The sequence below is a fragment of the Suncus etruscus genome, chromosome 16 (genome assembly GCF_024139225.1).
Source record: "Suncus etruscus isolate mSunEtr1 chromosome 16, mSunEtr1.pri.cur, whole genome shotgun sequence".
In the NCBI taxonomy this organism is placed as follows: Eukaryota; Metazoa; Chordata; class Mammalia; order Eulipotyphla; family Soricidae; genus Suncus; species Suncus etruscus.
The window spans coordinates 66,366,082-66,510,260 of NC_064863.1; the positions used below are offsets into that span (position 1 = coordinate 66,366,082).

At 38.0% G+C, this 144,179-nt stretch overlaps 1 protein-coding gene and 2 non-coding genes across 3 annotated transcripts; 1 reads left to right on the plus strand and 2 right to left on the minus strand.

The window, feature by feature from the left end:
* Positions 1-485: 485 nt before the first annotated feature.
* Positions 486-99,065, minus strand: CNOT6L (CCR4-NOT transcription complex subunit 6 like). Its single transcript, XM_049790256.1, has 12 exons — positions 99,018-99,065; positions 61,663-61,784; positions 57,749-57,935; positions 55,860-55,945; positions 42,650-42,739; positions 34,376-34,444; positions 30,620-30,777; positions 28,554-28,708; positions 21,099-21,250; positions 12,395-12,622; positions 6,462-6,664; positions 486-1,113 (listed from the first exon to the last, which is right to left on the minus strand). Exons 1-12 carry the CDS (start codon positions 99,020-99,022, stop codon positions 901-903), a joined length of 1,668 nt encoding a protein of 555 aa, XP_049646213.1. The 5' UTR covers positions 99,023-99,065; the 3' UTR covers positions 486-900.
* Positions 52,158-52,264, plus strand: LOC126032975 (U6 spliceosomal RNA). Its single transcript, XR_007504132.1, has one exon. It is a non-coding gene; the product is annotated as a U6 spliceosomal RNA (small nuclear RNA).
* A 4,640-nt stretch (positions 99,066-103,705) lies between the features above and the next one.
* On the minus strand, positions 103,706-103,812 carry LOC126033025 (U6 spliceosomal RNA). The gene has a single exon (XR_007504182.1). It is a non-coding gene; the product is annotated as a U6 spliceosomal RNA (small nuclear RNA).
* Between the last annotated feature and the right edge of the window lie 40,367 nt (positions 103,813-144,179).

The window sequence follows — 144,179 nt, forward strand, 5'->3', positions numbered from 1 at the left end:
GCACAGGCAGGCAGAGGGTAGATAAAAATTATAAAAAAAAAATACTGGGCACTGATTTTGTGAGCATCCTAAATAAACCAAATTTTATTTTTAAAACATGTGGCAGTTTTCCCAAAAACAACAACAAAAAAATAAACCTAAAGCCTGAAGAACCAGACGTAGAAGATTTGTAATAAGATTATAACCATTAAAGGAACAAAGTTCAAAGTGATTCTTAAAAAAAAAAATACAAAAACACCAAACAGCATTTTGCCTAATAAACTGTCATGTGTTATTAAATGTTTGATTTTGAAAGTATATTGTTCAAAAACTTCTAATTTCTAAATTTTTCTTAGGATGGCTAGAGGCCATGTCATAGTTTATGTTAAAATCTGGCAAATTTAAGTGCTCTGTTAACTATGCAAATGACTTGGAAACCCAAAAATAAGACTGCAATAATGGAAAAAGAAAATTGAAGTACGTTTTACCTGTAAGGCATGTCATTTAGTTTAAAATCTTGTACTTACAGCTGTTTTAAATTGCCTTTCACAAAATTGGCTGGACATTTGAAATAATTCAAAATACAGTATTTGTTCTTTTAAAAAACAAAATATACTGCTATTGAGTCTCACATTGGTGACTTTTCAATTATGAATACTAATAACTTTAGATAAAATAGGAAAAAGGTCCAATTAAAAACATGTTAAATTAAAAATTTGGGAAGGGTAATACTTTGGTTCCAGCCCTAGTGCCAAATGATACCAAAATGCACAAAAATGTACAAGATATTACAGCAAACACATAATGAAAGGAACCTGAAGAAGCAGCTTAAGGATGGCCATACTTCACTCCTACATACTTTGATTTACAACTGTACAGGTCCATAGCAACAGATCCCCGTCTTTGCGGGGTAGTACTCCACTACCTCCGATTAGGCAAGTGAACACCATTGACAAGAGGCAGGAGTGGAGGGTGGAGTTCAAGTTGTGTTAACAGTGAGAAGTGGTCTGAAGGGATGTGAGGGTGTGGACACCCAGTGATGTTGTTCTCAACCAGCCATTGAGGATCTAAAGGCCCCAGAACACCAAGCACGTTCATATGAGTCTTGGAATAGAAAATGTAGTCAATCACACCCTGAAAAGAGAATAGAGAAGTAGGGGAAATATATAATTAGAAAAAAATTACAGTATATACAAGAACAAATTATAATTTGCAAAACCAAAAAATTAAATAACCTTTAACTTCAATATCCACAATAATCTTGACAATAATGAAATGAGGCTCGTCTTCAATGGATATTTATGGATAACTTTAAAGGGAAACAGTACTCTTTTAGACTGATAGAACCTTGCATTTTTTTTTTTTTTTTTTGGTTTTTGGGCCACACCCGGTGACGCTCAGGGGTTACTCCTGGCTATGCGCTCAGAACTCGCTCCTGGCTTGGGGGACCATATGGGACGCCGGGGGATCAAACCGCGGTCCGTCCTAGGCTAGCGCAGGCAAGGCAGGCACCTTACCTCCAGCGCCACCGCCCGGCCCCAGAACCTTGCATTTTTACATGAGAAAAGCAAAACTGAAAAGACAAACCATCAAACCATATCTATGCATCTTTAAAATAAACTTGCTCTGGTTAGTGAAATCTTATCAATAAGCATTATGGAAATTACACTATGGAAATTATACATAAGCAGAAAATAAAATATATATAAACAAACATACATAGTTAATAAAACCATATATTTTGATTTTAGTTCAGGATTATATACTTTGAAAACCTCTATGCCACAAAATGAGAATCTAAAAGAAATGAACAAATTCTTGGAATTCTATCATCTCCCAAGATTGAACCAAGGTGAGTTGGAATATCTGAACAGACCTACTACTATTAAAGAAACTGAAATGGTAATCAAATGTATTCCTAAAAACAAAAGCCCAGGCCTGAATGAAGTCACTAGTGAATTTTTTTCAACTTTAAAAAGGATCTACTGATATTTCTTATAAGGCCATTTCTGCAAATCAAAGGAACAGAAATACTCCCAAATAGTTTCTATGAAGCAAACATCACACTAATTTCAAAAGCACAGAGACACGCCACCAAGAAAGAGAAATACAGGCCAATATCCCTGATGAAAGCAGATGCAAAAATCCTTAACAAAATACTAGCAAATACAATCCAAAATGCATAAAAAAATCATACGCCATGACAAACAGGTTTCATCCCAAGAATGCAAGGATCGTTTAACATATACAAGATATCAACATAATATACTATATCAATAAAAAAATAAAAACTATATATAAATGGATGCAGAGAAAGCATTTGATAGGATCCAGAACCCACCCATGATAAAAACTATCAACAAAATTGGAATCAAAGGCATTTGATTGTAGATAATTATATATGTGTATATATAGTTAATATAGTCAAAGACATTGGACCACACGCCCATGCAAGCAATATATTCAATGAGAAAAATTAAAAGCCTTCCCTCTAAACTCAGGCATAAGACAAAGTTGCCCACTCTCACCACTTCTAAACAATAAAATATTGGGAGTACTTTCCATCGCAAATATCAAGGGTATTTAGATGCAACAGGAACAATTCAAGCTCTCATATTTTTAGATGATAGAATACTATACTTATAAAACCCTAAAGATTCCACAAAAAGAGCCTTAGAGGGTGGCTGGAGAGACAGCACAGCAGTAGGGCCTTAGGCTTCAACACGGGCAGATTCAGGATTTGGTTCAAATCCTGGCATCCCATGTGTTCCCCCAAACCTGCCAGAAGTGATTTCTGAGCGTAGGTAACCCCTGAGCATAGGTGGGGGTGACCCCAGAAAACAAAACAAAACAAAAAGAGCCTCTAGAAACAAATAGATCTCCATAAGTAAAGTGGCTGGCTACAACATTAACATGCAAAAGTACACAGCTTTTCGATATACAATAATTGGAAGAAAGAGACATTAAAAAACAATCCCAGGAGTCGGAGAGGTGGCGCAATGGTAGGGCCATTGCATGCAGTTGACCTAGATGGACCGTGGTTTGATCCCCTGGTGTTCCATATGGTCCCCCAAGCCAAGAGCAATTTCTGAGCACATAGCCAGGAGTAACCCCCGAGCGTCACCAGGTGTGGCCCCAAAACAAAACCAACCAACCAAACAAAAAAACACCAAAAAAACCCACTCAATCCCATTTACAATCATGCCTCAGAAAATCAAGTACTCAGAATCAACATAATTAAAGAAGTGAAAGACTTCTATTTAAAAAAATCAACTAGAAAACATAACTGCAAGAAATAAAAAGACTTGAGGAAATGGAAAAAATCCCCTGCTCATGGATTAGGATTAACATCATTAAAATGGCAATACTCCCCAAATACTCAATGCAGTTCCTATATGGATACCTGTGATTTCTCAAATAAATAGATCAAACACTCCTGAAATTCATATGGAACAATAAACCTCCAAGAATAGCTAAGGCAGTTGCAAAAAGAAGACTGGCGGTGGGAGGCATCCCTTGTCCCAACTTCAAACTATACTACAATAGAGACTGGCACACATCAAGAAGAACAAAAACAAGTGGTGCTGGCACAGATGTGGGGAAAAAGGGGCTCTCATTCACTGCTGGTGAGAATGTAGATTGGTTCAACCTTTTTGGGAAAACAATATGGATTTTCCTCAAAAATCTATACACTGAGCTCTCATATGACCCGGTATGCAACTCCTGGGAATATACCCTAAGGACTCAAAAGCACAGTGCAGAAGGCACCTGAATTCCATGTTCATTGTAGTATATTTAATAGCCAGATTCTGGAAACAAAGCAAGTGTCCGAGAACAGTTGAGTATGGATAAATAAACTACAGTACATCTACACCATAGAATACTATGCAGTGTTTAGTAATAACAAACTTATAATATTTGCTTATACACAGATAAATATGGAGAGTAATACACCGAGTGAAATGAGCCATAGAATGACACAGAATGATCATACTCATTGTAGGATATAAAAACAAACAAACAGGGGCCGGGAAGGTGGCGCTAGAGATAAGGTGTCTGCCTTGTAAGCGCTACCAAGGAACGGACCGCGGTTCGATCCCCCGGCGTCCCATATGGTCCCCCCAAGCCAGGGGCGATTTCTGAGCACATAGCCAGGAGTAACCCCTGAGCATCAAACGGGTGTGGCCCAAAAACCAAAAAAAAAAAAAAAACAAACAAACAAACAAACAAACCAGTATGGCAATATCAGGGAGCATGAGAGAGAAACTTGACATTGGTGGTGGGAAATGGGCAAGAAGCTTGCCACAAAGAGTAGGGGTTCAGTTAGAACAGAGAGTGGACCTCAATGTGAATAATAGTAGGATATAATCACTCTGGTAAAAGAACTGGGTGCTGAAAGGACATAAAGTGATATGCAAGATACTCCTCCAGTAACAATATTGTAAAGAACAGTGTCTAAAAGGGGGGAGGAAAGGAAGAAGAGAAGCGGGGAAAGAGAGAAAGAAAGGGTGGGGGGAAGATAAAATGTATGCCCCAGAGGCAGGCCGGAGGAAAGTGATGGGGGAGAGAAACTGGGGACATTTGTGGAGAAAAATGTGCTCTGGTGAAGGGTGGCGTACATGCATGACTACAATTTCATCATGAACAACTTTGTAACTGTATCTCTCAGTGATTAAATTAAAATGTATTAATATTTTTAAAGTTAATAAAAAATTTTACTGGGCCATAGCAATAATAGAGGCAACTCCCCACAAAAACAATTTATTATCCAATTTTATAAATAAGCCCTACCACTTATTTTGATATAACCATACCTTAAAAATAGTTCTTTTAAAGGAAGGGTATTATTCAAAATCATATTTAAGAATTTACTTCAGGGCCGAAATGATAGGACAGCAGGTAGGGAGTTTGCCTTGCATGTGGCCAACCTGGGTTAGATCCCCAGTATTTCATATGGATTCCCAAGCCTGACAGGAGTGATTTCTGAGTGTAGAGCCAGGAGTAACTCCTGAGCACAGCCGAATAATTTACTTAAGCTAGGGATTTACCCTTCAAGTTCAAACAGTCATGAAAATGTATTAGTAAGAGGTATCAGTTTAGGCATCAGTTTCATTTTAGCTAATTCCTAACATGCAATGTTAGGAAGAGTCAATAAAGGTCAAGGTGGTTTTAGCTTGCTTGACTTATATTTAAAAAAATAAAGAGTAAATGAAGTATTCTCAACTGTTTATGCTAAGCAAAACTGTCCATATATCATCTATACACCTATATATCATCATTTTATATATATATCATCATTTTATTTGATTGTCAATATGTACATTAGCTTTCAGTGTCATTAGAAACCTTGAAAATATAGGCTCCATGAGCCAGGACAAAGGGGACAAAGGGTAAGGTATTTGCCTTGTAAGCAGTTAAAATGGGTTCCATCCCCAGCACCCATAAATAGTCTCCTGAGCACTGTGTCAAAAGTGGTCATAAGCATAGCAGAATGTGGCTCAATGCCAGACCCCCAGACCCCAAGGCCCCAGACCCCAAGAGGTTAAATACTACAGAGACAAAGATGTGTTTAATTGGAAGCTTCAATGTCAAAGAGATGACATTAAAAAAGGTATAGGCAAATACAGTCAATAAAAAAAAAAAAAAACTGTTAAAGAGAAAGTGATTAAATAAGAAGCCATTACAATCAACTTTTCTAAAAGAACAACTGGTCTGCATTGGAACCTCCAATATTTTTTTCCTCCCTTTGCAAGTTGGAGTGTTCCACTGCCTAGGAAAAACATTATTACAATGATATAAATATAATAAAACAATCCTAAGAACAGTACTTTTCAGCCTCCTCAATTAAAAAGGAGGTTTTTTTTGCATGGGGGAGGGTGGGCACACCTAGCTATGCTTAGGGATCACTCCAGGTCGTGCTCAGGGAACTATATGGGATACAGGGAATCAAACCCCAGTTGACTGTGCAAGGCAAGTGCCATAGCAGCTGTCCTATCACTCTAGCTCTGGAGATTCTCTAAGATAAGAAGATATCATTACAAAATATTAAGATTTTGAAAATAGATATAAATTCATTCAAGGTGAGTTTAGCTATTATAAAATTATATCCTTTTTTAAATTTATTTATTATAAAAATTTAAGCACCTGATTACAAGCATGTTTGTAGTTGGGTTTCAGTCATAAACAGAATACCTCCCCTTCACCAGTGCAACATTCCCTTGAAAAATTAAACTTAGGGATGATATAGACAAGTGAAGATTAATTATATTAATTTACTAATATAAATTTATTCATTTATATTTAATATATACATTTATATAATAATTTATTATATATTCATATCCATATAATTTATGTTTAATGTATTTAATATTTATATTAAAATATCATTAAAAATTAGCTATATTCATAAATGTTAAGTGCATATATAGCTTGTCACATATTTTAAATAATTTTACAACACCACAGAGATTGTCTCTTACTTTGAAATCAAAGGTGTAATTGGTGTAAGGCATCAAGTTATTTTCATAGGCGCTCTTCAGTTGGAAGCCATGAGTAATTCTTCCTTCTGAGCTTCCATTCTTTCCATTGCAGCTGAAATTCATAAGACACTCATTGTACCTTAGCTCCTTGAAGTCTTTATGGTTGTCAGCTACTCCTCCATTGCTTAAATATTCCACAACACCTAGTAAAAAAACAGAATAAACACTACCTTTTATATTTTAGACTTTATACAAGACTTCTCAACCCAAATTCATTGCCAGGTGGATGGACCAGATTCAAGTGGCTTTCATATCTGAATATTGCTCTTTGTTGTTTAAAATTTTAAGAAATCAAATTAGCAGGGGCTAGAGAGATTGTATATGGAGTGGAGTCCTGCCTTGCACTTGGCTAACCCAGGTTTGATTCCCATATGTCCCATGTGCACCACCAGAAGTGATCCCTGAAAAAACTTTTTTTTCAATCTAACACCATAAAGAACATAATGGATTAGGCAATGGTTTTCACCAGTTTGAGGGGCAGCTATAGTTTTACAGAAATAAGTCCTGAGTACTGATGAGTATGGCTTAAAATCAAGTAAAAGCAGCAGCAAGAAAAAAAAAATTAAAAATCAAGTCTCAAGCTCATGTGAGAATTTTATTTAAGTTTTGGGGCCACACAGAGCAACACTCAGGGTTCCTGAGTGCCATGCTCTGAAATTGCTCCTGGTAGGCTCAGGGACCTTATGAGATGCCAGAAATCAAAGCCAAGTCTGTCCCTGGTTTGCCGTGTGAAAGACAAATACCCTACTGCTGTGCTATTGCTCCGGCCCTCATATGAGAATTTAATCAAACTTAAAGGGAGTTGCTTCTTGGGAACACATATCAGCGTCACCTCCCCCCCAAAACCCCCAGTTTTCTAAAGGGTTCCAAAGGCTGGAAATACAGTTCAGCAGTAGAGCACAGATATTACATGAATATATGCTGTGAATTCAAGTCCAATATTATCAAGAAAAATTATTCACAAGGCTTACAGTGTCAACTACCAGGACTATCTTCACTTCAAAATGTTCTTAGTATCTCGAAGAACCATCCCATTAGTATTCTAATATTCTTTACAAGTAATTTGAGTAATATATAAGTTACAGCACATATCACCAAAAAATTTTAAGAACACTTGCAAAAAATTAACCTTCAATATTTTAGTGTCAGATTAAGTAGCCATCATCATTTTTTATTTTGAGTAAGACTGTTTTTTTTTTTAAATCTAACACCAAAAAGTTCCCCAAACTAATCAACTAAACTTTGATAAAGGGGCAAGAAATCCAAAATGGAGCAAGGAAAGTCTCTTTAACAAGTGGTGTAGACACAACTGGTTAGCCACTTGCAAAAAAGCGAACTAAGACCCCATCTAACTCCATGCACAAAGATCAAATCCAAATGGATTAAAGACCTTGATATCAGGCCCCAAACCATAAGGTACGTAGAACAACACATAGGTAAAACACTCTATGACACTGAGACTAAAGACATCTTCAAGGAGGAAACAACACTCTCCAAACAAGTCGAAGCAGAGACAAACTGATGGGACTATATTAAGCTGAGAAGCTTCTGTACCTCAAAGGAAATAGTGCCTAGGATACAAAAGCCACCCACAGAATGGGAGAAACTATTCACTCAATACCCATCAGACAAAGGGCTAATATCAAAAATATACAAGGTGCTGACAAAACTTAATAAGAAAAACACATACCTTTTCGCCGGCGTATAAGATGACCCTTCAACCCATGAAAAACTTCCTAAAAGTAGGGAGTCATATTATATGCTGGTATACGGTATGCTGAAACTTGTTCCAGCTTCAGGGACCAGTGATCCGCACCCCTCTTACTTTTAAGACTTTTAGGAAGTTTTTCATGGGTTGAAGGGTCGTCTTATAAGCTGGCAAATACGGTATAGCCCCATCAAAAAATGGGGAGAAGAAATGAACAGACACTTTGTCAAAGAAGAAATACAAATGGCCAAAAGACACATAAAAAAAATGCTCCACATCACTAATCATCAGGGAGATACAAATCAAAATTACAATGAGGTACCATCTCATACCACAGACTCTGGCACACATCACAAAGCACAAGAACAATCAGTGCTGGCGGGGATGTGGGGAGAAAGGAACTCTCATTCACTGCTGATGGGAATGCCGTCTAGTTCAGCCTTTAGGAAAAACAATATGGAGATTCCTCAAAAAACTGAAAATTGAGCTCCCAGATGATCCAGCTATACCACTTCTAGGGATATACCCAAAGAACACAAAAATACAATTCATAAATCCCTTTCTAATTAAACATAGAAAAATTACTACAATCCTTTCTTATCATGATAATTAACACTCCTAGTCATCTCTTACTTGTGATAATAAATGACAGCAACATATATAAATGAGGACACAATATCAGTATTTTGTTTTGTTTTGAAGCCGCACCCAGCAATGCTCATGGACTTTCTCCTGGCTGAGTTCAGGGATCACTCCTAGCAGGCTCAGAGGACCATAATGGATGCTGAGGAACATAGGTAGGCTGTGTATAAGAAATGCACCTTACCTGTTGTACTAAGTACTGTGGCCCCCCCCTCCCCAATATCAGTATTCTAAAAAGCTGAAAAGAATGTATAATTTAACTTATATTGTCTACCTGCTTGATAGAGTTCTTAAGTATTTCATACACTTGACACAAATAATTCTGAGATAAAAGATTTTCCCATTTATTACAAAAATGAGAAATAAAAGTCCTATGTTGCAGATCTTCTATGGGGAAAATAACCATGATTCACCATTCTTTTTTAATACTGACTTCAAAATCAACTCACAAAATTCTAATACCAAATGACAGCTCATGGGCTTAAACAAACCAAATAAGATCAGGAAATGTGTATTTGATAACAATTAAACTCAAGAAAAAAGGATCACGAAAAAATTTGCTTACAGCTATATGCAATCTGATTTATATGAATAAATCAGAAGGATAAATAGCAAATAACAATAAGACTACTCACATATGGCATATAAAGAAACCAAGCTGACAACACAGCCCAAACAAAATAAACACTTGGATTTTGACTGCAGAATTGAGTTTACCAGAGTTAGTACAATGAATGGTGGTGGGTAGCTTAATTAGCACTTGAGTGGTGGCTGTGGCATAGAAACATGCATCTGAAAAGATATAAATGTACCTACTCTCTTAAAGATATACACAGTGAGATGGCCAAAGCAATACTAGAACAGGTAGGGTACTTGCCATGCATGAAGTTGACCTGAGTTTGATCACTGGCATTCCCCTGAGCATTGCCAGGAGTAATTTTTGAGTGCAGAGCCAAAAAATATCCCCGAGTACAGCTGGGTGTGGCCCAAAAGCAAACAAAAAAATTATATACACACAGAGTGATCTATATCAAGAGTACTCCAATAAAAATCATGTACATACCTCAAAGGAAATAGTGCCCAGGATACAAGAGCCACCCACTGAGTGGGAGAAACTATTCACCCAATACCCATCAGATAAGGGGCTAATATCCAAAATATACAAGACACTGACAGAACTTTACAAGAAAAAACCATCCAATCCCATCAAAATATGGGGAGAAGAAATGAACAGATACTTTGTCAAAGAAAAATACAAATGGACAAAAGGCACATGAAAAATGATCCACATCACTAATCATCAGGGAGATACAAATCAAAACAACTATGTGGTACCTTCTCATGCCACAGAGATTGGCACACATCACAAAGAATAAAAACAAGCAGTGCTGGCAGGGATGTGGGGAGAAAGGAACTCTCATTTACTGCTGACGGGAATGCCGTCTAGTCCAACCTTTATGGAAAGCGATATGGTGATTCCTCCAAAAACTGGAAATTGAGCTTCCATATGATCCAGCTATACCACTCCTAGGGATATACCTTAGGAACACAAAAATACAATACAAAAATCCCTTCCTCAGACTGTTATTCATTGCAGCACTATTTACAATAGCCAGACTGTGGAAACAACCAAGATGCCCTTCAACAGATGAATGGCTAAAGGAACTGTGGTACATATACACAATGGAATATTATGCAGCCATTAGGAGAGATGAAGTCATAAAATTTTCCTCTACATGAATGTACATGGAATCTATTATGCTGAGTGAAATAAGTCAGAGGGAGAGAGATAGATGCAGAATAGTCTCATTCATCTTTGGGTTTTAAGAAAAATAAAATACATTTTTACAATAATTCTCAGAGACAAAAGAGGAGGGCTGGAAGGTCCAGCTCACAATATGAAGCTCACCAAAAAAAAGAGTGATGAGTGCAGTTAAGAGAAATAACTACATTGAGAACTATAATAACAATGTGAATGAATGAGGAAAGTAGAAAGCCTGTCTCGTGTACAGGTGGGGTGGGTGGGGAGGAGGGAGACTTGGGACATTGTGATGGGAATGTTGTACTGGTGAAGAGGGTGTTCTTTACATGACTGGAACCCAACTACAATCATATTTGTAATCACAGTGTTTAAATAAAGATATTAATTTTAAAAAACTGTGTGCATAATACTAAGTAAGGAATTATGAAATAAGAATATAGTTACGGTAGTCCTGAGGCTACAGGATGAAATAAGCATTTTGTAAAGGGATGACAGCATTTATGCAAAGGGAAAACAATGTTTACTAGTTTTGTAACTTTTACAAATATTATATCTATTAGCATTTGATCTATTTTGTATTTATTATAGAAATTGCTTTAAATACTTAATACGTAACTAAAAATATAAAAATGCATTGGTGATAGCAAATGAGTAATACCTTAATGTTTAACATTTGAAATTTAGTGTCTAAAATACAGAATCGTTTATTAAGAATGATCTAAAATTAGGAACTAGAGAGATAGAACATTGGCATTTGTTACACTAGAACTATCTGTCTGGGTTTGATTCCTTGCGTTCCATATGGTTCCCAAGCAATAAGGAGTAGTAGTTCCTGAGTGCAGAGCTTGGAGTAACCCCTGAGTATTGCTGGATGTAATCCCCTAGCCCCCAAAAAACAAAACAGAAAAAAAAAATAATAAAAACCAATTTTATAAAATTAGTAAAAGTGAAGAAGGAACTTGAGATTCTAGCAGCATTCAATTAAAATTTCATGAATATAAAAGTTGTCAACATTATTAGAACTGAATACTATTGTCTCTTCAGACCACCCTTCTCTATTATTATTGTTGTTGTTATTATCATCTTTCTATAATTCCTCAGAAGACAACCCTTATTTGAATCACCTGCAAATCCCTCACCCTCAAGTTTCCTGTTGGTATTTGGTCATAAGAATAAATGGCCAGGTGATAAATGAGGTAAGAATAAACATTCCCTGTCTTTTTTATTGGTTAGTCAAGGATTGACTATATCACAAAATTTAAAGTTATTGTTGCTCTGTGAATAGCCTTCTCCTTATATCACTTTCCCTAAGTTCTGATATCAGTTCCTCTTTCCACTTTAATTGAGGGGTAACCATGAGTCCCTAATTTCTCTACCGGAAAAGCAATGAATCATTGATGGTTCTATGTACCTTAACCCTAAATACACCCTTAAAAATAACTTCTTTAACATAACTCTGGTCAAATTAAACTACTACTTCTCTAGGCTTCTAATTGATACATTCCAATTTTAGAAAACAAATTCTCTACTCAAAGGTTGGGATCTAGCTAGCTTTTCAGAAAGTTAAATGAAAAGTAACAAAAGGTTTTGGAGATGTAAGACTAGATGTAGGACTAAATGTAGGTCCCTTTGCATGAAGGGACCCTGGAGTTTAGTCCTTTGTATAACACCCCACTGAAAGTGGCCCCTGTCATGTGTTCACTACCCTTCTTCTCCCTGACCCCAAGAAGTAAAAACAATGAGAAATGCTGTTGTAAATACCTGAATCTGGCAATGAGTTAAGATCTGCACATAGCACCAGCGGGATGGAATTAGGATCTGCAGTTGGGCTGCCTGGCCTACTAGAGGCTTTCTCCAGAATGTTTTTAACCTCTGAGACAAACATCATGGTCTGAATAAGTTTCACATCAGAATACTCTGGGTCCCAATGCATGTGGGCATTAGCCACTATAAGGAGTTGTTTGTCTGCAGCATGAATAGGCTTCATACCTATAGTTAAAAATTAGAAAAAAAGGATAAGGTTATTCGCACATATTAAGACAGTATTCTAAAGTTTTCACCCCAAATCTTATAGCCACTTCTTAATTTATATCTTCTTAACTAATAGCCCATTGATTTATATCTTCTTTTTGATCAAATAAAATAGATATTAAAAGCTAAAGTGCACAGGTTCTAGGGATGAAGCAATAGTACAGCAGGCAGGGTAACTACTCTGCTTAAGACCAACCTGGGTTCAAGCCCTAGCATTCCGTATCATAAAACATTCCTGTGATCATAAAACAACAACAACAATAAACCCTCACCCAATACATGGACTTAGGTTCTGATGACCCAAAAAGAAACTATTCCCACAGATTAAGGTCAACAACAGAAGCCCATCTCTGGTAATGAGCGTGGAGCTGGAATAAAAAATATAACTAACAGTATTGTAAATTCCAGTCAATATAAATGTTTTAAGACAAATAAATAAAAGAACAAAACAAAAAGAGCAGACCACATATAGGCTAAATTTGGCCCACCAGCTTTTTCTGTATCTAGAATCTTTAAGCTGGTTTTACATTACTTAAAAGCCTACAAAAATTTTTTATGTTTGATATAGACCTTTTACCACAGTCTAAAATTTTAATAGCCTGATCCTTTCAAGAAAGCTTATGACTTTTTCTCTATAAGCCCAAGTTTAAAATTATAGCATGATAAAATCAAAAAATTATCTTAATTTGCTGGATTCCTGGTGTGAAAAAGTACTTTAAATATCTCTAGTCTTCAGATTGTGGGTTGATCCTTCCAGTCAATATGAGGCTTACCACAAAGACTGGTGAGTACACTTAGAAAAATAACTACACTAACAACTGCCATGACAATGGTAGTGAGAAAAATAGAATACCTGTCTCAAAGACAGGCAGGAGGTGAATGAGATGGGTGGCATTGGTGAAGGGAAGGTTGCACCAGTCAAGGGGGGTGTACTTTTTATGACTGAACCCAACTATAAAGATATTGTAAAAAAAGATATTTAGAAGAGAAAAAAAATCCATCCTTTAAATTTCACAATAACCTGAGACAGGTTTCCAGTTGAGTATTTAAATCTTAATATGAATTCTTCCAATATCTTGTACTTTTTGAAAATATCAGAGGCAGAGCATCAGTAGAATAAGGAAGTGAATAAAGAAGTGAATTTTTAACCAACTTCATATACAGCTTCAAAATAAAGTAATCCTTTTAATGATAAGCAGTAGTACGCTCTAAGAGTATGGACTCTTAGATTTTAGACCCGGCTTCATTATTAATTAGTGTGGTCTTGGGCCTAGCATGTAACTTTTGGATGCTTAGATTCATTTGGACAAGAATATACTCAAATAGAAAACTTTATAACTATTTGTACCCTCCCTAGCCTCTCTCAATTCTATCAAAATAAATAATAACATGTACTTTTAGAAATGAGGGACAAAAAATACATTAAAAGCAGCTAAAACTAAACTTAGTTAACCTGTATTGACAAAAAAATTCCATAAATATTTAAGACAAAAAGTAAAATATGCACATACGATACTTTCATTAAAACTAGACACATCCTGTATGTTGTTAAAAGAAGATAAAAGATGATCTGAGATAATGAAGGAGATGAGACTCATATGTTATATTGCTGGATTAGTAAAGACAAAAATTAATTTTCTATTGAAATTTCCATAGAAATATCTCGTAAATAGCTTACTAAAATTATAAACTATGTGAAACATGAGCAGAAAAAGACCTATTTTTCTATCCCTTTTTTGTAAAACTTCCTTCTGTCACAAACTTTATTTTTAACAGCTGAATAAGCAAGTAATTAAAACTTTTATTTTATGTGATAAAAACTACATTTCTTTACAAAAATTTGAGATTTAAAAAATTATTTAAAGCATTGTGATTTACAAAGTTATTCATAGTTGAGTTCCAGACAAGTTCCAAACATACAATGTTTTAGCACTAGTCTCAATACCAGTATTAATTTCCCTCCACTAATCTTCTGAGAGTCCATTCCATGACATCATCCCTGGCTCACACTATTAAAGTCTGAGTCTGTATTACAAAGCAATAGTTATCAAAACACCATGATACTGGAATAAAGACAGATCCTCATATCACTGCAATAGGCTTGAGTACTCAGAGAAAGTTCCCCAAATATACAATCACTTAATTTTTTTTAAAGGGGCAAGAAATCCTAAATGGAGCAAGGAAAGCCTCTTCAACAAATCATGTTGGCACAATTGGTTAGCCACTTACAAAAAAGTGAACTCAAACCCCCAGCTAACACCATGTACAAAGGTGAAATCCAAATAAATTAAAGACCTTGATATCTGACTTGAAACCATAAGGTATATAGAAAACACATAGGTAAAACACTCCATGACATTGAGACTAAAGGTATCTTTTTTTTTTATTTAACCAACTTTATTACATACATGATTGTGTTTGGGTTTCAGTCATGTAAAGAACACCATCCATCACCAGTGCAACATTCCCATCACCAATGTCCCAAATCTCCCTTTAAGGAGGAAACAGCAGTCTCCAAACAAGTGGAAGCAGAGATAAACAGATGGGACTATATTAAGCTGAGAAGCTTCTGCACCTCAAAGAAAATAATACGTAGGATACAAGAGCCACCCACTGAATGGGAGAAATTATTCATCCAATGCCCATCAGATAAGGGGCTAATACCCAAAATATACAAGAAACTGACAGAACCTTACAAGAAAAAAATCTAATCCCATCAAAAAATGGGGAGAAGAAACAAACACTTTGTCAAAGAAGAAATACAAATGGCCAAAAGACACATGAAAAAATGTTCCACGGGGCCAGAGAGATAGCATGTAGGTAGGGCTTTTGCCTTGCATGCAGAAGGATGGTAGTTCAAATCCCGGCATCCCATATGGTCCCCCGAGCCTGCAGGAGCAATTTCTGAGATTACTCAGAGTTCTGAGTAATATTCTGAGATTACTGGGTATGGCCCAAAAACCAAAACCAAAAGGAAAAAAAAAGCTCTGCATCACTAATCATCAGGGAGATGCAAATCAAAACAACAATAAGGTATCATCTTACACCACGGAGACTGGCACATATCACAAAGAACAAGAATAATCGGTGCTTGGGAGCTCAATTTCCAGTTTTCGGAGGAATCTCCCATTCGATCCAGCTATACCACTCCTAGGAATATACCCTAGGAACACAAAAATACAATACAAAAATCCCTTCCTTACACCTATATTCATTGCAGTACTTTTTACCATAGCAAGACTTCTGGAAACAACCAAGATGCCCGTCAACAGACGAATGGCTAAAGAAACTGTGGTGCATATACACAATGGAATATTATGCAGCTGTCAGAAGAGATGAAGTCATGAAATTTTCCTCTACATGAATGTACATGGAATCTATTATGCTGAGTGAAATAAGTGAGAGAGAAAGAGAGAGAGAGAGAGATGCAGAATAGTCTCACTCATCTATGGGTTTTAAGAAAAATGAAAGACATTCTTGCAATAATAATTTTCAGAGACAAAAGAAAGGAGGGCTGGAAGTTACAAGCTCACCTCATGAAGCTCACCACAAAGAGTGATGAATTCAGTTAGAGAAATAACTACATTGTGAACTATTCTAACAATGAGAATGTATGAGGGAAATAGAAAGCCTGTTTAGAGTATAGGCAGGGGTGGGGTGGGGAAGACAGAGATTCGGGACACTGGTGTTGGGAATGTTGCATTGGTGATGGGGGATGTTCTTTACATGACTAAAACCCAACCACAATCATGTTTGTAATCAAGGTGTTTTAATAAAATACAAAAAAAAAAAGAAAGAAAAATAGAAATATATAGATGAACAATTCAAAAAAAAAAAGAAGATGTGAAGATTAGTAAAAAAAAAAAAAAAAGAATAATCGGTGCTTATGGGGATGTGGAGAGAAAGGAACTCTTATTCACTGTTGGTGGGAATGCCATCTAGCTCAGCCTTTATGGAAAACAATGTGGAGATTCCTCAAAAAACTGGAAATTGAGCTCCCATATGATCCAGCTATACCACTTCTAGGGATATACACTAGGAACACAAAAGTACATTTCAAAAATCTCTTCCTCACACCTATATTCATTGCAGTGCTATTTACAATAACTAGACTGGAAACAACCAAGATGCCCTTCAACAGATGAATGGCTAAAGAAGCCATGGTATTTATATACAATGGAGTATTATGCAGCAGTCAGGAGAGATGAAGTCATGAAATTTTCCTCTACATGGATGTACATGGAATCTATTATGCTGAGTGAAATAAGTCAGAGGGAGAGATAGACACAGAATAATATCACTCATAAATGGGTTTTAAGAAAAATAAATGACATTTTTGCAATAATTCTCAAAGACAATAGAGATGAGGGCTGGAAGGTCCAGCCCTCGATATGAAGCTCACCACAAAGAGTGATAAGTGCAGTTAGAAAAATAACTACACTGACAACTAACATAACAATGTGAAAGAATGAGGGAAGTAGAAAGCCTGTCTCAAATACAAGAGGGGGAGGGGAGAAGGAGGTGGGAGATTTGGGGCATTGGTGATGGGATGTTGCACTGGTGAAGGAGGGTGTTCTTTACATGACTGAAACCCAACTACAATCATGTTTGTAATCAAATTGTATAAAGATATTTTAAAAAGAACAAAAAGAGGGGCCGGGCGGTGGCGCTGGAGGTAAGGTGCCTGCCTTACCTGCGCTAGCCTAGGAGACGGACCGCGGTTCGATCCCCCGGCGTCCCATATGGTCCCCCAAGCCAGGAGCGACTTCTGAGCGCATAGCCAGGAGTAACCCCTGAGCGTTACCGGGTGTGGCCCAAAAATCAAAAAAAAAAAAAAAGAACAAAAAGAGTTTGATAAGATTATATAAAAAGCCCTGTGGACAGGAAATATAGGTATATCAAAAAAAATAAAGTTTGACTCTCATGCTTTCATTGTTGTTGACTTTGTAGCTTGGATATCTTTTTCTGTCCTTTTTTAAACTTCACTTATGCACCCAAGTCCCTTTGGTCCCTGTCTCCCTTTAGTTCATATCTATCTTTCTTCTCCACTCAATTTCTTTAATTCTCCTCACTATATCTGAGGTCAAAAGTTTTCTCAATAACCCCCATTTAAATCACTGCTTTATTTATTTATTTATTTATTTATTTATTTATTTATTTATTCTTTTGGTTTTTGGGTCACACCCAGCAATACTCAGAGGTTACTCCTGGCTCTGTGCTCAGAAGTCACTCCTGGCAGGCACAGGAGACCATATGGGATGCTGAGATTTGAACCACTGTCTGTTCGAATTTGCTGCATGCAAAGCAAACGCCCTACCACTGTACTCTCTCGACCCCCAAACCACTACATTCTTATGCAGTTATTCTAAACACTATATATAAGTGATATCATAACTCTTGTGTTGGGTAGAAATATTTTTTTCCCACTCAGCTGCCCCCCCCCCTTTTTTTGGCCATACATACACAAATTGTTTGGTTTGATATAGTCTCATTTATTCAGATTGATTCTGTAGCCTTTGCCACTGGCATCTCATTGAAGACTCCTTTGAGTTCTAGGTCTCAGACAGTTCTGCCTGTTTTCTTCAATGTACTTTATGGATTCAGGTCTAATATCAAGGTCTTTATTCCACTGAGTTCATTTTTGTATAAGATGTGAGATATTGATCCAACTTTAATTTCTTACATTTGGTTATCAACACCATTTGTTGAAGAGGATGTCTTTAGGTTTACCATATACTTGGGGTTTATCACGGAATATTCTGTTCTGATCCACTGGCCCAAAAGTCTTTGCTCCAATACATATTGTTTTGATCGCTATGGCTTGTGTGTCTTGCCAATGTTTCGTCTACTTGTTCCTTTGAAAAACAGCTCTTGGTTTCATTGATTCTTTATATTGTTTTCTTAGTTTTTATATTGTTGATTTCTGTTGTTCTTTTATTTGTGTTTTGTGTTGTTGGTTTTCCAGATATTTAAGGTATACCTTTAGGCTGTTTTTTTTATCTTTTCTCATCTTTTCTTATGTAGACTTGTATAGCTATGAGTTTCCCCCCTAATTACTTCTTTTGCTGTGTCACATAGATTTTGGTAACTTGTTTTTTCATTATTGGTCTCAGAATAATTTTCTTTCTTTCTTGATTTCCTATTTGATCCAGCTGTTATTAAGCAGCATCTTGTTTCTAAGTTAGACTTATATCCTAAAATGTGATTTTAGCCTAGAGAATGTTCCATGTGCACTAGAAAAGAACATGTATTTAGTTTTTTGAGGATGGAAGATCCTGTGTAAATCTATTTTCCCAACTTTATAGTTTCTCATTTAGGGATATTATGTCTTTATTGATGTTCTGCCTAGTGGATCTCTTCCGTGGTGAAAGCGACCTGTTGAAATCTCCCACAACCATCACATTTCCATTAAAGTGAAAAACTATAGTTTTTAAAGCAATTAGATAAAAACTGAAAGTCAACATTCTGTCTTCTTTTCCTAGTAAGTTTTAAAGCATCACTTCAGTTATAGATTAAATGTTCACTATTTTAAGTATTAAAAACTTGTCCCTTCAAAGGGTATAAGTACCTTCTATAAAAGTAAATCATCTTCTTGGAATAACAAATAGCCAAAGATAACATTATCTGAGAAATGGTCTACAGAACTAAGTTTACAATGGTAAAGGACATGATGAAGACTGGAGAGCTAGTATAGCGGATAGGGCACTTGCCTTGCATGCAGCTAAGCCATGTTCAATCTCCGACAAACCATATAGTTTCCTAAGCATTGCTAGGAGTAATTCCTGAATACAGAGCACAAGTAATCCCTAATTATTGCTGAGTGGCCTCCAAACAAAACAAACAAAAAAAAGTACAATGGTAGAGGACAGGAAACGGGGCTTGAGATGGTATTGAGAGATGACACTCTGATAGAGGGTGGGGTATTGGAACATTGTATTTATGAAATCCTGCCATTATTGGTATTGTAAATGATGCTAAAATTAAAATGTTTTTAAAATGTTAAATTATCTTCTATGATTATAAACCATTTCAGAATGATAATGTACATTCTGTAATTTATCATCCTTTTTCTCCAAATTGAAACTAAAATTCATAAAAGGTGGAAGTGTCATTTCTTTTTAAGAATAAAAACAGAAAGGATATACAGGTAAAATGGAAATGGCTACTGCCAGAGTGGTAGCACAGTGGTAGGGCGTTTGGCTTGCACACAGCTGATCCAGGATAAACCTCGGTTGAATCCAGCATCCCATATGGTCCCTCTAGCCAAGAATGATTTCTGAGTGCATAGCTAGGAGTAACCCCGGAGCATCACCAGTTGTGGCCCAAAAAACAAAAAAAGGAATGGTTAATTTGTTTCTAAAAAAGGAAGTTGAAAATCTCATTCTAAAGTGTTTGATGATGGGGGCTGAAGCAATAGCACAGTGGTAGGGTGCTTGTCTTGCATGCAGCCAACCTGAGTTCAATCCCCAGCATCCCATAAGGTCCCGAAGAGTGATTCCTGAGTGCAGAGTTAGGAGAAATTCTGGAAAGTCTCTGGGTAGCCCCAAAACTATCAAAAGAAATGTTTCATGATGGGTAAACTGAAGAATAGGGAGGAAAAGGAGATTTGTAAGATTTGCATGATTTGAATCAGAGGTTCCCAAGCCTATTTGGATTACTGTCTGCAACCTTTTCTGGAAATAAAACAATTAAAAAAAAAAAAAAAAACCCTCACTCAGCAGCCCACTTGGAAATCTACTTTCTTTAAAACAACATACAGGAAGAACTCCCCACTCCCAACTGCACAAGTTCTTATTCACTCCCTAAGGAGTCAGTGGTATTGTTCAATTTGGGAAACATTGGTTTGAATAACACAAATCTACACTGAAAACAAAAACGTTATTCTACAGCTAAGTAAAGGAAAAAGTATAAGTAAACAAAGAAATGCTCAAAGACAACAAGTAAAATGGGGGAAATGACAAAGGTAAGTTTGAATATCCAAAGCATCTAAGTTTCTGACATTGAAGCAGCTATTAATAATCTAAAATATAAAAGTACCAGCTAGATAAAAGATACTGCTCTTTCCCTGACAATGACTGAGATATAACAAAGAAATCAGAGAAAATGTGCCAAGTACTTAACCTTAAAGACAAAAAGATTTCACAATCAAGAAGCTAAAAATATGGCTAAAAAGAGAACCAAGTCATAATTTCCAAATTCAGCTCAACAAAAACATTTCCTATTTAAAATAACCTTTGAAATAGCATACTAAATACTTTCCTTTTTATAGATAACCTGATAATAACCCAAGAAATTTATGCTTTGTACAATTAGCACTATTTTCTGACATCTCCCTTTAACTTTCCTCCAAAGACAGTAACTATGAAATAAATAATAGCAAGCATTTGCACTTAGAAGTGTTTATTTTTAGAAAGAGTATTTAAATTGCACTCACCTGCTCCGAATAGTTCTTTGTGGACCTCTAACACCACAGCGACACCAATATTATCTTTTGTCATTACTCTGTTCAGCATAGCTTCGGATCCATCTGAATTAGCCATTGCCACTTGGTTAAATTCCACTGTATGCTTCTGCACTAATGTAAATCTAAAAAATACAAAGAGTAACTAATTAACAGTCCTAAGGACTTGGGGCTATCATGCTAAAGTACAATGAGAAAAAGGAGAAGAAAATAAAGATGGCCCCATTCACTGTCTCTGGTCATTTTCTAGCTGTAACAGGCCACTTGGTATACAGTTTTGGTCAAAGGATCTGAAGAAAGATTACTGTTAAAAAAATAGCAAGAATGATGTAATAAATCTTTTACCCTTTTACAGCACTGCTCATGTGATAAGAAACCTTGACGATTAAAATCTATGTCTAAGGATGGGGAAGAAGCTGAACCAGTTCTAGACAACCATTTCAGAACTTACTATGTGGAAAAAGATTACCCCTGTCTCACCTACTGTTAGGATTTTCTGGTAGTAAAAGGTGAACACAACCATTACTGAGTCATTTTTTTTTTTTTGTTTTTGGGTCACACCCAGCAGTGCTCAGGAGTTACTCCTGGCTCCATTCCCAGAAACCGCTCCTGGCAAGCACGGGGGACCATATGGGATGCCGGGATTTGAACCAATGACCTTCTGCATGAAGGCAAATGCCTTACCTCCATGCTATCTCTCCGGCCCCCATTACTGAGTCATAAAGTTAGTAAGGAAGACTGAATAAAATCTATCTACTCTGCAATTTTATTCTTACTACATAGAGACTTGTTTTTTTTACAAAAAAGAAAAAAAAACTGGACATACTTATCTTTGATAAGTTTAGCCAATTTTTCTACCTGGTTTATACTAGAATGGGGTATATTTACAAGTGTTCAAAGAAAGATTTTATAAAAATAATCATTCTCCCTGATAATTATGTTATGTATTAACAGTATTTTCTTTCCATACTATCAAATTTATTAAGTTGTAAGAACTCTGTGAGAGACCTGAGTTATGTACTGACCTTTAACAGCAAATGTGACCTTGGTCAAACTATGAAATCCCTTTAATTTAATTTGGTCAGTATGTCAAATATGTATAACTGTCCAAAACCTAATAAATTTACTGCCCACTTTCCACTGGGTGTTAGTGAAGACATCTTTTTTTCTTTGAACAGACTCCCAACTCATATTCCTAACTTTTGAAACAGAGCATGCATACATTCCCCCTAAAGTATTTTTCTCATTTTTTATTATTAAATTTATTTAAAGAAAATGCATCACATAGTTGATATCACTAATCATAATACGTTTGTTTCAAGATGATCAAAAGCAAAGTTATTTAAAAAAAAAAAAGAAAATAGAAAAACTAGAGATGGAAGAGAAAGAAGAAAAAGTTCAGTAGCAGGTAAATTTTTGAAAATTATTGAATGAATCATCAATGCACTCATTAAAGCACTAGCAGAAGGTTTAGTAAGCTCTTCTTTTCTATTGAGGGTAAGAGTTAAAATATCCCCCCTAAAGTATAACCAACACCCTACTATATTTGCCTTAGGTCAGTGAATTCAGGGAAACAATACTCCCCTCTCTGCTCTAATTCTGAATGTCTGAAATGTGTTGAAAGGAATGAGGGGTTGGATTATATGTCTTTCTAACTCAGAATGAAGAAGAAAAGTAGAGTTTCCACTCTCTATTCCAAAGGATTGACCTTTAAACTAAAACATAAAGAATGTGCATATATTAAGGCAAAGAAAGGAATTAAGAACATTTGGAAGAAGAAAAGTGAAAGGAATTGAGAGCTTTGTAGGTTTATGGGATGCGAAAAATACATAATGGTGTGAAATAATGTTTAAGATGAGAAGTTCTAAGCGAGGATGTAACTTATTTAATTTAGGATTTTTTTAAATTTTAAGTAACACCAGTTGTATTTTTGGAGAGCAAATACTCCAAAAAGGACTTTAATTTTGAGAACTGAAGTTAGTTTTCCAATTTGAAGTAAATGAAAATGGAAAATTAGAATACTGATTAAAAATGTTTTTGAGATTTGAGGTGGCTAAAGAGAGAGAAAAAAAAAGCACATTCAAAATATGTTTTATAGGAGCCAGTGAGATAGAACAGCAGGCAAGGCACTTGCCTTCATGCAGCTGACACAGGTTCAATCCCTGACACCCCATATTATTTATTCCCTAATCCCCACCAGGAGTGATCTCTGAGCACAGTCATGAGTCACAAATACCACCTAACATAACCCAAAAGCCCCCCAAAATAAAAATGTTTTACTGACAAAACTACCTCCATATTAAACTCTCATAAACATCTTCAATGACCATAATAATTTCTCCAAACAATTTTAGATGAAAATTCCACATATAAAGTGTAGAAAATTCCATATATAAAATTAAATCTGAAAAAAAAATCACTGAAAAAAAACTACTTTAATGAATATAAAGTTGTGAAATCATATGATAATGCCTTATACTAATTTCAGCACTAAATTTATTTATACTTTTTTTGGTTGTACAGCATTAATAAAACTCCTGATTCATACAGACAAATAACAAATGATTAATAACTGGCCTTGACTCAGAAAAAGCAAACTAACAGGCAAAAAAAAAAAAAAAAAACTGATTCAGCACTCTGCACCCAAGACATCAATACAGCACAACAGGAATACATTTATTGATTTCTAAAGAGTCAAACATCATAAATATGTTTACTCATTTCCAAACAGGCAAAAATGTTTACTTGAAACATTAAAAAGCTATTTAAATTTTTACTTTGTTTTTAAAATATCTTCTAAACATTTACAGAATTCACAAGGTTTATTTATAGGCTGTTAAGAGTTCTATATAAATCTAAAAATCAGCTTAGTTACATTATTTTCAGCTTTGGAATATGTTTTACACCCACCAAAGTCATGTCATTTGGGAAAATGGAAGAGGGACTTAATAAATGGAAAGGTCTCTATGAGTTTTCTTCATTCCCTTTTAAAATTATAGCTGGATCTAAATATTTCCTTTAAAGGAATATAAAAATAAATCTGATTCTCTTTCACTTGACAAAATAGACAAAATATCATTTTCAAGTTATCTAGGGTCAAAGTATGTCCCCTGCAAAAACAAAAAACAAAAAACAAACAAAAAATACCCAAAATGAACCTATACTTTATATATGTGATAATACAGTATCTATTATCTTAGCTAAAATTATAAAAACTTTGCAAAGAGGTGAACACAGAGATATAATGCTTAGATTCACCTTCAGAATCTGCTTTCCTAAAACCATGTATTTCTGGAATATGACCTACATCCAATTACAAATCAAAAGTAGGTTATTATTTTAGTACCTATGGTTTAATGATGACAGGTCATTTCAATTCCAAAGCTACAACTAAGGTTATACAGACCTACAATACAGCCTTACCCTCTACCTTCTCTACCTCTTATGCCCACTTCCTCCCTCTTTTCCATAGACATTAGATCTTAATGAACTCTTGAGTACCAAACTAAATCTTATTTCACAAACTGCAACTAAGATTAGGGAAATCATGAGACCAAAGCAGTGGCGCAAGTGGTAAGGCGTTTGCCTTCCCGTGCTAGCCTAGGACGAATGGCGGTTCAATCCCCCGGCATCTCAACATATGGTCAACCAACCCAGGAGCAATTTCTGAGGAATAGCCAGGAGTAACCCCTGAGTGACACTGGGTGTGCCCCCCCCCCCGCCCAAAATTAGGAAAATCAAAACTTATTAAGTCTTTTTCTGAAAATACAGGTAATTTATTTCCAATATCTCAGAACTTCTAACCTCTAACAAGTTTCCTAATCCTACTTTAGCCAGATCTTTTAGTACTGTTGCATATAATTATCTTGATACAGAAACCAAACTAGCTAAGATAAATTAAGCTATTATCCTGCTAAGTCAATCTTCTTAGTCTGCCAATCTCTTCTTCACCTAGCTTTGTTTGCTGCCCTTTCTATTTTGTGAGAATTTTTCACAACAGAGATCATGAAAGCTAAATAGAAGTTACAAAGATAATTTTTCTCTGTCATCCATCAAACTCCATAAAGGGTCTATTTTTCTTTACACTGCAAAATTATTTAAAGTATTCTCCTTACTTTTCCTCAGCTTTGACCAAGGTCACAGGTTCATGAGGAGAAAGGGAGAGAGGGAGAGAAAGAAAAAGAAAGCAAGAGAGAGATGTGTACTGAGCTCTCATGTGATCCAGCAGTATCCCTCCTAGGAATATACCCTAAAAACCCAAAAACAATGCAGAAAAGCCCTCTGCATTCCTCTGTTCGTTGCAGTACTATTTACACCTCAAGCAAATTTTCAGAATTTTAGCTTTGCTCTTAAAATTATGTAAAGAATGATAAAAATCCTCAGTACTATCTTCCTTCAGAAAGGAACACTAACCAAGCAAATGCGCTAACATTAGATGCTTCAATGTTATCAGTACATTTTCTAAACATATGGTATTTCCAAGAAATTTAGGTAAATTACTATTAAAGGCAAAACATTTTTTCCTAATGAGAAAACATTCTAAAGGTATAAGCAATAGAAAGTTTCAAAGATACTAAAGATTTAGTTTAGCCTAACAGTTAATATGACAACATGAAGCCAGATTATGCACTGTGTATCTTAATTTCCTTCCCTGATAAAATATGAGAAATAGTTTTATTTTCATCTTTGAAGGTTAAACTCTGAAATTTGAAAACAAAATAAAGGGCTTGAGAGATATTCAACACAGTGGGTATATGCTTGTACACAAATCCCCGCTTCAATCCCCAGCACTATCTGTCCCCTGAGCATTACTGGGAGTGACTCCCAATCACTGGGCCAGGAGTACAGACCCTGAGCAGTTTGGCCTAAAGAAAAACAAAAATAAAAATAAGAAGTACCTATGTAAAGAAAAGATCTAACAGTAAACACTAATAGTATATTTAACATTAGTAAAAATTAATTTACTTGAAGAACATAATCTGAGTTCTGTCCTACTAAGAAATTAGAATAACTATTAAAAATTCATGTTAATACAGAAAGGTAGATGCAAATAAACAGAAGTGGATCAAATTAGTTCATTTAAATAATAATACCATACTGGTAATATGACTGTATTTGTAATTGATTTTGTTATAGTCACAAGCATGTATGCTTGTCCTATCTAGCAGTATCCTAATATGAAATCTCAAAAAGTGGATTCAATCCTTATCAGACTTGACAGATTTAACATATTTCAGTCTTCTGTGGATGTTCTCTTCGGCTTTTCACATGTCAGCTTTTGAGGTAAAAACATGCTTCTCTGCTTCTCTCTTTCCTCAAGATGACCAAAATCTGTCAAACTCTAGTCACCGAGTCCCAGGACCACAGCTTGAAAGTATGTTAGTTTTCTTACAGTAGAAATACAATTCAAAATCCAATGTATTAAACAGAAAAATACTAAAATTTCAGAGAACTATAGAAACAGAAATAAATTTAAAATAATAAAATCATTTCAAGACATTTAATTATTACCTATTTCTTAGTTCATTTAACTCGAATTATTTTATAAATATGTTCTGTAATTGAAACACCATGAGATACAATACAAAGTTGTTCATGATTTTCAGTTGTACAATGTACAATACCCCTTCACCAGTACACATTTCTCATCACCAATGTCCCCGGTGACCTCTCGCTCACTCTCTGCCCTCCTCCCAACCTGCCTCATTTTATCTTCTTTCAGCACCCAGTTCTTATTCAGAGTGATCATTTCCAACTATCATGTCATAGTGGACCTTTCTCTGCTTGACTTGTACTCCCCTGCTATTTCCTACTATAGCTGGCCCAACTGATTCTTGTCTCTATTGTCTCCAGATACTAATATCATACTAATTTTATTTCCCACAAATGAATCAGATTATACAATGCTATCCCTATCTCTCTGACTCATTGCACTCAGTATAATACTCCCCATATTCATCCATGTATAAGCAAATTTCGTGACTTTATTTTTCCTAACGGCTGTGTAGTATTCCACTGTGTAGATGTACCAGTTTCTTTATCCACTCATCTGTTCTTGAACACTTGCTTTTTTCCTAGATTCTAAGTATTACGACTAACTGCTGCAATGAACTCAGGAGTACAGAGGGCTTTTCTGCATTATGTTTACATGTTCCTAGGGTATATCCCTAGAAACAATTACTGTGTCACATGGAAGTTTAAGTTCTAGTTTTCTGAGACACTTCCATAATTGTTTTCCAAAAATTTAAGCATGCTCTAATATTCACTTGAAAGTACTTAAATCAACCCTAAAATATAGAGGTTAAAGGTTTCAATTCTCTCTGACTTGTAGGCCATTAGTGCTGAGCCATATTTATTCTCTCAAAAAAAATACAGATCATATTTCTGTATGGTTGATAATGTTTTTCATCATTCTGTCCTTCTTTATCTACACATGTCTTTTTCTCCATCTTTTAAACAAACTTTTAGTAATTCTAAAATAATACTGTGGTATTCTAAATAACACCATTTTAAAATACAAAAGCAGGGGCCGGAGCAGTGGTGCAAGCAGTAAGGTGCTGCCTTACCCACACTAGCCGAGGACAAACTGCGGTTCGATCCCCCAATGCCCCATATAGTCAATCCCCCAAGCCAGGAGCAATTTCTGAGCACATAGCCAGGAATAACCCGAGTGTCACCAGGTGTGGCCCAAAGACCAAAAAATAAAATAAATAAATGCAAAAACAGTGCATTTATACCCATAAATGTTTATTACTATTTTATAACATTTTACTATGGCATACTATGTTTTCAGATTTTCTAGTAACGATGGCTCAACACTACTTTATAAAACAGAATTTATTTTTTCACACCTGTCTTTTTCTCATATTACATTCTTTCTTACATTCCAACTTCTTGACTCATGAGTAGGCAACTATGTCTTGCATATCTTTATACTAGCAAGAGAATAGCACTTGTTACAAAAATAATGCTTGGTAAATATGTGTTGTAAATAAGTAAGTACATGAAAAGAAATAAAAAGATAAAAATATTGGTAAGTCAAAATAAAAACAAAAAGCCACTTATCAAAAAAATATTAGAAACTTGGAGCATGTATTTCTAAAATTAAATGGTACAATTTACTTTTTTATCCATAAAAATACATAGAAATACTATAACATTATATCTGCATTTTATAGTTCAATCAAACCAATTTTTGCCCTCTGGGGTGGTATGAGGGGCATTGTTTTGGGGGCCACACTGGTGGTGCTCAGGACTTTGCACTCTGGAATCACTAATGGTATGCTAAGGGACCATATGGGGTGACAGGGATTAAATCTGAGTAGGCCAGTGCAAGGCCAGCACCCTACCTGCAGTACACCCCTCCTCATTTCTAATGTGTGATAATTTAAAAAGTTCAGACTGTTACAATTTGTTTCCTTAACTCACTTTTCTGTTTTGAAGAATATTGCACAACCATCCACATGCTTTCTCTCCTGCTCAGACATGATTTTGGCACGTGACTTTGGAGAAAAAAATCCATCATATCCACGCTCCTTCAATGCTGGCAGAAAAAGAGTGAAGTATTGCTCTGTTTCCACTTCCTGAGATGAAAGAAAAGTCACCAATAATATATGATGGATGAAAACTCCAATTAAGATATAGAAATGAAAGCATTTTTAAAAAGAAGTATGAAAAATACATAATTTAAAATAATATATGACAAATATTATCTAGCTCTTACCTTACTGCCATTGTCAACTGTCTATCCCTAATTTCTTAAACCTAAAAAAATCCAAAAATGTAACTTGATTTTATACTTACACACCTAGTAGAAAATTCCAGGTCTCTTAACTTCCAATTTAGAGTTTATTCCATTAGACCAAATTTTCTCAACAATAATAATTAAACAAAGTTGTTTAATTTATAGATTAAATGTGTTAATAAGTGTGAATTTTAAAGATAAACAAGTAATTAGAAAGTCATATCATTCTCAACTGGTGATAAGTGATACTAAGTGGGGTTCTTAAAGTCAACAATAAATTATGTTTTTAGAAACTTCTAAGTGCTGAGAACCAATCATTCAACCTGTTAATTTAGTAATTAGAAAATTATTTTATTCTTCTACCCATAGAGTAGTTTAATGAACATCTGAAAATGAAAATAATCATGTCTGAAGATGATTCATTTATAATGAAGTGCTTCATTTGTAATAATGTGCTGAATAATGTATAATAGCAAAACATATGGGCCTAAATGTTCAAAAGTTGGAAAAATGCCAAAACATTATTATATATTCATATAATTTTATTCTGAAGATTATTAATGATATAGAATGAGAATGTTAGTACAAAAAATACTAAATCACGCAATTAAGTAACTACAATAAACCAATGCTTATTTTTTTCTCCTCCTCCCAATTCTGTGTAAACTTAAGTGTTTAGAAGAGAATATAACTTTTAAAAGTTTTTATTTTTCAGGAAATTACAAATTTGGACAATGTAAAAAATATTACCAAGTACTCAACTCAAAAAAAAAAAGTATGACTTTCTTCTCAGGCTATAAGGAGATAGTATGAAATTATAACACTTAAAATTTTACAACAGTTTTAGTTTTTGTTATATTTTGATGAGGTTTTTCCTTGCAAGGGAAGGATGGGAAAATATCAGTGATGCTCAGGGATTACTACTGATAGTAGTAGTGCCTAGATTAGAACTGGGGTAAGTGACATTCAAGGGCAGTGTGCTTTAACTCCTGAACTATCTCTCAGGTCCTACAATAGCTTTAATCATGTAATACGTTTTAAAGTTAAAAGTTATCCAAAAACTTCCTGATTATGCATTAGTTAAGTATTGTAAAGAAAAAATAAACGAAACTATATTTTAGTGGAAAAGTGCTTCCTTAGGTAAGTCCATTTCTCAGAGGTAATTTTTTAAATAAGACAAAAATATTATTATTCATGTTTTAAATGAAAGCTATAAGGAAAGAGTGAGTTTTCACAAAAGTAAATTTCAGGGCTGGAGATATAGTGTAGCACATATGCTGGTGCTTGCCTTGCACATAATCAACCCAGGTTCCATCCTTACACTGCAGTATGGGTTCCCCAAACAATGCCAGGACAGATATTGTGCACAGCCAGGTATGGCCCAAAGACAACAACAACAAATGCAAAAGTAGATCTCATTATCATAAGTCAAATTTATATTTCTCAAAGGTATAATCTTCAATTTTCTCTTTTAACAGTAGCAGATAACTTGTTCATGACATGAATTGTTCATATGAATAATGGGTGAAATTCATTTCTACTTAAAAATGTAAATGAGTAACTAAGTGGATGGCTATACTTAGCAAAATAGCTTCACTGTGAAAATGCTTTATGTGCATATCAAACCTATCCTTTTATAAGAGAATAGGAAACAGTTTTGCTTGAAGATAAAATCTCACCAGAGGTCAAATCATCTGTTATTTTTAGGTTCACTTTTAAGTCAAAAGCAATTTAATTTCTATAGTGTTACCTGAAGACTAATGATATCTGCGTCACAGTTAACAATTTCTTCCATAATTCCCTTTTTCCTGTATTCCCAGTTTAATGCCCAGGATGGGCAATAGCCATATAGCTGCCGGGTGGCGTATTTATCACATAACACATTGTAACACATAACCGTGAATGATGCTAAGAAGTGGGAGGAAAAAAAAAACAACAGACAGAAGGGAAAAAAAATTAGGCAACTTTTTCCAAAGCAAATACATTCCAAATATCATCACTGTGAAATGCCTCGGCAAGAGATTGTTAAAACTGATCTACTAAAATTTCACTGTGGTCCTTTTATATTGAAAGTTATTTGTTTTTAACTAGAATTAGATTAATAGTTTATGTAAGTTTTATAAGGAAATAAAATTTAATAAATGAAACCTCAAATTTTAAATCAGAACATTATTTTTTGAATTTAATTTTCTGAAAAAGGTTTCTCTGTATAAAAGAATCGATTCTCATGTTTTCTTATTAAGATTTTTTTCAATTAAAACCATCTGATTTCATTCATTTTTTTAACTAATCAATCTATACTTTTGGGGGGATCCACACTTGGTGATGCTCAGGGTTTACTCCTGGCTATGCCCTCAGAAATTGCTCCTGACTTGAGGGACCATGTGGGGGGATGTCAGGGTCCACAGGGTCCATCCTAGGTTAGCGCATGAAAGGCAGACGCCTTGCCGCTTGTGCCACAGCTCCGGCACCAGTAATCAGTACTCTTGAGTCACGTACTATATCACTGCTCTAAGCCTAAAGAATATGGACTAAGAGAATTCCATTAGAAAAGAATCCTTTTAACAGATTATGTGTTTACCTTTGAATTAAATGTCTTTGAATCATGAAAATATTTTGAGTCAAAAGAACAGCGTGTGCATGCAGAGGGATCAACAATATGCTGTCACAGTGATACTCTAAGAACCGTAGCATCAGTTAAGAACTAAGAAATGACTGACCCACTAAGACCTATTACAATTAGAATGTGCAACTTAACCAAAATACCCATCATTTCATATGCACACACACATTCGTTTGACAAGCCCTCATTTTTACTAGTTCTCTACCCTGGTTGTCCATTATTATCACTTTGCACATCTATCTATCTACCTTGGTATCTCCTACAGAGTCAGTAGATTTATATCTGAGTATTCACTTTTTTCAGAGCATCTCAGGCGATTATAATGAGTATGAATAATTGAGAATCATCCAAATAAAAGATAAAAAACCCAAATAATGAATATTTGATGGGATTTGGTTCAGACTCAGATAATGGAAAAGTTGTGGAGAAACTTAATAAACGCTGGCTATTTTGTACATTGGATCTTTGCACACTGTACTGGGATGAAATCTAGCTTATCTCTGTAATTTTGTGGTCATATCTGATTCTTAACCAATATTAGTGGTTATAAACATTTTGCTATCCAGTAAAGGAAGTAAAGACACTTTTTAACTCTTCCTTTAGCACTCATATTCTCTAAAGAAAGCCCCATACATTCCAAGAAAAATACATAATAACAGTTTTTAGTAAGAAACAACACTTTATTTTGAAAATTCAACAACAAATGTTTTTATTTTTCCTTTCTTAAGAGAATGCAGAAATGCAATATTAGGAACATTTTCCAGATAAGGTTTACTAATGCTCAAAAGATTACTTTGAAAATCTAGAAAATAGGGCCCGGAGAGATAGCACAGCAGTGTTTGCCTTGCAAGCAGCCGATCCAGGACCAAAGGTGGTTGGTTCGAATCCTGGTGTCCCATATGGTCCCCCGTGCCTGCCAGGAGCTATTTCTGAGCAGACAGCCAGGAGTAACCCCTGAGCACCGCCGGGTGTGACCCAAAAACCAAAAAAAAAAAAAAAAAAAGAAAATCTAGAAAATAGTGTTTGTTTTTTTTTTAATATCAGAACAATTAATCAGGAGTCAGAGAGACAGCACAGTCTTGCATGTGGCTGACCCAAGAGGGAGCAGGTTCAATTCCCGGCATCCCATATGGTCCCCCCCAGCCTGCCAGGGGCGATTTCTGAGTGCAGAGCCAGGAGCAACCCCTGAGTGTCGCTGGATGTGGCCCAAAACCGTTTAATCAATCAATCAATCAATCAAGTTTAAAAAAACAATCAATCACACATTAAGAAAGTTAAGCTTAAAATAAACCTGCCTGATGTATACTATACATATCTAGGGTATTCCCTTTATTAGGTATTCCTTTGTTCAGACCATCTGCACATCTCAATAGAAATACTATCCATGATAACACTGACACTGTGCTTCTGAGAATATGCTATAGATCTAGAATGTGACTTTAAAATTATTACTTCTTGGACCCTGAGCAATAGCAAAGTGGATTGGGAGTTTGCCTTATACACTGCTGACCAAGGTTTAATCCCTGGAAAAACCCCTATGGTCCTCCAAATACTATCAGGAATGATCCCTGAACAGAGCCAGGAATAAGCCCTAAGCACTGTTGGGTGTGGCCCCAAAACAAAAACAAAAATTACATTTGAAAGATATAAAGTTACTGTATATGATATTTCTCATAAGAAGTTACTCTTCCCATACTGTCTAGCAACAAAAAAATAATTTTCCTAAATTTTCTCAGGTCTTAAAAATAAAAGTGTCAAAAATAGCTTAGAAGGCTAGAAGACATATATGCCTTGTATGCATGAAATCCTGAGCTCAATCAATGCCTAGCACAATATGGAGTATAGTGGTATAGAACTGCTGCTGCGTTAGATATCCCTAGTGGGGCTCCCTTAGCGCTACCAGGTATAGCCCTACACGGCACTGGGTAAAAGAACCTATCAGGCCTTTAATGTAAGGAAGTAGCCTTTTGGCCCCTCAATAACCAGTGAGAAGCTTCTCCTACGCCAAATAAAATAGTTTTATACTACTTTTTAAAGCACTAAATTTGGTACTTTACCCTTCAAAAATTAACGTAGAGATACTTAATAATTTTTTTCAACATTCTTGTGCAGTAAGAAAAAATGTTAGACATAAAATTTCCTTTTGTTGATTTTATTTGTTTTTTGTTTTATTTGTTTGGTTTTGTTTTTGGGCCACACCCAGTGATGCTCAGGGATTACTCCTAGCTATGCGCTCAGAAATCACTCCTGCCTCGGGGGACCATATGAGACACCGGGGGGATTGAACTGAGGTCTGTCCTAGGTCAGCGCATGCAAAGCAAATGCCCTACCACTGCACCACCGCTCTGGCTTCACCTTTTGTTGATTTTAAAATAAAAATTGGTAGCATGAAAACTACTGTCCCAAATTAAAAAACATTTGAACATACTAGGTTAAGTAGAAGTCCTAGTCATAAAACATCTAACAATGAGTAAGATGCCTTGGAAATGATGTAAAATTTCTGCCAAATAAGTCTTTATTTTCTACATTATAACTATTTTGGACAAGCTAAATTATATCCTTAAAGTTACTCAAATACTCACCCTGTAACATTGCTACTTCCCTAGCCCAGTATACGATGCTTTCAATATAGCAAACTGTAAGCTAAGACTAAATTACTCTTTATTAAGTATTATTAATTTACCTTAAGAAAGATGTGGTTTAAAATTTCAGGAGAAAATCCATTATTCTTAATATGGGGTTTTTAAAAAGTCTGCATGTTGGTATCTTTTAACTCCACTACCTTGAGGAGGTAAAATTAAAATATGTGTATCACAAAGCCCAAATGGCTCATCAAGTATATTTAAAAAAAAAAGTCAAGGAGAGAATAAGAAAACTACTTACCTGATGGCAGAATTTGGTCTCGTTCTTTTAATGTAATCCATGGCCTCGGAGGAAGCTGCTCTGGATGAACTGGGAAAAAAATTAACCTAAGTTCATGTATTTCTAAAACAACTATCATTTATTCACAAATATAAAGTTTTCTCTTTAGTCCACAAACTTAAAAATATATTTAGCACTGTAACATATAACAAGGATTTAGTAGCTGAAGCAATTTTAAAGATTTATATAGAAATAACAATATCTTGAAAGACATTAGAAAAGTCATTAATGGCATTTCTACTTAGAGTATTTATGAGACAGTACCTATTTATTTTAACCTTACCTAAGATCGTACAACTTAATTACATGTATAAACTATGTTGACAGTTTGAAAGTTAATACATATAAAGTTCAAATACTGATGAATTAAAATATTAAATTATCATTACAGTAGAAAACTGAAATTAAGAAATAATTGTTTTTCTTAATTCTGGAGATCCATACCCAGTATTATAGCAGAGTCTACTCTAAGCAAGAAATGATAGGGACTGAACCCAGATGCTCACATGCAAAGTACCTAAGCCCTTTTAAGCATATCCCTGGCTCAAATGTACTCAAATCTCTAAACAAATAATTTATTTCCTAGTTTAAACATTTTCCTTTACAAATTCAGTATAGTGAAAGCTAGCTAAGGGAGCTTAGCAGATGTACACCAGAGCCTCAGATTCAACTAATATCACAGCCGACAAAGTGGGCAGAGTCAGCCAGCCTCAGTGTCTAAGTCTGTGAAATTTTGCATCAGCAACCCGTGTCAAATAATCTACAACACAATGCAAAAAGCTGGCTCTTGTCTACTAGTGGATGCAAGCCCATAGCTATGGACTCAACTAATATTTCAGTAGATCAGTTAGGCAGAAACTGCCAGCCTGGCATTGATACCCCCCTCCTCCTGCATATCCCACACCAAACACAGTCTCCTGGAACCAGCATAAGAAACCCAAACTAAGTAATAACACTACTTTGGATAGTTTCAACCAAGAAGAGAGGACCAAAGAATTGGCCCACCCAGAGAACTTTCTGGTGGTGAATACTTCTAAGAAGTGAACTGAAGAGACTCATTCTCAGTTTGCAACAGGAACAATCAGGAAGCAATACAAAACCACACCATGTTCAGTAGGTAAAAAGAGTAGTCCTGATGACTCAACCTGTACTAATCAGAAATATAATCTCTCAGATAAGAAACTTAAAGTGAAAATATGTAGGATATTTAATGAGCTCAAGAAACAATGGGAAAAGAAAAACAACCCAATAAAACCACAAGAAGATATTGAAAGCAGAAGTGAGAAAACTACAAGCAGAAATGAAAGAATTAAAGGTTTGCATAAGTAAAATGAAATAAAGACCTCACTTGGAGGGCCTCAGTACCAAGGACAAAATCAGTGAGCTACACAATATGATATGCAGAAACCTCCAGACAACAGAAGATGAAAAAAAAAAAAAAAAGCTTCAAAATAAAATGGAGAAATCAAGAGAACTCTTAGATGAAATCAAGAGGAGCAGCATAAGAACAATAAGCAGATTCAAGAGGCCAGAAGAGCACCAGCTTAAGAGATACTCAAATACAAAGACTTCATTCAAAACACATCCTAATCAGAATGATAAAAGCCACAGATAAAGATAAATACTGAAAGCAGCAAGATCAAAGAAGAAAATGACAAAGTACTGTCCTTAATATTTACAACAACTTTATCAAATGAATCTACAGTCTGAAGACAATGGAAGAGTATAAAATCTCAATAAAATGAATGTCAAGAACATGTTATCCAGGCCATACTCATTCATATTTGAATTATGCCGAACTTCTTCAAAAAAGTTTATTCAAGAAAAACTAAAGGAGCTACTTTATAACAATACAAATCTCAAATATACCAAACTTCTACAGAAAGACTACAGGAAGCTCCATGATAATCATTTCACTTTATGTCAAAGTCTAAATGCACCAATTAAGAGCCAGAGTGGCAAGATGTATTAGAAAATTGAATCCAAACTTCTGCTACCTATAAGAAACAAATCTGTACAATAAAACCAAATACAAAGTCAAAGGTTGGAAAACAATAAATATTTCGAGCACACAACCCTTTTTTTTTTTAAATAAAATCTTTATTTAAGGACCATAATTACAAACATGATTGTAGTTGGGTTTCAGTCATAAACAGAACACCCCCTCCCTTCACCAGTGCAACCTTCCCATCACCAATGCCCTTCATTTCCCTCCTCCCTCACCCCTGCCTATATTCGATACAGGCATTCTTTGATTCTTTAACTTCTTTGATTCATTAACATTGTCATACTAGTTGTAGTGTAGTTTTTTTCTACAAAGACAGTCCACAGACTGGGAAAATTATTTTCCCACAGCTCATCTGAAAATGTGTTAATGTACAGAATATATAAAGCTACAAGAAAACTTTACAAGAAAAAAAATTCAATCCAGTAAAAAAGAGATAAACAGAAATGTCCTCAATAAAAGAAATACAAATGGCTAAAATGCATAAGAAAAAAAATGCTAAGCTTTTGATATTCCCCTACAAAGTTGCAGGGAAATGCAACTCAAAACAATAATGAGATATCATCACACACCAGAGATTGGCATTCATCAAAAAGAACAAACAACCAGTGTAGGGCTGAAAAGATAGTACAGTGTATATGGTGCTTATCTTGCACACAGCCAACCCCAGGTTTGATCCCTAGCACGCTGCATGGTTTTCTGAGCACGCCTAAGAATAAATCTTGATCACTGCGCCAGAAGTCACCCATGAGCATTACCAGGTATGGCCTAACAACAGCAACAATAACAAAACCCAACCAGTGTTAGCAAGGTTGCAGGGGGAAGGGAACCTCATTTACTGCTGGTGGGAATGTTAATTGGTTCAGCAAAAAATGGAAAATATAGTCATTCTTCAAAAAACTAGGAATTGCACTTCTACACAATCCAACAATTCATTTCCTGGGAATATACCCTCAAGTCCCAAAAGTACAAATTGCTACACTACTCACTACTGCACTATTCCCAAAAATAAAAATCTGAAAATAAATCAAGTGTCGAAGACACAATGAAGCCATGCACTTTTCTTCTACTTGGATGGACCTAGAGAGTATCAATCATGCTGAGTGAAGTCAGAGGGAGAGAAACAGACCCAGAATTATCTCTCATATGTTGGATATAAAGAACTTTGTAGGGGAATATCAAAAGCCCAAAAGAAAAAGAGATCTCTTCAAGACCAGTAGAAGATTTACCCCTAGGGTGGAGATTGAGGATAAATTAGGGAGGGTACACTAGAACAATGATTGGGATGATGGGTGAATCCCTGCCAAAGAGGCAGGCTGGGAGTATAGCAGGGAAACTAGGGACATGGGTAGAGTAGGGGACACAGGCAAAAAGATTAGTTTTGGAACACTATGCCTAAAATTCAATGATGAATATCTTTGAAACTTTGTAATTCAAATCAGGAGAATAAACACCTATTTAAAAAATGGGTTGGATAGCTACTAAAGGGGTCAGGTACTTTTTTGCACAGAGCCAGCCCTAGTTTAATCTTACGTATAATCCTTAGAGCACAACTGGGAGTGATCCCTGAACCCAGAGGTCAATAGGAAGTCATAAGAACCAAAAATAAAAACAAACAAACAAAAAAAGTAAATGACAGGTATTAGTTAAAAATGAATTACTTGTATTTATTTTTATCAATACCAAATGTATACTAAATGCTATCCAGCTATCTAAAAGAAAAATCACTATGATTTAACTACCCCCTTTCCACTTTTCAAAAATCAACACAAAGTACAATTTAATTCTAGTGCAAATTTCCTCAAGATTTCAGTTGCTGAGAAATGTACTGAAACTAAAGATTCCATCTTTACCCAGAGAACTTTTTTTTAAAAAAAGGATCAAGATTTAATAGTAGGCATTCTGGTGTTTCAAAAAATCTGTCTAAAACTGGGCCGGAGAGATAGCATGAAGGTAGGGCGTTTGCCTAGCATGCAGAAGGACAGTGGTTTCAATCCTGGCATCCCATATGGTCCCCTGAGCCTGCCAAGAGTGATTTCTGAGGTGAGAACCAGGAATAAACCCTGAGCACTGTTGGGTGTGACCCAAAAACCAAAAAAAAAAAAAAAAAAGAGAAAAAAGAAAATGCTGGTGGGTATTTAAAAAAAACTGTCTAAAGATCTTTCTAAAATAATGTAGCTATTTTAGTAGCTGTATTATTTTTTATAATGTACAATAAACACCATGCTATGTATCTCCTATCTTATCAAGAAAAGAATGAAAGTTATCATATGGTAATAAAAAAACTAGCTATTTCAACAAAGAATCCTGAAATATAATTTTATCTAGTATGATTGCCACATTGGAATCATAACAGAAAGTCCAATATGTAAATACAATAAAAAGTAAACAAAAAACTTTCCATTTGCTCACATCCTTATTAACGTAACAGAAATATGGAAAATTCTCCAAATACAATTAGCAGGGTATCAGAAAGATAGCTCAACAGGCTGAGCAATGCAACTACATTTAGCACTACACTGTTCTCTGAGCACAGCCAGAAGCAACCACAAACACAGTGCCAGGAATAGCTTCCAAACTTCCTGGATGTAACTCTCAAATCAAAATAAAATAAAATAAAATAAAATAAGGGGATATCTAAAAAATAAAGCTAAGGTGATGTCTCAAAGCTTAACAAATACAGGTTGGGGTTTGTTTGTTTGTTTGTTTGGGGGTGGGTGGGGTGGAGAATGCCCAAGAGAACAGATATGTAGTGCCAGATATTGAAATTGGGTCAGTAGTATTCAAAGCAAGAGCCAAGTTCTCCTCTGTACTCTCTTACCCTTAAGGAATAACATTTTAAGAAATCACAATGTGGGCCCGGAGAGATAGCACAGCGGCGTTTGCCTCGCAAGAAGGCGATCCAGGACCAAAGGTGGTTGGTTCGAATCCCGGTGTCCCATAAGGTCCCCCGTGCCTGCCAGGAGCTATTTCTGAGCAGACAGCCAGGAGTAACCCCTGAGCAACACTGGGTGTGGCCCAAAAACCAAAAACCAAAAAAAAAAAAAAAAAAAAAGAAATCACAATGTTATTTGCATAGTATTTACCAACTATTAAAACAACAACAACAAAAAAAAAACAAGGAAAAGATGTTCTAACTCAAGAATACAAAGGAAAAGTTTTAAAGGATGTAGCATGTCTTTATCTAGATTGACTATATACGTATGCATATATAATATAGTATATAACAAGATTCATGATAGAGTCGAGAAATAGATAAAACATGTACAGCTAGCAGGAATATAAACTGGTATAGGTATTTCAAAGGACAAACTGGGTAGTCCTAAAAATGTAAAATATCTGGGGCTAGAGCAATAGATAGCACAGCAGGTAAGGTGATTGCTTTAAAGACAGCTGACCTGAATTTGAACCCCGCAAATCCCAGATGGTTCCGAGTCTGCTGAATGATTTTGAAATGCAGAGCCAAGAGTAACCCCTGAACACAGCCAGGTGTGACCCAAAACAAACAACAAAAAAGTAAAATATCTGCATCCCTGTGACTCACCAATTCTATTTTATGAGACTAGTTTTGCTTGCAGCAGTCTGATACTCAGGGGCCAGAGACACAGTATCAAAACTACCACAATAATAAAGAAACTTGTAAAAGACTTAAAGAACAGTTAGCAGCAACTATTAGAAAACATGCTAATTGAACAAAAAATTACAAATAATCATACCTGTGGAATGAAGATAAAAACCACAAAGCAAGATTTATAAATTAATAGAGGAAAAAAATCTAGACATCAATGATTTGGCTATTACTGATAAGAAATGCAAAACAAAGGAAAATCCAAGGAAAGAGAAATGCAAAGAAAGCAGCAGATGAAATAAAGACATTACTGATATTGAAAAAAAGATGATTATCAATAAAATAAGAAACAGATAAATCCCTGAGCAAGACTATAAATAATGAACACTATAGCATAATAGGACATTGTGAATACATTTTTGACAGTAAATTTGAAGACAAAGATAAAAATTAGATATTTTTCCAGCCCCAACATGTCAGTTACTTTCCAAGTAATCAGCAACTATATTCTTAACCAAGATCCCTATATTTGGAGAAGAAAAGCTAGAAAAATTGTGTCCTTAAAAATGTTTGATCATGGGGCCCGGAGAGATAGCTCAGCGGCGTTTGCCTTGCAAGCAGCCGATCCAGGACCAAAGGTGGTTGGTTCGAATCCCGGTGTCCCATATGGTCCCCCGTGCCTGCCAGGAGCTATTTCTGAGCAGACAGCCAGGAGTAACCCCTGAGCACCGCCGGGTGTGGCCCAAAAACCAAAAAAAAAAATGTTTGATCAGGGGGCCGGGCGGTGGCGCTAAAGGTAAGGTGCCTGCCTTGCCTGCGCTAGCCTTGGACGACCGCGGTTCGATCCCCCGGTGTCCCATATGGTCCCCCAAGCCAGGAGCAACTTCTGAGCACATAGCCAGGAGTAACCCCTGAGCGTTACTGGGTGTGGCCCAAAAACCAAAAAAAAAAAAAAAAAAATGTTTGATCGGGCCCGGAGAGATAGCATAGCAGCGTTTGCCTTGCAAGCAGCCGATCCAGGACCAAAGGTGGTTGGTTCGAATCCTGGTGTCCCATATGGTCCCCTGTGCCTGCGAGGAGCTATTTCTGAGCAGACAGCCAGGAGTAACCCCTAAGCATGCCGGGTATGGCCCAAAAAAAACAAACAACAACAACAAAAAAAATGTTTGATCAACTTTTAGTCGTAACCCAGAAACTTAATTTGGTGTTATCTTATTTTAAACACTACTTTAAATATTTTGCATTTCCCTGTCTCGAATACAGCCAAAGGTGGGGAAGGAGGGAGATGGGAAAGTTACACTGGTAAAGGTGGTTGTTTTTATATAACTGAAACCCAACTACAAACATGTTTGTAATCATGTGCCTAAATAAAGATATTATAAAATGGGGCCGGAGAGATAGCATGGAGGTAAGGCGTTTGCCTTTCATGCAGGAGGTCATCTGTTCAAATCCCGGTGTCCCAGATGGTCCCCCATGCCTGCCAGGAGCAATTTCTGAGCCTGGAGCCAGGAATAACCCCTGAGCACTGCCAGATGTGACCCAAAACCCACACACACACAAAAAGACATTATAAAATAGATATTTAGCATTTTGGTATCCTTTAGGATGGAGAAAAATATTAAAAATATAGCCATAATAAACTACATGATGCATTTTCTTTAAAGTTCTAAATAAAATAATAAAATAAATATAAACAATATATTTGTAATATATTAATTTATATTTATATGGATGTTATATCAAATTTTATAAACATCATAATTTCATATAAATGTTTATATTTATAAATAAAATTAAAATTATATATATAGCTATGGGCTGCATGTATATGCTATGCCTTTGTTCATTCCCCAGCCAAAGCACCTATAGGTGTGACCCTAGCGGTTCTGGAGTACTGCCTAGAAAGGCTCTACCCCGAACCACTACCAAGTGTGGTTCCTACTCTAACAACAGAAAATCAGAATACTATGAGTATGGCATGTATACTGAATCTACATTTCTCTAGTTGTTTCAAGATTCTGTAGTTTAGAAAAACATTATTATAAGAAACACCTAAATTTGGTGGCTTTTCCATATGTGTAAACCAAAATTTGATTGCATAAGAAAAAAATATTTTAAGCAAATACTTAATAGAATTCTTACACAAAATTATTTATATGTTATTCATCTCTCTATTAGACTAAAAAAACTGTAAGACATTTCTAAAGTAGATCAAACTGTTTATTTCACTGATGAAAAACATACAATGTATACATTACAAGTAAGTCACATCAAATTCAAAAGGTAAATACATTTTTTTGTGATTAAGAGTAATAAACAATCTTAGGTTCAGAGTTCTAGAATTAATCAACTGTAACTTAGATATCTTACTTTAGTCTCTATATCTTATATTTTTATCTGCACAATGCTAGAAAATATTTATAGCTCCCAGGTACTTAGAAAGCTTAAACTAAATAGTATTATCTACAGATCCAAGCAAATTTCTTAGTAAATAGCATTCAACATAAAAAACTGTGTCTCACGACCATGAAATATACTACTGGCAAGATCCCCAAGTCTATAGCCATAAATCTACGGTTATAAAATGTATATGGCCTTTTAAGAAATTTATGCTATCTCAGTTAATAATATCTACAAAGTTTACTGCTATGTCATCAATTACCTGCAAGATTGTCAAGCATGAAGTTCAGTAGCTTTCGGGTTCCATCTGGGTCCTGGTATAAGTTGAGAATATCTTGTGATAAAGGATTGCCTACAGCACAAGAAAAAAAAATCTTGAAAACTTGTAATTTCAAAACTAGATAAAGTTTTTACACCATAAAACACTAATTTGTCATGTGAATTTGAAAATATCTATGATAATTTAAATATAAAGTGAAAGATATGAACATAAAAGAAATTACTATTAAGAAACTTAAGGGGGGCCTAATAAAAAATTTCTTTCCAGAACTCAGTTTAAACGTGGGCATTTAAATTGTTGAAATTTGATTTGTCAAAATCCAATCCCATCTATATATACATGCAAAAGCACAGATATTAATCTTAGTCAATTTTAAAGTAATGACAAAACTTGTTACCATTCTGTATCCTTACAAGTTCTACATTTTTTGAAGACCGTGTTTTAACTAAAAGACTGCTTCATATGAGACAGTTTTGTATGAGAATGTTTAAAATAAGGAATAAATATTTCCAGTTAAAATATTTCTTTACATATAAAGAGAAGGAAGATATCTCACATATTTTAAAAAATCTATTACGCCAAGACTAGTGAAATGTGACAGGACCCCAAACATTTTTACATATCAGAAAAATATGAATACAAAAAGTGCAGATCATAAAACAAAACAATAATAATGTCTTATTAAAGTCTATGTTCCCCTAGGAATTAAGGAAATATTCAAAATATGAGACAACAGTCAAACAAAGGTTTTCAACCTTTTTGGAGGTAGGACAATAATGGGAAGTGTTTCCCCAATACTGTTCTAAAAACCTTTAGTGCTACTCAGAATCATGAATGGAGGCTACCAGAGCCACCCTGGTAGTACTAAGCACATCATGGAGAACTATCAATTGAACACAGGACTCCACATGCAGGCATGCACTCCAACTCTTGAACTATCTCACCATCCATCCTCCTCTGCTTTGATTTTCAATCTTTGTACAACCATGACCTGGCACTGATTTTTCTTCTATATACCAGTGGTTGGAAACCATTGGCCAAAATACCAGATTTGAGAAAGCAATAGCCATGAAAATTCAAGATTCCAAATATTAAAACAAAATCTCAAGGTAGTAAGCAGATCATGAGATTCACCCTCAAATAAGTGTTCAGAAAAAGAGTGGCTGGGGAAATGACTGTATGACATGGAATCTGACTAACATATGCAAGTCCCTGGATCCAAGCCCCAGCACAACTGACCACCTACCAGATGTAGTTCTCTTGAGCACTATCAGAATGAGCACTACAAAGCCAGACCAAGAAATGTTTCAAGGCTTATTTGCCTAGCATCGTTAATTTAACCCCCTATGTAAAAAAATATATATGTGTGTGTGTGTGTGTGTGTGTGTGTGTGTGTGTGTGTGTGTGTGTGTGTGTGTGTGTGTACATCAGCTAAGGCTATTGACTTGCATGTAGCCAATGTGGGTTCAATTCCCAGCATTCCAAATGGTCTTCCGAGCCTGCCAAAAGTGATTCCTTAGAGCAGAGCCAGGAATAAGTTCTGAGAACAGTCCAGTGTGGTCTAAAAACCAAAATATGTATGCACATATATACAAAACCTAGGATAAATAATGAAAATGACCTAAAACTTTTAACCAAGCTAGATGTTACACAGGTGTATACCTTTGTCAAAATTTAACAAATGCAACTTAAAATATTTAAGTGCCTTACTTTAAGCAACTTTTAAGTAACTCAATGTACCAGGAGAAAATATAAAAAACTAAATTTAAAACCAATATAAAAGGGAAAAAAATTGGGGGGCCACACCCGTTTGATGCTCAGGGGTTACTCCTGGCTAAGCGCTCAGAAATTGCCCCTGGCTTGGGGGGACCATATGGGACACCAGGGGATCGAACCGCGGTCCGTCCTTGGCTAATGCTTGCAAGGCAGACACCTTACCTCTAGCGCCACCTCACCGGCCCCAAAAGGGAAAATTTTTAAAGAAATTACCCAAACTGCATCATGTGACTCAAAAAATGGTATAAGCAAGAGTTAAGGAAATAAAAATAAGAAATCTTTTTTTTTTGGGGGGGGGGGTTGGGTCACACCCGACAATGCTCAGAGGTTACTCCTGGCTCTCCACTCAGAAATCGCACCCGACAGGCCTCGGGTACCATATGGGATTCGAACCACCGTCCTTCAGCGTCTAAGACCAATGCCCTACCACATCCCTATCTCTCCGCCCCCCCCCCACTTTTTTTAGATTTGGGGGGAGAATAAGAAATCTTGATATACATAGAACATGAGAGAAAACAGGGATTCATTTTATTTTTATTAATTTTAAATATCTAAGTACCATGATCACAAACATGTTTGTAGTTGGGTTTTAGTCATAAAAAGAACATCTTTTAATTTTTAATTGTTTTAATTAGTGAAAGAACCAAAGTTATTGATAGCTAAGTATTAGGTATTCAATACTTCAACACCCATCTCACCACCAATGTTAATTCCCATCAGTAGCTCTGAAACTCAGTCGTATCCCTTCTCCCACTCCAGTGGTTTCCGCTTAGACCTGGTGTTTTCAGTGTTACTGAGTCTGCACTTGGACTGTAATGCTATTCTATTGTCCCACACACAATATAACCAAATATAGCCTTCCCACCTTGATGTCTTTTCTTCTCTGTTCTCGTTAGGCCATGGGGTCAAAGGTGATATAAACATCCCCTCATACTACATTTCCTAATACGATTATTTTTATATACCACAGATAAGTGAGATCATCTTGTGTTTGTCTTCTCTGTCTTACTTTACTCAACATGGTATCTTCCAGTTCAACCAGGTTGCAGCAAATTGCATGATTTCATCATTCTTTGCTACTGCAAGTATTCCAATTCTTCACAATCTGTTCAGCTGTTGTTAGACACCTAGGTTGATTTTATATCTTAACTATTATAACTCACTGCAGCAATAACTAATAGTATGCCTATGTCCCTTTGATAAATGTTTACAAGGTCTGGGGACAGATATCAAAAAATAGAATTGCTGGGTCATATGGCAGCTCAATTTACTGAGAGCTCATCATACCATGATCCCCACGGGTTGAACCAGACAACAATCGCACTAGCAGAAGAGAGTTCCTTTTTCACCACATCCCTGGCAACAGATTGTTTCTACTACTTTTTGTGTGTGTGTGTGTGTGTATGTGTGTGGTTTTTGGGTCACACCTGGCAGTGCTCAGGGGAAACTCCTGGTTCCATGCTCAGAAATTGCTCCTGGCGGCACGGGGGGCCATCTGGGAAGCCGGATTCGAAGTGACGACCTTCTGCATGAAAGGCAAATGTCTTACCTCCATGCTATCTCTCCGGCCCCTGTTTCTACTACTTTTGATATGTACTATTCTCACTGGTATGAGATGAACCTCACCAATGTCTTGATATGGACTTCACTAATGATAATAAGTTAAGCCTGAGCACTTTTTCATGTGCCTAAGTGATGATCTGCTTGTCTTCCTCTGAGAAGTGTCTGTTCATTTCCGCTCCCCATTTTTGATAAGATTTTTAAATTTGTCTTTATTGGATTTTGTTAGTAATTTATATACCCTAGAAATTAAGCCTTTATCTGAAGTGTTAAATGCAAATATTTTTTCCATTCAGTAGCTTTCTTTTAGTTTTAGCCCATGTTCATTTGCCATGCAGAAAGTCTTTAATCTGATGTAGTCCCATTTTTTTTTTTTTATTTTGTTGTCTTTGTCAGGGGTATCAGATCACTAAAAATGACTATGAGGTTCCAAATCTTAAGAGTGTTCTGATTACATTTTCCTCGAAATATTTTTTCTAGTCAGATCTCTAAGTCTTTGTACAGGTTAAGATAATAAATTGAATTTAATGTCTTACATATAGTTATCCAGTTTTACCAGCACATTTATTGAAGAGGTTGTCTTTGCTCCATTTCATATTTTCAGTTCCTTTATCAAAAACTAACTGTCCATATATGTGGGCTTTTGTCATTGGGTATTTTGATTCTAACCCACTGACCAGAGAACCCATCTTTATTCCAGTTTCAGGCAGTTTTAATCATTATAGTTTTATAGTACAATTCCAAATTAGGTAATGAAATACCTCCACAATTATTATTTTAAAAAACGTTTTTATTAAAAAAAACTGTGGTTTACAAAGTTAGCTGAGTTTTAGGCATATAATATTTTAACACCAATCTCACTACCTATGTCAAACCTCATTACCAACACTGTTCTTATTTTTTAATATGGCTTTGGTTATTCATGGTCTCTTCTGATTCCATACAAACTTTATTATTTACTTTTCTAGGTCCCTTAAGGATGTCGTCTGAATTTGGATATGAAAACTATGCTTATCCTAAAATGCTCCAGCCATTATCAAACCCTGAAAGCTTCATTTAGCAAAGTTCACCCATCATTGATAAAGTGCCTAGAAATGGGAAAACCTTCCAAATCCAAGGCATGGGCCCAATTTTTTTTCTCATTTTTTTTCTCTATTTTTCGCTCTTATCTTTTTTCCCCTTTCTTTCTTTCTCTCCTAATCTATATTTTAGCTATTTATCTTTTCTTAATTCAAATTTTTTTTTGGGGGGGACCACATCTGGTGACGCTCAGAGGTTACTCTTGGCTATGCACTCAGAAATCACTCCTGACTTGGGACGCTGCGGGATTTAACCACGGTCCATCCTGGGTCAGCATGCTCAAGATAAACACACTACTGCTTGAACCACAGCTCCGGCCCAAATTCAATTATTTCTCAGACCCATCCTATGAGAGTGAGGCCTCCAACAACAACTTATGAATAGATCTCTAATGTCTGTCTATATGAGGACATGAGTTTGTATATAGTGGACTTCTCTTTGTCTGCCAAACCTATATTTTAACAATCCATGCCTTTTGTGTATATAGCCCTTCTTATATATCATCCTTTCTTCTCCCCTTAGATTCCCTATCCTTCCATTCCCCCTATCCTGATCCATTATCCCTCCCTATTTAACCCTCTTTGCCCTCAGTTCTTAACCCATGGAGCCAGGGTTGATCCCATGATGGTATGCTTCAAGGATGGAGAAACCCTGAATCTCTTAGGCCATGGGCTTACTGTGCCTATGCAAAAAAAAAAAAAAAGTGGGGGAACACCAAACCCTACCACTCCAGCACCCATACTTTTTCTTGTTTTGTTTTGATTTGTTAGTTTTTGACTTTATTTTTCTTCTCTTTTTTTCTTCCACTTTTCTCATTCATTTTCACTCTTGTGGTTATTATTTAGAGATTTATTTTTATTTGCCAGATCCATTTTTTTTTCTTCCATTTTTCTTTTTTTTTCCTTTCTCTCTCTTCTTTCTTTTTTTGGTAGTTGTCACCAAATTTTTTTCTCCCCTTTTTCTTATCCTTTTTATCTCCAATGACGGTGGAATAGATGCTCAATCTACAAGCTGTAAAGTGGAGACCAGTTGCACTAGCATACTGGGGGGTAGAAGAGGGAGATATGGAATGCATACTGGAAACAGGGGCAGAGGGAGGACAGCACTGGTGGTGGGAATGCCCCTCATTCATTGTCACTATGTACCATAAATGATGCAGTGAAAGATTTTTAATGCACTTTGGTCACAATAAAAATTAAAAAAACAAAAAAAGAAGTCAGAGCTTAGTGGGAGAGAAATAAATTTCATAGAAGAGAAGAGGAGAGAGGTGAGAAGAGGCAAGAAGAGAAAAGAAGAGGGGAGTGGAGAGGAGAAATGTATCTGCAATAAATAGCTAGATTATCTGTAGAAACTAACAAGAGAGATTTGAGACTTCAGTTTGCCTCTACTAGTTGACAAAAAGGCAGTATAGATGGAGTAGAACAAAGAACACATACAATCAATTTGACCTATATTTATGTGACACTCTTTAAAAATAAGAAAATATGGGCTGGAGAGACAGCACAGCGGTAGGGCGTTTGCCTTGCCTGTGGCCAACCCAGGATGGAACTGGGTTCGATTGCCAGTATCCCATATGGTCCCCGGAGTTTAACAGGAGTGATTTCTGAGCCCAGAGCCAACAGTAATCCCTGAGTGCCAGTGGGTGTGGTCCCCTCAAAAAAGTAATCTTTTCAAGTTCACATGAACACAAAAGACCATATTTTGACCAGAAAACAAATCAATATATTTAATTTTTTTAAGTGGTGGGGGTTGGGGTCACATCCAAAGATGCTCCTGTCAGAAATTATGCCTGACAGTGCTCAGGTAACCATTTAAAATGCCAGAGAATCAAACTCGGGTTGACTATGTACAAGGCAAACACCATAACTTCTGTATCATTGCTCTGGCCCCAAATTAATATGTTTGAAGAAAATTAAATTGTATAAAGGGTACTATCTGACCATACAAAATAAAGCTAAAAATCATCAACTAACAAATACCTAGAAATTTACCAAGAACTTTGAAGTAAACATCATACTTCTTTTCTTTTTCTTTTTTTTTTGGGGGGGGGGGGGTTGGGTTTTTGGGCCACACCCAGTAACGCTCAGGGCTTACTCCTGGCTATGTGCTCAGAAGTTGCTCCTGGCTTGGGGGACCATATGGGACACCGGGGGATCGAACCGCGGTCCATCCAAGGCTAGCGCAGGCAAGGCAGGCACCTTACCTTTAGCGCCACCGCCCGGCCCCATAAACATCATACTTCTACGTAATCGTTAGAAAAGGAAAAAGTAAAACATTTAAATGTCTTGGTTAAATTAAAATAACACTTTAAAAAATGTGTAGGGTGCAAATAAACCAATATTTCAAGAGAAATTTTAACATTTTTTAACTGAGTAAGAAAAGATAAAAAAAAAAGTCACACCTCACCACAAAGAGTGATGAATTTAGTTCGAGAAATAACTACATTGCGAACTATCCTAACAATGAGAATATATGAGGGAAATAGAAAGCCTGTCTAGAGTACAGGTGGGGGCGGGGAGGGGAGGAGGGATATTTGGGTCATTGGTGATGGGAATGTTATACTGGTGATGGGGGGTGTCATCTTATAGGACTGAAATCCAACCACAATCATGTTTGTAACCAAGGTGTTTAAATAAAAAATATTATAAAAAAAAAGTCATGATTTAGTGTCAATATTACACATCTGAAGAGGGAAAAACATATAACTCAAAGGAAGCGGAAGGAAATAAATTTTAAAATAGATTACGATGAACCCAAAATAGAGAAAATAAAGTTGATAGCACTTTGACCAAGACAAAGATACAATAGTAAATATCAATAAACAATAAAATGAAAACAATTCAAGCTACCAAATAGGAAATATTAAAATAAAAAAAATAACAGAGAGGACCTGAGCAGTGGCGTTGGAGGTAAGGTGTCTGCCTTGCAAGCTAGGCTAGGATGGACTGTGGTTCGATTCCCGGCGTCCCATATGGTCCCCCTAAGCCAAGAGCGATTTCTGAGTGCATAGCCAGAAGTAACCCCTGAGTGTCAATGGGTGTGGCCCAAAAACAAAACAAACAAAATAATGGGAACAGAGAAACAGTACAGGTATTAAAGCAAATGTTTTGCAAAATAAAATAAAACAGCTGACCCCAGTTCAATTCCAGACCACCTGGCTCTCTCTCTACTCCCCCCAATCCCTCAAGCACTACAGGGTGCAGACTTGGAGGCCTTCAAGAACCACAGGAGTGGCCCTTAAGACGACAGGCCTGAGCAGCACTGATTCTTTAAGCCTTCCCTTTGAACAACTGACCCATTTGGCTTAGAATCAAAGCGACAGATGTCCCCAACTACTCCCAGGCAGATTAAACAGTTTAAGAGGCACCTCATACACACACACACACACACACACACACACACACACACACACACACACACAAACTCATATATTCAACAATACAAAAGAACACAACAAATTCTGTAAAAGACACTACCAAATCTAAGTACTGTGTAAGGACCTCCAAATATCTGCCCTCCCATAAAAACAGCAACAAAGCAAACAAAAATCTAACAAAAATAATCAAGGATTGGGGCCAGAGTGGTGGCGCAAGCTGTAAGGTTGGCGTAAGCTGTAAAACTTGCACACACTAGCAGAGGATGGACCGTGGTTCGATCCCCCAGCGTCCCATATGGTCCCCCAAGCCAGGAGCGATTTCTGCACGTCAATGAGTGTGGCCCAAAAACAAACAAAGAAACAAACAAAAAACCAACGATCAACTATTTCAAAATTCTGGGAATTGATCAAGCAATTAGTGGCTTGGGGGGGGGGGGATAAAACATTAAAAATCTGTAGCTTTATATTCTCCTGGTACCTCATTTACAAAGCAGCTTGCAAACCAATGGAACAACAAAAACCAAGCTAGAGCTTAATAACCATATCCTCAATATATGCCCTCTATGCTAGCTTCTTGATATTTCCCTAGTGCTTAAGACAGAGCGTGAAGCAACATTTAGGAATGACAATTATCAAAAAGACAAGAGAGTTGGCAAGGATATAAAAATACTGTATTTTTTTTATGTATCAAATAAAGAAACAAACCACTAAAACTGTTTTAATATGGAAAACACATTGATGCATGCCTGACACTCTAAAACCCAATCTACATGGTCCTATGAAAACTGCCAGTTAAGTGTGACCCTAAGTGGTCTCCGAGCTGAGTCACAGGGAGAAGCCCCTGGGCCACTGTGCAGTGTTTAGGATTAAAGTATATGACTAATCTCAAAGAGTTGACACTGTAAATTGTCCCAGGTGGCCAAGTCTAGGGATAGAAATCTCTGGAGCCTTCTTGGGATGAGGACAGGCAGAATCCCAAGCAGGCTAAGAGGCCCAGCACCTCACCCAAACCCAACATCCTTCTCCAATATATTAAATGGTTTAGCTTCAAAGCTCAACAACTAATCTCAAAGAGACACCAAGTTACTTAATCATCCCAGTTCTACAGTTCCTATTGAATACAACCAAAGACCTCTAAATTTAACAGTACTGCCAGCACAGTAGGAATATAGAAAATTAGATGAGAAAATTGTATATATGCCCACCAAGTTCAATGAATATAAACAGTAAAATTAAAGTCTCACCTTAGTACCAAACAGCTAGGTAAATGTTCAATGACTTTAGTAATACCACTGTGAGATACATTTTGAACAAGCAATACAAGGGCTGGAAAAAAAGGACTGCATGTAGGGTGCTTGCCTTGCACAGGACTGACATAAGTTCAATCCTCAGCATCCTGTGTGGTCCCTTAAGTACTGCCCAGAGTAATTCTTGAGCAGAGCCAGGAATTACCCCTGAACATACCTAAGTGTGGCCCCAAAACAAGCAATATAAACTAGTTTGTTCCTGCTAAGGAAACAAACTTGGGGAGAGGATCGAAAAGAGAGGACATTGGTGGTAGGATGGCACTGGAACACTGGATACCTGAAATAACATATTATGAACAACTAGGTAGAGAACCATGATTAAATAAAATTTCAAAAATGAAAAAAAAAGAATTAAGTATAAAAACTATGTCACATCAAGAATATTTTAATTGTGCTAGCTTTGGCAGCACATATACTAAAACTAGAATGATACAGAGAAGATTAGCATGGCCCCTGCGCAAGGATGACATGCAAATTTGTGAAACGTTCCTTATTTTTTGGAAGATCAAATGCAGAACAACACCATACAGCAGAAGAGATTGGAAAAGAACCTTTAGGCAAATGATCACACAATGGAAAAAGTACTCAAAGAACGTGAACAGATGAAAATAGAAATCTTTGATAAACTCAACAGAAACAACATAAGAATCTTTGGAGTTCCAGAGGCCCAGGAAGGGGATCCACAGGAAGAATCAACAGTCAAAGACATCATCACGGAGAAACTCCCAGAACTAAGAAAAATATGGCCACTCATACTTTCCAGGTAGTTGGATCTGAACTGGTAGCTCTGCGGCAGTCTCAAAAAGGAGGGGGGGGGCATTTCTCCTTTCTGCACAAATTACAATAGCTCAAGAGCCTTGCCTAACACCCCTCCAACAGAAATCATATTAACAATTAAATTTTCTCTGGTGAGATTGGATAATAGGTCTGAAATCTCTGGGCGTTTTCTCCTGAAATGGAGTAGAATTGAGCACTCCTGCACCCACTCCACAATTGTAGAAACAACCTCTCCCACCAAAATGGCCCCACCTACCACCGCCATCTTCACTGCGAAAAACAGCCCAGCTTTGCCACCATGTCCCCCACAAAAAAATTAGTGGCCACCAATAATCCCCAGGAAGCCTGATCCAGGTTGATACCTTTGTGCCATTCTCAGAAAGGCATCATGAATTTCATCATGAATTATAGTAGCTCAACAGCAATGTCCTATTACAGAAAGGACCCAGCTCAGCCCCTTAACCGTATCAAACTTCCAAGCCACCTAATCTGTTTTAGATCTATATATCTTGGACTATAAGGACACTTGCTCCTCAATATCTTGTCATGTACTACTGCAGTAGTACTTTTTAGTACTACCACAGGAAATCTGATGAGGAAGTTACATAAAAATCTGCTAACCTCAGTGATCCTAACCAATAGTAAAGAAGATTCAACTAGCACCAAACCACAGCCCAACAAATCTGTAGACATTGATGTTAGTAATACCACGGAGAGAGATAACAATCATTATAAACTGACCTGTATTGATCTAAAATTTGATAATTCCAGTTGCCTTTGTGTTTTAACAAGCAACATGTAGAAAACTGTACTTGTATGAAAGCAGGATACAGTTGTGAATGGGTGACTGGAAATAGTGAAAAAATGGTGGCACTGGTGGTGGGATTGGTGTTTGAACACCTAATGCCTGAAGTGACTGTGTTATGAAGAAATTGGTATAAATCTTTTAAAATTATTTTTAAAAAGGCTGGGGAGATGGTTTGTTATTTACATATATGAGCCCTTGGTTTAATCCCAAAAATGCAAGGTCTCCAGAATAATTCCAAATGTGTTGCTCCTGAGCATTGAAAGATAAAATAAAACTTAATAGTGACTTGGGGATGTGCTTTTATGGCAGAACATATGCCTCACATATGAACCTGTATTCAACCTGGAACCCTGGGGGGAGGCGGAAGAGGGAAAGAGAGGGAAAGAGAGGAAGAGAAAGGGAGAGGGGGAGGGAGGAGATAGGGAGGGAGGGGAGGGGGGAGGGGGGAGAGAGGGAGAGGGAGAGGGGGGAGAGGGAGAGAGAGAGAGAGAGAGAGAGAGAGAGAGAGAGAGAGAGAGAGAGAGAGAGAGAGAGAGAGAGAGAGAAGAAAAATGGTTGGAAAACAAATCCCTAAGAGCTTCTATGCTTCACATTTTGATAAATGTTGATAGTTTCAAGGCTTAAATGTCTACTGAACAGCTCTATATTTGCAATAAATAGCTCAAGGAAATCTCTATCATGATACCACATGCAATTCTTTGTGCACACCCCCTACACACACTCCCAGGGAAACAGGAGTATTTCCTGGCTATTTAAATAGTGTTGTGTCCTGGGGGCGGGGTGATAGCACAATGAGTAGGGTATTTACCTAGCATGCAGACGACCAGATTCAATCCTGGCATCCCACATGGTTCTCAGAGCCTGACAGAATTAATTTCTGAGGGCAGAGCCAGGATTAACTCCTGAGCACTGCTGGGTGTGGCACACAAAAAACAATGTTGTGTCCTACAAACGAAGCATTGTATCCTACAAATGCAGTCAACATGTCTGAGCCTAGCCAACTCCACAGAATCACTCCGTAGTCAAAAGAGATGTGAACCCATCTTAAAATTATGAGCATACCAGCCATACAACTGAAAGCTGGCAATCTTGGAAGGAGAGGGTAATCCAAATCCCCACACTGCTGAAGCAACTCCTGCTGCATCCATCATCTAATCACTGTTTTGCCAATGGTCATGTTTCTCCATTCCTCTGGCTCTCTGTAAACACAAATCTGACCAAAACTCCAGGTATGCTGGTATTCTGGAGGATACCATCAGAACTTTTTTTGAATTGAGTGCAGGCACCCTTCTCCCTTATTCTCCTCCACATTCTCATAATTCTGGAAAACCTGGCAGGAAAAAATAACTACACCCCACAGAAACAACAGTATCAGCAATAATACTTGGAATTCCTAGACTACTACTACTAGTACTACTACTAGTACTACTACTAGTACTACTAGACTACTCGATGGTCTCAACTCTACTTTTGTTTTTTAACTGTCGCCCCCATGGAAAAACACTAATTTAGATGCTGATGTGTACCTGAAGCCACCAAATGTTCAGAAAAAAAACAAGTAACAAAATGGTCAAGTAGCAACAAGAGCTTACTAAAAAAACCTAATACCGCATCAATTATTTCAACCAGTAATATGAGAATTTTTTTCATCCTTTTCAAGCTTCATTCTTAATGCTCCATCACTGATATAAACAAAGCTAATAGAGGATGTCCAAAACATTCTTTGAAAATAAAATATTTAAACTATACTTTATATATACTTAATGTTCATTCTTCCAATTATAAAATAAAATATCTAACCTTAGTCTCTAACTTTAAAATAAACCCTTCTTTCTATAAGAGAAGTTTAACAAATTTCAGTATTTATATAAATCGAGAATGACTTTTCATCCCAGGCTAGATAAAATAGGAGGAGCACTCATTGTAGATTAATATATTTAGAATAATTACATTTATAGGTTATATATTGTTCTTACTGCTATGTTTCAAAAAATCTGTATAAATACCTTTTTTTTTCTATCAAAATTCAAGATGGAATACTGCAGTTAAAATAAAAGTTTATTGAATTATTCTATTAAAGGACAAAGGAAAAATCTAGTGTGTTTTAAAACAGCTAACAAATATAACAGAGAAAAAGGTAAAATTTGAAAACAAAGCAAAAATTTGTCACCAAATTGCTTAAAATCATGGCAGAATATTGAAATTTTGAAGCCCAATTCGATACCAATGAACCACCGTTCTTTCATATTCTCAAAATTATGCTAAAACCTGACCATACTATAACCCACAAGATCTTTAAAAATAGTTCAGATACCTCAAAACTGATTATCACTATCAACACTATCAAAAATAAAAGTCATTCACATTGGGGATAGGGAAACAGTTCAAAAGGTTGTAGAGCACATTTTGTATGCAGAAATCCTGGGTTTGATCCACAAGCACTGCAAGGAGTAGTCCCCAATTACACCAGAATGTGACAAAAAGTAAAATAAACAAAATGCTACTCACCTTTCAAACCTAGAGTTTGTAGCTGGAAGAGCCGACCAAGTTCATAAGGCAAAACCCGTAACAGATTGTTATTTAAAAGCAATTCCCTGTTCAAAAAAAGTAGTTTTTTAATTTAGTATTTCAAACTTTATTAATTTCTACACTTGTTCTCTTAACCTTCATTCAAGCATCCCATATGTTTTGTTCAAAGCACATTTCTCTACAATTATCAAAAAAATCATTCAACATTAAAGCACTACAAAATGTATTAATTCCAACAGCTGATAAGTGTTTCTAAAATTAATCATTCTCTAGCATAAATAGCTAAAAATTCAAGAATTACATTTCACTTTTAAGCTAAATACATCCCCCTTTCAGTTATCCAAATTGCTATAAGATACAATAGAATTGACAGTATTCTTATGCACAGAGATAACAGTTGTCCTAGAATACAATTTATTTTTAAAATTTTCACAGACTTCAGAACTCAACTATAACCTATATGAACTTATAACTACAAAAGTCATATCAGGATATTATGATGTCTAATATAACATAAACTATTTTTAAGTACAAATTAGGCCCATGCAAACATGCTCTACATGCAGGAGGTCCAAGTTCAATCCCTTACAATCACATGGTCCTCCAAGCACCAAAGGAAGCACCCACCAAGCACAGAGGTGGTAGCTTTGTCCAAGTACGGTAAAGGTATGGCCCCCAAACCAAAATTATAATGAAAATAAAGTGCAAGACATAAAATGAACAGCATAATTCTGATATCACAGTTCTGAAATTTCGAGCAGACTATACAAAAACAAGCATCCCTCATTAGATAACTAAAAAAGCATTTTAAAATAAGAAAATTAACAAAAATATGTACTAACGGTATAGTAAGGGATACAATTCTAAACACTACAAAATGTTAATCTGAAACATGAGCAACTTTTTCTAATTTTTATTCTGATAAGTAGAAGTCTAGAGCAATAGCACAGCAAGTAAAGCACTTTCCTTGCATGCAGTCAACCCAGGTTCAATACCGGGCACCCCAGATGTCCCCCCAAGTCCCACCAGAAGAGATCCCTAAGCAGAGTCAGGAGTAAACTCTATTCACCACAAGATGTGGCCCCTCCCTGCCAAAATAAAATAAAATAAATAAAAAGACAACATTTGTATAAGGTCTTAAAATTCCTGATGAAAGAGGCCTACAGACAGTGGTGGGTACTAGCAACTCTGTTGCTGGTGGTACTGCATACCTAAAACAATAATGCTGTTGTAAGTCATTTACCTAAAATAAAAACATTTTAGAACAACGGTTGCGTTCACCAAAAAGAATTTTGTTCTATGAAGTAATTCTTAGAATATCCTGAATAACTGGAAATGAATGCAAAGGAGTTGTAAGGTATAACTATTCTTTAGCTTAGAAAAGAGCAATGTTGGGGTCATCGAGATAGTACATTGGTAGGGTGTTTCCCTAGCAAGTGGCCAAACTGAGTTTGATCCTCAGCATCCCACACAATCACCCAAGTGATCTACAAGGAGTAATTCCTAAGCACAAAACTAGGAGAGTGCCCTGAACACTGCCATATGTGGACAAAAGAAAACAAAAATAAATATATATGTCCCTTAAAGTTTTACTTATTAACTATTTCCCCATTATTTTATTATTCTTATCAAAGCCTCAATAAATTAGCCCCAATATACCTAAAATCTGTTAAAAGAAAATGGAACACTAACAAAAGCTTCTAAAATGGAAATGCTTGTTTGACTCCTGCACTATGCTCTGACAGTTTTTAAAAGTTAAATGATCACATATAAATGCATATCTTACTGTACAATTAGTAACAATCCCCAAATTTTTTATTTGGTAAATTTAAAGTTAAATTAAGTGAATACTATCTATGTTTCCTCACCTGAGAGACACCATGTTTCCTAGTTCTGCTGGTAAACTTCTGAGTTTATTGGATGACAGATCCAGATAAACCAGATTATGAAGCTTGGCAATATCAGGTGGAATGCGACTAAGGTAATTGTCATTTAGGTGCAGTGCTGTCAAGTGTGTCAATGACCAAAGTGATGTACTTAGGCTCCGCACTCTACCTAAAAGGCAAAATATTAAAGCATTAAACTATAAACTCAACAAGAAGCCTAAACTACAACGATTAAAAAGTGGAAGATGAGACCAGAGAGATAATACAGTAGGTAAGATATTTATTTGCCTTGCCAACAGCTGATTCAAGCTCAATTCTCAGCAACACATACAGTCCCAAAGCCACATCAGGAATGATCCTGAACACAAAGTTGGGAGTGAAGCCCTTAACACTCCTGGGTGTGGGACAACTCCCCAACAACAAAAAAATGATAAGAGTCTACAAATATAAAGACATTTTTATACACATAATCACTATATTTGACATTTTAATTTTGTAATCAACTTAATTTCTTCCAAATATACTTGGCCCTTCTTTGATGCCATTTTTGCCCAGAAATCATTCTTTCTCATGGACTTTTCACATAAAAATGAGATTTGGATTAATAAGGAGAATCTTGGAGTAAGTATGATGTATCAGATGGTTTCAAAGAGAAAGTATGGGACTGCACTGCATTTTTATAGAAACACAGTGCTGAAATATTTAAGTTATAGCATTACATATATCAATTGGAAGTACAAGGTGTATCTAAATTCTTATATAGTTCATAACTTTTAAACTGACTGAGACATCTGTTCCAATTCTAATACTACAATCAGATTAGTAACTCTGGCTTAAGATTCTTTATTAAATATAACACTTTTAAGGAAACAGCCACACATTATTAAGCATTATCAGTCAAAATAAGTACTAGAAAAAGTCAGAGATCTGATTCAGATTCTTAATTTTTAGCTACCTAATTTTTAGGATTGTAAGTCTGTGTAAATCTCCTAGCTTAAGCTGCTATCAAATGGAATATTATCCTAATAAACTTCACAAAAGTAAAATTGTATTTTAACTATGTATTACTTTCCAAATAATAGATCTGATTAAAGAGAAGCAAAAAAATTTAAAAAAGGTACAATATCTCAAAGGAGAAACATTTATTGTCCATATGGCTATTGATCAGTAAACTAAAACTTATATACTTCATCCAGTATTCTATCACAAATTCTTTTATGTTGTCTGTCACAAGATTTAAAAGGTCATCTCAGATTCTGCATTTTAATAGGAGACAAAATTTTCAAGTAAAGAAAAATCCATAAAGAGAGACTTATTCTAGTTTTTCTTGGGATTTAACCCAGTGATTTTCAACTAGGGCAATTTTGTTCTTCAAGGGACTTTGGCAATCTGGATACATTTTTGATTGTGAAAACTACAGGGTGCTACTAGCATCTAGTTGGTAGAAGTTAAAGACAAACACAGTTTCCATGTCTGCACGAGCCAGCTCCAAAGACTCACTCTGTTCTTGAAAGAGATGTAAACCAATGTTTACATCTTGAAGGAGATGTAAACCAATTATGAAAAATTATGGGTACACCGGCCCGGCAGCTGGGTGCTGGCAATTTCAGAGAAGTGGGTGAGCCAAGTCTCTGGCCTTCTGAAGCCATGCCTGCTGCACCCATCACTCACGATCACTACTTCACCAGTAGCCCTACTTCACAATTCCTCAGGGCTCTCTACAGAGAAACCAATCTGAACAAAACTCCAGATATGCTGGTATTTGGGCTGACATCACTAGGACTTCTTTGGAGTGAATATGGGCATCCTCCCTCTTCTTATACTTCTGGAAGCCCTGGCAGCAGAAAACACACCCCACAAAAGCCACAATATTTGCAATAAAGTTTGGAATTCCTAACTGCTCAGCTGCAGATACACAACAATTCCAATATTTTTATTACTGCCATCCCCATACGAACATACCCACTTAAGATGTCAATGTGCATTTGAAGTCATCAAATGTTCAGAATAAAATAAGTAACAGAATGGTCAACTTGCAACAAAAGCCAACTAAACCTTCTAACAAGGACTTAATGACCTCATAGGAGACAAAATAATTTTCACAAATTTGCTTATTGCTGTACTCTTTATTTTCTCTCCCTTCTTTTTTCTTTCTTTTCTTTTTTAATAATTTCACTTCCATTTACCTGTAAGCAAATGTATTATGATCAACTAGGTGATACATGCTATTTAAATTATGTAATTTATATTAAAAACAAAGAAATTATTATATATTCTACAGCATATACAAAACCCCAATCAAATAGACTGTATAGTCCTAAATGTCAATAGTGCAGGATTTAAAACCTCCAAGGTTAATCTAAAGGATTTAAATGTTCACTCTTCTCTGAGTACTAACCACCTGCCTATACAGTTACATTTTTACAAAATGTACAGGTAATTATTACTATTGATTGATTTGGGTTTTTTTTTGTTTTTTTTTTTTTTTTTTTCAGTTTTTGGGTCACACCCAGATATGCTCAGGGGTTATTCTTGGCTCTGTACTCAGGCTTGCAGTTCTCTGAGGGCCATATGGGATGCTCAGGATCAAACCCAGGTTGGCTACATGCAAGAAAAGTGCCATACATAGTATCACTTCAATCCATACTGATTGGTTCAAATGTAGGTCTAACTCTTAAAAAGAAAAGCTTATTAGGGAACAAACTAAACACTCTATATAATCTGTATAAAATCAATTCATATAAAAATAAATATTCATAACCTATTTTGTATGTGTGTGAAGGAGAAAAGTCTAGTCATACTGAGCAATGCTTTAGGTTACTTCTTGGTTCAAGTGCTCAAAGGTTACACAATGGTAGGGATTATATCTAGGTCATTCTAGCTCTTTGAACTCTCTCTCTCTCATGCCCCACTCCCTCTATTTTTAATAAACTATTCATTGTTGTAGATAAGAAATCAACAATGGGGGCCGGGCGGTGGCGCTGGAGGTAAGGTGCCTGCCTTGCCTGCGCTAGCCTTGGACGGACCGCGGTTCGATCCCCCGGTGTCCCATATGGCCCCCCAAGAAGCCAGGAGCAACTTCTGAGCGCATAGCCAGGAGTAACCCCTGAGCGTCACAGGGTGTGGCCCAAAAACCAAAAAAAAAAAAAAGAAATCAACAATGGTACAATACTTTTAACTAACTTACACCTATTTTAATTTTACAGTTTTGGGGAAGATACAACTACCAGTGCTGAAAGCTTACTCCTGGTAGTGCTTGAGGGAACACAGGCAGTTCCAGGGATCAAGCCCAGGCCAAGTACATGCAAGACAAGCACCTTACCTGAATCTGTCTTATTTTTTCTCATTATTATTATGAGTTTTGGGAATTATAGTCTATCGAGCTTAAACATGTAATGTCACAAAGGAGCTATTATTTATTAGAGAAACAGCTTCTAATGTTCCTCCTCTGGAACAATGAATGATTAAATCATGATAAAAAATGCATTTATTTATTTATTTATTTTTGGGTTTTTTCAGCCACACCCAGTGATGCTCAGGACTTACTCCTGGCTATGCGCTCAGAAACTGCTCCTGGCTGTGGGGTGCCGGGGATCAAACCAGGTCCATCCTACATCGACTGTGTGCAAGGCAAACACCCTACCTCTGTACTATAGTTCCAGCCCCAACAGAAATTTCTTTTTGTAAAAACAACTACTCTATAATAGTCAAAGGAGCTCGTTTTACTTGGAATCTGAACTCCCAAAGTGTTCCAGGTGCCAACACTGGCTGAAAATATTCATTCAGAAAGAAGGGTTAAAAATATAAACTAGACACAAATTTAAAAAAGAATAAAGACATCACAATACAAATATTGCTAAAGTATATCCTGAATCAGAAGCTTCAGATTCACTTACCCGAGATTTCCAATTCTGCCCAGTGAGATTTTTTCCCATTGGCTACCTCCTCTGCTGACATGATGGTATAAATTCTGCGAGGATCTGGAGGATCATATTTTTCCTTTGGCATCCCTATTAGTCTATTTAAAAGAGAGAGAGAGAGATGATCAGCCATTATAATAGCCTAAAAAAGAAAAGAAAAATATGATGTGAGTCTTCTTTTTCCTCTTCCCTTGCCAGGTTTCTAAGTCATTTTAATACTATAAATTCTTAGCAGAAGGAAAACACATCAGCAGTATGCTAGGCTTTTTTTTTTTTTAAGAATTCATAACAGATGCTTAAGGGAAAATACAAATGAGCTATAACACTAAATCTCTTTGTGAACATTGTGACATTTTACCAAAAAACACCCCTCCTCTTTATCTAGCTGCCTTGCTTTCAAAAGTTAAGCATATAAAATTAACAATTAACTGTCTTAAATAGACTCTGACTAGTCTAAGAAAATCAGGGTAATTCTATCAAAGACAGTATGTGGCATTCCCCTTCTCACAGTTTAGTTCAGAAGTATCTAATAAACAGGTTTAAAATTCATTTTATTTATAGGGGTGAGGTATCTCTTCCAATTAGTCATAAGGTAGAATATTTCCCAGACTGATATAGGCAATAAGCCAACAATTCAAATGAAAGCCATCATAAACTCTAGAAATCAGTCTAGAAAAATCAAAACAGACATGCAGTAATCGCAAATACTCGGTTTTCATGTACTCATACATATTTTACTTATTAAGCATATTTTATTTTCTTCTACTTGGGGAAAAAGCACTGCAGTTGGGTTAGAGCAGGGGTCTCAAACTCACGGTCCACAGGCTGTTTGTGGCCCTCCATACAACATTTTGTGGCCGCGGCTGGCCTTCAAATATCGCAGTATTCGTGATTATTCGCTTACCGAATAATCGCAATAAAAATCGCATTAGTAAGGAAAAAAATCACATTAAACATTCGCATAGCCCGAGCAGTTCCGTTCAGGGTATACAAATGTTTAATGCAATTTTTTGCTATTTTTTTCTTACTAATGCAATTTTTTATTGCAAATATTCGGTAAGCGAAATCCCTTATGCGGCTCTGCCTCACCCCAACTTTGCCTCCTGCAGCCCCCAGATAAACTGGGTTAGAGAGATAGTACAAGAGTAAGGCATTTCTCTTGCATGCAGTAGACCTCCAATAACCATATCCCAGGACCACCCGAAGTGATCCCTGAACAAAAAAAAAATCAGAAGTCCTAACCAGTCAGGTGTACCTGTCCCCCCAATATAGTATCGTAATTAGGATGATTATATGCCTTGATTTTTATGGGCCAATCTTGATTTGTATCTGTTGCTCTCATGCAAACTATTAATACACCTCAATTCTATCAAACATGTCCAATTTGAACAAGTTATTTGCTACCCTAATGAAACTAATCTTGGTTTCAGATAAATATAAAACAATCATTAAACAATCATCAGTAGTGATCAACAAAACATAAAACTCATTGTGGGAATGGAGCACAGCATGTAGGATATTTGCCTTGCAAACAGCCAAATCAGGTTTAATCCCCAGCATCCCATATAGTCCCTCAAGCCTGCCAGGAGTATTTTCTGAGCATAGAGGCAGGAGTAACCTCTGAGCGCTCCTAGGTATGGCCCAAAACCCAAAAACAAAACAGAAAACCGCAACAACAACAAAAAGAATCAACTATACTAATGAAACAGATGACAAATGACTCTTAAAAAGTTAACACTTGGGGCCGGGCGGTGGCGCTAGAGGTAAGGTGCCTGCCTTGCCTGCGCTCGCCTTGGATGGACCGTGGTTCGATCCCCCGGTGTCCCATATGGTCCCCCAAGCCAGGAGCGACTTCTGAGCGCATAGCCAGGAGTAACCCCTGAGCATCACCGGGTGTGGCCCAAAAACCAAAAAAAAAAAAAAAAAAAAAAGTTAACACTTCAAGAGCTAGAGAGAAAATATTTTCCCCTATCCTACCCCCCTCTCAAAGTCAATCCAAGACACATTCCTGAATAATATACAGAAAATAAAGTTCATCTCAGATCTAACAAAACCCTATGAAAAAATATAGCAAAGCAAAAGTCCTAGCTCACTTATCATCTATAAACTATCAATAAATTGCCTCATAATATTTATCATTAGCTCTTAGCTCCTATTTTAACATCTATACATATACTACTAATCCAAATAATATAAATCTGACTGTTTATAAGCTGAATTTAGAATTTAAGCTCTTTCAAGTGATCTGAAAGTTCTTACAAATAGAAAATTAAGAAATTAGAGGCATGCTATACATATCCCAAAAAATCAGAGCTGTTTTATGAGGGAAAATTATGGTATGGGAAATTTTATACTCATATTTCTGAAGGCAAAGTGATAATTCCTTCTCACTTACTTATAGGACAAACAGGTTTTCCAAATTTGCTCATCTGTTGAGTATTTTGCTTCCAAGCTTACAGGTCAAGTTCATTTATTTATTTATTTATTTATTTTTATTGAGACCATTGTGAATTACAAGTCTTTCACAGTTGTATTTCAGGCATTTAGTGACCGTGAATTAGGGCCATTCCCACCACCAGTGTTGACCTCCCTCCACCCTACTTTCCCACATACATCCCATACTTGCTTCCAGGTCTACCAGTATAACAGGTCCGTTTGTGTTCAGCTTGCTATAGTTTGGATCTATTGATTCCACTGTCGTTGACTTTGTGATAGGTATTTATATCTGACCTTTTTTTTTTTATCCCCACTCAATGTTCCTGAGACTGCTTGAGACCCAGACTCAATCCACTTTTTTTTTTTCCTTTTCTCAATTTGTAGGAAGACATAGAAATGTGAGAGAGATCAAAATGACTCAAGTTCTATGGTTCTGTGAAAAAGGCAGAATATAAGTAAATTTATATCTATCTAGAATATATCTAAAATATAAGTAAAATTTAAAAAGAAAAGAAAATGGGGGCAGGGCAGGTGTGGATTTTTTTTTTTTTTTTTTTTTTGCATAGGCACAGCATTAATGTTGGGGAACTTAGAAAGGAAATTCCACTGGTCTAAGTCTTAGACTCTAACAGTGATGGCTAACCTTTTTGAGCCTGAGTGCCTAAACTGCTGCACAAAACCAAAGAATTTCCTCAAAGTGCCAAGCATGGCAATTAAACCGTAATAACAAGATTTTAGTATCTAAAAACTCTTTATCAATTTTATAAATGTATTAATTGCAGACCTTTCCACATGCCAGCTGCAAGGCCTTCCCGTGCCACTGCTGGCACGCGTGCCATAGGTTCACCATGGCGGTCCTAGGATGAAGCCAAAGATAAAGTCTCTCTTTGTGGTCCCAGGACAAATTCTGCATAGTTGCAGTTGTTGTAGTCAATCTCATGTACTTAGAGATCTTAGTTCTTGCACAGATCCTAGGATGGAGTGTATTCTGATTTCATCTCACCATGTAAGATGTGAGGTAAGATGATCTGCCCATAGATCAAGTTGTTGCTGTTTCCTTGTCATCATCAGGATGTCTTATTGACCTACTCTGGTGCAGGTTGGTGGCAGGGCAGCACATGGGCCTCCCTCAGAGGGAGTTTGATTCCTGGTGCTGGTGCCAAAAACTGTATAGGTACCAATGTTGGGATTTGGGGTTGGACAATAGAAGCCTAAGTCTCCATAACAAATGTTCAGGGTGAAAGGCAGCCCTGCACTATAAAATTTATGAGTTTCTAATCCTATTAGAGAAGAACTTCTTTGTCTGTGTAAGATTTCCCCTTTTTAGTGTGCTTATGCAAAAACAAACTATGCCACATGATACTTCTGGTACATATGGGGGTAAAAATAACAAGCTAAACAATCTCTATATACAGTTTAAGTCCTTTCAGTCCAATTATATAATCTGAGTGATAGCACATCACATTTTATTATCCCTAAGAGGCCAAGATGCTCACATACACAGAATATGATCATATAACATAAAGCATCTTTCACGAGAATGATTTGATTACATATTCAGCCTACATAAACTATTTTGAAAATAAAGATGATAAAACAATGTTTTCAGATGTTCTACTGTGCATCACATAAGACATGTGTCTCTCATAATATTTCTACCTCTTGATATATGATTCTACAAAAACACAAGGCTAAGAAAACTTAAATCACACATCCAGAGCTACAGATCCATTACCTAAAATAAGGAAGATTAAAAATAAAAACTATTATTTTTAAACCCTTTTTATTGAGGTCCTGGGGTTTACAATACTGTTAATACTCTTATGCATATACCACTCCAATATAAATCTATCACCAGAGCCCATTTGCTTCCAACAGAGTCCCAAGGACCCCCATAGCCACATGTCCGTGTAAACTCAGTTCTATAGACAAAATTAAACATCGAAAACTATTCAACATCAAATTGTTACTCTGGCACCCTATATGGTCCCCCAAGCCCCACAAGTATAGATCCCTGAGCACAAATCCAGGAGTAAACCCTGATCATTGCCAGATATAACCCTAAAACACAGCAGGGGGAAAAAACAGCACATGTAATTAATAATTACTATCTCCTCTGTTCCTCTCATTCTAAACTCCTGAAACAGTCATTTCATAAAACTATGTACTTTAATTTTTGACAAGTTCTAATCTTTGTTAGAATATTAAAACTCAGAGGGCCGGAGAGAGAGCATGGAGGTAAGGCGTCTGCCTCTCTTGCAGAAGGTCATTGGTTCGAATCCCATCATCCCATATAGTCCCCCAAGCCTGCCAGGAGCGATTTCTGAGTGTGGAGCCAGGAGTAACCCCTGAGTGCTGCGGGTGTGACCCAAAAGCCCCCCCCCAAAAAAAAAAGAATATTAAAACTCAGAATTTGATTTAAAAAACAAATTTACAAAGTATTAATACCTACAGTATTGTTTGGTTTTGTGTGTGTGTGTGTGTGTGTGTTCATATTTTGAGGGCACACTAGGCTGTGCAGAAAGGGGCAGAAAGGGGTACTAACTCTTGGTGTGTGTGTGTGTGTGTGTGTGTGTGTGTGTGTGTGTTCATATTTTGAGGGCACACTAGGCTGTGCAGAAAGGTGTGTGTGTGTGTGTGTGTGTGTGTTCATATTTTGAGGGCACACTAGGCTGTGGAGAAAGGGGTACTAACTCCTGGCTCTCGTGTGTGTGTGTGTGTGTGTGTGTGTGTGTGTGTGTGTGTGTGTGTGTGTGTGTGTGTGTGTGTGTGTTTACATTTTGAGGGCACACTAGGCTGTGGAGAAAGGGGCAGAAAGGGGTACTAACTCCTGGCTCTGCACTCAGGAATCACAGGTAGAGAAAGGTTTGGAGGATTATATGGGATATCAGTGATCAAACCTGGGGTCAGCCACATGCAAAGCAAATGCCCTTCCCCCTACCTGTTGTGCTATTGCTCCTGCCCCAGGATTACTATTACTCCTAAACCAGAGGTTATTAAAGATCTCTTAGATTTGCTTAGGAAGTTAATAAAAATTTAAGTCCCTGAATTCTTCAAAATAAATCTATATTTTTAGTCTTCTCTGACAAAAGCTTAAACATTTTTGTTCTGATGATCACTACTGCTCCAACATCATTTTCAAATGTACTTCTAAAAACTTAGGACACAAAATTTAAAACTTGTATTATTCAATTTTTATTTTCCCTTCCAGTCTTTTAACATCTTTCCATCTTGGAGATATACTACAAAAATCTATTTTAAAATAATTCAAAATATAGAGTAGCTCAAAGATATATTTCAAATTTATAAATATAATACTGATAATATGGTTTCTAACAGCCCCATACACAGGTCTGAATAGAAACATTTAAATACTGAGTGAACACTTTCATTTAAAGAAACAAAAATACTTTATTTTTGGAAGTCTAGCAGCTAATTCCTTTCCTTATCTTTTTAAAATTATGAAGAGGCAATTTCTTACATTGATTTTTCCAAAAGTTTCTATTTTTTACATCATCTATCAGTTACTAAATGATTATTCCATTTCATAAACCTATTTAAACTGTGCATTCTGATCATATAATATATGCAGGTAAACTGAAAGCTCTTTTGCAAAACTTTTTGGATATATATCATCTGCTGTATCATCTTAAATCATTTTCTAAATGATCGTTTCATAAACGTATTCAAACTGTATATCCTGATCATATATATAATATATGCAAGTAAACTGAAAGCCCCTATGCAAAAATTTTTGGCATCTCAGTCTTCATCTCATTTCAGCAATCCAAAGAACAGTCCACACAGCTTCCCACTGTCTTCAATGGGATACTACCATCTAAAGCTCTTAATCAGGAATCATTAGTACAGTCTATGGGGCACTTGCCTTCCTGCATGCAGCTGATCCATATATGATCCATATGTGGTATCACATATGGTCCCCAGAGTCCCCCAAAGTCCCACCAGGAGTGATCCATAAATAAGTCCTGTGCACTACCAGGTGTGACCTCAAAACAAAAGTAACTAAATAATACAAATATTCAGGGCCAGAGAGGTAGCACAGCGGTAGGGTGTTTGCCTTGCATGCAGCCAATCCAGGACAGATGATTTTAATCCCGACATCCCATATGGTCCCCTGTGATTTCTGAGTGCAGAGCCAGGAGTACCCCTGAGCACTGCTGGGTTTGGCCCCAAAACAAAAAATAATAATAATAATACAAACATTTAAAGACATCCCTGTTTAAGTTTTTATGGTATCTCCTGCAGTTTACTCTAAACAAAACACAATTCATACTTTATAACAGTGAAGTCATCATGAAAACACAGCCTTCAGAACTCTTAAGTCTTACATTTCTAACCAGCTTAACATAAAATCGTCATATATTTATTGAAGCCTACTAATATATGGTATTTACTTTAAGAATGAACAAGATGAGAATCAGACAGACAGTATGGAAGTTAAGGCCTTTCCTTTACATGTAGCTGACCTAGTTTAATCACCAATAATGCAGGGCTGGAAGTCTTTTAGGGTATGGTTCAACAACCCACCCCAAAAAAGATTACCAGCATTCTTGAGTAGTGTTCAACATGTGCTACTTAGAAAACAAAATTTTACTTTCAAGTAAATGAAAACATTTTACTTTCAAATATTTACTTTCTATTACAATGGAATTTCTTCTCCTTATGCCCCTCCATCTCCCAACTTTGTAATTAAAGTACTTCCTACTGTTTCTATTCTGAACTAAGTACAACAAAGAGAAAATAGACACTATAACAGAGGATGAGGATAACAAAGAACAAAATATCTATAAAATAGAGTTCCCAGGTAAAGAATAGTGAAGAGAGTCAAAGACAACAGATTAAACATGTATGGGCACATTATACAAATTGAAGTTGCTATAACTCAAAAAGTTATAGTCAGTGAAGCTTAAAAAGGTCATAATAACAAGTCCACAGCAAGCATGCTATTCAACAGGAAAAGCTGAAATCTTTCATTCTAAAATAAAGAACAAGAAAATGATGTGGGGTGGGGAGGAGGGAGACTTGGGACATTGATGATGGGAATGTTGTACTGGTGAAGGGGGATGTTCTTTGTGTGACTGGAATCCAACTATAATCATATTTCTAATCAAGCTGTTTAAATAAAGATGTCTAAAAAAAAAAGAAAATGATCTGAAGTACTATCTTTCTGGGGTGAATATAATCATGACTAATGTTTTAAAAATGCAATGTTGGGGCCAGAGAGATAGCATGGAGGTAGGGCATTTGCCTTTCATGCAGAAGGACGGTGGTTCAAATCTCGGCATCCCATATGGTCCCCCGAGCCTGCCAGGAGTGATTTCTGAGCATAGAGCCAGGATAACCCCTGAGCACTGCTGGGTGTGACCCAAAAAAACAAAACAAAACAAAAAAGGCAATGTTAAATGGCAATATAGCCACACCATTCTATAAATATGCCAGAGAGTCTATAAGACCGTCTTGTTCCCCTCACTAGTCACACTGATTCTGTCACTTGGCATATTCAGTTTTGTAGGGAATCTCAGGATTTGTTTCCATTGGCCAGAACATTTTGGTTCGCACAGTGCCCTCCAGTTCCATTCACATTGCAGCAAACTGTAAGATTTCATATTTTCTTACAGGTGCACAGTAACACTTTATGTGTGTGTATATGTGTGTGTGTGTGTGTGTGTGTGTGTGTGTGTGTGTGTGTGTGTGTGTGTGTGGTACCACTACTTCTTTATTCACTCATCTGCATTTGGGCAATTGGATTGCTTCCAGATCTTGGCTATTATAAATAGCCACTGCAATGAATATAAGTTTAAGAAAGTCCACTTCTGTCACATTTATCATTTATTGGAAAAAGTACTGCAAGATCTAGCTAGACTAATTAGGCAATAAAATTTTTTCATCCAAATTAAAAAAATGAAGTAAACTTTTTTGACTGCAGATAGCATGGTTTCATATAGAAACAGACTGACAAAAAAACTATTAGTCATTATTTCACTTCCTAATTTTAAATGTAACAAAATAATAGAAATTCAAAAATGTGGCACTTGTAGTAAAAAAAAAAAAAGATACAGAGACCAATGTAACATGGAATCCAGAACGATATCCATTCATATGTAATCAATTAATTTACAACCATGAAGTCAAAGGCACTAAGAAAAGGAGAGTCTCTTCAGTCTATAGTACTGGGAAAATTTAACCACCATATGCAGAATACTGAATCATTATCTTCCATCTTATACATAAAGTCAAAGGGATAAAAAAAAAAACTTGAATCTAAAATTGGAAACCATAAAACTGTAGAAGAAAACATAGGAAGTAAACTCCTTAATACCACGATCAGCTGTGATTTTTTTTTTTAAACTTCACACAAAAAGCAATGATAACAAAAGCAAAAATGTCATGTGGGATAACATCAAATTTAAAAACTTGTGCTTGGCAAAAGAAACTTTGGAAAATAAAAAGACAACTTATTCCTAAATGGGAAAAATGATTTCTATATCCTACCCATAAGTTAATACATATACTTATGTAAAAGTTCATACAATGTTACAGAAAAATAATTAAAATCAGTATAAGACACGATGACATTTTTGTAGCAACAATAGCATATAAAACCTTCTCAGATGGGGCTGGAGAGATAGCATGGAGGTAAGGCGTTTGCCTTTCATGCAAGAGGTCATCGGTTCGAATCCCAGCGTCCCATATGGTCCCCCGTGCCTGCCAGGAGCAATTTCTGAGCATGGAGCCAGAAGTAACCCTGAGCACTGCCGGGTGTGACCCAAAAACCACAAAAAAAAAAAAAAAAAAAAAAAAAAACCTTCTCAGATGACTATTTTAAGAAAGACTAGCAATACCAAGATAGGATGAAGAATAAAAAATTTGTTTTCCTTGTGGTTATATATTGATATTCACTATAGAAACAATATGGAAATTTCACATTAGGGCCGGAGCAGTGGCGCAGCGGTAAGGCGTTTGCCTTGCACGCGACTAACCTAGGACAGACTGCGTTCGATCCCCTGGCATCACATATGGTTCCACAAGCCAGGAGCAATTTCTGAGCGCATAGCCAGGAGTAAGCCCTGAGCGTCACCAGGTGTGGCCCCAAAACAAACAAAAAATAAATAAAATAAAAAATAAATTTCTGGGGCCGGGGAGGTGCACTAGAGGAAAGGTCTCTGCCTTGCAAGCGCTAGCCAAGGAAGAACCGTGGTTCGATCCTCCAGCATCCCATATGGTCTCCCAAGCCAGGGGCGATTTCTGAGCGCTTAGCCAGGAGTAACCCCTGAGCATCAAATGGGTGTGGCTTCAAAAACCTAAATAGATAAATTTCTAGGAACACCATCATAACATGTCAACTACAGTTATCAATGTAATATAGTACATTGAAAAGTTGCTAAAAAAAAATCTTAAAAGCTCTCATGAGGGGGCCGAAGCACAGAAGTAGGGCATTAGCCTTGCATGGAGCCAACCCCGGGCAGACCCCAGCATCTCATATAGTTCCCCAAGGCTGACTGTTGGAATTTCTGAGCGCAGAGCCAGGAGTAACACTTTGAGAGTTGCCAGGTGTGACCAAAAAAAAAACCAAAAGAAAAAAAAATACTAGGTTTCATGAAAAGAAATAATGTGATTAATCTAGTTAATGGATTTGATTCTATTTATTGTGATAATCATTTTAAAACAAATACAAAATTCAAACCATTGATGTACACTTAAAACTAACACAATGCTATATGTCAATTGTATGTCAAATTTTAAAGATTTATATATACTATATAAAACCAATTATATGATATTCCAGGGTAATTAAAACTATGGGGGCAGATAAATGCTAAGTGGTTGCCAGGGACTCAGAGGAGGGTGAGGGGTAAACTATAAAAGGAACAAGGGAATGTTTTTGTGGTAATGTGAACTAGACATACTGGTTAATCTATGATTACTCATCATATTATCATCAGAAATGCATTCAGGAAGTAGAATAATTTAAGCCTCTTGTCTCCAAGTAGAACTTGCAGAAAATTTGCTTTATTGTCCAAAAATCCATTTAAAAATCAACAGTTTTTAATTCTACTCATATCTTGACCTTAAGACAAGAATATGTTCGCCTAAAAACAGAATCAACTGACTTTAGGAAGTAAAATCATGAAAATTAAATCTATAACAGGTCGTACTCTTGGTAACTTAATAGCAAAACACACACAGACACACACACACACACACACACACACACACAGAGACACACACACGAGTCAATTAAGTGTTAATAGGGTTCATGGAATCTGGGGAAATTTGTTTTATTTACTTATTTGGGCTTATTTGAGCCAGACCTGACAGTACTCAGAAATTGCTCCTAGGGAACGAGATTGTACCAGGGATGGAACCTGCTTGGTTTTCTGTGGCCAAAACCCATCCTATTTCCATATTCACATACCAATTTCACCAACACACATATACATTGGTATAAATGTAGCAGGAAAAGGTCAAAATCTGTTATTGGGGTTGGAGAGATAACACAGCGGTAGGATGTTTGCCTTGCATGCAGCTAACCCAGGACAGACGGGGGTTTGAATCCTGGCATCCCATATGGTCCCCCGTGCCTGCCAGGGGCAATTTCTGAGTGCAGAGCCAGGAGGGCTGCTGGGTGTGACCCAAAAACCAAAACAAAACAAATCTGTTTATCCTGACTCTTTCCTATAAATTTCCTAATGTGAAAGGCTGCCAGCCAAAACTGACAGTAATAATAAGCATGATACTATAAAAGTTGTTTGCCTACTTCTTTCATTCCAGTAGTTTCTTCTACTCAGCAACATTTCTTCTAGTCACTTCCAAGTAGGCCTAAAAGTGCCAATAATTCAGCCAACACTTTCTTAAAGAAATTACAAATGCGGGCCCGGAGAGATAACACAGCAGCGTTTGCCTCGCAAGTAGCCGATCCAGGACCAAAGGTGGTTGGTTCGAATCCCTGGTCCCCCGTGCCTGCCAGGAGCTATTTCTGAGCAGACAGCCAGGAGTAACCCCTGAGCACCGCCGGGTGTGGCCCAAAAACCAAAAAAAAAAAGAAAGAAAGAAAGAAAGAAAAAAAAGAAAAGAAATTACAAATGCTTTGTAAGCCTTGAAAATATTTTCTCATTTCCCATTATATAAGCAAACTACATCATCTATTTGATTATTATACTCTGTTGGATTTGGGGGGATCCTTTTGATTTGAGGGTTACACCAAGTAGAACTCAGGTCTCTGGTTCTGTGCTCATTGTTCCAGGCAATGCTCAGAAACCATGTGCACTGGATATTGAGCCCGTGTGTGCAAGGCAAACACCATAGCCTCTGTACTATCTCTCTGCTCTGATTGTCATATTTAATCCTGGTAGGAATTATAACCATGTGAATTATAATCACTAGTGTAGTAAACAAATCCAGTTAGCATAACACTAATTCTAAAATGTGTACTCATGCTTTTCACTGAAATTGAGTCAATCCATTTATAAAATAAACTCTTTAAATTCAGGATTCCTTAGATTCAGCAACTAGTTTATTTTCTAGTTCCATAATAATTTCTAGGGCTAGAAAGGTAGTACAGCAGTTAAGTAGGGAGTTTGCCTTGCATGCAATCAGCCTGAAGTTCAATCCTTGGCACCCCTCAGGTTCTCCTAAGCGACTACACAAAGCCAGGAGTAAGTTCTGTGCACTAGTGAATGTGCCCAAATCCATCTTGCCAAATAAAATCAAAACCACCACAACAAAATATTCTTCTTTATAGATATTAAAAATAAGTATGTGGTAAATACCTAGACATAAATTTCCCTTCTAAAAGAATGACTATGTACTAGAAGAAATAAACCCTCAAAATACACAAAATTCCAAATTTATGCACTCAGTAGCATTTAATAATTCTATAAAATCATTAGATGTATTGGGCTATTAAGCTATTTCAGCAAATTTCTAATTGAATGCTTCAAAATTAACATTTTTAACCATATAACATGATTTGACTATACATAACTGACTTCTAACACAATTTCTAAATTAGTATTAAGAGTATTTATCTGAGAGGGCGAAGTGATAGCACAGATAGTAGGGCATTTGCCTTGCACAGGACAGAGCCAGGACAAACAAGGGTTCGATTCCCAGTATCCCACATGGTCCCCTGAACCTGTCAGGGGTAATTTCTGAGTAGAGAACCAGGAGTAACCCTTGAGGACCACAGGATGTGCCCCCCCCCAAAAAAAAAAGAATATTTATCTGAACCCACCAATTTAATCCCTGGCACCAAACAGGGGTCCCCAGAATACCACCCAGAATGATTTCAGGAATAAACCTTGAACACGGCCTGATGTAGCCCCAAGCTTCCATGCTCTGCCCCACAAAAAAGAGCTTAACAATCCAGTTCCATAAAACTAGATGTGAATAGTCCCAGGGGGGGAAAATTTCTAAAATTCAACTTCCTCAGAGAGGAATTCAGAACACAAGAAAATACTTACTCTCCCCCACACCAAATACAAACACAACACCCCAAGTTGTCAGGAAAGAATTCCATAGTGAACAAATAAAAAAGAACCTTTTAAGTGGTGACAAAAATATGCAAGAATAGTAACTATAAGATTATATTCTAAATCTAGACAATCTCAAAAATGTTAGCAATTTTTCTTGCTGTTAAAAAAACTAGCATTCAGAAAAACTATTTTCATAGATAAAAATCTGAGTTTTCTTGACTAGCTTCCATTAAATTTACAATTTGCTTAATAAACGTAAGAAGTTCAAACAGTAAGTTTATCAAAGCTACATAAAATATAATTACACAGAAATTAGCATATCCAAAATTGCATTTCATCCAACATTTCTGTCAATTTACAATTTTGAAATATATAACCGCAAATAAAAACTCTGCTATAATCAAATAGAGTGTATTTTTTAATTACCTTAACATAACGTCAATCTATACTTGACAAAATAGCTCGAAAAATTCTGAATGTTGGGGCTGTAGTAATATAGCAGTTAAGGCACTTGCCTTGTATGTGGACAACCTGGGTCCAATCCCCAGCATCCCATAGGGTATCTATCATATGTATAACCAGGAATATTTCCTAAGTGCATAGCCAGGAGTAGTAACCCCTGAGCACCACCAGGTGTAACCCCAAAACAAAACAAATATATATGTGAATGTTTTATTCTCTTACAGTAGATAAGCATTCTTTTTCTAAATGTAAAAATTTACATAAGAAAGTTTTCAAGACATATTGCTACCTAAAAACAAAATCTAACTGCCTAAATCTAATTTCACCTATGCAATAAAATGTGTTTATGAAACATGTACCAATGTATATGAGAAAGATGTGAAAGGACAAAATTAGCAATAACTTTAATTGTATATATTCTACAAGAGAAGTTTATTTCTTCTAAAATCAAGAACATTTTTGTTCATCCCTCCCTAACTCTGGTAACTACTAATCTATATTGCTACCATTTGTGTTTAATGCAAAAATATCACAGAATTAGAATAAAATATGTAGCCCAGGGGGTCTCAAACTCGTGGCCTACGGGCCATTTGCAGCCTTCCGTACAACATTTTGTGGCCATGGCCACAAAATATCAAATATCGCAGTATTCGCGATTATTCGCTTACCGAATAATCGTAAAAAAAAAAAAATCGCATTAGTAAGAAAAAAATCACATTAAATATTCGCATACCCCGAGCAGTTCCATTCGGGGTATGCAAAAAAATGCGATTTTTTTGTGATTTTTTTTCTTACTAATGCGATTTTTATTGCGAATATTTGGTAAGCGAAATCCCTTATGCAGCCCTGCCTCACCCGACTTTGCCTCCTGCGACCCCCAGGTAAATTGAGTTTGAGACCCCTGATGTAGCCTTTTCTTTTTTTTTTTTTTTTGTTTTTGTTTTTGGGCCACACCCGGTAACGCTCAGGGGTTACTCCTGGCTATGCACTCAGAAGTTGCTCCTGGCTTGGGGGACCATATGGGACGCCGGGGGATCGAACCGCGGTCTGTCCAAGGCTAGCGCAGGCAAGGCAGGCACCTTACCTCTAGCGCCACCGCCTGGCCCCTGATGTAGCCTTTTCAAATTGACTTCTTTCACTTTGTAGTATGTTTTTAAGATTCCTCCGTTTGCTCTTCTTTCTTGATTCCAAAGATCAAATTGAGGGTCTCATATAAACTGGAGGCCTGTGAGCGCCATCCCAGCACACCTCAATGTCTTGAAAATTCATTTCTGTTTAGTATTATCTGATTATATGCATTCATCCACTTACCTACTGAACATATTGTTTTCAAGTTTTGGGAATTACTAACAGATCAGTTAAAAACATGAGCACAAGTCATTAGGTAGATGTAAATATTTGCCATTCTGTTTTGTTTTCTTTTGGGTCACACCCGGCAGTGCTGAGGGCTTACTCCTGGCTCACCTCATCCCTGGAGGTGTTCAGGGGACCAGAGTCAGTTACATGCAAGAAAATGCCCTACCCACTATAATATCATTATATTATATGATATATTATATATATTATATATATTATTATATATAATATCAATATATTATAATATATTATAATATAATATACAAATTTTGTATTGCCAAGATTCATGAAAGAATTCCTGCTGCTGGGCAGGAGCAATAGCAAGTAGGGTGTTTGTTTGCCTTGTATGTGGCTGATCCAGGTTCGATCCCCTGCATCCCTTATGGTACCCCAGAGCCTGCCAAAAGTAATTTCTGAATGCAGAGCCAGAATTCCCTGAGTGGCCATGCCCTCCTCCCCCAGAAAAATTCCTATTACTAATGTTAAAGATTTTATCCAAACTAGGATAGAGTACTATTTCACTTACAAAAGCATCTGGTATATATTTGAAGATATTATAATGTCTCACATTAAAAAAAATAAATAACTTTTGGGGAGCCAGAGCAGTGGCGCAGTGGTAGGCGTTTGCCTTGCACGCGGCTGACCTAGCACTAACTGCAGTTCAATCCCCCAGCATCCCATATCGTCCCCCAAGCCAGGAGCGATTTCTGAGCGCATAGCCAGGAGTAGCCCCTGAGCATCACCGGCTGTGGATCAAAAACAAAAAACAAAACAAACAACAACATTTGGGGTCAGTGCCCTAGGAGCAATTGGTACCCCCTAAACACTTCTTGGGAGGATCCTCCAAAATAAAGATTCTTGCAATAATTACATAGCTAATTCATATACAGTAGAGTAATATTATACAGATATCCATGTTATCACTGAGTAATCAGTTCTATAAAAATATATCAATAAAATAGAATATAAAATTCTTCCACATGAGGGGCCGGAGCTGTGGCACAAGGGGTAAAACCTTAGTCTGCCTTACCCGCGCTAGCCTAGGACGAACTGTGGTTAGATCCTACGATGTCCCATATGGTCCCCCAAGCCTGGAGCGATTTCTGAGCGCATAGCCAGGAGTAACCTGAGCATCACTGGGTATGGCCCCAAAACCAAAAGTAAATAAATAAATAATAAAATAAAATTTGAATATTTAAAAAAAATCTTCCAAGGGCCAGAGAGATAGCATGGAGGTAAGGTGTTTGCCTTTCATGCAGAAGGTCATTGGTTCGAATCCCGGCATCCCATATGGTCCCCCAAGCCTGCCACGAGCTACACCTGAGCGCTGCCGGGTGTGACCCAAAAACCAAAACAAAACAAAAAAATCTTCCACATGAGATCAAAATATTCACAGGGATCAAAGAGACAATACGGCTATTCAAGCACTTTTCTTGAATGTGGTCAACCTAAATTCAATCCCCATCATCCCAAAATGATTAACACTCATATCCTTGACTGCAGAGCTAGGAGTAAGCCCTGAGAACCACTGGGTGTGGCCCAAAAACAAAAATAAAGATCACATTTAACAAGTTATATAAAAAAGTAATTGCTTAGTTATCTCTATGCATTTTTGTGAAATATTAATATAAGCCTAAAACTACAGAAGTATATTAAGCCATTATTTTTCTATGGCTTATTCTTTGTTGCACCATAATACTTTATTAAGATTTTTATATTAAATGCCTTGAGTTATGATGTCTTATTTATTTTAAGAAAAATCTAAATGATCATTTATGAACACCAAATAAAAGAATAATTTGCTACCTCAAAGCAATTTTCTTTGTTAGGATAAAGCGTGTCTCTGAACGCAATATAATTCATCAGCAAAGTATTTGATTCCCTGTCTCTTCTTTTTTAAACCGAAGTACAATAAATAACCTTGCATCTGTTACAATTCCTATTACCATAAACATAAATAATAATGTTGACCAGAAAGTAGAATAAAGATAAGCTTTTTCTTTTTAATGTGAACACCAGTGCAGCCACTATGAAAATAGCAGTTCTCAAAATTTTAAGAAAAAGGTTGAAGAGGAGTACAGGAGTTAAGACACTTACTAAGCCTTACATGCAGTTCCACCAGCATGACCTGATTCCCAAATCACAGCCAGATGTCATTCCTGAGCACTGAGCTAGGAATAGTCCCTGAACTGCTTTAGTGTGTTCCCTAAAAAAAAGTACGAATAAAAATACCACATGTTCCAACCATACCATTAGTAATGTGGAAGTTGTAACTGTAATAGCTAGAAACTTGAAAAGTTAGATGCTTGCCTTGCATAGCACAGACCCAGTTTTAATCTCTGGCATTCCATATGGTCTTCAGAGTCTACCAGGAGTGATTCCTGAGTGCAGAGCAGGAAGTAAGCCCTGAGCACCAGAGGGCCCAAAATGTATAAACAAAATAAAGCTAAAAGTCAACATAAAATGTGGTAAATAAAACAATAAAATATTAATTTGCAACAAAAAATAACCTTTCTGATAGATGTAACAGGAAAATTACAAAATAAGTTTGCTGAATTAAAAAAAACAATTTTGCTGGGCTGGAGAGATAGCATGGAGGTAAGGCATTTGCTTTGCATACAGAAGAACGGTGGTTCGAATCCTGGCACCCCATATGGACCCCCCCCCCCGAGCCTGCCAGAGCGATTTCTGAGTATAGAGCCAGGAGTAGCCCCTGAGGGCTGCTGGGTGTGACCCAAAAACCAAAAAAAAAAAAAAAAAAAAGAGAGAGAGAGAGAGAGAGAAAAAACAATTTTGGTAACCTTACCAAACTAAATCCTAGATAAACCAATTTTCAAACTAAAATTGATATAAAAGCAGATGTCAGGTAGGTCCAAGGGGGCTAGGCTAGTATATGGTCCAAAAGCTTGCAAGAGTGATGTCTTAAATTCCAATGTGCGAAGGAGGGTGTGGCACTCTGCCATCTGAGACTCCTGGCACCACATCAGTCAGTGCATAGACAGATGTGTCTAAGCACTACAACTAAGATAGTATGGACCCCTGGAAGGACACCAACTAAAGATACGTGAACACCTAATTCAAGAGTAAGCACTACAGGTAAGCACTACAACCAGAATGTGCACATGTGCCACTAAATAAGAGTGATATCTAAAAAGTTTCAAGTCACATGGGCAAGTACTACCACCAGATGTACAACCCCTAGTGAGCACAACCAAGTGTGTAAGAGTCATATATGTGCAAAACCTCAGTTACCACACAATAGTAGCAAAAGGAAAGAGGCACACAAGGAGGACAAAAATCAAAAACTGTTTTAAAAATAGGAGGTAGGGCCTTGAATTGTGGCTTACCAGTCTAGCATATGCTGGACCTCGAGTTCATTCTCAGCACAGTATGGTCTCCGGGCATTGCCAGTATGACATGGTAACCCCAGACCACCACTGGCTACAAGCCCAATAGTTTTTTTTTTTTAAGTAAGAGCACTATTCAAGCCAGGATATTAAAATAGCTCAGCACAAGCTCCACATATTAAGAAGCTGGAAATTCAATTCCTCCTATATATAACTCCCTCAGAAAATCCAAGAGTAAGTGCCAATTTAACTAACAGGATAGACAAAGACAAAAGCTAATGGTTTTATGGCCACAGAACCAGGAATGTCCAATTCCTATGTCTACCATATACCAAATCCCTAAATGAAATACAATCTCAGAAATGTTCATCTGACTTAAAAACAACAAATGTTTATGCCCATTAATAAATGTTAATATAGCATTTGTTAATATTTACAAACATTCATAGAGAATTACAGGGCATTTTACTATTAAAAAAACAAAATCAAGTTCCCATTTTTCTAATGAATTCTCATATTAACATGTTTCTCACTTTGATTTCTGATTTCAGTTGCTAATAAAAACATTAATAAGGAAAGTGGATAGAAATTTTTGTTTTGATTTTGTTATTATTCTGTTTTTATGGGTCCACACCAAGAAGTGCTTACTAGCCCTTTCTGGCTCTGTGCTCAAAAGTGAAGCCTGGTCATGCAGGGGAGCCATCTCTGGTGTTGGGGATTCCAACCAGCAATAGCAGGATGCAAGTCAAGCACACCTAATGTCCTGAACCATCTCTTCAGCCCAAGGCTGAGGATATTGTCTTCTAATGTGTCACCTTAAGGGGCAATAGAGTTCACTTTCCTCTTCAAAATATCCAGGAAAGCAAGAAAAAGTCAAAGAAATCGAACAATGTTTCACTGTAAGATACTCAAGATGCTATTATGTAGTCAACATGGACCTATCTATCCAGCAAGTGATCACATACTGTATTCTCCAGCATTCTTCAACATTCTCCTTAATATAAACTGATTATGAAAATTCATTGACTGAGGCCGGGAAGGTGGCGCTAGAGGTAAGGTGTCTGCCTTGCAAGCGCTAGCGTAGGACGGACCGCGGTTCGATCCCCTGGTGTCCCATATGGTCCCCCCAAGCCAGGGGCGATTTCTGAGTGCATAGCCAGGAGTAACCCCTGAGCGTCAAACGGGTGTGGCCCAAAAAACAAAAAAAAAAAAAAAAAAAAAGAAAATTCATTGACTGCCACAAATTTTCCTCTAAATTCCTATCTTTTCTACTATTGTTAACCTACTAAAGTTAAGTGAGTGTGGAGAGGGAGAGTAAAGGGAGTTAAAATTTAATATCAGAAAATACATTCTAAGTATTCTTCTAAAAATGCTAATAAATACTTCCCCCCAAGAAAGTTATTCTCCTACAGTAACTGCCTATGCAATACAAAAGCTAAAAAGGAAATAAGAATACATAGCACAATCTGTTTCTTCTTCCCTACAGGAAATGAAGACATCTTTGCTGTTATTAAAAAAAAAAAAAAAGAATAGGAAGAAAGCCAACAGTGTGTTCTGATTGAAAACTGAGACAAATTGCAAGTATCTCTTTAAAAAAGAAAAAACACGGGGTGGGGGAGGCTAAATAAACAAAGAACCACAAACCTTGATAAGTCACTGTGGAAGACTAAAGCATATATGGACCATGAAAATATCAAAGTCCAAATCCACTAGAAAAACTGGACTCTCTCCAATATGTTTAAATGTGGAAAAATCTGAAGTTATATTCTAATACTTCATTCAAAATAAAACAATTCATCTTTTCTTCTCCTACCAGGTTCAACCTCTGTAGTGCTAGAGAAAAAAATATCAAAGAATTGAGTAATGTATCACAAAAATAGTGTCTTAATTTTATTTATATAAGCTTAAAAATCGGTGGATAAGCTAAAAATGCTGTTTTACATAAAGAGAATTTAAACCTAATTCAAGGATCATTTGAATTAGTGACTAAATAGTAGAAAACTGAACTTGACAGCATCAAAAATTAAGAATCTAAGAACTGTAAAGTGGGATGAAAAAGAAAGGTTTGCCTTGCATGCAACCAAACTATGTTTAATCTCCAACAACCTGCATGGTCCCCTGAGCACCAGAAGGAGTAATTCCTAAGTACAGAGTCAGGAGTAATCTCTGAGCATCAGCAGGTGTGGTCCAAAAAACTCAGAAAACTCCCTAAGGATTCAATACATTTTTTTCAGCATGAGTAACTTTTCTAGTTACTTTAACTTCTCTTTGAGAAAATAATTAAGTCCTGGATACAATACTGACTGGGGGTAGAGTCTGAAAAAACCATAATAGCTATCCCTGAACCAAATTATAGAAATGTTTTTGTCTTTAGGTGTGCAAAGCAAAATATACATAAGGGTTAAACTACTTTAACTTACATAAGAACCTAAGTTTACAGTTTGGAGATGTCATATCTGTAAATCTGTATTAAAAGTACTGGAGTAGGGCCCAGAGAGATAGCACAGCAGCGTTTGCCTTGCAAGCAGCTGATCCAGGACCTAAGGTGGTTGGTTCAAATCCCGGTGTCCCATATGGTCCCCCGTGCCTGCCAGGAGCTATTTCTGAGCAGGCAGCCAGGAGTAACTCCTGAGCACCGCCGGGTGTGGCTCAAAAACCAAAAACCAAAAAAAAAAAAAAAAAAAAGTACTGGAGTAAAAATAAAAATTTAGTAGCTGTACAAGATAAAATGAGATAATAAAAATAATCCATCAAAAAAAGGGTGCTAAGAATTTACATACAGGCCCAATGCTGACTTCACTTTGATCCAAAACAGAGACAAGAGAGCTAATCCTTAACATTGTTGGCATGAATAAATGCCTAACTAGAGTACACATTCTACTCACACAAACGACTGCCAAGGTGGTACTTTGCATAGAGCGGGAAAGGTTTGAAGAGAAAGGGTATCAGCTTTAAAACAGTTCCTAAAATAGTTGCTTAAAAAGGATAAAGATTCAAGAATTTACAAAGGGCTTTGAGCCAAGATGGTTACAGAAAATGATACTTTGGTCCTAAGTGAAAGTAAAAACCAACCGTTGTAAATACAGATACTCAGACTTCGTAGGCAGAAGAAAGATTATTGTTCATTTCCCACAAAGGTAGCAGAACCTTTGATTTGGAATTCTTATAAACCCCAACTTCTCCAGCCCTTCAGTCCTCCACGCCAGCCCTAATAGGTAGCTACTCTATAAAATTAACAAAGCAAACTAAATATACAGCACTTCTAAATTTCAATCTTGCACTCAAAATGCCAACTTCACAGTCATCAAAGGTCACAGAGGAACAAATTTCCTGTTTTGTTACTTAAACTCATTACCTTCCTCTTGAGCTACCCAATATAGAATTTCCTTCTGACAAAATGGGGTCAGTATACTTATAACATAAGAGGAATAACAAGCATCTGTCTATCTCAGGAGTCAAGGAATAGAATTTGATACCCAGTTGCTGGGCCAGAGTATAAAAACAGATAAAAGCATTTAACTTGCATGTGGCCCACAGGTTAAGATACCCAGCACATGATCTCCAAGCATGCCAGGATTGATCTCTGTGCACCACAAGGTGTGACCCCAAAACCAAAATAAAAATTAAAATAAACCCAGCTACACATAATCTATTGATTACTACCATTAGAGCTAGCCATTTTATTAATAATTTTTTTAAAACTTTGCACTTGTTTCACAAAATGACAAAAATATTAATTCTTTAAAACATTTATCAGGGGTCCTCAAACTTTTTAAACAGGGGGCCAGTTCACTGTCCCTCAGACCATTGGAGGGTCTGACTATAGTAAAAACAAAACTTATGAACGAATTCTTTTATGCACACTGCATATATCTTATTTTGCAAAGAAACAAAACAGATACAAATACAGTATGTGGCCCGTGGGCCATAGTTTGAGGACCACTGAATTCTAAGTCTATTTGTTTTAATAGAACTGCCCTGAAACCTATAGTTTAAAAACGATGAAGAAATATTAAGAATGATTACTACAAACCTATGTAATGCCTATTATTTTTCTAAAATACACTAAGTTGCCTTTTCACAAAGAGTATAGCAATTTTATAAATCACTGTCAATTAATGAAAAAATAGTGTATAAATTTCATTAAAATGGTACTAACACTATAATTCAAAAAAGGCAGTAGTTTTTAACCAGGTTGACAATTAGTTGTGGAATGTCCTACAAATACTGCAATTAGCTGAATAGTAAAATATAACCTAAATTTGTTTACAATACATACAACACATAAAATATTTGCCATACATGTATTAGGATCGCCATCCTTAACCCATTACAAGTATTTTTAAAAAGAAAAGGGAATATTTCTCAAAGATATTGTAACCAAACAAATGCATGTATTCATTTATGCTGTGTGGCTTTAATTCTCATTCTATTAAAATATGCCACTTTCATCATTCTAATTAATATATTATAATGGCTTTGAATTAATAACTATTTTAATGTTCAATCCTATTTTATTTTTAGTCAGTGCTCATCCTGTATTGCTTTTCTGACTGAAAATAAAAGGACCACTCTCTATTCTTGAAACTTCCTTTATTTACTGAATCACATTTTAATGCTAAAGACAGGTTATGAGAAAATAAAATATGCAAAGAATTTCCAGACTGTGTTCATGTAAGATGCTAGACAAATTGCATACATTATCATATTTAATTTTACTAACCTGATAAAACTATGTTTTCTTAACCATTTTACTTATGAGAAAGCTGCACTACAGAGAAACTGAAACATCCAAACATTTCACAGCTAGAAAATGCAATGGACTACAGTCCAAACACTAGCTATGTCCAACTACAAAATTCAAGTCACACATTTAGACATCTTTTAGACATATTTTGGAAAAAATTCCAAAAATAATCTTAAAGACAGAGCAGAAGTGGTAGAGAGCATTATTTATATATACAAGGCATAATTTGATCCCTGCCGCTATTTAAAAATAATAATGATGGATTAGGCAATGTAAAAAGTTTAGACTATGTAAAGCAAAGCTAAGTAAGAGTCAAAAGACAAAACTGGAGCAAAAAATCTCTACTATAATGGAAAATAAAATATTTGTAAAATATAAACAGCACTTATCAATCAAAATATTTGTTGTGAACATTGTGATAAAGCAATAAGAAAAGAATATAATAGCCAAAAATGAAAAAATATAACCCCACTATTAAGTTTTACAATTTTAAATGTATGACTTTTTGATATCAGAAATGGCAAGATTAATAATTTAAACAAGAGCTTAGAGCAATCGATTGTAATTACACAACTGGATAGAATATTTTATATTACATTTCTAAAGAGCAACCTAAAAGGTCTAACAAAATTTTAAATATGAATCATAAATTTAGCCCCACAAGAGCCTAGTTCAGAGTGATCACAAAGCACAGAAATGGGAATAATACCCAAGCACCATTAGGTGGCTCAAAAGCTGTGTGCAACAGTTTGTGTGTGTTATTCACCTCACTAGTGATAAATGACAAACATTTAGAAAGCATTTCATTGCCAATCACCAAGTCATCAAGTCATCAAAAAACATGATTCATACACACATATAATGATACAACTGCTATTCAAGTTTGTCAACTTTGACAAAAATCTCGAAAAAATTACTATGAAATTCAGTATACTCCTAGGTAAATACCCAAGAAGTGAAAAGATATGCCTATACAAAAGCATACATGAAGGATTACAATAGATTTAAAGTGGGCAAAAAAAATCAATGCAAATGTTCATTAGCTTATGAATTAACTAAGGTATAACCACACAAAAGCATATTATTTGAGCACAAAAAACAATGTAGTAAATACTGAAAATATAACACCAAGTGAAAGAAGTCAGACATAAAAGATCATTATGATGGGGGCCGGCGAGGTGGCACTAGAGGTAAGGTGTCTGCCTTGCAAGCTCTAACCAAGGAAGGACCACGGTTTGATTCCCCGGCGTCCCATATGGTCCCCCCAAGCCAGGGGCAATTTCTGAGCCTTTAGCCAGGAGTAACCCCTGAGCATCAAACAGGTGTGGCCCGAAAAAAACCAAACAAACAAAAGGTCATTATAATGTAGTTGTTTTATATTAAAAACAATTATAGAAAAATCATCAGAAACAGAAAGTAGATTGGTGGTGTGCAGCAAGTAAAGAAATGGGCAAGCTGGAACTGCTAATAAGTAAAAGGTTTTTTTAAGACTGATGAAATATTATAGGATTGAATATTTACAACATAGTGAAAATATTGAAACACTTTAAAGCAAAACTTACTATTCTGCTTTTAATGCAATATAAATGTGAAATGTGAGGGATCTTTTATTAATGAAAAATGGTCAAAATATGTTAGATGAAAGTTGTTTTTTTTTTTTTTTTTTTTTTTTGGTTTTTGGGCCATACCCAGTAACGCTCAGGGGTTACTCCTTGCTATGTGCTCAGAAGTTGCTCCTGGCTTGGGGGACCATATGGGACACCGGGGGATCGAACCGCGGTCCGTCCAAGGCTAGCTCAGGCAAGGCAAGGCACCTTACCTTTAGCGCCACCGCCCGGCCCCTTAGATGAAAGTTTTTAACTTTCATTTTGCTTTGGTTTGGTTCTGGGGCATACCGGGCAGTACTCAGGTGTCATTCCTGAGCAGTGCTTTTAGTGTTAGGTGCCAAAATTGGAACTTGGGTCTGCCAGATGTAAGGCAAGTTCCCTATCCTATATACTATCTTGTCAATCCTTCACCTCATTACATTTTTTAATTATTTTAACTAATTTTCTATTGGTTTACAGTTCTATATTGTTTCAATGAGCATAGTATCACACTTCAATAAATTATTTCATCCAACACACAAAGTTCTAATAGTTCTCATCAAATTATTCCTTCAGTATTATTCTACTGATGTATGTTCATGTGATTAAGTGTATGCTGTCAAAAAAGCAAATCATAGCACCATATACATATATAACCAAGATAACCAGAACACTATACTCTCTGATATTTTAGGCATTTTATTTCTTTGGGTTTTTTTGTTGTTGTTGTTTTGGGGTTTGGGTCACACCCGGCAGCACTCAGGGTTACTCCTGGCTCCATACTCAGAAATCGGTCCTGGCAGGCTCAGGGGATTATACAGGATGCTGGAATTCGAACCACCATCCTTCTGCATGCAAGGCAAATGCCCTACCTCCATGCTATCTCTCCGGCCCCATTCTAGGCATTTTACAAAAAGCATACATTACTTCCATAAACCAATATGAAGGTACCACCTGCAAAGAAAATTACCAGTGCTACTGCCAAGAAAATACAGAATAGACTGGATAAGTGACAATACAAGCAAAGATTATTCTGGGATACATAAACCTCTGTCAATGAAAAAAAGAGTTACATCACTATTTTCTCCTAATCTTTAAAACAGTAATTTCTCTCACAATCTAAACAACCTATCATAAAAAAAGAATAGAGGAACCAGAAAGATAGAACAGCAGATAATGTACTTGCCTTATATACTGTCAACCTAAGTTCTATTCCCAACACCTCATTTGGTGCCCAGCAATCTGACAAAAATGATCCCTTAAGGATCATTAAGGAATAAGCACTGAGCATAGCTGGGTGTGCCCCCGAAGAGAGATATTCTTTCAGGCCAGAAATAAAGTACAGGGGATAAGGAGCTTTGCCGTGCATGTGGCTAATCTGGGTTTGATTTCCAGCACCCTATCTGGTCCTTTTCAAGACCACCAAAATTGGTGCCCAAGTACTTTGCCTGTAGTGCAAAGACAAAAATAACAACAACAAAAATACCTGTATTTCTGTCACTAACAAGTTCCATTTTTATATAATATTACCATTAGAACTTGACTACTTAAAATATAGTAATCACTGCTCAAGCTTGTTCCATAAATGCACTAACAGGCATAAATTAATATGCCACAAATACATTTTTGATCTTTAAACTTATCTCAGTACAATATGCCAATATTCTTATTATTGAGGGGCTACGTAGTATAGTGGGTAGGGTGCTTGTCTTGCAAACAGCTGACCGAGATTTAATCCCCAGTACCCTATATGATCTCCTGTGTCTCACCAGAAATGATCCCTGAGTACAAAGCCAGGAATAAGCCTGAGCACAATTGAGTGTGGCCCAAAGGCAAAACTAACAGACAAATAAAAACCAGTTTAATTTAGAGGTCTAAAATAAATGCCTAAATAGTTTTTTTTAAAGCTAATCAAATTTTAATCAATTTGTCTAACATGAGTAAGTAATAACACAAATGTTTTAAGTAACATTTACTAACACCTCAATACTGAATACCGAAACACAAGAAGTGTAAAACTCATACTCAGAGTCAACCCACTATTGAAAAAAGATCTAAATAAATGGAAGTATCCCATTCCTGAATAAGACAATATTGTTAATATAGCAACACTCGCCCAATGATGTCTTCAAGCTTGACAGAATTTCAATCAAAATTAAATCAGGATTCTTTGAAGAAATTGACAAGCTGATCTTAAAATTCATCCCATAGTACAAGAAATCTCACAAGTACAAAATAATACAAGAGAACTCACAAATAGTTTAATGAAATAAAATTCTAAGTCTAAAAATAAGCCCTCATTTACAGTTGTTTGGAGAGAGGTGCAGCACACCACGCATTGCTCAGAACTTACACCTGGCTTTATGGTCAAGTAACACTTTTAGTGGGCTCAGGAGACTACATGAGATGCTGGGGATCAGCTAGGGTCAACCACATTTGTAAGGCAAGTGCCCCACCCACAGAACTATCTCTGGCTTCCCTTACTGGTGATATTTAATGAAACAGTTAAATGTAAAAGAATAATCTTTTCAATCAATCATACTACCAGGACAACTGAATAGCCACATACAAAGAACTTTAGATTCCCTACATCAGGCCATATATAGAAGAAATCAACTTAAAATGGATCCAAAAACCTAAGCATCAGAGCTCTCTGAACAAAGAGTTTCTTGAGACCTTAAATTTGGTCTCTGATATGATACCAAAAGCAATCAGGAAAAAAAATAGATATCAAAATTCAAAACTTTTCTCCAAAGAACTCAAGATAAACTAAAAGACAATGGGTAAAAAGAGTATCTACAAATCATGTGATAAGGGACTTGTATTTACAATGTACAAGGGGCTCTATTATAAAAAATTAAGTAATGTTTCACTCATTGGGGATCCAACAGTGTTAGTACAGCTATCAGGATGAACTCTGAGATGAAGTTAGGTTTCACAGCCAGTACTTGCTAGACAAGTATTTTAAGCCCCTGAACCATCTTCCAGATCCCAACAAAAGATAATTTTGTAATTGGCAAAATATCTGAACACACATCTCTCAATAAAAGATATATGCCTCAATAAAATGATTTCAACGTGATTATCCATCAAGGAAATAAATGCACAGCAAAATCAAAGTGATATACTATGTTAACACTCACTAGAAGATCTATGATCAAAATGATAGTTCATAATTATATTGGTACGGAAATAGAGAAGGAATCTTATACACTTCTGGTAAGGATGTGATACAGTTAAGATGCTTTGGAAAACGATCTGGAAACTCTTTAGAGTATAAACAGAGCCACCATATAATCCAGCAATTTTATTCCTAGATGGATACCTGAGAACTAAAAAATACTCACACACACACACACACACACACACACACACACACACACAACGAACTTAAATGTTCATAGTAGAATTATATATTATACAGATAAACAACCCAAATGTCCTCAGCAGACAGAAATAAAACATAGGATTATAATGGTATATTTTCAGCCCTATGAAAAGAATATAAGTATTGTTATTACAAAACAAAACATAAACCTTGAAACTAAGTGAAAGAAATCTATGGTTAAAGAGACCCCTTATTATACCAAGTTCCATTTGTATGGATTTCCAAAATAGAAAAATATGCAGTATAGGGTCGTAGAGATAGCACAACGATAGAGTATTTACCTTGCATGCTGCCGACCCAGAATGGACCTGGGTTCTATTCCCAGCATCTCATATGGTCCCCAGAGCCTGCCAGGAGCGATTTCTGAGCGCAGAGTCAGGATTCAGGATTAACCCCGAGTGCTGCCAGGTGTGCCCCCCACCCAAAAAAAAAAACAGGGGCCGGAAAGATAGCATGGAGGTAGGGCATTTGTCTGCATGCAGAAGGATGGTGGTTCAAATCCCAGCATCCCATATGGTCCCCCAAGCCTGCCAGGAGAGATTTCTGAGTGTAGAGCCAGGAGTAATCCTGAGTGCTGCTGGGTGTGACCCAAAAACAAAGCAAACAAACAAACAAAAGAAAACAAAAGAAAAATGTATAGTAAGGAGATCAGTGACTGCCTACATAGAACCAAGAGTAAAGGAGAATGAGACATAATTCTTAAGCAATATAGAATTTATATTTCAGGTCATTAAAGTGTCCTAAAATTTTGATGACTATACAACTGTGATATAATAATTACTACTAAATCTTTCAAGTGGGCTACTTCTCTATTACATATTTCTAAACAGCTGTGGTCAAACACAAAATACCGCTTAAGAGTAGTCTCTGACCCACCTACAATCCCACTTTGCTAGCCCCCCTTCAGAAAATCTATAAAACAATTTACTATAGTGGCTTGGACTTACTCATTTATTGTTTCAAAATAAATTGCATTTTACCTTCCTTATTCATAAGCTATAAGCCTCACGATGTTATTTCTACTCCTTTCATGCTTATCTTTAGAATTAAGTATAATAATGGGTATAGAATGAGACCTCAAACCCTCTAATTTTCAAAATGCAAAACATTAGAACTATTAGAACAAAAAGTTAAGCACAGACTACTTAAAAATATTCATTTTGGTGAATAAACATAGGTGTGTTTATATAAAGTTAAACTCCCCATATTTCTAGACAGATCTTCACAATAAGTAGAAAATGCGACGTAGAACTGAGATTTCCACATTACAATAATCCTAGACAAGAAAAGATTAATTTCTGATTCCACTCAAATTAAAGTCATCCAGGGGCCAGAGCAATAGAGCAGCAGGTTAGTACAGAGGTAGGACTCTGCCTTATACACAGCCAAACCAGGTTTGACCCCTGGTATCATGGTTTCCTGAACCCTGCACTGACAAGTGATTCCTGAGCACAGAGCTATGAGTTAAGTCCTGAACACAGTCTAGTGTAGTTCAAAAACAAACAAACAAAAAATGTAATAAAATAAAGAATCTGTATTTTAAAAAAAAATTTTTTTTTTTTTTGGTTTTGGGGTCAGACCCAGCAGTGCTCAGAGGTTACTCCTGGCTCTACACTCAGAATCGCTCCTGGCAGGCTCGGGGGACCATATGGGATGCCAGGACTTGAACCACTGTCCTTCTGCATGCAAGGCAAATGTATTTTAAAAAATTTTAATGAACTTGAAGTCATCAGAAATATAATTTCGGAGCCAAAACAGTGGCACAGCTGTAGGGTGTTCGCCTTGCACACAGCTGACATAGGACAGACCATGGATCGATTCCCCACCACCACCACCCCCACCACCCCCCACGTCCCTGAGCGTCACCAGGTGTGGCTCCAAAGACAAAACAAAACAAAACAAAAAAACAGAAATATAATTTCATGTATTAGAAGTACAGTGTTAAAAAATTTATCAAAAAACACTAACATTGGGGCCAGAGCAAAAATAAACAGCAGGAAGGTGTTTGCCTTGCATGTGGCTGACTCAGGTTTGCTCCCCTGCATAGCATATGGTCCACCAAGCCTGTCAAGAGCTCTTCTGAGTACAGAGCACATCCCTGAGCGCCACTGGGTATAGGCCCAAAACAAAACAAAAAAACTAGCATTAAAAAAACAAAAGCAAAACAAACAAACAAACAAAAACACTAGCATTTTCTGGCACATGAGCTCCTTGGGCCATACACATGGTTCTTGCATTAACGTGTCACCCTTAAGATGTGTACATTCCTGCTTTCATACTGGCTTGTGTGCCAGGGCTCTCTCCGTCTTTGTAGAAACCTGAGCTCTCCCTTTAACATACTACTTTCTCCCTTTCTTATATTCTCTCTCTTTCCCCTTCCACATGTGTCCATCCATTTTTAAAAAAAAAAACTAGCATTTTGTGTAAGGGGTGGAGTGTTTTCACCAAACCTATCTCTGGGGCATTTCCAGCTCTGTGCTCAGTAACCACTCTAGGCAGTGCTATTGACCATGTAGTTCCAGAGAAGGGAACCTGAACAAAGAAAGCACTCTAAAGCACCTTGAACTATCTATTCACAAATGTTTGTAGTATTTACTTGAGACCCGAGTACTAGTTAATAATTAACCCTTGCTTACTTGATGACTTTACTGTTCTTTCTGGGATAAGGCTCACATTATAACAATGATTTTTAGAATTATAAAAACTATGACAGCAAACAACAGTAAGGCTCACCCTATATATTTTTAACAAGTTTAAAGTAATGTTCTACCACAAAAGAAAAAGATTCAAAAATATGTTTCTAGAGACCGGAGAGATAGTATAGCAGGTAGGAGTTTTGCCTTGCATATGGCTGACCTGGATTTGATTCACCAGCATCCCCCAAGCTGAATAGGATGTGAAACCTGAGGGCAGAGCAGGAATAAGCCCTAATACCATTAGTGGCCTAAAAGAAAAAAGAAACAGAATGTGTATTGAGGAGCTGGAGAAATAGATAAAGTGGGTTAGGTACTTGCCTTAAACTGAACTCAGAAGCAGACATGGGTTCAATCCCTAACTTATGTTTCCCCTGAGACTGCCAGAAGTGAGCACAGAGTCATAAATAATCCTTGAGCACTGGTGACTGTGGCCCCAAAAAACAGTGATTACACTAGGCTCTGTGCTCAGGAATCACTCCTGGCAAGCTCAAGTCTCTAAAGCAGGGGTCCTCAAACTTTTTAAACAGGGGGCCAGTTCACTGTCCCTCAGACCATTGGAGGGTCTGACTATAGTAAGGACAAAACTTATGAATGAATTCTTATGCACACTGCATATATCTTATTTTGCAATGAAGAAACAAAACAGATAAAATACAATATGTGGCCCACGGGCCATAGTTTGAGTACCACTGCTCTAAAGGATGTCAGGGTTCAAACTCAGGTTGGCTGTGTGCAAGGCAAGAGCCCTAGCTGCTGTACTACAGGCTCAGACGCCCCAAAAGTGTTTTTACTAAAAAAAACTATACCCAGAATCACAAGTAAACTGATTTCAAATTACAAAGAGAATTCAAACCTAATAGATTAAATAGACCTAACAGACCAAAATGGCAATGTTACTGTATGGCAGAGATCCACTAATAGTTATAAAATCCAACTGTAATGTTCTGTGTAAGTTTTTTAATATCTAAACTGCTGAAATTAACTTGTCATTCAAACCACTCATAGAAGTTCTTTTCCATCCATCTCTTCTTTTCCATCCATCCCTATTTATTACTCCAAAATATTTTTAAATGAAGCATTTAAAAAAATGAAAGCATTAGATTCACCTTCAAAATGTAATTTCCTAAATATCTGCTACCATCTATGATACTGTCATGAAAATATCTCCAAGTAGTCAGTGACAATTTTCTATCTCCTAAGATTCAAATAAAAAAAAATCTGGTGAACATTTCTCACACAATGAAAGATGGGGAAATGGGGGCCGGGGGGAAAGTGGCGCTAGAGGTAAGGTTTCTGCCCTGGCAAGCGCCTAGCGTAGGACGGACCTCGGTTCGATCCCCCCGGCGTCCCTTATGGTCCCCCCCAAGCCAGGGGCGATTTCTGAGCGCATAGCCAGGAGTAACCCCTGAGTGTCAAACGGGTGTGGCCCAAAAACCAAAAAAAAAAAAAAAAAGAAAGAAAGATGGGGAAATGTTTATTATTTTAAATCTAAGGGCTAAGAAGTAACCTATGTGGTACATATATACAATGGAACACTATGGCAGCCATGAGGAAAAATGAAAGCCATGAAATTTTCCTATACATGGATGGACACGGAAACTATTATGCTGAGTGAAATAAGTCAGAAGAAGAGAGATAAATACTAAATTGTTTCACTCATCTATGGGATTTAAGAAAAATAAAAGACAGTACTATAATAACACCCAGAAACAATAGAGATGAGTGCTAGAAGAATCGGCCCCACGATATGAACCTTACACCAAGAAGTGGGTGAGTGCTGTTAGAGAAATAACTACACTGACAACTATCATGACATTGGAAGTGAGTGAGAGAAATAGAATACCTGTCTCAAATACAGGAAGGGATGGGGAGGTAAAGAGATGGGGGCACTTGGTGGTGGGGAAGGTTGCATTGGTGACAGGGGTGGGGTGGGGTGAGGTGTTCTTTTTTTATAACTGAAACCCAACTACAAACATGTTTGTAATAATGGTGCTTAAATACATTATTAACATAAAAAAAGTGGCCTATGGGAAATATGCAGGCCTCTGAAGTCATAAGGAATAGAACCAAAGAATATATGGAGTCCAGGTCCCTTAACTACTACCTGAACAAAAACTACAACCTAGGGGTTATATGTAGCTCAATAGCAGAGCACTTGCTTTACGTATCAGTCCAAGTCTGATGTCTAGTACTACCAAAAATCATAACCACCAGTTTGTTAACCCAGTAGCACCTGCATTAAGACTGTTAGGCAAGTAAATGTAAAGAAAAAAATGTATTGGGCAGGAGCAATGGCGCAGCAGTAGGGGGTTTGCCTTGCACATGGCTGACCAGGACAGACCACGGTTCGATTACTCCAGGCGTCCCATATGGTCCCCCAAGCCAGGAGTGATTTCTGAGCGTAGAACTAAGAGTAACTCTCCTGAGCAATCACAGGGGTTGTAGCCCAAATCATTAAAAAAAAAAAATGTATTAAGACACTGAAATTTTGGGGAGTTATATCCCTAATTAGCATTTCCCAAAGTAGAGGCTGGAGAGAGAGCACAGCAGTAGGGTGTTTGCCTTGCAAGATGCCCGAACCCAGGATGGAGGGTGGTATCGAGTGCTGGCATCCCATATAGTCCACCGAACCAGCCAGGAGTGATTTCTGAGCGCAGAGTCAGGAGCTAATGCCTGAGCGCATCAGGTGTGATCTCACCCCCAAAAAAACAACAACAACAACTCAACAACAAACCGTTTTCCCAAAGTAATACATTCATAAAGTATTATGAATTTCAATTTCCTGGAGCTGAAGCATGGTGGCACAAGATGGGTGGGAGCGTTTGCCCAAAAGGGGGGGTGTGCAGACCACTAGTTACATCCCCAGGCAATAGTTTTAACACCGTTGTTGGTATCAAAATTTATTCCTTATTTAAAGGTGATAGTTGCTAAAGCAGTTTCTCCATTATGCCCAAATATTTTAACATACTGGTTCAACTTCTTTTCCTTTCATGACTATTAAAGAAAAAATGTTTTCCTCAATTTTTGCAAATCAAAATTATAAAATCTTAAAAATACTGTAATTTATCATGTCTAATGAAAATACCTAGCTAAGAGAAAATACCTAGCTAATAAGAATTCCTAGTTAAATAACTAGTAAAAACACCAAGTTAACTGCATTTTATCTTTTAAATATTTCTTAAAGCCTTTTTCTTGATTTTTATAATAAGAATTATGGGCCAGAAGATAGCCCAGTAGTAGGGCGTTTGCCTTGTATTTAGTTAACCTAGAAGGTGGTTCGATTCCTGGCATCCCATATGGTCCCCAGAGCTTGCCAGGGTTGATTTCTGAGTATAGAACCAGGAGTCACCCCTGAGATCTGCCAGGTGTGACCCAAAAACCAAAAAATAAAATAAAATAAAAATTACTCCTTAAATTTAAACCATCTTGCAGATAAATTGTTACGGCACATAAACCATAATATACACACTTCAACAAAATCAAAACATTTAGTATTGTAATTAAACTGTCCCTTCACAAATGTGTTTTAAATGTTAATGGTTTACTAGGTTTTGGTTTTGGGTCCATAGCCATTAGGTATCATCCTGACAGTGCTCTGGGGACGATATATGGTGCAGCATGTATCAAACCCAGGTCTTTGCATGCAAGGCAAGGCCTTACCTGCTAATACAATCTCTCCAGCCCTAGGCTTTTGTTTTTAACACTGCTTATTAATGAGGACAAATAATAAAAAATAAGGTCTATCTGGAAATCTGACATTAGCAAGCAAATATAATTACAACTTAAATCAACTACACTCCTCCCACATTCTCTACACCCTGCCCATACTCATAAAAAAATAAACTTTAACCTCTCTGTTGCCTTTACCTTTAAACACTGTATTATTCACTTTTTTTTATACAGTAGTATGTTTAGTTAAAGCAACAGCACACTAGGCAATAAGCACATCACTACCCCCATATAGGAAAATAAAAAGAAATAATTATTGAAAGTTGATAAGATATTTGCTGTCATCCAGAAAATAGTTCAAGAAGTTTTGTTTACCAGAATCTGATCAGCATAAGCCAAACGAGTTATACGGCAGTTTGCGTAGCACTTCACGATGTGTGGATCTATATTAAGTAAACCCTAGCTCCCCTTGATCCTTCTATAATACTTTATTAGAACATGCATGGGCTATATATAGCTTATTTATTTCCCCCCAGGGCTATAGAATAAGAGCTCATAAAAAAGAGTAATAAAAACTGAGAAACAGCCTATGAAAATATTCTTAAAAAATTAAGACATTAGCCTCTAACATCCAACCAACACATTTTTTGTTTGTTTGTTTTTATTTTGGGACCAGACCCCGTAGCACTCAGGGGTTTACTCCTGGCTCTGTGTTTAGAAATCGCTCCAGGCAAGCAGACTGGCTCCGAGGACCATAAGGGATACGGGAATCTAACCCAGGTCTGTCCAGGATGGCTACATGCAAGGCAAGCGAGCTACCACTGTGCTATCGCTCTGGCTGCCAGTACTATTTTAATGACCTTTTTATTCCTAAAAGAAAAACATCTCAAATTCATAAAAAAAAAAAATCTTTTAAATCTGTTCATAAATCATAAGCTTATCAAACAACTGAAATGTTCTGCTTAGGTTAAGGGTTGCCTAGCTGAGGAGCACTAATGTGTTGATTTTTAACTTAGTATATATACATAATACTGCTCTTAATAATTTTTGAACATTTTTCAGTGTCAAAAAAAATCAGGCCTGCAGGAGGAGGAATATCTAATTAAGATGTACTATGTACCAAATCTTTGTTTTCTCATAACCTCAAAACAAGCTACGATAACTATTATCCCTGTTGTAGAACTGAAAGGCTTAGAATAGATAGTAGGTATCTCTATCTACCTTGCCTAAGGTCAAAAAGAAAAATGGCACTAAAGTTCTGAGGTCTGCAGAATGAGATCTTTTGAAACTATATCAGTTGTTTTTCCCCAGTAAAAACAGCAGCCATAGAAACCATGTTCCTTTCTTCCTATTCTCCCCACTTCCCAGTACACATCCAGAATGATTTGTGAAACACATAGAAAAGAACAGTATCTTGCTACGTTATCAAGCCTGGCTTAACAGTAAGGATGCAATTTGTAGCATGACTTCTCCAGATACCGCCAAACGAGCTTAATAAGAAGCAAAAGAAGGCAGAGTTAAGGTAGTCAATAAATAATTACCCGAGGACCATTAAACACTCGCTTATGTTAGTTTTGTAACCAATATAACCTAATGGGGAGCATATGGGTCTTTACAAACTGCCTTGTAGGGTCTCAAGATCCAGAGTAGACAATAGAGGCAATAGAGGACTGGCTAGATGAGGGTTTTGGAGAAGGGAAACAGAAAACGAGAGGGGAAAGAGGGGGAGAGAGAGAGAGAGAGAGAGAGAGAGAGAGAGAGAGAGAGAGAGAGGAGAGAGATGAGGGGGGAGAGAGAGGAGAGAGAGAGAGAGAGAGAGAGAGAAGGGGGAGAGGAGAGAGAGAGAGAGAAGGGGGAGAGAGAGGAGAGAGAGGAGGAGAGAGAGAGAGGAGAGAGAGGGAGAGAGAGAGAGGAGAGGAGAGAGAGAGAGAGAGAGAGAGAGAGAGAAGGGGGAGAGAGAGGAGAGAGGAGGGGGAGGGAGAGAGAGAAGGAGAGAGAAGGGGAGAGAGAAGGGAGGGAGAGGGAGAGGGGGGGAGAGAGAGAGAAAGAGAGAGAGAGGAGAAGAGAGAGAGAGAGAAGAGAGAGAGATATGAATGTGTGTGTGTGTGTGTGTGTGTGTGTGTGTGTGTATAAGAGACAGAGCGTGCACACGCGCGTGTGCTGCATCCACATGAAAAATCAAAGAGCACCAGAGGCAGGCAGTCGGCTCCGACGTGTCCAACGGCTCAGGGCTTCCTCGGTTCAACTTCCTAAACTCAACAAGGCGCCCAGCAAGAGCCAGAGCCAGCCACTCCGCCAGCAAAGGCGCCCAGCGGCCGAGTTGGAGGATGACAGCTCCCCGCAACTTCCTCTCCTCCGGGGCCCCGCTCGACGACGACCGAGCGAGCCAGGGAGCCAGCCAGCCAGCAAGCAAGGGAGCGAGTTCCACGCCTCTCCCCGGTCGAAGGCAAGGAAGGACCCAAGCCCAGTGCAAATCCACCACCTCGGAGGCCGCCGCAGCCTTGCCAGCTTCCATTTCATCCCCTCCTGGACCTTCGGCGAGAGAGACCATTTCCTTTTTGGTTTGAAAGAAAGCAATGGAGCGAGCCTGGACAAATCAAAAACCGCCCTTGGAGATTCGGCCTAACCCAGCGGGGCCGGGAAGAAAGAAAAGAAGGCGAGGAGGGAGGGAGCGGAGCATGCATCCATCCATCCATCCATCCATCCATCCATCCATCCATCAGGCGGGCCCCTAGGCTTCCATGTCGGGGGGCTGCTCGGACCCTCCTTTCCCCCCTCAAGTCCCGGCCCGAGCGCCCCGAATCAGAGTCCGTCTGGGCGTCCCCGCGGGGGAGACAGACAGACAGACAGACAGGCGGTGGTGGAGGCGATCGCGAGGGGCCCCGGCCCGGGCGCCCCCGGGAAGGGGAGAACGGAGGGAGGAAGGGCGGGCGGGCAGACGGGCGCAGAGCGAGGCGGTTAGGCCGCGCTGCAGGCCCGGCCCGGCCCGGCCCACGGCGGGGAGACCTCCGGGGAGAGGCCGGGGCGCCCCTGACATGAGGAGGGGCCAGGCCCGGCCTGGGGGAGCAGCGGGGTCCCGAGCCGGGGAAGAGGGGCGCGCAGGAGGAGCCTGGAAGCGCGGGATCCCGCACACGCACTCGCCCCCTACCTCATTCTCCTCCTCGGGCCCACCAGGAGCGACAGCAGCCATTTCCCCGCGGCTGGGGCGCCCCGCACGCACGCGCGCATCAGACACGCGCACACGCGCACGCGCGCGCCCCCCGGGACCTCCCTCCCCAGCGAACCCCCAAATCCCGTCCCTGCACGGGCGCCGGGCCCCGTCCGCTCACCTGCATCCAGCGCCCCGGGAGTGTGCGGGCGGCGGCGGCGGCGGCGGCTGCGGCGGCGGGGCGGCGGGTGCGGGCGCTGCGGGTGCTGCGGCGGCGGCGGGGGCGGCGGCGGCGGCGGGTGCGGTGGCGGCGGGGCTGCGGGCAGCACCGACATGCAGGCAGCCGGGGGGTGCGGCGCCGGCCGGAGGGGACGCGGGGCGGGCGGGCCGGGCCGGGCGGCCGGAGGCGCGGCAGAGACAGAGGCGGCCGGAGGGAGCTGCAGAGGGCGAGCGGAGCGCCGGGGCGGGGAGAGCAGGGCCGCCCCTCGCGCGCCGGGCTGCGGGGACGGGCACCCGGGGCGCGCCAGCGACGCCCGACGGCCGCGGCCGCCGCCGATCCCAAGCCGCGGCGGGGACTCGGAGCCCGGCCTCGGCCTTGGCCTGCGGGCGCTGCGGGGGTGGCTGCTGCTGCTGCGCCCGCTGCCGCCGCTGCCAAGGCTGCTACCCCGCGACGAGAAGAAGAAAACCAGACGAGACGCCGCCGCGCGCGCGACACGTCCACACACCCCCGAGGGCGACGGCCGGGGCCGGGGAAGCCGCGTCCGCGAGAGCTCGCAGCGATCGGGCTGCAGATTAATAACAAGGTGCAGAGAGTGCGAGCAGGAGGCGGAGGAGGTTGATTGACGTGGAGGGGCTGGCGGGAGTCAGGCCACGCCCCCTCACGCCGAGGGGTGGAGCCTGGCTTTTAAAGGGGGCGGGACTTCCGGCGCCGCGCCTTGTTGGCCCCGCCCGCCGCCGCTGTGGAGCGTAGTGACGCGCGTGCGCGCGCCGCCCCTTCAGAGTCTTTTTCCCGGGTGTTTTCTCGCTGTCTCGCTTTCGGGCGAGGGAACGGGCGAGGGAGGGGGCGAGCGAGCGCGCACGCGCGCGGCTGGGCCGGCTGCGAAAGTGGCGGCGAAACACTTCCGCAAAGCCACGGTAGGGAGACTAGGCGACCCCGCGTCAAGCCAGAGGCTCTGGGAGGCGGAGGGCGGGCCGGGCGCTGTTTACCTCGCGCTCAACCGGAAGCGGCCTGGCCGGGCCTGCGTGGAGGCTTCTCTCGGAGGCGCCAGGTGAGGTGGGCAGAGGCCCGATGGCAGGAAGAAAGGAGCGTTTGCTGGCGTCTCTCTTGGGGGCGTCGAGGCGGGCTTCTTCTTTTTCTCCCCCCCCCCTTTTAACCGATCACATCTGGATGTTGGGCCGTGAGAGGGGAAAAAAATAAAAGAATTTGCAGACGCCTTTCTGAACCCTTTTTTGACTGATTGATTGACAGTCCACCTCCCTCCACCCCGTTCATTCATTCATTCCCCTCATCGGGATCCCAACGACGACTTGAATTTGGGCCGCACCAGCTCCCCCCCAAAAGAAAACATCAAAGGGGAAACCAGAACTTGCAACGCTATGACTTTGGGAGTTGTGGCCCGTCAGGCCTTGCCTTCCTGATTTGCAGGATTTCATTTTGCCTTTAGGGGGGTCAACTTCAGCGTGCACCCCAGATTTCAAAGCCACATCAAACAATCCAAAAGCAGAAGAAGCAGATTCTCAGGTCTTGTGTGTCCATCAGCCACCTTTGCAGTGTTAGGTCCTTTCCCCTGATGGGGCGTGATGTCTAGCAAAATTCAGTATTGTTGCAATGAAACTTTTGGTCCTAGAGGGAAATAGGGCAATGCCTTTTAAATGGAAAAGGCCTTCAGGCTCCCTGGGTGAAAATGCAGCTCATCTAATCTAGTCTTCCCAGTCCATTGCCCCAGAACTATCGCCACTTTCATCTTTAAATCACCAGGAAGAGAGAGTGACTGAAGCCCCTCAGGACCTTAGTATACTTTGTTAAGTTTCCATTTCCTTTCTTGCAACACCACTCCTTAGCCAGTTCCCTGTAAGAGATAGCAAAATGGCCGTTATCCTGGAAGAAGGCCCACTCTGTTCCAACCATCTTGAGTAAAGGTTGACAGAATGAAGAATGAGCCCTTTTCCGTAAGCAGCAAAGCAAAACAAGTCACTTCACGAGCCCAGAATAGTAAACCTGACTTGATGGCATCTTGCCACAATTCTCCTTGGCACACAAACACCTCCTCCCCCTAGGAGAAATACTACCAAATGCTGAAGAAAATAGGAAGTAAACACCTGAAAAATATGAATCAGATGAGTAATGTGCTCACAAAATTAAACTTCCTCAAATATCTGTAGTTACATATATCTAGCTCTTCATTCATATACAATAAACAAATATTTATGCAGGGGGTATTATGTTTCAGGCATTGTGTTTTCCTGCAGAGACACAAAGATAAGGCTATAGAGACCTGATTCTTGAGTAGCTCACAACTGTAGAGGAAACAGACACATACATATACAGGAAATTCTCACAAAACCAGCCAGAAATGAAAGGCAACATAAAAGTAATAGTCACGATAGTCAGGGAGGGTAAGACTAACATCACTGACCCTTGCTTAACTTGAATCTTTTCCTCTCACTCTGGTTCTCCACTGTTTAGCTGTAGTAACTGGTGAGGGTAGAAGGCAGAGACTTTGAGAATATTTAAAAAGCTCTGATGGGTGGTAGAATGCCACTGGTCCTGAAGATTAGACTATGTGCAGGACATTCATTGTTGACAACTACATTTTTTGGGTGGGGGGGTCACACCCGGCAGCGCTCAGGGGTTTCTCCTGGCTCTATGCTCAGAAATCACTCCTGGCAGGCTCAGGGGACCATATGGGATACCGGGATTCGAACCACTGACCTTCTGCACGCAAGGCCTTACCTCAATGCTATCTCTCCGGCCCCAACAACTAAATCTTAATTAGTCAAAGGGTATTCAAATTTAAGAAAGTACTGGGTTCTGTTATAAAAAGTTTAGTTGAATGCAGGTAAAATAATCTCTACTCTCAGAGATGTTCTTATGCCATAGTAAGTGATTTGACTCCTAAAGAAAGGAAAACTATGTTTTATAGATTTGGTATAACTATATAATCAAGAAGTATTTATTTAATTTGCTATAGGATTCAGATTACACTTTAATTCTATATGTATATATACATTATATACACAGGCTATAAGCAAAAGACTTTTATTGCAACCCAGTGCAATTAGCTGCTGCATGGATGGACCTGTAATGTATCATGATGAGTAAAGTTAGGAAAGGGACAGATGAAACAGAATGATCACATATATGGAATAGAAAAAAAAATGTTAGGAAATACCAAAAGCAGCAGAAGTGAACTTACCAAGGTGAGCAGTGGTGATGGAAAAGGAGAAGAAGAAGCTGCTCATGGCTTAAGGAGGGGTACATTTGTAGAGGTTGTGGTCTTGTAAAGTATTCAGGAAGCCCTATCAATAGTATTGTAAATTAAATTTTAATAATTTTCTAATTGTTGTCACTGTACAAATTTAATAAAATTAAATTTTCATGAGTGCTTCTTCAAAAAAGTCTTCCTCATAAGACTTCCCAAACCCAAACATTTCAAACAAGAGTAGCAGATTAACTGTTTTTACAAAATAGTTTGAAGGTAAATCAAAGTTTGCTACTGAATAGTAACCAGCTTTTGTTGCTATTCATGGGCATTTTTGCTGTATTTAAGATATTGTGATTCTTAAAGATTAAAAATTATGCATCTTGGAACCAAAGGAATAGCATAACATAAGGCATTTGCATTGCAATCAGCCCTCCAAACACTACCAGGGGTGATCTTTGAGCTCAGAGCCAGGAATAAGCCCTGAACACTGCCAGGTGTGGTCCAAAACCAAACAAACAAACAAAAAATGATGCAGTAAGAAAAAAATCTCTCTTTGAAGAAGTAATTTATTTAGTTGAAGGCTGCTGGCTTTCTGACCAAATTAGTTTAACAGCGGCACCATAAAAGTACAGTTTGTTCTGAAGCAACACTTAGATTTATTTGTATTGCAACATTTGTTCATTCCTTCTCAATTAAAAAAATAAATCATGATGCTCTAGTGAATGCTACTTATGGCTTTTCCAAAGTAACAATATTTGAAAAGAGTAAATTTTCTGATCTTTTCATGATTTTTCTGTTATCACAGGTAGCTATACTTATAAGTTCCCTTATAAATATGTCTCTTTATTTCCTGAAACAGTTAAAAAGCTAGCTCTAAAGTTAAGCATTAAAAAGTTTTTCTTTAGGGCCCGGAGAGATAGCACAGCGGCGTTTGCCTTGCAAGCAGCCGATCCAGGACCAAAGGTGGTTGGTTCGAATCCCGGTGTCCCATATGGTCCCCCGTGCCTGCCAGGAGCTATTTCTGAGCAGACAGCCAGGAGTAAGCCCTGAGCACCGCCGGGTGTGTGGCCCAAAAACCAAAAAAAAAAAAAAAAAGTTTTTATTTAAAGAACATTTATTACTGATAAAGAATTAATTTTGTGAATTTAATGCATAAATATAATGAAACAAAATTGGCATGTTTAAATGATTGGTATGATTTCTATGTCAATATAATTTGCTTCATATTAAAACAACTATTAATCAAAATAATCCTGACTTCTTTTTAATATGGAACTCTTCACGAATTTGCGTGTCATCCTTGCACAGGGGCCATGCTAATCTTCTCTGTATCGTTAGAATTTTAGTATATGTGCTGCCGAAGCGAGCACCCCTGACTTTATTTCTAGATCTATTGATAGGCCTCCAAACTATATTCTATTGACTTATTCTTTTGCCAAACTACATTCTTTTGCTACCAGGCCCTTACACATGCGAGACAAGTTTTCTACCTCTGGGCTTCATTCCCTACTCTTGTACTCATCTTATTTCTCTTCCTTTTTTTAATGTTATTACTTTGTTTTGGTGCTACTCACATTTCAGTGCTTAGTTAGGTTTTGTTTCTGACAGTGCTTAGAGACCATGCAGTGCTAGGCTGATCCTACCATGGTTTTTGGATCCCTGTAATTTTATTTCTAATGCTTTTGAAACACACACACACACACACACACACACACACACACACACACACACACATCTTCCTTTTAGGCTACACCAGGTAGTGCACAGGGACTATTCCCAACTCAATCAAACCCAGTGCTCATGTAAGCAAAACCTGCTTGGAGAGAGAATGATATTGCAACAGATGGGGTGCTTGCCTTGCCTTGTATGCAGCCAACTTGAGTTTCGAGCTCTGGCATCCTATTTGGTCCCCTGAGCCTCACTAGGGGTGATCTCTGATCACAGAACCAAGAGCAAACCCTGTGCACTGCTGGGTATAGAATTAAAAACAAAATAACAACAAAAACGATCTCAGCTCATTCAACTTCTCTCTAGCCCCCAAAAGCAATATATTTGTCCAAAGAAAAATGGCTTAATTCATTGTCTGTCCCGCTCTTCAAGTCCACCAACTTACTCTTTCTGTCAGCCTCATCCTTTCCCTGGAGCCTTGGATTGGCACCAAGGAGCACTCAACTCTCTTAGACAAGGCTAAATTCTTTTCAAACCAATACATTCCCATGTGTGTTGAAGAAATAGTACAGTAGGTAAGGCACTTGCCTGGCATGTGGCAGGTGCTGGTTCAACTCCATGAACACCACCAGGAGTGATCCCTGAGCATAGAGCCAGAAGAAGGCCCTGAGTATAGTTGTGTGTGATATATTATTCATTATATTGAATAATATCGGCCCCAAAATAAAGTAGCCTGCCATACATTATTAGTCCTAGATAAAATGGAGTAAAGTTCCTCTTCATGTCCTGCCTATTCTTTCTGCATTTCCCAGCTCAAGTCTCTGTTGATCTCCAACTTTTCTGAATCTATCACAGCTCCTTCAGCACCAATACCACTCTTTCTAATACTACTTCCTTCTAGTATAGAACTGGTTTGTATTCCAGAAATGGTCTACTAGGTAGGCACCATCACAGTTGGTAAAATAACTTGTGTCTTAATTTGCAAAGGTCTTAGAACATGAAACCCAGTTCTTAATGTTGCGTTTCAAGAACCCTATGGGATCTTCAAATATATGCTTTAAAATTCACTAAGATTGATCAAGAGTCTAGACTCTAGAGAGAAGGACAGCATGCAGATGACCTTGCACGCAGATGACCCAGGTTTAATCTCCAGCATCACATATGGTTCTCCAAGCAACACCAGAAGTAATTTCTGAGCATCACTGGGTGTGGTCAGAAAATAAAACATTTTATTTTTTTAAATAAAATTCACCGATAGTACAAAGAGGAAACCAGACTGATGGTCCTAGAAAGCCTCTTGCTTTGTTTTATATACAAACCAAGTATTTTCTGGTGTTTTCTGTTTCAAGAAAACAATGCTATTCTTTTTTAAGTTACCCATTCCTGTCACTACTACACACAGGTATACTAATGGTGTACTAAGTGCATCCTCCAATTTTGGCTACAGGGCAGACAGTAAGATTCAAGTTAAAGAGACTGGAGGGATAGTATAAATGTAAGATGCTTACTGTTCATGCTGCCAACCTGGATTTAACCCCCAGCATCATGGTTGCCAGAGCCTGCCAGGAGTGACTCCTGAGTGGAAATCCAGGAGTAACACCTGCGCACGCCCCAGGTGTAACACAAAAGTGGGGGAGGCTCAGATTAAAGCAAGAAGAGTTCTTCCACAAATTTCAAGGAAGAAAAGCTACTTTTCCATAGTGGTTATCAAAAGGGGTGGGGTGGGGCTTGAGTGGCTACATACTTCCTGTGTAAAGTGAAGTGTAAAGAGCCAGAAAGATGGTGCAGGGATTAAGGCGCATGCCTGTTCAGTTTGATTCCCAGCACTATGGTGTCCTGAACATCACTGGGAGTGGCCTGGTGATCCCCATGAATCCAGCCTAGTGACTGAGAACTGCTGGAAATGGCCCATAAGACCGATGACATCACTTAGTCCTCCTCTTCCCCCAAAAAACGTGTAGAGTACTGGGGATATAGCTCAGCTGTAGAGCACTTGCCTCACATATATGAGGCCTTGGTTTCAGTCCTTGGAACTGGAGGGTTGGGAGGGGTATAGGAAGTAAATCTGAGATTGAGGTCAACAATCTCAAGTTTCAGTCATCTGAGAAAACCAGCTGTACCTTTCACCTGGTGCTGTTAAGTCAACAGGACAATCTCTTCTACATCTGAAATAATTGAAACTAGACCTCAGAATTCTTAATATCTTAACTAATGAATTGTGCTTCTACATTAAAGTTCTTTCCAAGAAGGTTAATTGCCGATTAAGAAGTCTGTGAATGGGCCGGAGAGATAGAATGGAGGTAAGGCGTTTGCCTTTCATGCAGAAGGTCATCAGTTCGAATCCCAGCGTCCCATATGCCTGCCAGGAGCAATTTCTGAGCATGGAGCCAGGAGGAACCCCTGAGCACTGCCAGGTGTGACCCAAAAACCAAAAAAAAAAAAAAAAAGTTTGTGAATGACTGAACTATAGTAAACATTATCATTGGTTGAGTCATATTCTACAAAATGTTGAAGGTCATGTGATTTTACTTCCTCATTTCCACATGAAGAGTCTAAGGCAAAATAACTTGCTAGACATCACCCAAGCAATAAAAGGCAAAGCAAATGTTAGAAATTGAATTCAATTTTCTCATTACACAATGTTTAAGTGTTCCTGATGGTTGGTATTTTTAGCAGAAAATTACTAAAAGATATAAATTGACCTAAAAGAGTAAATCACAAAAATGGCAATTTTTGTTTATTGAGAAGATATGTGTAGCATAAAAACAGTAACAGATTCCTTTTCCTCTGAGTCATTCACATTTTGTGTGTGTGTGTGTGTGTGTGTGGCTTTTGGGTCACACCTGGCAGTGCTCAGGAGTTACTCCTGGCTCCATGCTCTGAAATTGCTCCTGGCAGGCATAGGGAACCATATGGGACGCTGGGATTCGAACCGATGACCTCCTGCATGAAAGGCAAACGCCTTACCTCCATGCTATCTCTCTGTCCCCATTCACATATTTTTCATATTGATATGATACACATTCTACATCTTAGCCAGATCCAGAAGTTTTAATTATCATCTTTTATTGAGAGGGAAGTGCTCAGGGATTGCTCCTTACTCTGTGCTCCTGAATTATTCTTAGCAGTGCTCAAGGGTTTATATAGAGTGTTGGGGACCTAATCCAGGTCAGTCACATGCAAGGCTAGAGGCTTATCTGCTGTATTAAGTCTCTGACTCCAAGTTTTAATTATCATATTTATGTTGCTAACTGTCAACCTACTCTAATTCAGAACTGTAACCACCCACTCAAACCTGTATTGTCATTTTCCTCCTGAAATTTCCATCTGGAGAGTGCACATATTTCAACATCAGTATTTCTAAAATTTGATGCATAATCTTTCCTCTAAAATCAATGCTTGCCCTTGTGTGACACTTTCATTAAAAACAATAAACCACTGGGGCTGGAGCAGTGGCACAGCAGTAGGGTGTTTGCCTTGCATGTGGCTGACCTAGGCCACCGTGGTTCGATACCCCGGTGTCCCATATGGTCCCCCAAGCCAGGAGTGATTTCTGAGTGCATAGCCAGGAATAATCCCTGAGTGTCACTGGGTGTCACTGTAATGGGTCTATTAGGATAGCAGACTTGGGCAGGGAGTGGTGGCATGGAATGGATTCTGGGAACATTGATGGAAGAAGGTTGACACTGGTGGCAGGATTGCTGCTGAAACATTGTATGTCTAAAACTCAACTATGAGTAACTTTGTAGATCACACACACATATATATATGTGTGTGTATATATATACATATGTGTATACATAAAGAGATAGATGGTGTACCAATTGGGTTGGTGTAATAGTAAAGCAGGTAAATCTTTTGCCTTGCACATGGATGAACCAGGCTCAGTCCCTGGCAATCCATATGGTCCACCAAGAACTGCCAGGAGTGATTCCTGAATGTGGAGTCATGAGTAACCCCTAAGTATTGGTGAGTCCCCAAAACAAAATAATCCAAGGGTACACCATATGACTGAAGAGAAAGAACACCATATAAGACCCTTGTCTTGCATGCAGCAGATGTAGGTTCAATCTACAATACCCCATATGATCCACCAAGCCCTGCCAGGAGTGATCCTTGAGCACAACTCAAAAAAAAAAGTGCCCCAATGGAGCTTGGAATGTGGCTAAGTGACAGAGCACATGAGTTGGATGATGAGGATCCCTCTCTTTCTCTCTCCCTCATGCCACTATATTAATAGTCAAAAGTGTTCACCCCATCCCGCACCCTCAAAATTATCCTTAATTTTTCTTTCCCATCTTCACCATTATCTACTAATTTGACCTAGTAAATATTTACACAGCCTACTTCTTTTGTACTAATTCACTGGTAATTTCTTTTTTTTTTTTTTTTTTTTGGTTTTTGGGCCACACCCAGCGGTGCTCAGGGGTTACTCCTGGCTGTCTGCTCAGAAATAGCTCCTGGCAGGCACGGCGGACCATATGGGACACCGGGATTCGAACCAACCACCTTTGGTCCTGGATTGGCTGCTTGCAAGGCAAACGCCACTGTGCTATCTCTCCGGGCCCATCACTGGTAATTTCTTAAGTCAACCAGTCAGTCATCTCTTGCCTGGACTAGATATTTTTATATTGTTTATTAATATATTCTTACAGGCTTCCTTCTAAAACTTATGTGTGCACCTTATTACACACAACGTATTAATATCCTGTACTTTAAATTATTTCAATGACTTTTTACGACTTACAAAGTGTACTTTTCTTTTTTTTTTTTTTTTTTGTGGTTTTGGGTCACACCCGGCAGTGCTCAGGGGTTACTCCTGGCTCCATGCTCAGAAATTGCTCCTGGCAGGCACGAGGGACCATATGGGACGCTGGAATTCGAACCGATGACCTCTTGCATGAAAGGCAAACGCCTTACCTCCATGCTATCTCTCCAGCCCCCAAAGTGTACTTTTCACAAGCATATATATTCCTTTATAATTTGCTTCTGGAGACAGAACGATATTACAGAGTGTAAGATATTTGCCTGGTACGCAACTGAATCCGGGTTCTAGTCCCCATCATGTTATATGGTTCCCAAAGCACAGCCAGGAATAAGCCCTGATCGTAGAACCAAGAGTAAGCCTTGAGCACCTCCTGGTATAGCTCAAAGAACAAAATATCAACAACAGCAATATAATTAATAATAACCTGCTTCTTACCCCAGCATATACAACCACTTAATCTTATCTTAGCCTTATCAACCCTGGACCCCCTTTTTTGTTTGTTGTTTTGTTTTGATTTTGAGATACACCCAGTAGCTATGCCCTGTGCTTACTCCTGGCTCTGTACTGAGGGATCACTCCTGGTAAGATAGGGTACCATATGGGAAGCTAGGGATCAAATACAGGTAAGGCACATACAAGACAAGCTCCCTACCCACTGTACTATTATTCCAGCCTTTTTTGTTTTTTTGGGGGGATATATCAGTCAGTACTCAGGAGCTACTCCTCTCTGTGTGCTCAGGGATTGCTCCTAGTGATGCTCAGGATGAAACCCAGATCTCTCACATACAAAGCAGATACACACCTCATTGAGCTCTCTCTGGCATTCGGCCCCGCCTATAATCAATGACTTTGTCATTTATTCGTCAGGAAATTGGTATCTAAGATATCTTAGATAGTTAAGATAATCACTTAAATATCTTTGCACATGCTACTTTCTTAACATGGTATGCTCTTTGCTATTTTCCCCTCTTTAAATCATCCTTCAAGATATAGATCAAGCATCATTTTCTCTGTGAAGCCTTCTCTAAAGGCCCTTCTTTAATAGACTTCATGAATTCCCACCTCTGTTACACTGGGTGGTTGATTACATTAGTCAATTAAATTTTACATCTGAATCCATTTAGGTTAGACCTCAACGACCAAAGCACCTGGGTTAATGCCTTATTTCCCATGAGAATTCTTGCAAAGAAGGGTAACTCCTATTAAAATAAATCTGGAAATCAATGAAACAAACTTCAATAAAAATTTATGGTTCTTATTTGAATTGTCTTTTAAGAGAGCTACATCCCATTTGTGGAAATAAACTAGAAAAGCTTCCCCTTCCAGGGAAATGCAGTCTGTCTAAGCAAACGCCCCTCTTTGGCCAGATGTCTTTTATATAATATGCATATTGAACAAGCCTGTCACAGTGTATTGTAATTACCTATCTAAGTATACATTTATCTTTGTCCTCCCAGATTATATAAACTCTGTTTTTAACTCTAGTACATCACAGACTGTCTGATATATGATGCCCATCCCAGATTTGATTAGGTAATTAATTTGCTTAGGTAATTAATGACAGCATTTCTCAAGTCACTCCATGTGATCCTGATTTACTAGCAATTAACTACCAGTGAGAAACACCAGAATAACAGCATGTTTAAACAAAATAAACTTTTTTTCTTTATATCTAAGTCTGGAAGTAGTTGATTTAAAACTGATGTGACCCATCCATGGACATCAGGAACCCATTTCCTTCTCTCTGACTTTGCTATCTTTAGAACATAGCTTCCTTTCTTGCCCATTATAGCATCACAGATTCCTGACTTTTCAGTTTGTTTACCTGACCAAAAAATTAGTGTGGTCTATATATTTAAGATATTGTATCCATTAAAAGCAAGATTTTTTTTTTCGGTTTTTGGGTCACAATTGGCAGGACTCAGGGGTTACTCCTGGCTCTATGTTCAGAAATCTCTCCTGGCAGGCTCAGGGGACCATATGGGATGTCAGGATTCAAATCACCGACCTTCTGCATGCAAGGCAAATGCCTTACCTCCATGCTATCTCTCCAGCCCTACAAGATGTTTTTCTAGTTCATCTGTTAACATGAACACCTCTTCTGCCAAAGGTATCAAAGATATTTTCTGAAACATTGATTCCAGTCAGGATATTAACTGCCCCCTTCCATTTTTCTGGCAGCAAGGAAAGAAGTATCTCCTGCTCTTGTGACTTTCCTTGAAGGCGAACCATTCCCACCATATCCCCTATATTTTTTTCCTAGATTTCACTGGCTAAAAATTGATGACAGGTCACAACCAGCTGAGAGGAAATTTAAGGAATAGTGTTTTAGTTCAACATAATGCCACTATAAATAAACTATTGGGCAGCCTGAGATCAGGTGCGGAATACATGAAAGCCATTACATTAACATTGATTAGATGGTGGTGATGAGGTAATAGAGTAAGTCTAAAGAAAATAATAAAGCATTGTATTGAGTTTCATAACTAAGTTTTAATTTAGCATATAACTTATAGTTGTTTTATTTAAATTAAAACAAGATACATTTAGCATTTATGGTCTGTTTGTAAAAACTAGTAGAATCTTTCTCTGCGTGTTTCTGTCTCTGTCTTTCTCCCCGCCCCATCTGGCTCTGTGTCTAATAGTCTCTCTCCTTCTCCAGAAGAGTATGATTTTGGTATACAAAATACTATCACTACTTAAATTCTGAATTGTCATAAAAAGGTCTTCTTATTCATCCCCTCATTCAACTTGGGGTCCTGAGTAGAAAATTGGGAGCTCAGAAATGTGGTTCAGTACATGAGGTCTTTGGCTCCATTCTCACATTAATTCATAACTCCAAATACAATCCTGGAGGATTGTATCGCTGTAGTCTTCATCATCACATCAAGAGTACAGTATTTGGCGTACATCATCAAGGTCATGAACAGTGCAATCAACAGTGGAACTTCCAGTCATTGTAGCAAACACCACAATAACAATGAATGAAGGGGAAAAAGAGGGAAGTAATAACAAATAACACCAGCATTAAGATTCTTCAAAGGGTTGACACATATGCTTTGCATGCAGGAGATCCAGATTTTATTCCCCAGCATCACATGGTTCCTGAAGCACAACTGTCCATCTTCTGCTGCCTCACATGGAACTCTGAAAGGGTTTCTGTGGTTCTGCTCTGGGCCAACCCAACCCAAAAAAGTTTGTAAACTCTGGTACATATTCATCTCTGTGTGAACACCACCAGTAAAGTATGTGATCTAATCTTTGTGAGCAGCACAATCATAATGTACTTGTGTGATCCATGAAAAACATGTGTGCAAGCATCACAACTGAAGAGTGTATGCCCCAGCAAGCACATCTGTGTTTGAGAGACAAAATTTTTTAGTGCGGGGCCTAGGTTGTGTCTCAATGATACAGCACTTGCTCTGCATGTGTAAACCCTAAATTCAATCAACATGTCCATCTTCCTCTCCAACACTGCCAGGAGTCCTACACCCCTGAAAATAGGGTGTGGCTTGCATAAAAACTTTTATAAAAACTCTCCCTGACCTTCACACTATTGAAATTTTAAGATTGTGTGGTGCATTTTTTTGGTTTGTTTTTATTAAGGTACTTTTATTTACTTATTTATTTATTTATTTATTTGGCTTTTGGGCCACACCCAGTAGTGCTCAGGTATTACTACTAGCTCTGCATCAGGAATCACCCCTGGCAGGCTCAGGGGGATGATAGGTATGCTGCAACTTGAACTCAGGTCAGAATTGAACCTAGGTCAGCCATATACAAGGCAAACACCCTATTCCCTATGTTATTGCTCTGGCCCCAAAGGCACCTTTATTTACGAAGTTATTCATGATTAGTTTTCAGGCATACAGTGTTCCCCTCCAGTGCCTTCACTGGTGTCCACTTCCCTCACTGATGCCCCATTATCCTTCTGTCCCTTGGTCTACCTCTACAGCAGGCACTTTAATATTTTTTCATTTATGCTCTGGTTTACAATACTGTTATTGATATATATCACTTTCCCTCCTTTCAGTACCAACTCTTTCAGAGTTACCACTTCCATTCACCTTTGTTCCATTCCCTTTCCCATCTCCACTCCTGCCCACTAGCAAGCTTCCTACTGAACCATTGTGTGTTTTATATTTATCCTTATTATATATAAGTTAATGGTGATAAGCAAAGGCTTCCAAACTGCCTTTGTCCAGAATCCTAGAACCTTGGTTCATATATGTTTCAAACATAGTATATTGCTCCTTCACTCCAAACCTGTCTCTGAATATGCTCAGACTTTCCCATTGGTACATTTGTTTACACTGTTCTTGAATTCAACTTCTCAACTTTTCAAACTTCCATTTCCACCTAATCAAAAAGAATACTTTTGGGGACTGGAGAGATAGCACAGCGGTAGGGTTTTTGCCTTGCACATGGCCAGCACAGGACAGGTCTCAGTTCAATTCCCGACATGCCATATAGTCCCCCATGCTTTCCAGGAGCGAACTTCTGAATGCAGAGCCAGGAGTAACCCCTGAGGGCCACTGGGTTAGGCCCCCAAAAAAGAACACTTTTCAGGGGGTGCTTATTTAGAATTTAAAGGATATTCTTTCCCCAATATATACATATACTGTACAAAACAGCACTCCCCCAATTAGGTTAAGAACTACTGGGGCCGGGTGGTGGCGCTGGAGGTAAGGTGCCTGCCTTGCCTGCGCTAGCCTAGGATGGACCGCGGTTCGATCCCCCGGCGTCCCATATGGTCCCCCAAGAAGCCAGGAGCAACTTCTGAGCGCATAGCCAGGAGTAACCCCTGAGCGTCACAGGGTGTGGCCCAAAAAACCAAAAAAAAAAAAAAAAAAAAAAAAAAAGAACTATGATATAGGGCCCGGAGAGATAGCACAGCGGCGTTTGCCTTGCAAGCAGCCGATTCAGGACCAAAGGTGGTTGGTTCGAATCCCGGTGTCCCATATGATCCCCCGGGCCTGCCAGGAGCTATTTCTGAGCAGACAGCCAGGAGTAACCCCTGAGCACCGCCGGGTGTGGCCCAAAAAAACAAAAAACAAAAAAACAAACAAAAAAAGAACTATGATATAAAGGGGCCAGAACGGTGGCACAAGCAGTAAAGGGGACTGTCTGCCTTGCCCGCGCCAGCCTAGCATGGGCTGTGGTTCGATCCCCGGTGTCCCATATGGTCCCCCAAGTCAGGAGCAATTTCTGAATGCATAGCCAGGAGTAACCCCTGAACGTCTCCAGATGTGGCCCAACAACACAACACAAAACAAAACAAAACAAGAACTATGGTATAAAAAGAAAAAAAAAGTACATCAATAACATCAATGACTGAGCAAAAGAAGTTGGAATAAAAATAAAACTTGCTCCCAGAATGTAAAAAATTTTCTAAAAGTTAGAATCCTTTAAGAAAGTGTTCGGGGGCCGGAGAGATAGCATGGAGGTAAGGCCTTTGCCTTTCATGCAGGAGGACATCGATTCAAATCCTGGCGTCCCATATGGTCCCCCGTGCTGCCAGGAGCAATTTCTGAGCCTGGAGCCAGGAATAACCCCTGAACAGTGCGGGTGTGACCCAAACACCACCACCAAAAAAAGGAAAGAAAGTGTTCGAGGGGCCGGGAAGGTGGCGCTAAAGGTAAGGTGTCTGCCTTGCAAGCACTAGCGTAGGACGGAGGAGAGAGAGAGAGAGAGAGAGAGAGAGAGAGAGAGAGAGAGAGAGAGAGAGAGAGAGAGAGAGAGAGAGAGAGAGAGAGAGAGAGAGAGAGAGAGAGAGAGAGAGAGAGAGAGAGAGAGAGAGAGAGAGAGAGAGAGAGAGAGAGAGAGAGAGAGAGAGAGAGAGAGAGAGAGAGAGAGAGGAGAGAGAGATAGAGGAGAGAGAGAGAGAGAGAGAGAGAGAGAGAGAGAGAGAGAGAGAGAGAGAGAGAGAGAGAGAGAGAGAGAGAGAGAGAGAGAGAGAGAGAGAGAGAGAGAGAGAGAGAGAGAGAGAGAGAGAGAGAGAGAGAGAGAGAAAGTGTTCGACTAGGCATCATCTCCTTCATCCTCATCGCTACAAATTTTTTTACCTTCAACCAAATCTCCTTCATTAGTTTCTTTCTTTCTTTTTTTTGTTTTTGTTTTTGTTTTTTGGGCCACACCCGGCGTTGCTCAGGGGTTACTCCTGGCTGTCTGCTCAGAAATAGCTCCTGGCAGGCACGGGGGACCACATGGGACACCGGGATTCGAACCAGCCACCTTTGGTCCTGGATCTGCTGCTTGCAAGGCAAACGCCGCTGTGCTATCTCTCCAGGCCCTCATCAGTTTCTTTCTATTCTTCATCATCAACATCAATCATCATCACCACCAACCATCATCATCATCTTTATCTTTTGCCGTTTAGCAAAATTGTCAGGAATCAAGTGGTACTGCAATGTATTTGAACAAATATCATTTTGAATGACTCCATCTAACTCATCCACACCTAACTCAGGACCAGTGAAGCTGGTAAAGAAGCTCTTTTGTTCCTCCTGTTCTCTCTTCTTGCTGAACTACTAGGCACAGCCTGATCAGTTTCCTAAAACTAACCTCCCTAATCGTAACATTTTTTTTCCTTTCTGTCTTCCTTTCTTTAATGGTTTAAGATCTACTAGTGGCTGCAACTTAAGTAAACAATTTCACCTGACCAGCTCTTTGGGTGCATATAAAATAAGATGCAAATGTGTGGGTTGACCCACATAACTGCTTTACCAAAAATACCAAATATCATTATGTTCTCATGTTAAAAGCCCTGAGGAAGGATACATTTATTCTGTCTATCTTGTTTTTCAAGACAACTTGCAATTCTGTGTTGCATATATAGATAGAGATATTATTATTGAAAGATTTATAAATTTGAACTTAATACAAGCATATGTAAATCTGTTAATAAGTTAGTGCCAGTTGCAATAAGAGTAATTTTTCAGATGAGATATTTTCATGATATAAAAACTTTCTAAAAGAATATAGATGCACAACTTTTGGATTTATTTTTCTTGCATGCTTTTAACTTAAAATATCAGGGTCACAGAGATAACCCATTAGACTAGAGCACATGATTTTCATATATGAAACTTGGGTTCATTCCTGGCACCACATAGGTTCCCCATGCACACCCCGAAGCAACCTCCAAGCTCTGAGATGGAATATCACCTGAGTACTTCCAGATGTGTCCCCCGCAACAAACAAATACTAGCACACATTCAATAGAAAACAGAAGATGCACAGGAAGGGTAAAGATATACATTTTTACCAATATTTGACATGTTATTTTGAAAGCATTCATATAAAAAATTTTCCTAAACTATTGTGAGAAATATTTCATATGCTATAAATTTACTATTGGGAACATTTTTATTTTTTTTTAGAAACCAAGCACATTTTATGGGTTTGTCCCCATCAATATTATAGCTTCCCAATATAAATTTTATATTGTCCTGAATAAATTATTGACTGAGAATGAAGTGAAGGATTCTGTCCTTGCAAAAGAGAAGATTATTTAACTTGCATTCCACATTACATGTGAAAAGCTGGAACAACAGAAGATAGGATGGTACCTATGCAGCTACAGGTGAATCAGGGAGAATGACAAACTGCCTTCTCACTTGAAGGCACAGAAAAGGCTTTGCTCATATATACAGATAACATATTGAACTAGAAATGTCCCTCTTAATCTGATATGATAAAGGAAATTGCAGAGCTGTACTTTTTACCCAGCTACTGAACATATCAGTAAACTTCTCTAGTGAATGTTAAACTTTGACTCATGGGATTTGCCCCATCTCTGCTAGAAGCTAAAGCTCTTTTTCTGTGTCTCTTTAAGACACATATTTACTTCTAATGAGTTGAAGACTCACAGAAATACTTGACTGATAGAGTCAGAAAATGGGAGTATGGTAGGTTGAAACAGTATATAGGAGACTAGACTTTCAGCATTCATTTATAGAATACAGAACCAGCAAAATTTGACTTTTTTCATATTTCTTTTTCACATCTTAGTCATAGCAAAACTGTCATCTCCTTGAAGACCCTATATTTTCTTGGTTTTGTAATAGCCTTTTATAGATAAATTTGCATTTTAGAAACTACAAACAAGCAAAAAAATTACCATTCCACTATATTAGTGCCTTAGTGGTGCATATCCATTAATCTTTTTTTTATGTGTGTGTGCCTATATAAATCAATTTATGCCACATAATGTTGCATAACCTTTTATCAGCTAATGCTCACTTATTTTATTTTTAATTTTTCTTTATGTTTGTCTTGAGGCCACTATCTGCAATTTTCCGAGGTCATTCCTATCTCTGTAGTCAAGAACCACTCCTGAAATTGCCCTGGGACCATATGGATTTCTGGGGATCAAATCATGGTCAGCCACATGCAAGCTGACCCAATGTCCACCTATTTTAATGAAAGTTTTTTGTCTTCATTTTTAGTTTTTCGGTCATAATCAGCATTGCTTGAGAGCTAATTCCAGCTCTGAGTTTAGGGGGATCATTCCCAAAAGTTCTCAGAGGATATCAAGTGCAGGGACAAAACCCTGGTCCCCATATGGAATATATGTGATCAGCCCATTGAACTATGTATCTGGTCAATAGTAAACATTTCTTTTATTTAACTCACTGAATGTAGTTTATATGAACCCCCTGCCCCATAATACAGTTTTTAAAACTTATTAGTGATATAAATTGTTTTTCAGAGCTGGTTTTTCTAATCCGATATCTTCTTAATAAGTTATACTTAATATAATATTAAGAGTTGTATAGAGATATAATTTCCATAGAGATGTATGACCTAAAACACTATGGTGGAACAAATAAACTAGACACAAATTTTACAATAGATAATATTCTTATAAATAAATTATATTTTAAAATTTGATATTTATCAAATCTAAAATAGCCTTATAAATGTCAAATATTGTTTTTTAACTAATACCAACTATTGATATACCTACAAAAACAAATTCAATGAACTTCCACCAGCTGACCTTCAAGTAACTCATTAAGAAAATTATTCTGGGGGCCGGAGCGGTGGCACAGCGGTAGGGCATTTGCCTTGCACGCGGCTGACCTAGAATGGACCACGGTTCGATTTCCCAGCATCCCATATGTTCCCCCAAGTCAGGAGTGATTTCTGTGCACAGAACCAAGAGTAACCCCTGAGTGTCACCGAGTGTGGCTCAAAAACAAACAAACAAAATTATGCTCTTTTCTGCTATAAGAATAATTGTCTTCCTTGTGTTGTCAGAATCATGCTATACTTATTTAGATTTTATGTCTGTTTTGGTGGGCCAACTTCCACTGTTTTATTCTGTGACCACAGTGTGTGTGTGTGTGTGTGTGTGTGTGTGTGTGTGTGTGTGTGTGTGTGTAAAAATAGACTGGGGAAATTCAGTCTGGTAAGTAAGAAGTATTTTTAATTAATTAATTAATTAATTATAGTTATTATGTATATAGAATAACATTGACCTTTATACTCTTGGTGTAAATGGTTTCCCACCTCACTCCCACTAGAGTGCTGTTGGTGCCCTAATACCTTGATACCTCCAAGGTATGGGTCTAACTTTTTACTTTAATAGCCTCTTTTTGACTATCTCATGGTGAGCACAGAACCCAGCTTTTACAGTCACCTCCTCCCCTATGTAATACAGTATTTCTCCCAAGAATCAGCCTGCAATTCCCTGGCTGGCATCAGGCCCAAATAGGTGAGGGCTCCTTAAGGATAGAGTCTACTTAGATTTGTGACCATTCATTTGTAACTTGAGCTCAATCCCTGGATACTTTTCTGCCTTTCCCTAGAAAATAGGAAAAATCTCCTCTAGTTTTGAGAATGATGGCATTGCTATAACAAACAAACTAGAAAGGAGTAAGCTGGGAATATAACAAATCTACCAAATTCTTTCCAAAGAACCTCCCCAATCACAATATTTCCTTTTCATGTATAATATTTTCATCTTTTCTATAAATACACTGTGCTTTTTATACAAAACATTTTCCTTATTTGTTTGCTTGCTTGCTTTAGTTTAAAGGCCATACTTAAGGATGGATAAAGGTTTCTCTTGGTTCTGTGCCTCGTGGGGGGACTATGGTATGCCAGGGATCTAACCAGTATCTGAAATAAAAAGCTTGCACTCATTCTTTGCATTATTTTTCTGGCTTTTACTCTTTTTTTTTCTCAGTACAAGTTTATAAATTTGCTTTTTAAAAACTTGAATATATCAACTAAAACTATTTCATTTCTCAACTCAAATTATGAAATGGAACAATCATTTGATGTGAAGAGAGTCTCTCTTTCACTCTTCAGTCCTAAAATGACGCCTACTCATCACGTATTTAATTTGATCTTTTGTAAATTTTCCAGTTCCTTCTTTCTGCTCATCTAAGTTAAGATTCTAGTACGTGGGCCCAGAGAGATAGCACAGCAGCGTTTGCCTTGCAAGCAGCTGATCCAGGACCAAAGGTGGTTGGTTCGAATCCCGGTGTCCCATATGGTCCCCCATGCCTGCCAGGAGCTATTTCTGAGCAGACAGCCAGGAGTAACCCCTGAGCATCACCGGGTGTGGCCCAAAAAAACAAAAAAACAAAAAAAAGATTCTAGTACGTGAGATTATTTAAGAGAATCACTACACATACCAACACAAACAACTATTTTTCTTGTTAATTTTGTAAATGTCTGAAAATTAACTCTAGCGATTATGTTCTTTGAAAAAATGTTTCTCCAAAGATAAAATTTGAGCCTCAAAAGACCTTTGAAAAAACCAGAAGGAATTTACACAAAAGGAAAAGTGGTAGAGAAGGTCATGGCAAGGATGGGAATAACTCCTCAGAAAATAGATTTTAAAAAGATCAGGCATAAGAACTTTGAAATTTCTGGAGATCCCCAAGAAATCTATGCATATTTTTATAGCCATGTAGTTCTAGTAACTGTATGGTTTGAAACATTGTTTTTTATCAAGGTTTATAAGAAAGGTACAAATCTATCGTAAATTTTCTAAAGCTATTTGGTAGCACACAATCACACAGAATTTGGAGGAGAAGCTCAAGAGCATATGCCTCTGAGTATCTCTGAAGCTCAATTGACCTTACAGAAAGCAACTTTTCTGTCTGGTTTTGACAGACTTCCTTTTGGTATTCTTTTCTCTTAGTGGAGAGAGTTCTTGATGTTGACACAGATTAGCCACCATGACACAAAAACCTTATGTTAGAGAAGAGCTAAAATTAGCTTTTATGCCCTCTTTTCTTTGTCTGCCTTCAGTATAGATTTGACTCCCTTAATTCCAGAAACCTGTTGCATCCAGACTAAGTAAATGTGGTTACCAAGGCATGAGATAATCTGCCATCTCAGTGTCACCATTGACTTGTCATCATTCTTCAGCAGGACAACAGTTCCTTTTGTAGACTATGACTTTGCACACGGATAATTCTGCCTTTTCTGTTTCACTTCCTGAAAGTTACAGTCAATTTGTGAAAAGCTGTTCAACCACCTATCTATTGGGAAGTGTCAACGCTCATTCTAAACTTTCCCTGTTTGGTACATCCAGTGATGAATTCATTGGTTTTTACAGTGGCATTTTATTTTCCTGAGTTAGATTTATTTAATTTCTTTTAAATATACATGACTTTATTTAAGAACCATGATTATAAGCATGTTTGTAGTGGGTTTTATATATATACACACACATATATGTGAATATATATATAAATATACATAAAGAGAGAGAGAGAACACTCCCCTTCACCAGTGTGACATTCTCACCACCACCATTTCCCTCCTCTCTGACCCCATGCCTGCATTCAAGACAGGCACTCTATTTCTCTTACTCATTACCATTGTCATGGTAGTTGTCAGTGTAGTCATTTCTCTAACTGAATTCACCACCCTTTTTGGCAAGCTTCATATGGAATGGACCTTCCAGCCCTTATCTCTATTATGTCTGTGTATTATTACAATAATGTATTTTACATTTCTAAAACTGATAGATGAGACTATTCTGTCTTTCTCTCTCCTTCTGACTTATTTCACTCAGCATAATAGTCTCCATGTCCATTCATGTATAGGTAAACCTCATGACTTTGTTTTTTTTTTTCTGACAGCTGCATAGTATTTTAGTGTACATATGTAGCACCGTTTCTGACACTCATCTGTTGTTGGGCATCTGGGTTGTTGCCAGATTCTGGCTATTGGAAATAGTGCTACAAAAAATATAGGTGTGCAGAAAGCATTTTTGTGTTGTGTTTTTGTTTTCCTAGGATATATCCTTAGGATTGGTATAGCTGGATTATATGGAAGCTCAATTTTCATTTTTTGGAGAAATCTCCATATTGTTTTCCATAAAAGCTGAATAAGACGGCATTCCTACCAGCAGTAAATGAGAGTATCTTTCTCCCCACATCCCCACCAGCACTGATTGTTCTTTTTTTTTTCAGGCCATGCCCAGTGATGCTCAGGAGTTACTCCTGGTTATGTGTTCAGAACTCGCTCCTGGCTTGGGGGACCATATGGGACACTGGGGGATCAAACCGCAGTTCGTCCTAGGTTAGCATGTGCAAGGCAAGATACCACTTGCACCATTGCTCTGGCCCCCACTGATTGTTCTTGTTCTTTGTAATGTGTGCCAGTCTCTGTGGTGTGAGATGGTACCTTATTGTTGTTTTAATTTGCATATCTTTGATAATTAGTGATGTGGAGCATTTTTTTCATGTGTCTTTGGCCATGTGTATTTCTTCTTTGAAAAAGTATTTGTTCATTTCTTCTCCCCATTTTTGGATGGGGTTAGATGATTTTTTCTTGTTCAGTTCTGTCAGTACCTTGTATATCTTAGATATTATCCCATTATCTGATAGGTATTGGTTGAATAGCTTCTCTCATTCTGTGGGTGGCCTTTATATCCTTGTCACTATTTCCTTTGAGATGCAGAAGCTTCTCAGCTTAATATAGTCCCATCTGGGGCCTAAGATAGCATAGAGGTAAGGAGTTTGCCTTGCATGCAGAAGGACGGTGGTTTGAATCCCATATGGTCCCCCCCGCCCCCGAGCCTGCCAGGAGCAATTTCTGAGTGTAGAGCCAGGAGTAACCCCAGAGTACTGCCGGGTGTGACCCAAAAACAAACAAACAAACAAAAAAAAAATAGTCCCATATGTTTATCTCCACTTTTACTTGTTTGGACAGTGATGTTTCCTCCTTGAAAATACCTTTAGTCTCAATGTCATGAAGTGTTTTACCTACGTATTCTTCTATACATTATGGTACCAGGTCGGATATCAGTGTTTTTAATCCATTTGCATTTGACCTTTGTGCATGGTGTTAGATGGAGGTCCAAGTTTGCTTTTTACATGTGGCTGACCAGTTTTGCCAACACCACTTGTTGAAGGGGCTTTCTTTGCTCCATTTTGAATTTCTTTCCCCTTTATCAAAGATTAATTGATTGTATGTTTGGGGACCTACAGTGTCATTCTGATTCTGAAAGTCAACTGAACAAAACAGTTTACAAGTGTACTGTTGACAACTGTTTGCCAATGTCCTCACTCAACTATTATGGTTTTATTTTTAAGTTTAGGTAAGTATGTTGATGTAATTTTCTTAGAAAAACTTAAGTATACATAATCTCAAATTAGTATGTCCTAACATCTGTTATGCAGAATTTTAATTTTATGACATCATGAGTGTGTAGAGAGAATTAGATTCATCAACAACTGTATGCAAAAATTGCTACAATCTTTACCTCTCTTAATATCCTAAGAAAACTGAAATTTTAACTTAAAGGAAAATGTTTTCTTTCTTTTTTGGGGAAGCACATCTGTTTGATGCTCAAGGGTTATTCCTGGGTATGTGCTCAGAAATCGCCCCTGGCTTGGGGGAACCATATGGGATGCCGGGGGATCAAACCATGGTCTGTCCTAGGCTAGTGCTTGCAAGGCAGATGACTTACCTTTAGTGTCCCCTCTCTGGCTCCTGCTTTATTTTGGGGGGAGGGATGTTTTCTTAAGTGTAATGATGAGAGGCCAAAAGGTTAAGATGCATACATGCTCAACCCTGTTCAATCTCTGGCACCAAATGGTCCCAAGCAGTTCTGGAGACTTCTGGACACTGCTAAGTAGCTAAGTTAGTCCCTGGCATAGGACCTCATGAGCACTACTTCAGATGCCCATGTCCAAAAACATATATGGAGGCCTTATAAGATCTTATTTTGTAACACTCATAAACATCTGATTATGTGTTCTATGATTATAATATTCTATCAGTTTCAGTTATTGGGGAAATATCACCTAAATCTATAATCAGATGTCTTGATTTGAAATCACTAAACCACAATGTAACTCAGTGACAAAGAATATAACCTGTATGTTTCTGACCTAGATTCAATACCTGGTACTGAAAAAGCAAAAGCAAAATTATAATAGTAGAAAGTGGAATATCTTTTATTACTGATAACATAGCTTACCATTTAATTTTTTTATATAATGAACTATTGGGTCAGGAAAGATGGCTCAAAAGCTTGGAGCACATGCTTTGCATCTGAGAACCACAGCTTCTATTCTAAACATTATATGATCTTCCAGTACTTGGTATGATCATTCAAGCCTTATGCTATGACTAGCACTGAAACTTGCTGAAAAGTGACTCAAAAATAAAGCAAACAAACACACACATAAACTAACCAAATAAAACCCACAAAGAATCTGCTTATAAAAATAAAATAGCTTAACTGATATAACATACCAAGATTACAAATCCATTCTTCTAAGCCAGAGAGGTAGTAAGGCACGTGTCTTGCTTATTGCAGAGCTGGGTTAAATTCACAACACTGTATATGGTCCCCTGAATTTTGACAGAAGTGATCACTCCTAAAATATTCCAGATTTTAGCTGTCTAATTCCAGATTCTAGATAACAAAGTTATATCGTTTTCCAATATAAAGTTCCTGAGTTATTTGGTTAAAACACTACTGGATCCCAAGAAACTGAAGAAGACAAAACAATAAGCAGTTCTGGGGCTGGAGAGATAGCACAGTGGCATTTGCCTTGCAAGCAGCCGATCCAGGACCTAAGGTGGTTGGTTCAAATCCTGATGTCCCATATGGTTCCCTGTTCCTGCCAGGAGCTATTTCTGAGCAGATAGCCAGGAGTAACCCCTGAGCACTTCTGGGTGTGGCCCCAAAACCAAAAAACCAAAAACCAAAACAAACAAACAAACAAAATCAATAAGCAGTTCTTTTCAGCCAAAGGTCTTTGAGAAGAGCTATTTTCACCCCAGGTCAGTATGCCCAAAAGGAAAAAGAAGTATTAGAGTGAGAGGAGGGGTCTTCCAGCCATCCCAGATGGGCTCCACCCAGCCACAAAGTTCCAAGACTGAGGCAGATGGAAAGAAAAGCAGAGCTCCTCTTTGACTCAGAAGAGCCATTCTCACCTCAGATCAGTGCACGCCAAGAAGATTGCAGAACATTGCATTTACTCCACTGAGCTTTATGGCTGCACATTTCTTCTAATCATTAACCCTGTCACAGCACATAAAAAAACAACACCATACTACAAATATCACAATGGGAAAGCTATGCAGAACCCCACAATTAGCAAATAAATAGTAGTTCTGAAGACCAAACAAGTATTGCCACCTATATAATCTCTTTAATAAGAACTTTAGAGAGGAAATGTTACAGATCTTTAAAAAAAAACTCAAAAAAACCATGGAATGGACAACCTATAAGACTCAAGAGGAATGAGAGTAGAAATGAGAAAAATTCAAACAGAAATGGCAGAACACAAAAACTTGTAGGCAAAATGAAAAACTCACAGGATGCTTCACCAGCAGAGTTACAGCTGTTGAGGACAGAAAGCCTCTTCAACAAGTGGTATTGGCACAACTGGTCAGCCACTTGCAAAACAATGAATTCATATCTCCATCTAACACCCTGAACATAGGTCAAATGCAAATAGATCAAAGAACTTAATATCAGAACCAAAATCATAAGGAATATAGAAAAACATGTAGGTAAAACACTCCAAGACAATAAGACTAAAGGCATCTTCAAGGACAAAACAGAACTCTTCAAACAAGTCAAGGTAGAGATAAACAGATGGGACTATATTAAGTGAGAAGCTTCTGTACCTCAACGGAAATAATGCCTAGGATAAAAAGCCACTCACAGAATAAGAGAAGCTATTCACTCAAAACCCATCAAATAAGGGACTAATATCTAAAATATACAAGGTACTGACAGAACTGAACAAGAAAAAAATCATCTAACCCCATCAGAAAATGGGAAGAAAGGGGCCGGAGCGTTAGTGCAGTGGTAAGGTGTTTGCCTTGCACACGGCTGACCCAGGACAAACCTGGTTCAATCCCTGGCGTCCCATATGGTCCCAGAAGCCAGGAGCGATTTCTGAGTACATAGCCAGGAGTAACCTCTGAGTGTAACTGGGTGTGGCCCCCACAAAAAAATGTGGAGAAGAAATGAACAGACACATTGTCAAAGAAGAAATACAAATGGCCAAAAGACACATGAAAAAATGCTCTTCATCAATAATTATCAGGGAGATGCAAATCAAAACAACAATGAAGTACCTTCTCATGCCACAGAGACTAGCACATATCACAAAAATCAAGAACAATTAGTGCTGGTGGGGATTTGAAGAGAAAGGAACTGTCATTCATTGCCGGTGGGAATGCATTCTAGTCCAGCCCTTATGGAAAACAATATGGAGATTCCTCAAATAACTGGAAATTAAGCTCCCATATGATCCAACTATACCACCCCTAGGGATACACCCTAGGAACACAAAACACCACACAAAAATCCTCTCCTCACACTTATGTTCATTGCAGTGCTATTTACAATAGCCAGACTCTGGAAACAACCAAGATGCCCTTCAACAGATGAATGGCTAATGAAACTGTGGTACATATACACAATGGAATATTATTCTGGTGAATGCAGTTAGAGAAATAATTACACTAAGAATTATCAAAACAACGTCAATGAGTGAAGAAAATAGAAAGCCTGTCTCCAATACAGGTGGGGGGGATGGAGGGAGAAAAGGGAGTTGAGGGCATTGGTGATGGTATTGTGGCACTGGTGAAGTGGGGTGTTCTATTTATGACTGAAACACAATTACAATGTTGTAATCATGGTGTTTAAATAAAGATCATATTTTTTATAAAAACCAAGAAGATAGAAGTTGTATTAACTATTTTATCAGAGTGTGATGCACTGAAAATTAAAGTGAATTACAAACAGAAACAGAGAAAGATCTTCAGCACCTGGAAATTAAACAGCTTACTACTAAACAACCAGTGAATCAAAATGAAAGTAAAAAAAAATAAACCATAAGATGTTTGGAAACAAATGAGAATGAAGACATAAATTACCATAATTTGTGAGATATAGCAAAGGTGGTATTAAAAGGAAAATTTATAGCTTTGCAAGCATTTGTTTGGAAGGAATAAAGGATTTACATAAATAACTCAATGGCACAGCTTAAGAAATTGACCAACAAAATGAGCCAAGAGCAGGCAGACAGAGGAAATAATAAAACTTAAAGCAGAAATTAATGAATTAGGTACCCAAAAAGCAATCCAAAAAGATCAATGAAAAGCAAGAGTTGATTCTTTGAAAAAAATAAACAAGATTGATATAGACTCAGAACCTTCATAAAGCAAATTACTTTGAGAATCTTTATGCCACAAAATGTGAGAACCTGGAAGAAATGGATAAATTCTAGAACTCCTATAACACCTGATGTTGAATCAAGATGATGTTGAATACTTGAACAGACCTATCACTATTGAGAAAATTGAAATATTAATAAAATGACTTTTCAAAAACAAAAGCCAACACCCAGATTAATTCACTAGTGAATTCTTTCAATCCTTTAAAGAAGTCCTACTGCCAATTCTTTTCAGACTCTTCCAGGAAATTGAAGAAACAAAAACTCTACCAAACAATTTCTCTGAAGCTAACACCACCCTGTTAAACATAAGTCAATTAAGATACCACAAAGAGAGAGGCGGGGGGGGGGGGAGAGAGAGAGAGAGATCACAAGGCCAATATCCTTCATGATCACAGATGTAAAGATCATCAGAAAAATACTATCAAATAGAATCCAACAATTCATCAAGGTCATATACTATCACCAGTTTGGATTTATTCCAGAGACACAAGGATGATTTAACATGTGCAAATCAATCAATATAATATACCATATCAATAAAAATATGCAAATCATATGATCATAGAAATAAATACAGAAAAAGCATTTGACAAGGTCCAGCACTCGTTCATGATAAAAATCTTAAACAGATGGGAATTGAAGGAACTTTTCTTAATATAGTCAAAGTAATTTGCCACAAGACTATAGCAAACATTATACTCATTGGATAAAAACTAAAAGCCTTTTCTCTAAGATCTGACAAGGTTGCCCACTCTTGCCTCTTCTATTCAACATAGTACTGGAAGTATTTGACATTGCAATTAGGCAATAAAAAGATATCAAGAGTATTCAGATAGGAAAGGGGGAAATCAAACTTTCACTGTTAGCAAATGAAAGAATAATATATTTAGAAAAACCCTAAAGGCCCTACCAAAAATCTTCTAGAAACAATAGATTTGTATAATAAAGTGGCAGATTACAAAGCTAATGCGCAAAAATCCATGGCTTTCCTATACACAAATAATGAAAGAGAAGAAAAGTATATTAAAAAAATCTCATTCACAATTGTGCCTCAGAAAATCAAGTACCTTGGAATCTGTTCCTCAGAAAATCAAGTACCTTGGAGTCAACTTAACTAATAGGTGAAAGAGTTATATAAAGAAAACTATAAAACACTGCTTCAAGAAATAAAAGAAGACACAAAGAAATGAAAACACACACCCTGTTCATGAATTTGGAGGATTAACACCAATAAAATGGCAATACTTTCCAAAGGAGTTAACATCTAAGATATATAAGGCACTGGTAGAACATAGCAAGAAAAAGCATGTAACTTCATCCAAAATGGTAAAAAAAAGGTGAACAGATATTTTCTCACAGAATTACTGATGGCCAAATGGCACATGAAAAAATGCTCCACATAATTAATAATCAGGGAGATGCAGATTTAAACAACAATAATATATCATCTCACACCACAGAAACTGGTACACATCACAAAGAACAAGAACAACTAGTGCTGGTGCAAATGCAGGAAAAAGGGACTCTCATTTACTGCTGGTGGGAATGTCAACTGGTCACACCCTTTTGGAAAACAATATGGATATTCCTCAAAAAAAAAACAAAAACAAAACAAAAAAAAAAAACTAGAAATTGAGCTTCCCTATGATCCACCAATAGCACTCCAATGAATATACACTGGGAGCCCAAAAACACATTGTGAAAAGTCTCTCTGCACTTTTCACAATTGCCAAAACCTAAAAACAGCCCAAGTGATCAAGAACAGATGAGTGGATAAAAAAAATATTGTACATTTATACAATGGAATACTATGAAATTGTTAAGATAAAATAGCATTTGCTTATATATGAATGAATATGGAGAGTATTATTTTGAGTGACATGAGTCAGATGGAGAATATACATAGAACAATTGTACTCATTTGTGGGATTTTTTAAAAAAGATAGTATGCTAATAATATCCAGAGATAATAGAGACAAGGGGCAGGAGGACCAGCCCATGGTAGAAAACTTGCCACGAATAGCAGAGAAGTGCTGTTATGGAAGAGAATGGGCCATGATGACAATAATAATTTGAAATAATCATTCTGGACAAACACTGGGTCCTGAAAGAAGATAAAGTGCTATTCATGATATCCTTACACTAACATTATCGCAAATCACACACAGTGTCTAACAGGAAAATTAAAAGGAAATAAGAGAAGAAAAATGTCTGTCACACAGGCAGGCAGGGGAGGGGAAGGGGAAGGGAAGGGAAACTAGGGACCCTGGTGGTAATAGATGTATACTAGGGAAGGGTGGTGTAAGTTATCTGACTGAAACTCAATCATGAACAACTCTGTATATGTGGGGAAAAATTCTAAATGTTATTATGAACAACTTTGTAACCACAGTGTTTAAATAAAGTAATAAAAAAAGAATACACAAGAAGTATCTTTAGTTGTGTAACTTTTACTCCATAAGCAATTATAATGGGTATGAGTTCTTTTGGTGTTTGTTTATAAAAATGAGATTAATTCAGCTAATGCTTTACTTTTTTCATTTGATCTTAATATTTTCTTGCCACTTACTATAATACTGCAACTATTTACTCATGAGATATAATATTCTCTGTTTATAGGAAATAGTTTATATACTTTATTATCTCTAATGAAATGCACAGAAGTATATTGTATAAAAATAAGAAATGTATTCACTGAGCGATGGCTCAGGGGTAGGGCATTTGCCTTGCATGCGGCTGACCCAGGACGGACTGCAATTCGATCTCCCGGAGTCCCATATGGTCCCCTGAGCCAGGAGCAATTTTTGAGCACATAGCCAGGTATAACCTTTGAGCGTCACTGGGTGTGGCCCCAACACTCCCCCCACAAAAGTAATATCATGATTTAGCAATAACATGTAGTATTAAGGCAAAGTAGAGCCAGAGCAATAGCACAGCTGGGAGGGTATTTGCCTTGAATGAAGCCAACCCAAGTTTGATCCACAGTATCTCATATAGTTCCCCGAGCCTGCCAGGAGTGATTTCTGAGCTCAGAGCCATGAGTAACCCCTGAGTGCTGCTGGGTGTGACCACAAACAAAATAAATAAATAAAGGCAAAGTATGCCATCTAATAAATAAGCCAAAATTTAAAAGTTAAATCTTGTACCTACATATAATTTAAATCTGAATGCCCAGGCAACAAAAGTGTAGAAGTAACATTACATAAGTGATATACCTAAATGATGATAAATTTAAGAAAAACTAAGTATATTATTTCTTTATTTATACACTAGCTGCGTTTCCAGAAATAAAATATTATATTATATCAAAATTAGGGTTTTTTGGGGCCATACCTTTGATGCCCAGAGGTCACTCTCATGATGTTTGGGGGACCATATAGAGTTCTGGGAATCAGATTTGGGTTGGCTGCCTACTAGGCTTTTATGCTACCACTGTTTTATAGTACTTCACCTGCCCCAGAAAACTCTGGTTGTTACTATTGTTGTTTGCTTTGTTTGGGGCTCACACCAGATGATGCTCAGGGCTTATTCCAGGCTCTAAGCTCAGGAATCACTCGTGGTGGGACAGGGGACCATATGGGATGGACCTCAAATTGGATCAAACTCAAGTTAGACACATGCAAGGTAAGTACCCCACCTGATGTACTATTATCCCCCCTCCCCGCAAATATTTCATGTTTTAAGTATAATGATTTCTAGGTTCATATAATTATGCACTTTTTTATTGGTGGGGGTGATCGTCTAAGGTGTTCAGGAGGCCAAGGTATCTTCCAAGCACTTTCCGGGACTCCTCTCTCTAGGGATTCAATGAGAACCACCAGGGATTCAGAGCTTGGTTTGGGCGATCTATGAGCAGTATAAGGGGCTTCCAGAGACACACCAGGCAGTGCTTGGGGGCTCTCCAGTTCTGCACCCAGTGGTGACCCCAGTGAAGACCACTGCACCCATTGGGGACCATGTGGTGCTGGGGATTAAGCTGGCACATGTACTTTAATAATAGCCCTGTTTCTCTGACCCCATATACTCTTTAATAAAGCCAATCAGGAAAACATTTAAAATCATCGACAATGAATGCCTGAGCATCTATGGATAAACCTGAGCATCTATGGATAAACATTTGCTGAGAATTCTAGGACACTGTTCCCCATACCTTCCACTGGGAACACCAGAAAGACTGAAGGAATTTAAAGAAGGTAAACAGGGGTGGTGTGGTGTGGGGGTGCTGAATAATATTTTTACTGAAAAGGTGATAGTAGGCCAAATAAATTTGGGGCCTCTGTCACTAGTCAGGGCTGGTGAGATAGCTCAGTGTTAGGAGTACATGCCTGGGATATACTGTAATTTGAACCACCATGTCCCAGCCAGCACAGCTTTGGTAGCCCTGAAGACCCCTAATTACAACTGAGTTTGGCCCCCATGGCTTCCAGCAACAGGGCTAAAACACTGAACCCTCCTACAAGGGAGTGGGATACTTTCAGAGCACATGCCCATGAAAAACTATGGCACTAGTGGAAAACCAGCGAGTCACTAAATTCAAGGACACATCTCCTTATATCACTATCAAAAGAGAAACCACTTGCTGAAAGATCACTGTGTCTCCAACATTTTAGTTGCATCTGCTTTTATGACTACCATATTAAAATATTGTTATTTTCCACATTGTACAGATGAGAAAACCTATACTATAAGAAGTCTGATAGTTTTTTTTCAAAGGAACAAAAATTCATATTTGGGTCTCTGATTTTGCTAAGATACCTGGGCTCTGTCACACCAACACACTTACATATCATCTGGAACTGTGTCCATTCATAACTGCTTGCCCATTGTGATCTTTCTGAAGCAATGCTTTCTAGAAACTTGAGACTTACCAATCCCCCCAACCAACCTTACCCCCCCATCCACCCCTACCCCCCTGGTTTTTAAAGTGGAGATCTGAAAGATTTGGATCTCCTACAATTGGTTCTAATTAAAGTCCCTACCCTCAGGGCTGTCTCAGCATGAATGCCTCAATATAACTGAGCAAGTTCAATTTTTAAAGGAGACTGAGAATTTTTAACCTGAACCAACATGTTCAAAAAGTAAACTAGTATGTGTTTATGCTTCCTTCTCCTCACCAGTGATTCACGTTTTAAACTCTTGGACTGTGGTTTCACCCTGACTATTGTCATCTGTAAATAGTACTTCAGTGATTTCATGCAAACTATTCAATAGGGGAGTGTTTTTCCTGCCATAGAGTGGAAGTAATTTGAGATCAGAGAATGTATGCCACTTTGTTTTTTCCATAATATATATTCATGATTATCCATAGTAAATTTGCAGTCAATATGTATTTATTATTTATTTGGTTTTGGGACTCTGCTTGCTGTACTATTTCTCCAGCCCCATCAATATTTATTTAAAAATTCTTTGCTAGGGGGCCGGGTGGTGGCGCTGGAGGTAAGGTGCCTGCCTTGCCTGCGCTAGCTTAGGACGGACCGCGGTTCGATCCCCCAGCGTCCCATATGGTCCCCCAAGAAGCCAGGAGCAACTTCTGAGCGCATAGCCAGGAGTAACCCCTGAGCGTCACAGGGTGTGGCCCAAAAACCAAAAAAAAAAAAAAAATTCTTTGCTTCCTGTAGCAAATGGAGTTTAGCAGGCAATTTGAATACAATCAACAATCTTTTCTTTTCAAATTATATGTTATTATACCTCATTATAAGTCAAGGATTAATGTAATTGATATTTGATAAATAATTGATTTATAATAATTTAAAAATTATTTTTAGGGTGACCAGAGAGATAGCACAGTAGTAAGGTGTTTGCCTTGGATGCAGAAGGATGGTGGTTCAAATTCCAGCATCCCATATGGTCCCCTGAGCGTGCCAGGAGCGATTTCTGAGCATATAGCCAGGAGTAACCCCTGAGTGCTGCTAGGTGTGACCCAAAAACCAAATATATGTATATATATATGTATATATATTATTTTAATAGATACTGAACAATCCATTTCCCAAATTTTGAACAGAAGCAGAAATTATAGTGCAATCTATTTATATGTACAGAACTAACTTACCAAACTGTACATTAATGTCTTTTGTTTTGTTTTGTTTTGTTTTTTTGTTTTGTTTTTGGGCCAAACCCGGTGTTGCTCAGAGGTTATTCCTGGCTCTGAGCTCAGAAATTGTTCCTGGCTTGGGAGACCATATGGGATGCCGGGGGCGGGGGGGCGGAGGGGGATTGAACTGCTGTCCAGTTCATTCTGGGTTAGATACATGCAAGGCAAACACCCTACTGCTGGTGCCACTGCTCCGGCCCTTAATGTGTGTTTCTTGAAAGAATATTCAGCCTATAAATTGCTATGCTACCTCAAAGATCAAGCCCTCCTTGTGAATAACTGGTGAGAAAAGAGACTTGTTCTGAGTCAGGAAGGCTTTTCTGAGCAGATGAGTCCACACCAAGTATAAAATGAGATTTTATCTATAAAGATAGAGTCAGAAAGTAATTTTAGGTGATTCCCAAAGGAAGGAGAATTAACTCCAAGGACTGAGTACATGCTTTGCACACAAGAAGACTATTTTTGATGTTCAGCATCACACAACCCCTTGAGCACCAGCAGAGCAACCCCAAATACAGAGATAGGAGTTACCCCCATCATGTTAGGCATGGCCACCAAAGTAGAAAGTACAAAAGTATCTAAATATTTTAGTATCTCGGTGGTAGAGTGAGTAGTATTTGCCTTGCCTTGCCTTGCCTTGCCTTGCATGAGTAAAATCCTGGGTTCCATTAGCAGCACACTAGAAAAAAAAAAGATAAATTATAAATAAATATGACTTCCAGCTTGCTGTGAAGTTAGCTCTGATGGTAGAGCATTTTCCTAGAATCTTAAAAGATCTGGGTTCTATTCTTAGTAACCTGTGCTGCCTGTCCCCATTCCCACATGCTTAGCATCAGTGTGTGGTTATTATAAAAGCAAAACCCAAACAAACAAAAAGAAAGTACCCATGATCCTTTGATCCACCATATGGTAGGAAAAAGAGAGTCAAGAAGGAAGAACACAGATAAGATCTGTTTGCTTTGAATTGCATTTTTTTCTCTTTCAAGCTACATGTCAGTATTAAATGCAAGGTATATTAACTTTTATCTCTACATTTTATCCAAAATTCATGCTAATAATTAAATGCATTTACCTTTTGTTATCTCCCAATTGTTAACCATTTTAGCTGAATTACCAGAAACCAAAAGAGGATCATATTTTATTTTGTGCTTTGCAAGGTTGCAAAAAGGAGTATCAGTAACCGTTGAAATCAATTTAAAGACCCCAATGGTGGGTGGGAGAGATGATGGAAAAGCCTGAAACACATGCTTTGTAAGTGGGAACTATCGATACTTTAGCACTATATGGTCTCTTAAATGGGTCACCCCCATAGAAATCCTCAATGATTAGGAAAAGTTAGGGAACAACCGTGTGGTCCTCTGTCTTTTAGTTAATTGTACAATCCTTTAATACTAAACCTGGAATGTCTAGGTTATATTTTTGTAAACCAAAAAAGAATCCTAGTACATGATTTGATTAAACTCAGAACTTTCCTAACGCATACTGCTCACTGAAAATTGCAAAATGCATAAATGAGCAAATGTACAGTCATCAGGATTTGTCTTGCTTGTTCTTACTATGATTTATAGCCAGTATCTTCTAAGCAGAGTCAACTGAAAACCAGTTGAATACCTTTTACAAACAAGGGATAGAATTAGTTGCTCTGGGAGATACAAGTATGTGGCACTTCGCTTTAAAAAAGCTAAAGATCTAGTGGCTGAAAAAAGACAAGGACATTAGTAATCATTTAATTTGTAACTTGAGGGCTGTCTGAAGTTCCATGGTTCATTGCCTTTCTCGCATTTATAAGTATTTTTCAATTTCTCACTTCCTAAAATATACTTGTGCTTTTGTGCTTTAGCTTCCTTTTCTTTTGCTCTGCTTTGACTTTGTTCTTATAATTATTTTGTGTGAACAATTCTTATTGTTCTAATATCTCTCTTATCTCTTTTAAGCAAGCTTTAAGTATATTTTTCTGGAATTAAGGAACAATTCCCTGGAGGTTTTTGTTTCATTATTTTTCAGGTTGTTTTCTTTTTATTCTTTTAAGTTTTATTTTTTTGTTGTTGTTGTTATTCCAATTGATCATTCTTACATTTTAGTTAACTAACTCTTATTTTTTCCCAGGAAGATAGTATAACAGATAAAGCACTTGCCTGGTAAACAGTTGACCTGGTTAGATCCCATGTAGTCACCAGAACATGCCAGTTGTAATTCCTGAGTGCAAAGCCAGGAGTAACCCCTGACTACTGCAGAAAAGATTGTATTTGGGGTAAGAGGAAATAGCTCCACATTACTAATCATCAGGGAAATGCAAATCAAACAACATGAGGTACCTTCTCAAGCCACAGAGACTGGCACACATCACAAAGAACAAGAATAATCCATGCATGTGAGAACATGGGGAGAAATGAACTCTCATTCACTGTTGGTGAGAATGCCATCTTGTTCAGCCTTTATGGAAAACAACATGGAGATTTATTAAAAAAAAAAAAAAAGGAAATTGAGCTCCCATATGATCCAGCTATACCACTCCTAAGGATACACACACACACACACACACACACACACACACACACACACACACACACACACACCACTTAGGAACACAAAAACACAACACAAAAATGCTTTCTGCACACCTATATGTTTGGAACCCTATTTACAATAGCCAGAATCTGGCAACAACCAAGATGCCCAACAACAGATGAATAGCTAAAAAAAATACTGTACTATATATATATATATATATATATATATATATATATAATGGAATACTATGCAGCCATCAGAAAAATGAAGTCATGAGATTTTCCTATACCTGGATGGACATGGAAACTATTATTCTGAGTGAAATAAGTCAGAAAGAGAGACACAGAATAGTCTAACACATTTATGGGTGTTAAAAAATAAAATACATTATTGTAATAATACACAGACACAACAGAGATGAGGACTGGAAGGACCTAAAGAAGCTTACCACAGAGTGGTGAGTTTAGTTAGAAAAATAACTACACTGACAACTACCATGGCAATGGTAGTGAATGAGAGAAATAGAATGCCTGTCTTGAATACAGGCAAGGGGAGGGAGAGGAGGGAAATGAAGGGCATTGGTGGTAGGAATGTTGCACTGGTGAATGGGGCGGTGTTCTTTTTTTATAACTAAAACCCAACTACAAACATGTTTGTACTCATGGTGCTTAAATAAAGATAATTTTTTAAAAAATTCTCATTAAAAAAAAGAAATAACTCAAAGTGTTGAAGTGCATGCCTTGTATGTAGGGGCCCAGAGTATAGTCCCCAGCACCATGCTTCATATCCTCTGATATTGCCAGGTATTAATACCCTGTTAGCTCCCAGCACTCCCAACTGAGCAGCAAACCATCAGGCCTTCATAACTGGACCAAGTAACAATGTGAGCAGGCTGAAGGATCTCTGAGAATCCCTTGGGAGTCACTACCCCACCCACAAAATTCCAGAAGACTATACGAAAAGGAGAACACTCTAGTGCAGAGTTAAGAAGCTATTTTTAAAAGGATAGAAAAATGATCTAACGATCTGACTCTTCAAATAAAATAGAATAAGGTATGTCTCGTAGTAAAACAGCATGTGATAATGACTTCTTTTCTTTTGGGCCACATCCGGCAGATCTCATTCTGCACTTAGAAATTACTCCTGGCAGGCTCAGGATACTAGGGATCAAACCTGGGTCAGCCACATACAAGGCAAACATACTCTACACTCTACCCACTGTCCTATCATTTGGGCCCTGGTGACAATTTTTATTCAAGGTAAATGCACAAAATCATCAGAGAGCCAGGAAATAACTCAGTGTTGTAGTGATGATGTGCATGGCAAGATTCTAGTTTGGGGCCCGGAGAGATAGCACAGCGGCGTTTGCCTTGCAAGCAGCTGATCCAGGACCAAAGGTGGTTGGTTGGAATCCCGGTGTCCCATATGGTCCCCCGTGCCTGCCAGGAGCTATTTCTGAGCAGACAGCCAGGAGGAACCCCTGAGCACTGCCGGGTGTGACCCAAAAAACCAAAAAAAAAAAAGATTCTAGTTTGCTCCCAAATTTCACTGGGAATAGCACTAGACTTATGAGCACAGCTGCAAAAGCTATCTCCCTCCACTCCACAACAAAAGGTATCAGAATTTTTAGATTGCAACATAATTATCATATGATATTATATTGGTAATAAAGAAAAGAGACAAAATATTATAGAATATAGTGTTAAAGTATTTTCCTTTTCCTCTGAAAGTACTGAATAATTCATATCAAAATGCTGATATAAATATAAGTATGGATAGAATCTTTTAAAAATGCGCATTTCAGGGGGCCAGAGAGATAGCATGGAGGTAGGGCATTTGCCTTGCATGAAGGATAGTGGTTTGAATCCCCAGCATCCCATAGGGTCCCCTGAGCCTGCCAGGGGCAATTTCTGAGCATAGAGCCAGGAGTAACCCTGAGTGCTGCCGGATGTGACAAAAAAATTTTTTTAAATTAAAAAATTGGGCCCGGAGAGATAGCACAGCGGTGTTTGCCTTGCAAGCAGCAGATCCAGGACCAAAAGTGGTTGGTTAGAATCCCGGTGTCCCATATGGTCCCCGTGCCTGCCAGGAGCTATTTCTGAGCAGACAGCCAGGACTAACCCCTGAGCACCCCTGGGTGTGGCCCCCCCCCCAAAAAATTTACAAAGTGCATTTCAGTGTAAGAGAGATAGCAGTGTATAAAACACTTGCTTACTCAGGTTCAATCACTAGCACTCCATATGGTCTGGAGCCTGTTTGAAGTAATGGCTGATTACAGAGCCACGAGTCAGCCCTGAGCACTGCTGGTTCTGTGCCACCCTCCATAACAAAGAAAAGGGAAAAAAAAGTACAATTATCTGATAGCTTCATGCATTATTTTTGTGATTTTGCTTTTAAAAAGGCTTTAGAAAAGTTGATAGTAATATCATTGAAAAATACTGTTAATTTTTTATTGGCCATTTTCTGATCTTTTAATATTTTTAATTTTATCGTCATCAGAACTTTTCACATTAAAATCCTGCTTCACAGTAATAAAATGTCATCTTTATAAATTGTCACTAAGATGTTATAATTTGGAGGAGAGCTTATATTATTTGAACTTAATATATACACTACAAATATTTTCCTTTACATATATATATATTTTTTTTTGGTTTTTCGGCCACATCTGTTTGATGCTCAGGGGTTACTCCTGGCTATGTGCTCAGAAATTGCCCCTGGCTTGGGGGGACCATATGGGACACCTGGGGATAGAACCGTGGTCCTTCCTTGGCTAGAGCTTGCAAGGCAGACACCTTACCTCTAGCGCTACCTCACCGGCCCCTTCCTTTACATATATTTTTAAGAGTAGATTGAAATGTTTCAGGATTGGAGCAATAGTACAGTGGCTAAGGCATTCACCTTGCATGCAATCAACCAGAGTTCAATTCCTGGCATCCTGTATGGTTCACTAAACATCACCAGGATCTTTGAACACAGAAAACTCACTCTGCACCACCAGGAGTGGCTTATACATAAAATAAGAAAAGAAGAAGAAAGAAGAAGGAAGAAGAAGGAGGAGGAGGAGAAGAAGAGGAGGAGGAGGAGAAAGAAGAAAAGGAGGAGGAAGAAGGAAGAAGAAAGGAGGAGAAGGAGGAGGAGAAGGAGAAGGAGGAGGAGAAGTAGAAAAAGAAGAGAAGAAGGAGAAGGAGAAGAAAAAGGAGGAGGAGGAGAAGAAAGAGAAGGAGAAAGAGAAGGAGAAGAAGGAGGAGGAGGGGGAGAAGAAGGAGAGGAGGAGGAGGAAGAAGAAGAAGGAAGAAGAAAGAAGGAGGAGGAGAAGGAGAAGGAGGAGGATAAGTAGAAAAGACGAAGGAGAAGAATGATGAGGAGAAGGAGGAGGAGGAGAAGGAGGAGGAGAAGAATAAGAAGAAGAAGAAGAAGAAGAAGAAGAAGAAGAAGAAAAGAAGAGAAGAAGAAGATGAAGAAAAGAAGAGAAGAAGAAAGAAGAAAAAGAAAGAAGAGAAGAAGAAGAAGAAGAAAGAGAAGAAGAAGAAGAAGAAGAAGAAGAAGAAGAAGAAGAAGAAGAAGAAGAAGAAGAAGAAGAAGAAGAAGAAGAAGAAGAAGAAGAAAAGAAGAAGAAGAAATTTGACAGCTATTATATATATATATATATATTTTTTTTTCTTTTTGGTTTTTGGTTTGGGGGCCATATCTGGTGACACTCAGAAGTTACTCCTGACTGCATTCAGAAAGCACGCCTGGCTCTGGGGACCATATGAGATGCCTGGGATGGAATCTAAACCCGTCCTGGGTCAGCCCTGTGCAAAGCAAATGCCTCACCTCTGTGCTATCGCTCTGGCCCCTATTATATATTCCTAAATGTTATTTTAAACCTCAATAAAGTATACTGTTTATTAAATAATTACAGTTCTATATGCAGTTGTAATTGTCTTTTTCCAATTATATAAAAATAGGAAACTTCCTGTCAAAAGTCATTGTCAGACCTACATTTTAAAAAGTTGATCTTTCCAGATATATTTTTGATTTCTTTGAGAAATATCTGTGTATGAATCATTCAAGTTTGTGTGTGTGAGTGTGTGTGTGTGTGTGTGCCTTTGAGAGAGAAAGAGACAGAGGCACTAAGTTATAAGACAGAGAGAGTGAGAGAAAAACCATTGACTAATTTGCACCAAATCTCTAATTTTATAGCTGTGAATCACTTTCCAATTAGTAATCAGACAGGTCATGTGTTATAATTTGTATTTCCAGCATAAAGCTTAGAATTAAATGAAAGTAGTACATTTATTTGATGACAATTTTTATAAAATTTCAAGCTAAATTAAAATTTTTTCCTCTTTTTTTTAGTATCTTTATTTAAACACCTTGATTCCAAATATGAGTGTAGTTGGGTTTCAGTCATGTAAAGTTAAATTAAATTTATAACATATATTTGGCATTCTATTCTTTTCCCAATTTCAAATGGTGCCTAAATAAAAATATTAATAAAAATTTTTAATAAAGTAAAATATCTTATGAGCAGTTTTAGTGGTGCATTAAGAGTGTTCATTCAGAAAGGAGACTAATGTTCATCTTATCTTTGATGTTTTTATACATTGCTGTACTTTTTGTTTTACTTTCAATAGTAATTCCTTGAAAGCCAGGAAGAATTGTTAGACTCCTAATTATGTCAGATATTGAATATTTAATCTCAAAATGACTTTCCTCCTGATCTTTAAAATTTTTTCTTGGCAGTCTTTCTCTTCTTGGAAGCCTCTTTCATTTCTGTAATGACCTAACTTGGTTCTGAGTTAATTGGCAAGATATGCAATTTGGAGACAGAAGTGTCCGTTCTCTTGAACTTCAATTTTCTTAGGTACAAATGCTTTGACTTGGGTCCAAAGAGATAGCACAGTGGTAGGACGTTTGCCTTGCACACAGGACAAATGGTGGTTTGAATTCCGGCATTCCATATGGTCCCCCATGCCTGCCAGGAGCGATTCCGAGTGAAGAACCAGGGGCAACCACTGAGTGCTCCTGGGTGTGATCCCCCCCCCCAAAAAAAGAGCTTTGACTTAGTTGTTCTCATGGGGTATTATTTCTTAAAAATTCATTAACATAGGGGCCGGAGAGATAGCATGGAGGTAGGGCATTTGCCTTGCATGCAGAAGGACAGTGGTTTGAATCTCAGCATCCCATATGGTCCCTCGAGCATGCCAGGAGCTATTTCTGAGTGTAGAGCCAGGAGTAATCCCTGAGCGCTGCTGGGTGTGCCCAAAAACCAAAAACCAAAAAAAAAAATCATTAACATAAAGCTTGCATACCAAAATATTCATTGAAATAATAAATGTTTAGTTCTTTTATATGAATATTTGGTCAAAATTATGAGTCTCTCAGATATCAATAAAATGAGGGAAAAGTTGGAAAAGGAGGTATATTTAAGGTCACCCTTTTGGAAATGTCAAATGTGGCACGCTGTGCAGTTAAAAAATTATTAACAAGCTAAACCCTTATGAAGAACGACAAGCAAATTTCAATACTGTGAGTGAAAGTTTTCAACTCTTTTTTAGTGAACATCTAGGGAATTAGAAATGAGTGGAAGAGATATTTCTCTTTACTCTGAGCTTGTTAACCTAGGGTACTCAAAGGATTGTGATCAACCTAGATCCTGAAAGTCAGGATAGAAAACACAAGGTCCATTGACTTTATCTCCCCAGGTGACTTCCTGGTTCTCTGAGCCTTATGGTCTCCCCAGGACATTTTTTTTTTTAATTTTTTTATTTAAACACCTTGATTACATACATGATTGTGTTTGGGTTTCAGTCATAAAAGGAACACCACCCATCACCAGTGCAACATTCCCATCACCCAAGTCCCAAATCACCCTCCTCCCCACCCAACCCCCGCCTGTACCCTAAACAGGCTCTACATTTCCCTCATACATTCTCAATATTAGGACAGTTCAAAATGTAGTTATTTCTCTAACTAAACTCATCACTCTTTGTGGTGAGCTTCCTGAGGTGAGCTGGAACTTCCAGCTCTTTTCTCTTTTGTGTCTGAAAATTATTATTACAAGGGTGTCTTTCATTTTTCTTAAAACCCATAGATGAGTGAGACCATTCTGCGTTTTTCTCTCTCTCTCTGACTTATTTCACTCAGCATAATAGATTCCATGTACATCCATGTATAGGAAAATTTCATGACTTCATCTCTCCTGACAGCTGCATAATATTCCATTGTGTATATGTACCACAGTTTCTTTAGCCATTCATCTGTTGAAGGGCATCTTGGTTGTTTCCAGAGTCTTGCTATGGTAAATAGAGCTGCAATGAATATAGGTGTAAGGAAGGGGTTTTTGTATTGTATTTTTGTGTTCCTAGGGTATATTCCTAGGAGTGGTATAGCTGGATCGTATGGGAGCTCGATTTCCAGTTTTTGGAGGAATCTCCATATCGCTTTCCATAAAGGTTGAACTAGACAGCATTCCCACCAGCAGTGGATAAGAGTTCCTTTCTCTCCACATCCCCGCCAACACTGTTTATTCTCATTCTTTGTGATGTGTGCCATTCTCTGGGGTGTGAGGTGGTATCTCATCGTTGTTTTGATTTGCATCTCCCTGATGATTAGTGATGTGGAACATTTTTTCATGTGTCTTTTGGCCATGCGTATTTCTTCTTTGTCAAAGTGTCTGTTCATTTCTTCTCCCCATTTTTTGATGGGGTTAGATGTTTTTTTCTTGTAAAGTTCTGTCAGTGCCTTGTATATTTTGGAGATTAGCCCCTTATCTGATGGGTATTGGGTGAATAGTTTCTCCCACTCAGTGGGTGGCTCTTGTATCCTCCCCAGGACATTTTAAGAGGTAGTAGTGAAGTGGTGTTTACACTGTGACAGTAAATAAATGGGTCACTTGTAAGAGTAAACAGTTGGCAGGAAAAGATGAAAGAGTAGGCCAGGTAAGAAATGCTTGCTTAACAGTGGCGTTTGCCTTGCAAGCAGCCAATCTAGGACCAAAGGTGGTTGGTTCGAATCCCAGTGTCCCATATGGTCCCTCGTGCCTCTCAGGAGCTATTTCTGAGCAGACAGCCAGGAGTAACCCCTGAGCACCGCCGGGTGTGGCCAAAAAAAAAAAAAAAAATGCTTGCTTAGACAGGTACAGTGTTAGCTTCTTGGTTTATAACTTATCTAGAGTAAATATTATGATCACTATTAACAAGAGTATTGTGCAGTGTTTAATTGTACAATTCACATTTCTCTGTTAATGTCAAAAACAATTTCCTTTTGTTCTGTGCCTAGAAAATGTGGGTGGTAAGAGGGAGGGAGAGACAGAGACAAGCTGAGTGATGAAGAGAAAACATACATACAAAATGGATTTAAATGAATTGAAAATATGATCTTCTTTGTTTATGTTTTATTGATTTCATTTTTAAGATGAAAGAATGGTTCTTACTAAAATAATATTGGCATTGCCAGATATACTTTGAAGAAAGGAAAAATTAAGTTTGGGACAATAGGTCAGCTTTCACCAAGCCTATTCATATTTTTCTTTTACTTCCCTTATTATAATTTTTATTGAGTCTTTCCCTATGGTTTTTGAAAATTAAGTTATTTGTTATAGAGGGAAATATATGTATGCTAAAATAAAATGTTTTCTACTTCATTTTACAATTTTACATTTGAATATTTTTTATATTTGAATTTTTATTAAACTTTTTTTGGCTTTAGGAGGCTGGGTGATACCTTTATCAGTTGAGCATACACTTTGCATGTAAGAGGTCTGGGTTTGATGCCTGGCACTTCATGGTCCCCTGAGCACCACCTGGAGTGACCCCTTCCTCCCTGACACAGAGCCAAAAATAATCTCTGAGCATTGCTGGAGGTAGCTCAAAAATCAAAATAAATAAATAGAAGTAAACTTCTTTAACTTTGGATATTTACCTCTCATGATCTTTTGAGTTCTGAATAGCATTTTCCTTTCCAGCTATTGTTCAATTGAATTAAGCATTCACAGCTGCACTTACAAATTGTTTTGGATATTAAGCATTTTCCTTTGTCACATACAACTCTCAGAACCAGCCCACCTTTCGTGGGTGCCAGTTATGCCCCATGCCTCTCCCTGTGCCAACCCCAGTACAGGAAGCTTAGCTGGCCCCAATGAAAATTGTAACTTTCAATTAATTACAAAATTAATTACAAAAAGTACCCCCCGTCTCACAAGTCAATGTAGAACATGAATATTCTGAGATCAGAGTAATATTGTAGGGTGTCTGCTCTGCAAGCAATAGACCTTGGTTCAATTCTAGACACTACATACGGTCCCCCAAGCCCACAACCAGGAGTAAGCCCTGAAAACTGCTGGGTGTGGTCCAGAACAAAAAGGAAAACAAAAAAGAACATGAATGTTTTTAAAGTGATCCTGGTTTGTTTTGTTTGTTTGGATGTGGATCCTGCAGATAGTGCATAAAGGGACTAGGACTGCTAGTCAGAGGGAGGACTGCTCCCTCTGAACCTTAGCCTACCCACTCCCATTATTTTAATGTTAGCTTTTTTTTTGGGGGGGGGGCGGTTTTTTTGGGCCACACCCATTTGACGCTCAGGGGTTTTCTGGCTATGAGCTCAGAAATCGCCCCTGGCTTGGGAGGACCATATGGGATGCCGGGGGATTGAACCGCGGTCAGTCCTACGCTAGAGCTTGCAAGGCAGACACCTTACCTGTAGTGCCACCTTCCCGGCCCCTAAAAATAAAATATATGCATAATAATCTACCACTATGCAAGATATCTTCGCCGTTATCTTGGCTGGGTATTTGTGAATCCAAGAACAGTCCCCAGAATGAGAAATTACTTCCCATCCCCTTGTCCCCTTTCGGGGGAAGACCTTGGTAATATTTATCCGCAGCAAGTAATAATCCACACAGACAAGAACGATAGGGTTTAAAAGATCGGGCAAGGAGAGCCAGAGAATCCTCCTGCAGCCAGCAGCTTTTCACAGAAGGACCCCTCACTCCTGTCCCTCAAGCTATTTATTGCCAACTCCACA

What these genes read in the sequence shown, in the direction of transcription:
- CNOT6L (XM_049790256.1), bottom strand. An exon ending in ATATTCTTCAAAACAGAAAA is followed by an intron (nt 21,251 to 28,553) that starts GTGAGTTAAGGA and finishes TGTATTTTTTAG; the next exon opens with ATTTACATTAGTGCAGAAGC. An exon ending in TAACTCATTGCCAGATTCAG is followed by an intron (nt 6,665 to 12,394) that starts GTATTTACAACA and finishes TTTTTTTACTAG; the next exon opens with GTGTTGTGGAATATTTAAGC.